Below are 144,179 nucleotides of genomic sequence, written 5' to 3'. Positions count from 1 at the left end.
CATGGTCAAACTGTCGACAATACTGACATGATGGATGCTTGGGGTTTGTCAAAACTCGTGTGAAGTGCCTAGCTTCACCACAGCTATAGCAATTTACCTGCCCTTGTCCTCAACCAGTTTTTCCCCCTCTTCCTTGTCCTAAGCCTTGGAATCCTTTAAGCATTGCTCCTGCACCCTAATCCTGAGGTCGATTCTCTACCTGCATTCGGTAGGTAGGGGTTCTATCCAACAATGGCATTCATCATGTCCCACAGATTTATAGAAATTTCAAAACAACTACTGATGGGTCTGTACAAACTTCTGTAGTAAATGGTTGTGATCAGTTGTGTGTTGTCTTGTAACCTGACAGACAACACACCATAGCGCAACTCCCGTGCTCGGTCTAGCATTATTCTCTGGTTTCATGGGAATATGCCCTCCTCCCATAATATAGTTCTTATAAACCAAGGAATGGTCCTTATCATTTCCATGGCTCTTGCACTTCAAATACCAAACCTTAGCGTACACCTCCCGCTAGGCTTCCTTTCCTTTCTTCAGGCTCTGCAACTCCAAGTGCAGGATTTACAACTGTGAGTGAAACTGTTTTACTCCAACATTCATATCATGCATGGGTGAAGCATTCAACCTCATCTCAATTTCCAAAGCTTCTACTTGCATTGCTATCTTTTGTTGTGACAAAGGCACTCTTAAGTGCGGTAAGAGCGATGCTATATACCAATCATGATGCTAGGAATCTGTAATCACCATGTTGGCTTGCCTGATCAGGAATTTCAACCTTTGATTGAAATCCCAAGGTGTCTCATCTACCTTTTGTTGAATTTCTTTAAACTCAGTCACCGACTGTGCCTCTGACTTAGGCTTTCTAAACTCCTTGTTTAGAGCTTGTTGGGTCTCTGCCAATGTCGTGGTGGGGTTATCAGTGCAATACTTGATGTACCATGTTAATGCTCGATCCTGTAAGGCTATGACTAGCTGCGCTTTCTTGATGCTATCATCCGTAATTTGTTGTGTCGTCCATACAGCTCCTGTAACAAACCAAAATTGTTCAGGATCTTCACTCCCTACTCTTTTAAAAACCGACATCTTCATCTCGTTCACCATGTTGAATGGTGATAGGAGGTAGAGGGGGTGAAGGTGTAGGTGTATGAGGTGGAGGTGGAGTGGATGGATGAGGTATCCTCGGAATACCTTGCGTAATTAACTGAACTGCACTTCATGGCGTAGTCAACACCATCCCTTCATTGTCACTTGAAGGGGGTTCAATGAGTGGACTATATTCTGAGCTTGATCCTTTGTTTCTTCTAAGGAATATCCCACTTCGCGTAGCCCCAAACATCAAGGTAACTTCATAACCCTCTTTTCACATAACAACATTTTAATCCAAGTCTTTAATGACTTCAAATACTTACCTCACGGTCCCTTAAAGAGCCTTCGTTCCACTTCTCTATAGCTAATATTTCTATCGATCACTTAATAAGTCACAAAACTTCCTAGTGTGTGATCATTCCAATGATCCAAAGCCTGTGTGATATTACTTCCTGATGCCTCCAGACGTCACACTAGTTTAGGATTCCACACTATAGGGCTATCAAACCTCCACGTCCCTTGACTATCGACCAATTTAGATAACCACTCATTTAGTTTGTTAGGGAAGAAACAAAAGAACACGTAGGTTTCGTCTGTGTATAAAAATCTCTACAACCACTACTCCTTGGATAATTTAGGGCTCCTGTTCTCTTGAGCCACGAATGCATGCAAGTTTCGGTCAATCCACTTTTTAATCTCTTTCTTCATAGGAAACCATTTATCACACATCTCTTAGATGGACCCTGGTCTTGAAAATAAAACCATTTGTTGGCTTAAGGGGGCCTAACCCAGGTTCAGAGTTGTTCGTGCCAATAAAAAAAACCCTAACTGTTGGCCCTTTCGGCAACAACCTGCATAACGCAGGCTGCAGTCTCACCCGCAGCAGTATTGGGGGATGCGAGAACCAAGTTTCTGCATCTAGAGACCGTGTGCTAAGTAATTTGAATCCCTTGTAGCTCAGATCTACCTTCACGTAGATCTGTATCTTTCTATGATCCTCTATTGCAACTCTAAGAAAACAGATCTTAGACCTTCACGAAGATCTACGGTCAGACTTTACAGACCTAAAAGAAGCATATTGACAACTTTCATGTAGTAAATATTAACCCTAGATCTACCTTCGTGCAGATCTACCTGATTCAACAAAAGTCATAACAGATTCCATCATTACCTTCATGAAAACATATTATCACTTAGTTCATACATATTTAAGGTTCAATATATTCATGCAACAATCACACTTTATTTCATAGAAAATAGATCATTAAGCCATAATGCATAACTTGAATAGAAATAACAAGAAGACACAGAGGCAATATATTCGTTCCAAAATCAGTCTTTATTAGATTCAGCGTTCAATTTACAAACTCTTCCACCCTGTGCACTCAGCTGTAGGGGACCACACACTCAGTTGTGGACTTTCCAAGGTCTCCGCGCACTCATCTGCAGGAGCCTCCCCCTTTCGCCTAAGTACAGGAAACAGAGATTTCCTACCTTAGCACTTGCCCAAAACAATAATCTTCTATATTACTTATCCTCTCTAGACTCGCTACAGCTGAAATATATATAGCATTTTTTCTTACAATACCATGGCCCGCGACCTATGGGTGATCTCAAAATTGACCTATCAATTACCCAAACAAGGGGCTAAATCCCTTTTGACTCCTACTTAACTGCGTGCTCCACTTCCACATTTCGTGGAGACTTTACATTCTTTACAAAATTCTTCTCAAAAATTGGTTAAACTAGCCCAAAACTTACCATGGGGACCTGTTGAAGGCTCAAAAAATCGGGACTCCAACAAGGGGGATAACCACCCGGTCCGGTCCTTAAGACAACTCCTTTTCTGTTTGGAATAGTGGCTTCGACTGGGGATGATGGGACCAGTTTCCCAATCTATTTATGACGTGTGTGCTAACGGGATGATGTTTTTCTTTTTTGGGGCTTTATGGGGTGAATACTAGTCCTAAATCTAATCTATTTTCTAACTTATCATATACAATCTATCATAATCAAAGGAAACATCTAAGTTTAAAACTATCCTAGGAGTAATGTTCACATATGCGATCTAAAATGATTTCTAAAATCGACTCATAATGAAGATCATTCAATCACAATAAGAAGAGAATCCATTTAAGAATGATTGTTTCGTATAAAAAGTTAGCCGAAACAATATGAGAAATATATCGCATAAAGAGTCATTCACATATTCAGCAAGTCATCACTATACAAAAGTGAAATAATGATAACTAAACATTTAAACTTTCATACATAGATAACTGAAAATGATTTATTGCTTGACACGCAAGTAAAAAGTATTAGGAGATAAAAATACCATTTGTAATACATCCTACTCATGAGCTGTAGCAATATCGATCTATCTTCAAATCACTTAACATCAACTAAGAATACAAAAGTGCAATTTCAGTAGCAGATGTTAAACTCAAATAGAAAATGAATCTCGTTCCATTGATTTTATCAAAACCTCCTCAGTGGGGGGGAAAATGCACGTTTTGAAGAATGATTTTGATAAAACTCTGGACCCCTCTCTAAATGCATGGGATGGGTTTAAATACTAATCTATGAAATCTAAAAATAAATATTACAAAAATAGATGAGGAGGTTTAAACGACCTGCCTCATTTTAAGCATAAATAAAAACAAAAGTAAAATGTATCTATGACTAATTCTACATCTGATTCTTTAGATCGCAAATATCCAGCATCGATTTTAAGAGTGTTGGTTGGCCGACTTCAACTTTCAATTGTCCTGCAAATACGGCGTTGGTGAGAGCTGGCACTATCTTCTCGGCAGAAGTCATCAGGGACTTCAGGGTCATCCATTGGCTATGTGGTTTTACCAGGTACTACCAGTATGCTTCCCAGTTCAATCTGTTTACCTATTTAATTTCCTCTACCCTTTCCTTCGCTGCTTGTTTCCACACTGCTTGAAGTTGTTGTGCTTTCGGAAGAAAACCAGGGGTAGTTTTTGCTACCAAATTAGCCTTGTGTAGATTTTCATTTATGCATTCGATGACACTATTTTCTACTACCCCTGCATCCTCCATTGCCTGTTCTGCCTCCTTTAGCTGAGAGTCCCATTTCACAAATAAAATTTCCTTATGCGATTCATCAATTTTGGGCATATCTGCTCTTTTCCCTTCTTCGGACTTTGCCAGTTTAAGAAGTCTGAGACTTTCTTAAAGACTAAATCATATTCAAGTCGTAATTCCACGACTTGATTTGTTATATTATCACTCATTTCACAGTGGGAATTCCACTGCAAAATATTCTGGCATAATAGTTCTTTCTGTTGCAAGAGCTGGGAATTGAGACCAAGTGCCTCTGTGATAAACTCTCCAATTTTTGGATCATCTTTATGCAATTCTATTATATTTTGTAACTAACTTTATTTACTAGCCAAACTGCTTTGATGCGCCAAATGCATTTGCTGACAGTCTTGCTGAAGTTTTGCCAACTGTGTTTCCGCTTGTTGATTTATGCTGACTTGCTGTAACTGTTGTTCCAAAAATAAAATCCTGTCTTCTTTTTCTTTAAGTAGCGATTGTACCTCTGTCGCCTTGTTAATAGTTGCTGAAGTGTATGCGCCTATGACCTGTGAGAGCCTAGTGAGATTTGCCGAGGGGTCTGTAGATGGGTCTTTCCAAAGAACATCCAGAGGTTCATCCTCGGGAGCGAGCACATAATCTAGATTTCTTTTCTTTCTTTGCCTTCTAACGACAGATTTATGTTGAGGGCTATAGAATACATCTAGAGCAGGAATTTCCTCTATTCTTAGTACAATCTAAGATGAGGGAGCAATAGGAATGTGCTCTGTTTCCTGAGTGTTGACTGCCCTTTCTGTTATCATTTTTGTGGTCGTTTCTTTTGGATTTGTTGGTGGCCCTGTGCTTTGTCCTTCTGTGTTAATCATCTTATTAAAATTTTCCCATTCCCCTTCTAGATCAATTATTAGTGACTCTGTTTGATTTGTAAGGGAAACTAAAGCCTCAACTTGTTTTATTAATGGAGTCTGTTGATCAAACTCTACTGTAGATTGAGCTGTGCCTTTTATTGACTCCTCATCCTCACTGTGTTCATCCTGGGACTGATTACCAGAATTTTCTACTGATTCTTTTTCTGAACTTGTTTTGGACTTTTCTTTTGAATCATCACTTATGCTAACGTTGGGAGTAGGTTCTCTTACTGGTTCGATGAGTAATTGGTCCAATGGGACCTTAGATAACCTCTGTTTTCTATAATTCTCAAAAGCTTGGAGACCTTCTTGGTCAAAAAGAATTCGTGTTGTATGATAAACTTCTTTGAAGGTGTTTTTTTGTAGGAAAACATCGTCAAAGGGATCATTTTCATGAGAAAATACTTTTATTTTAACCATTGTGTTAAAATCACTTACAACACCAAAGGGATCATATTACCTTCCCGGGAACTTGGGTAGTTGTAGAGGTAATACATTATTAACTTCTTTGAAAGCATGACCTAAGTCATGCAATTCAAATGCTCCGCATATTATAGGAAATTGGGGCCAAATGGCCTTCTTGGAATCTTTCAGTACTTTACTCATCCCCCCATCACCGCATGTCTGATAAGCTATCTCCCTAGCCATCAGTTTTTCTGGGACATAAAAAGGTAGCACATGGGGTGAAGCAATGCAGCCAAACACTCTGATATACATGAACAATTCTTCCTCAAACCATCTTACCACAAGGAGGATATATACATCCGCTTCTTGGGAAAACCTTGGGGCATCTCTGCTGTAGATCTTTTTATGGATCGGGAGTATAACTCCGTGACAAATTTTGAAGAAATGTGGCAAAAAAATTGATTCCCACATGAATTTGTGATAAATTTGAATAGGAAGTGGATTTTGAACCATCCACTTCCATCCCATAACAGGAAATTTGGAAACAAAACAAATAGTGTTCATAACATAGGCGCTCATAAAAAATGGAGGGTAAACCCTCGAAGCAACGCTTCTTTTTGTTCTATATTCTAAAATTGTTGTGGCTAAATTATTCGATAGGATTTAGGCCCAATTCATTATTGTGGCATTCACAGCTGCATCTACTAGGGGTAACCATCCTGATGAAAATTTGTTAATGTCTGGCTTACCAAATAGTCTACATAACATAGTGGCTGCATAACAATAAGGGGAACTAAGAGAACCAGCGGTGTACATATTGTTTTTTATTTTTTGAGTATTTCCTCATTGTTTGACTAGTGCTTTATGCATTCTACCAAGTCTTCATTCTCCTTAGCAAACTTCTCAACAAATTGCTTGTTGTAGCTGGCTTGGGGTTCTAGTAAGTGGTACATAAGCCTCAAATTGTCTGGAGTAAATGACCCTATGATCTCTTCGCTTGTTGTCTTGAATTGTTTGTAAGATATTTCTGCGTCATCTATAATCCATTTCACCATGTCGGTGTAGGGGAGTATCTTTGGCCTTGCAGCAATGCGGTGTATAAATGAGTATGCAAGTTAAGTTATGGATGCATTAGAAGAGCCGCATCCATCCACTATAACTGCTACTTCCATAATTCTTGGTTTTTCTTCCTCCAACAACTGATACATAGATTCCCACATAGATGTTCCCGCATCCCGATTACAGGTAGTGTCTGTGAATAATGGGGTCATTTCTGACTTTTCAGTAGCGAGTGTCTTTCCTTTCTTGCCCATTTCTTCATATGTTCTGCTCTATATGTTCTTCCTGAAAGTTGCAAGCAGAGAGAAAATTATGATAAAAATAAGAGATAATGCAGAAATAATCAATAGAAGAACGAAAATAAGGTGATGGAGGTCTTTAATTCTAAATCATATCAAAAGATATCAACTTGCGTCAAATGGTCCTTTACGCTGATCTTAATCGTTATTTTAATAAATGACCACTAATGAACCGTTACGCTTAACTTAAATGCTCATAACTTCATATCGAAAGTTGGGAAGTATTCTCCTAGAACCCTGAACCCTTTGAATTGCGATAAAAGTGATTTTGCAATTTGCTTCGCAATATCGTAGATCGCTATATCGCAAAACTTGTTTTCGTTAAAACCCACCGCTACATGAGTTGCTGCAATATGCGATTTGCAAGATGCTATCACATTTTGCGATATTTGCTTATACTTTATCAAATAGCGCTGCATGCTTGAAACTGGAATGCGATAAGGTTGTAGGATTCTATGATTTCACATTTTCACAGATCACATTTTCAAGGGGTAACTTTTATAAGGGACAGCCGCCGTAATTGTTTTGCGATGTGAGAATGATCCTCTTAAAGCGGGTCTTTTTAAAGGTTTTCTTTAATATTCATGATTTTCCGTTATAAAGTCATTCTTAGGATTTTTATCATATAACTCTTTTTATAAGAAACTTATCATTTGTGAAGTTTTATGCGCTTAAAGTATAAAAAGGTAAATTTCTATGTTTTAACAAGTTCCACTTTGACATCTTATTTTATTCTAAAAACAAGAAAGGCATGATTAAATGCTAAAATTTGATTTTTTTGGAAGTGTCCCCATTTATTAATGTTATTACTAACACTAATAAAAACGGGGGTTGTTGATAGGCACAACAGGACCCTATCCCAACAATAAGATCCATAAGTACCAAAGTTGCCTCTTGAAATACTAGAAAATTGCTTTCACAATGTGTAACACTTTCCATGCCAAAAGACAACCCTTTGGTTTTCTTCTAAAAGGGACTAGAAAACTTAGAAGATTCACATGGAATTTCTCTAGCTACTAGAGATGACAACTTGCAAGGTCAAAGTAGCCTCCAAAATTTGGATGTAGGCCAAAATTTTGGAGGGTGTTGTAGCAGAAAAAGAAGGGAGAGTTACTAGAAGATCACCACTAGGATAGTTCTTACATTTCATGTATAAGTAATGTATGCAATATTCATCTCGTTATCATTCAGTTAATCTTCAATAAAATTAGGTCAAAATTTAGCATGAACTAGAATCAATAATTCCATACATTAAACATAGAAAAAACATATCTCAAAAATTAAGAGTACTTACAAGACCATATGCAAGAAATCCATTCATTAATCCAAATATTGCCTGCAAAGAATGTCAAAAAGCAGCTCCAAAGATCAAAATGCATAAAAGATCCAATATAGTCCACAAAAGATCAAGTGCGAGTTTCCTATATGAGACCAAATTCCAAGTGTGATGATGATGAGAGACTAAAATTAGATATCTATAATATATATGTGGTCTAACAAGTCCTATTTTGGCCTACAATCCCCTCCACTAATAAAATAATGTGCATGTAAATTCCTAGGTCACAAGTCGCCCTAGTAGATTTTACAAAATTAATTTTATATCCACAAATGTTAGCCGAAATGTTGACATCATGCTTGTGTTGGCTTCCTTAGGGATGATTTTGAGGCATTTTGGTGCCATGACAAGTGTGGAAGACCTCTAAAATCAATATCTAGGGCTTGGCCCTTGTATCTTGGTGCAAATCATCCTATGGCCCTAAAATGTGGGTTTGGGGCACAAAAAGGGGTCTCATGGGTCTCCAGGCGATAAAATATTTGTGTCTACTCCAATGTTTAGGGCCACATTAAGTTTCCCAAACCTATGGATGGAACCACCTTCCAATTACACACAATGTCTAATGCTGCAACTTTCCTCATCAGGTACATTGATAATTAGTGCATCTAAGTGAAACAAGCTTGAAAGAAATGGGCATAATAACTCTTCATATGTGGCTTCTCTTCCAAAATTAGGGCCTTAGTCACATTATGGTGTCACTGATGAGCCTCAGTATGGCAACAAGGATGCTACAACTCCTAGGGCTACCAAATTTACTTTATCAACCCGAGGTTTCATATAAATTTTGAGGTGACAGTGCTATATGCACAATAGATGCAATAGTCTACTCTTGTCACTTTTCAACTGGGGCACTAGACAACTAGGGTTTTCAAACTAGTATTCTATTGACTAGAAGGATTATGACCATTGATAGTGAATGCAAAGCTAATATTTAATGCAAGAAAGTAATGATTTCCTATTTACGAAATGAAAGTGCTGAATGGAAAGTGTTATGAAATGCCACGAAATAATCTAGCTAAGAAAACATTACTTGCAGAAAAGAACTAATCTAACCTTGCATTCTATCATCTAGCTATTTGGACTAATGATGCAGGAGCATCATCTCCGAAAAACACATTGTATTTTACCTAAGCTAGGGGGTTTCATGTTTTAAAGAAATATTAAAATTTCATGTAAATATTAATATTATTTTGAGTGATTAATTAATTATTTGTGAGAAATTGTAAATGTGAGAGAAATTAGTTTCTTTAGAATTAATGAGGGAGCCTAAGTTGGAATTAGTTTCTAAGTCTTAGGGATAAGAATCTATCTTTTAGGGATGTTGAGAGATTTAGGGATTTGTTGAGGAATTGAAGGGATAGAGCATTTAATTAGATCATTTTTAAAATTGTATAAATTCAGCAAGCCTCAAAGGAAAAGAGGACAAGTAGAATAGAGTTTGAGAGGTGAATTAGAATGTGGAATAGGGAAAGAGGTTATAAGCCTCCAGTATTTGTAAAGGGCCATGAGTGTTGGATATCAGGCCAAAGATAAATTTGTAAGTAGCCTCATTTTGTTTATATGAAAATATTGTTCAGTATTATATATATTTTGATTGATGAATTGAGAAACTGTACATTCGAATTCTGAAGTGGGATTTTGAGGTAAATTATGTATGTAATTGTGAAAATTGATAGGGCAGTTTGTGAAGAATAACACACAAAAAGTTGTGTACGGTTTCTGGTTGAATGTATATGCTTGGATTGAAGAATCGACTATGGGAGAATGAATGAAGTGTGTGTGCAATGAACAGATCGATTTATGATTCTAAGTTGTAAGGACTGATATTAATCTAACAATTGTTACTGTGTTCTGTCAAATGAATGGTTATATTATATCGATCTGTAGTTTGTAGCCAGCGCCGTAAATGGAAATAGCACAATGGCTTTCCCTGAAGTTACAAGTCGTGGTAATGGGGAAGGGCGCTGTTGGTTGAATAATTAAAACATATTTAATGTTGAATTTTGCAGTAGTAATTGATTAGAGATGGATTGATTGATGCTGTGGAAAAAAAAAATCGATGTATATAGGAATCGATTTGAACATTTGGGTGTTTGCTGTGTTGAAATTATGAATGAATCGCAGGATCAACCTCTGTTTGCTGGAGTGATAGAATTAAAAGCAATGGGTTTATTGTTAAATGGCCTTGTCCAGCACGAATTGGAGATTACGTTCTCTGCGTAGAAGTTTGAATTCTATTGGTACTGTGTGACTGGTATGGATGGAAGGGCGCAGATTCTAAGTAAATGTTGAATCGAAATTAAATGAATTGAATGTAGTTAAAAACTAATATCGATTGGAAATTACAATTGTTGAAAAATGCAGAGGGATGATCAGCGCAAGGAGGGCTGAATCACAAGCGGTCTTTTGTATCAACCTTTGAGAATTCGATTTCCAGCATGGGCAATTGATTGGCGCAGTTCAATTAAAAACTAAGAAATTTGTTTAAATATCATTGCAGAGTAATAGTGTTGGGTGCAGCATATTTGAAAAGCTACAGCGTGGAGTTAAATTCAAGGTATGAACCAACATTGTTTACCAGATTGAATGAATGCGTTGAAGATGTATGAGACTGTGTTAATTGAAGACTGATGCAGAAGTTATTGACATTAATGTTATGAGGGCGTTGTAGCTGACAGCGAATAGATCGATTTAAAAGGTGGAACAACATAGCGCTATAATTGTATGGATGTTGTTATGTTAAATGGTCGATGTGTGAAGATGCAGGTCTGCATTTGAATATAGTGATTCGATTCAAAGGCGAATTGTAATGGGAGCAGAGGTACTTTAATGGGGTTTAAATGTTGAAAGAAATGTATAGTGATAACAATGCTGCCTATTCGCAGGTCTAAACAGTCCATGATGAATCAGAAGGAGATAAAAAAAACAATTGTGGTATAAATGAAGAATTCACAGCGTTGGGGAAAGTGTTGACTGGAAATCAATTTGAATGCGGATAAAAATAAAGGGTGCAGGTATATTTCTACCAAGGCAAAAATTTGATTTCAGATGTTGAATTAAAAGACCACGTATTGATTTGTCATATATGGTGGCCATATTGTTGTTATTCGGTTTTTTTGAATTCTGGTCGAAATTGGCAAAGTAAGGGAGCATTTTTTTGAGAGTTATTGAGATAGCTCATATTGCTTATGGAAGCATTGAATGCTTGATTTGGTTGATGATAAGTTTTTTTGTGTGATGATTGTATTTTTCTGATTTTGAACCATATGTGAAGAAGGAGTTTCGAAATGAGTGAATTTGCCAATGATTGAGAATTTAAATTTGGGAAGATGCTGAGTATGCATTCTTTTATGCATGGTTACTTGAAGATCCTGGGTATTGCAGGCCTTGCCTGCGTCAACTAAGTGGACATGGGAAGTTATCCTATCATTCTATGACTGATGTATGCATGCACTAGCTAACTCATGTTGAAATGGCAGAAAAAGAGTCTTTTGATTTTTGTCTTAGAAATGTAAATTCTAAGTTAAACAATGTGATCTTTACGAGGGAGAAAGGCATGGAAGAGTTGGTCTAAAATGGCACTGAGAGGCAAGGAAGTCAAGTGGATGGCCTACCCTATGCTTATACTATCATTTATGCACAAAACAGGTTGAAATAGGTTGCTATAGAAGATCCTGTAGCTGCTACAAGAACTAATACAAGATGTCCTATCCTGGTTTTCTACAGGAAGTTAGCTGAAGGCCATAGGAAGGTAGGGAAGGTGAAATGAAGTGCTGGAAGTATGTCTGATGGTGAAATAGGGTGTAGGCAAGGTGCACATTACCCAAGTTTCAACCCAACACTTCAGGATGATTGGATTTGCCCAAGTTGGTTGTCCACGGTGGCTACAAAACATAAATTTGGATTAGGGGTTGGTAGGCCTTGGCAGAAGGTGGAGAAGACTTAGATGGGGGTGGTGGGATGAGTTCCTCCCTACAGATCAATAATCCATACAAAAAAACATGTTCTTCTCTTCATTTATGCATAAAGTCGTGTAAATAGGGAAAATATGAGTTAAATTTGAGAAAGTTGATTTATTGATGGCTAATGACTAGATCTGTGAAATGAAACGCTTTCTTAAACTACAACAAACTCAAGAAACAAAATGAAAACTATAGTTGCTTCCAATAAATTGTAAACAATGATATATTCAACAATGAACCCTAAGCTATGCAATGATCAAAAGATAAATTTGTTTTTAGGGCCGTGAGAGTGGGACCCTGAAACCATGATCCCATGAGGGAGATGGGGAATAGGCCACTTTCATAAGCTTTTCTGAAGTATTATTTCTCACTACGGTACCATTGATCTACTTCTTCAACTAATGGAAACAATACTAAACAATCATTCAAATACTTGTTAAACTAAACAAAGAAAAAATAACTTCAGCAACTAATTATGATTTTAATCTCAAATACATGTACAAAAAGATGAACCTCTACTGCTAGGGTTGGGCCCTAACCCAAGAGCTTTGGCCCTCTGAGTCAACTCAGTGTTGGATCAATGTAAAGCTTCTCATTATCATCAAAATGTAAAATGTAAAATAAGATTAATAGTCACAATGTTTTAGCTCTAAATTGCCTCTTGGCTACAACGAAAAATCAAATCCTAATGAGGCCCTTGGCCTTCTTATTTATACAAACTGAAGCTACCAACAACTTCATAAAATTAGGGAGACTTGGCTTCCAAACTAGAGAATGACTTGTCTTCACTGTCACTGCCTTGGCTACCAATGAACTCAGTTGGTTTGGCTGCTTGTAACTTCGAGATGATGAGATATGGTGGAGGAATCTTAGAATGATTTGAGGAGTTAAGGAGGGAGACAAATCTCCTACAATCCATCTTGCTTGTCCACTTTGAGCTCTTGCACTTAAATTTTCCCAAAACGGCTCCAATTCTTGCAATTAATGCATATTAGGTCACATGACATAAAATCTCACCTTTACCCTTCTCACTAAGCAAAATATAATAAAATATGTAAGTGAATGTGAGAAAAGTTTATTTAAATAAGTTGGAGAGTGGCATTAAGATCCATATAGTTTACCTATTGATGAGCCTCATCATCACTCCCCTACTAAAGGTGTTGCTTATCCTATGAGAAACTTAGTCTATGTTCATATCTTTCATAGCTCTTGTGGCCTCTTTGACATCACAGGCCTTTGTTGATGGAGTTTCCTCTTGAGGATAGAACCCTGCATGTTTCTTTATTTCTTACCACTTATTTCTTTCCTCCTCTTCCTTCCTTCCTTCTAACAGACCCAGCAACAAGGGTGGAATGAGTTTCAAACCAATCCAATTGATTTTTAGTCTCTGCATGGCATTCTTATACAGTGGGGTCCTTTCTAGTGAATTCCTCAAGCTTGTGGTTGTTAATGACAGCCATGGAATTTATCTGTTTTTCTATGATGTAAAGGGGATCCCCTTCCTCTTTTTCCAATATTCTATTCACCTCATTAGCCCTAGCTTCCTCATGACTCATCCATGATGCAAGGGCCATTAGTTGTAAATCCCCCAACTTTTCATTGGGGTCCCACACATTCAAATACGTTAAGGCCAAGTTGTGTAGGTAAAATTCAAATATCTTAGCCTTATCTTCTAGGGTGCTCTTGTCACATAGTTCAATGAACCATCTATAGTTTTGGAAAGGCATAGTCCCATGTTGTGCTAGTGTCTTAATCTGAAATTGCAACCATTGATCCTTGAGGTATAGTGCATATGATCTTGATGGCATCCTGCACTGAAGTGCCTCCATGGAGAGGCTTGCCATGGTGGCCAATTGGCTCTCTTTTTCCTGCAACTACCTCCTTAGCCATGTTTTTTCCACCTATAGTTGAGATCTCATAATTTGTTCCCTATCGCTCATCGCACTCAAATACCTGCCCATCTCTAGGATTTTCTCTTCCATATGGCCCACATATTCTGCCTTCTTTGACTTGGAAATTTGCATCCAAAAATGTGTCCTTCCTCTCTCTTTCTCAAGCTCAAAGAAGAGAGGGATTGCAAATTTTTTCAGTATTACTCTACCTCCCTCAATGAACTTGTAGTAAGAGCTCATATTTGGCTATCGTCTAGACTCCTACAACTTTTGGAATTCCCCCTCAAATTTTTTTGGAGAAGTTGCCCCCTCCTGCACTTATGGTGTTTCTTCCTTGCCTTACTTCTTCCCCTGTTGTCCTTCCTATAGCTTTTTCTGTGTTTCCTGTAGGACTGGTAGAGTTTCTTGTAGGACTACCTGAGGATCTTGTAGAAGGATTTTTCCTCTCTGTAATGGGGTCACAAGTGCCTTCTCTTGATTTGTTGAAGCTGATCTAGTGACAAGCTTCCTAACATAGTTGATGGGAGCCTTTGGGGTAGCTTGTTTTGATGTGCCCTCTTCAACTTTCATTCCCAAGGAAACCAGCTCTTCCTACTTTTCTGGAGACTCCTCAATTATGATGGGAGTCCTTGTGGGTGTTTTTTGCCTCCCCTGCTTGATCCTCATGCTTCTTCTTATTTTGAAATAGAGGGGATTCAGCCTCTGTCTTTTCCTTTTTGACTTGATGGGTGTGCTTAGAGAAATCAAGGCAACAACTACCTCCTTCTTAGTGGGCTCAGGGGTCAACCTTGGAGATTTCTCCCCTTCTTTGGTATGTTCCTTAGGGATTTCCTCTTCCTTTTGTTCTTCCTCTTCACCTTTCTCTTCTTCTCCTTATTTTCCTTCTTCCTCCTCTTCTTCTTCTACCTCTTCTTCTTCTTCTTCTTCTTATTCTTCTTCAACCTCTTCTTCTTTTTCTTCTTCTTCTTCTTCTTCCTCCTCTTCACCACTAGAGGTTGGGTCCCTATCATATTCAAGGGCTTGGATTTCAATTACAACCTCTCTGTCCATGTCTCTAAATGTGGACCATAGAATAGGAATTCTTAATTGGCTCAAGGAATCCTCTAGTATTAGCTTAATGAGTCCATGATGTGCCAATTGCTGATGTTTCCCTTCTTGTACCTTTTGGCTCATGTCTATCATTGACTGCAACAAGAAATAAGGCACACTGAGCCTTTGGTTTATGGGTAGCTCCTCTCCAAATCTCAACTCATGGAGGAGTCTAAATTAGTAGCCATAGAATACATTAGCTTCCCTTCACAAGAAATGTATTTGAGAATGTGATAGCTCACCTCACTCCAAGGATAGGGAAGACTCTCTCTTCTGAACCTATTTTTGTCCTCAATTGGCTCTTCATCATCTAGGAAAAAGGTTTTCTTAGCAAAAGTGATGCAGCCTTATCCTCCTTTCTCCATTTCACCCCTTGAGGAAGTGCAGTGACTCTGCTAATCGCCTCATGGTTGATTGTAATTGACAACCTGCTCACCACAGTAGTAGCATTGGTTCTAGCCTAAGGTTTGAGTCCCATGGAAAATTCCAGAGCTATATCATCATCATACCCTATGAGAAACTCAAAGAATGCCAACCAGTGATGCTTCCTAAATATATCTACCACAAGGGGATGAAGGTGGATCTTGGATGTGTCTGTGGGTTCCCTTCTGTTGAATCCTGCTCCCATTTCTCTTCTCTGGTTAGCTGACTGTAGGAGGTTTTGTAGGCTAGCCTTAGTATGATTTCAGGGTGACTGAGAGTTTATAATTTTTAGAGGATGTCTGCGATTTTTACCCTTTCCTATCTCCACACAATTTTCTTTAAACTTCACAAAACTCTGCCTAAACTCCAGGCCCACTGTAATTACTAGAACATTTCAAACTTGTCCTTTTTTCTTCCCTAGCTATCAAGTCAAAAACATAGGAGAGATGGGCCACCTACCTTTCACTATGATGCTTTGGATGATGAGAATTGTTGGCCAACTGGACCCTAGGCACCCCCTTGCAGATTTCTGGTGAAATTCCAGTGCTTCCTGTAGCTCCCTCAGTTTCATGTAGTTTCCTATAGCTTTGTTTCCTGTAGGGTGGCCAAAAGAGGGGTTGCTTCCTCGATGGCTCTCCAAGGTGTCTCAGTCTCTCTAATATCGAAATGAATAATTGGTGCATGAAAGTTTGGAATTTTTTCTAGTTATGGTCGATTTGCTGGAACGTTGTGTTGGCTGGCAGTGGTATGAGATTTCGTCATTGGGACGTTGGCCCACTGTTGGTGATCATGCAGTATCCCATTGTAATTATCACCCACTCTAACATAACTAAATTGACCACATTTTCGACTGATGCTCCTTGATGTGACATTCCAATGTGGAATGTTGACTGGGAGTTTACTTTTTGACATTGAGCTGAGGGTGGACAAGTTAGCTAGACACCTCCAGCTTAGAAAAAATAATTTTTTCACATTCCTACACTTTTATCATATCGTTACTTGGGGAAGAATTTGGATGAGGTGCCATGCCTGTGCCTACCTTTGCTGGTCGATGCATGTTATAGGATGACCTTGTTGTGCTTCTTGTTAAGGTAAGTGCTCCCCTTTGGTCACATTTTTGTTGATTTCTTCTTACTGATGTAGTTGTCTGCTTGTTGTTTCCTGTGTGCAGGTGCTTGGTATCCTTCTTGCTACTGCTGACCTCTAGACAAGAGTCACAAGGCCTGTAGAGATGCCAGATCTCCCTATTTTCATGGGTGATGAAGAAGAATGCAGCTTAGGCTTACTGCAGTCATAACACAAGCTGATATAGGAGATCTTGTAGCTTCCTTTCCTTCATTATTTTTTGTTTTTTTTCACATAGAGGGAGGCTGGGTGGTGGTGTAGGAGTTAATAAATGGTGGTTAATTAGATGGAGTGATGGATGGGTGAGGCCAAAGATGACATGTCCTCTCGATTCTCCTTTTTTGTATTTTTTTTTTACATTTCCCTGTGTCTTTTTTTTTAATAGACATAGGGGTAGGTATGGACAAGAGTTGACGTTGGGTGAGAGATGGTGAGGTGTAGGGTCCCTGTTTTTTAACCTAAAATAGTCCTGCATTATTGTTCCCCAACCGAGACCCCTTTCCTATAGTATTTCAGGACATCATGTAGTGCTACAGGATCTTCTTGTAGTACTACAGAATCTTCCCATAGCAGTTACAAGACATCCTGTAGAAAGCTAGAAAAATGCTCAAAATTTTGTTTTTGATGGCTGAAAGTGGAGATGGGTGATGGGGACATCGTAAACATGCATGAGATGAAGTGGATGGAGTAAGAATTTAGGTGATTCTTGGCTTTCTATCCTTGGAACTCTGATTCCTTTGTTGTCTTTAAAAACCTGCAAAATCACATAATTTTATTAGTGAGTAGGTTTGAGGTCCTTTCCATGGCATTTTTCTTTTTCTTCTTTTTCTTTTTTCTTGTTTTTTTTGAAAGACACACAGGTTGCCCCAAGGGAGATTTTCAGCCTGTATGCCTACCCTAGGCTCCTTAAGGGAGGTTTTCACCCAGGGATCTTTTTATTTTCCTTTTTTTCACTCCTAGGCTACCTTAAGGAGGTTTTGAACCCAAGAGTTGGCCCCAGGTGCCTCATAGAGGTTTTCACCTAGGTCCCTTATTGTTTTTTCTTTTCTTTTTTTTTCAAAAATAAAAATAGTCTTCAAGAATTGGGTGATATTGAAGCTGAGACACCTCCAATCACATTCACTTCCCTACTGATGGCATTGATGAACTCCTCCCTTGACATAGGTCTTTTATAGGCTTTCAATTTGTATCCATTGACAAGCAAGGGGATACCTTCTTCATCAATGGTCCTAATTTTAACAGCCCCATTGTCATGGAACTTTTCTATCAAATATGGGCCCATTCACCGGTCATCAATTTTCCTTTGAAGTCCTTGAACCTGGAGTCATATAGCAGAGCCCAATCTCCTTCTTGAAAAAATTTGTCCTTGATGTTTTTTTCATGCCAAACCTTTCTTTGTACTTGAATAACTTCAGTGTGTAGGAGGGCATACATCCTGAATTCATCCAAACCATTGAGCTAGAGAAGCCTCTCTTGTTGTGCCTTTGTAACATCCAAATCCAACTGTTCTTCCATTCTCAAAGTGTTGTACTCAAACTCAATGGAGAGCAAAGCCTTATTTCCATAGACCAAGTCATAAGGGGTGAAGCCAGTGGTTGTCTTCCAGGTTGTATTATAGGCCCAAGTAGCCTCCACTAGTCTGTCAGCCCAATCTTTTCTGCTGCTACTCACAACCTTGGTGAGGATGCCTTCCAATTCTCTGTTAGTAACCTCTACTTGTCCATTGGCTTGAGGATGATAAGCAGTTGACTTCTTGTGTTTGATCTTACATTGCATCAATAAATTCTCAATCAGGTTCGATGTGAATTGAGCCCCCTGATCAATGACTAGTTCTCTAGGGTACCCAAACTTGTAAAATACATTCTCCCTTAAGAACTCAACCACTTTCTCTTCTATTGCTACCTTTACAGCCTTGGTCTCAACCCACGTTGTCAAATAATCAGTTTATACAATTATGTACTTTTTCTTCCCTAATGGTGGATCAAAGGTCCTAATGAAATCCATGCCCCACTTGTCAAATGACTCTAGAGTAACCTGAGGTTGCAAACGAATTTCATCCTTGGGAGTAGGTTTCCCCCTTCTCTTTCACTTATCACATCGAACGATGTATCATCTTGCATCTTGATGGAGAGTGGGACAATAGTTGCTAGCTTGTAGTACTTTGAAGGTTGTTCTCTTGGTTGCAAAGTGACCTCCACAAGACACATCATGACAAGCCAGAAGCATGCCAAATAATTCCTCCTCCCTGACACATCTCCCCAAAATTTGATCTAGGCCTAGCTTGAAGAGATTTCCCTCAACTGAAGTGAACGGGGCACACTTTCTTAAAATTCTACTTTTTTCCTTGGAGGACAGATTTAGAGGGAAATTTGCAGCCACTATGTAGTTGTCTATGTCAAAAAACCATGGATAGAGAACTAAAATAGAAAATAAATGCTCATCTGACAATTTATCATTAATCATTCCTTCCTCAGTTGCAGGCAAAGAAATTCTAGACAAAAAATTTGTAACTACATTTTCTCTACTAGGCTTATCAATGATAGTTAGATCAAATTGTTGTAATAAAAGAAACCATCTAATAATTTTGGCATTCACAACAAGCTTATTCATCAAATATTTGATAGTAGCATGGTCAGAATGTACAAAGGTCTAGCAACCAATGATGTAGTGTCTAAATGTTTTCAAGGAATGGACAAGAGTTAGGAGCTCTTTTTCAGTCACAATATAGTTCAATTCAACCTTGGATAGATTTTTTCTAATGAAGTAAATGGCATAAGGAAACTTGTCATCTATCTAGCATAGAGCTACTCCTATAGCTTTTTCAGAGGCATCAACATGGATGTGGAAAGGAAGATCCCAATTTCGGCCTCGAAGTATGGGTGTAATAGTGAACCTATCCTTTAATATTTCTAGGGCCTCTTGGCAACTTTCTGACCAGCACAATTCAGATTCCTTGGCTAGTAGTCCAACCAATGGTGAGGCTACTTTGCTGAAGTCCTTTATGAATCTCCTATAGTATCCAACTAAGCCCAAGAAAATTTTTACATCCCTCTGCTTCTGAGGAGTAGGGACCCTCTTTATGATAGCAATTTTATTTAGGTCCACTCCTTCCTGAGATATTGAGTGACCTAGAACAATCCCTGCATTCATCAAGAACTCACACTTCTCAGGACTAAGGGATAGGTTCATTTCAATGCACTTATTTAATACTTTCTCCAAGTTATAGAGAGCCTCCAAGAAATCACACCCATAGGGAGTGAAATCATCCATATAGATTTCTACAAAGCCATGGACTAGCTCAACAGAGATGCTCAGAACTTCCCTTTGAAAAGTGGCAACGAAATTACATAATCCAAAAGGAAGGATCCTATAATCAAAGGTACCCTCAGGACAAGTTAATGTGGTTTTATCTTGGTCCTTTGGGTTGATCTGGATCTGATTATAACCACTAAATCCATCCAAGAAAGAGAAGAAATTATTCCCTACAAGACCATCCAAGACTTTATCAATGAAAGGTAGAGGGAAATGGTACTTTTAGTGGCTTTGTTTAACTCTCTTTAGTCCACAAAAACCCTCCATTTTCCATTCTTCTTTTGGATTAGAACAAGAGGAGACACCCACTCACTATCTAAGATGGGGTAAATGAATCTTGCATCCAACAACTTATGCAGTTCCTTTTTATCTATGTCTTTAAGGGATGGGTTCACTCTCCTTAAGGTTGGTTCATTGGCTTGCATCCTTCCTTGATGTAAATGTGGTGAGTATATTCCAAAGGGTGCACTCCCTTCATCTCCTTATAACTCTAGGCAAAGGCATCTAGGTGCCCTCTTAGTGTTGGGAACGGGATCCCCCAAGGACAGTTTTGGGGCTAAAAGCCCATGTTCTGGGTCAAGTTTTGTAATAAAGTTGTAAAGTCTCCGCATTTTATGGTCGCGGAGTGTGAAGGTGTCATGAGTCATAAAGGGTTGTCCACCCTTATTTTGTAAAGTGTAAAGTCGGCTGTAAAGATCTACCCATGGTCCGCGGACCATGGGATTGTATAAAAAGAGCTAAGTAAGTAAGCTCTAAGTAGCTTTAGAAGTAAGAAGTATTGAGTGATAAGGAGGAAGCCTTTAGAGAAGTCTAAGTTTTGGGTCATAGCGTAGGTAGAGGCTCTGTAGCTGAGTGCGTAGAGGCCTAGGGTGGAAGTCCGCAGCTGAGTGTGTGGACCCCTGCAGTTGTGTGCACAGGATGGATATATTCTGTAATCATTTGAAGATATCAATAAAGTGAAGCATTCTACAAATTTTGTCTCTTTGTTTCTTGTTAATGCATCTTGTCATATTGTGTATGAATGTCATTTACAATGCTTATGTGATGCGTGAATGTATGTAATTACATTGGTTAATTGAATGCAAGTAAGAATATATGTATACACGATGCTAACTGTGATTGTTTAATAAGATAAGTAAGACACTTCAGATAATTTGTGAATCTACACAGTATGTTGCCCTAGCAGTGTGAAAGTACCTGAACCGCAAGTTAGGTCTGCACGAAGGTCAATCGTACCCCTTCACGGAGGTACCGAAGGGATTTAATAAAGGGATAGACAGACAGAGCCCTAGAACTTAACGACCTGTGTGAAAGTAGGAACAAGAGGAATAAACTGACATCACGACCATCTCATGGTGCGAAAACTTGGTTCCAGCACCCCCCCATACTGCTTCTGGTGAGACTTCGGTTCGTACTCCACGGGCTGATGCCGAAAGGGCCAGTAGTGTAGGGATTTCTTTGGCTAAATAATGCTGAACCTGGGTCAAGCCCCACACTACCAACATTTAGCATGTCACATAACTCCTTTTCCTAATGTGCAAAGAGAGAGAGGGGTTGATTTTCAATGTTTTGGCTGGAGCAAATTATATCATTTTAACATGAGTAGGACTTGAGTGAGCTAGGCATAAATCAGTCCAAGGGTTATCTTCATATTTCTTTAGTAACTCATCAAGGGACATGGTGTTGGGGGGCTGATTCTGGAGGATTTGATCAATCAGGTCATTTTCATCAGCTTTCCCCCCTCCTATGATAACATCTAGGGTACAAATTAGGTAGAATGTGGCATGGTATACTTCATCTTCCTCCTCCTCTTCCAACCATAAGGGTAAGTCATGCTCTAGAGATGGTTGAGCAGGAGGGTAAAAGACCAATTGTTTGAACAAATGCTCATTTTTAATGGTCATATTATCAGCCTTGTAACTTATGTAAGCATCGACAGTGGTTAGCCATGGCCTTCCAAGAATGAGAGGATAACCATTGAATTTTGTCTTAGGTTGGAGAAGTTAGAATTAAGCAGAGTATTCCTAGGAATCATTGGAGACCATAACATCCTCAACAACTCCCTCAGAAGCTACTGTGGATCTGTCTGCAAGCTGCAATATTGTTGTGGTCTTCCTTAATGATCCTTGGGGATTTAGTTTAAGCATGTTCTCCTTAGTCATCACATTGATGGCAGCCCCAAGATCAATCAAGGTATGGGGGACAACGATGCCATCAATGTTCACATCTACCATGGGACTTCCAAGGTCTAGATACTTCGGGAAAATCACTCTCCCCAATATTAAGTCAGAAAACTTTCCAATGACATTAATGGTAAGGGTATATTTCTTTCTCATCCCAGGATGTTTGAAGCATTTCTCCTTGATTAAATTGTTGTAGACGGGGACATCCTTGATAGCTAGGAGGAGTGGGATTTTAACACACAAGTTTTTCAATTTGTTATGAAACCAGCTCAAGAAAAGATAGAAAAGATAGATCAACGCCTTAGAATTCAGCCTCTTCGAGGGGGCAACCTCCTTTACATTACATAAATGAACAATTCTTGGATGATACAAATGAAAAAACCTCCTTTCTATATATAGGAGTCTAAGGAGTCACAATATAATCCAGCTGACCTAACAATAATAATATAAAGCCACAAAAATAACAATAGAGGGATTCTATGGGGCACAGAAATAACAACATGGGGGTAATATGGGCACAACAATATAAATAAGGGGTGTAACTACAATAGTAATGTGGTAATCACTAGTATTATAGGGACCCAACATGCCCCTCTCCTTCAAAAAAGTGTTGTCCTCAACGCTTGAGTAGTTCTGGATACTTCTGCATAAAATTCTCATCCTCCCATGTGGAATCTTCAGTGGATAAGTTCTTCCACTTGATAAGATACTCTGAAATTGATCGATTTCGTAGCTGTCGAGTTCTTGTTTCTGTGACTGCTTCCGGTTCCAATATAATTTTTCCTTCCTCGTCAAGTTCTGGCAATATTGTTTGAACTGGGAGCTTGTCGCCTATAACCTTCTTTGAACATGAAACATGGAAAACTGGGTGCAATCGAGAAGCTGCAGGAAGCTCCAATTTGTATGCCATAGTACCAATCTTTTGCAACACCTTGTACGGACCATAATACTTTGGTGATAATTTATTATCCTTCTTAGCTTGCTTTAGGGACATTTGCTTATATGGTTGTAGCCGTAGGAATACCCAATCACCTACATCAAAACTTCTTTCACTGCGATGTTGATCTGCCTGTTGCTTCATTCTATTTTGTGCCAACACGAGGTTATCCTTTAAGAGTTGGAGGACTTGTTGTTGATGTTCAATGTGATGTTCCACTACCTGAACCTTAGAATTTTCTCTTAAATATGATGTGATGGATGGTGGTTGATACCCATAAAGTGCCATAAATGGGGTCATTTTTGTTGCTGTATGGAAGGAAGTGTTATACCACCATTCAGCCAGAGGCAACCATTTGACCCATTGTGTCTGTTTATCAGATACAAAGCAACGAAGATATCCTTCCAAACATTTGTTTACTATCTCAGTTTGCCCATCAGATTGAGGATGATAAGATGAGCTATGAGCTAACTGAGTACCAAGACAAGAAAATAATTCTATCCAAAAATTTCCAGTGAAAATGGGATCTCTGTCACTTACAATAATCTTTGGGTTTCCGTGTAGCTTTTGAATTGTTTCCATAAATGCAGTAGAAACTGTACTGGCTTTAAATGGCTGTGATAATGCACAAAAGTGTGCATACTTGGTAATTCTGTCAACTACCACCATGATGACACTCTTTCCCTCAGACTTGGGTAAACCTGTGATAAAATCCATTGAAACCTCCTCCCAACGTTGGCTTGGAATGGATAAAGGTTGTAATAGACCTGGTGTCTTAATTGTTTCAACTTTATTTTGTTGGAAAACCAAACATTCCACCACAAACTTTTGAATATCTGATTTAAGGCCATCCCAAAAAAATTCCTTCTTAACCCTGTGGTAAGTTTTTAAAAATCCTGAGTGCCCTCCTAAGGGAGAAGTGTGCAATTCCATAAGAATCTTTTGTTTTAGCTGAGAATTCTTACAGAGGTATAAGCGATCTTTGTACCATAATGAATCATTTTGCCAGCTAAATGTATCAGACGTACTGGAATCTTGTTGTAGCTTTCGAATAAGTGCCCATACTTCTTCATCATTCTTCCATTCCTCCCTTGCTTCGTTTATCCAATCTGGTTGGATAATAGAAATGGCGCACAACAATGCTTCCACATCCTCATCCTTTCTTGAGAGTGCATCTGCCACCACATTTTGATTCCCTTTCTTGTAGATGATTTCAAAGTCATAACCCAACATCTTTGTGACCCACTTTTGTTGCTCTTCAGAGGATAATCTTTGTTCTAAAAAGTATTTAAGGCTATCATGATCCGTTTTTACCTTGAAGTGTCTTCCCATTAGGTAGGGTCGCCATTTCTTAAGTGCATGGAGTATTGCCAACATTTCCTTCTCATAAATAGCTTTGCTTAAAAACTTTCCCTTGATTGGACAACTTTCAAAAGCAATGGGTCTTTCATCTTGCATTAGAACAACACCAATTCCATTTCCTGAAGCATCACATTCCACAATAAAGGTTTTTGTGAAGTTCGGTGTAGCTAAGACCGGTGCTTGGCACATTGCCTCTTTAAGATGTTCAAAGGCCTTTGTTGCTTGCGGAGTCCATGAAAATGCATCTTTCTTCAATAATGTTGTTAGAGGTGCTGCTATTCTCCCATAATTCTTAACCAACTTGCGATAATACCCTGTCAACCCAAGAAATCCTCGCAGATGCTTTATGCATGTGGGGATTTTCCATTCCTTAATGGCTTTAATTTTGCTAGGGTCTACCTTAACTCCTTCATGAGATACAATATGACCCAAATATTCCACCTCCTGGACTCCAAAGAAACATTTGGATCTTTTTGCATATAATTGTTTCTCCTCCAATAGTTGTAGCACCCTGTCAACATGTTCAACATGATCCTTCCAAGACTTGCTGTAGATTAGTATATCATCAAAAAATACTAACACAAATTTTCTAAGGAATGGTTTGAAAATTGAATTCATCAAACCTTGAAATGTTGAAGGTGCATTAGTAAGGCCAAAAGGCATGACCAAAAATTCATAATGACCCTCATGAGTTCTAAATGCCGTTTTCGGAATGTCTTCAATCTTCATTCTGATTTGATGATATCCCGAATGAAGATCCAACTTGGTGAAGTAAATTGATCCATGCAATTCATCCAGTAATTCATCAATGACAGGAATGGGGAACTTATCTTTAATAGTGAGCTTGTTGAGTTCCCTATAATCCGGACACATGCGCCATGATCCATCCTTCTTGTGCACCAATACTACTGGAGCAGAGAAAGAACTTTGACTTGGTTGAATTATACCAGCCTCTAGCATTTCTGCAACCATTCGTTCAATTTCACTTTTTTGGACATAGGGATATCTGTACGGCCTGATGTTTGGAGGAACACTTCCTGGAATCAGATGAATAGCATGATCATGATCATGCATAGGTGGGAGACCTTTGGGAGTCTCAAATACCTTGGAATGATTGTCCAGGACTTTTTGGAGATATGGAGAAATAGATGATTCCGATGTGGAAACATCTAGCGAACATAATTGTGCAATTACACCTCTTTGCTCCTTTTTTAGAAGCTTTGTCATACCATTAGAGCTGATTATCTTTCCTGGTTTCCCTGCAATACCTCTTAATTCAACTTCCTTTCCTTCCGTAGAAAATTTGATGAAAAGTTCTTGAAAATTAAAAGCTATTGTACCCAAGGATTGTAGCCATTGGACTCCTAGTACAACGTCAGCACCTCCCATTGGAATGGAAAGCATTGGGCTAGTCAATACATATTCTCCCATGGATAGCTTGATATTATGGCACCTTCCAGAGCAATTTATTGTTCCTCCATTTGCAATCATCACTTGACACTCTGGTGCTGGATATAGGAAGCAATTCAATTCTTTTGCTACCCTACAATGAATAAAATTGTGGGTGCTTCCTAAATCAATCAACACTATTACCTTTTTCTTCTTGATTTGTCCTTCTATCTTGATGGTTTGAGGAGTGGTAATTCCCGCCAATGCATTACAAGATATGGTCAGATTTATTTGTTCTTCATCTAGGCTTTGTTCCTGGAGTATATCTTCTTCTTTTGACCTTTCTTGCTCCTTTTCTTCTTCCTCTTCACAATCTATGTAGAATAATTTCTTCTCAACACACTTATGACCTTTAGTGTATTTGCTATCACAACTGTAACAAAACCCTTTTTCTCTTTTTTCTTCCACGCCATTTATCTTAGCTTCTGTTAGCTTTTGTGAGCGTGACATTAGTTGCACTTGTTCTTGTAATTTTGATATATCATGTAGCATTTCTTCCTCTTCTTCATGAGTCATGCTAGAGCTTTCAGGTTCCTTACTAGGTGTTTGCATTTTCTTTCCTCGGGGCATCAGTTACCGATAATAATGCTTTACTATGCCCTTTGAATTCCGTTAAACCAAGCTTACACAAAAATTTAAAAAAAAACTACACACCTTTTTTCACTTTATAGAAGCCTGATATTGAATCTGATGTATCTCTGTAATTTCAGATCATCCAATTCTGAAGTTGCAACCTGTAGTATCCTTCTGCGTCCTCTTTCCAATGCCACAAGTCTGACCCAAATTGGATTCTCCAAGGAAGAGTTATGTGAAATCTCCCACAGTGACTTGCTTTTAGACTAGTTCAGTAGAGCGAACTTGTATGACATGCCACGAGTCACTGTTTCAACCTTTGGATCTAAAACTCGCATACAATAAACTACAGTCCATCCTCTTTCTGTACCTTCTTATGAAATTTCAATCCGATCCCCAGAGAGAAAGTTATGACGATTTTCCCTAGGTCACCTGTTTTGAATGTAATTCAGGAGTCTGCAAAAAGACCAACTTCCTCAGATCATATCTTCACAAATATCACGTGAAAAGCTCTGAAATTCGGACCCAAGGTTCAGCGCGATTTATTATCAAATGGGTTTTTTTTGCGACTTCTGAAACGTTACAGAAAAAAAAGTTATAGCGAAAATGCCACGATGACCTGTTTGGAGCAGCGAAACCCTAGAATCCAAAGCTCTGATACCAAATGTTATGAAACCAGCTCAAGAAAAGATAGAATAGATAGATCAACGCCTTAGAATTCAGCCTCTTCGAGGGGGCAACCTCCTTTACATTACATAAATGAACAATTCTTGGATGATACAAATGACAAAACCTCCTTTCTATATATAGGAGTCTAAGGAGTCACAATATAATCCAGCCGACCTAACAATAATAATATAAAGCCACAAAAATAACAATAGAGGGATTCTATGGGGCACAGAAATAACAACATGGGGGTAATGTGGGCACAAAAATATAAATAAGAGGTGTAACTACAATAGTAATGTGGTAATCACTAGTATTATAGGGACCCAACACAATTCACCCAGAAGTTCAGTCTCTTCTGGGGTGTGCAGGCTAGGATGGATTAGTCTCTCAGGAAAATGAGGGGGATTGGATTAAGGAACACTGTCTTCCTTTTCCTCTTCAATCTCCTTAGGTGGATATGGAGGTTTTTTATCTGGAAGCACTCTTCCAGAATTGAGGTTGATTTCTTGGATTTCCACAACATAGGAAGGGTACGATGTCTCTCCACTATAGCCCTGTTGTGCTTGCTTGTTGTTCGGGTTCAGATTTGGCTGAGCAAGCATCTGAGGTTTCTTAGGTAGAGAAGGTTGAAGGAGCTGTGGTTGAGATTGAGGTGGAGGCAGTAATTTTGGAGATTCGTTGAATGGGAGCCTCCATCTCTGTGATGGGGTATTCCATTGAGGTTGTGGGGGAACATCTAGAATGATTGATTGGCAAGTTGGGAATGGTATTGAGGTGCATAAGACCAGGGATAAGTTGTGGACAATGAAGGATGAGAAGAAGGACACCAAGGGGGAGTGGATGCATCTTGATTGGGGTTGTAATATGAAAAGGATTCCCCTTGCATGCCATGCTAGTATGGTCGAGGTCCTTGAGGCGTCCTTTGGTTGATATAACAAAGTTGTTTAGTTACACCTTCAGTTCATTGATACACAACTTTCAATCCAGGCAGAGAAGGTCACTTGTCTATGTAGTGGTTTTCCTCACACACTGAGCATATCTCTATAAGATTCAATAGAAATTCATTTCTAGGGTGCCTCCTAGTGCATCTAGGATAAAATATAGCTAAGGATTTTTTTCTTCCTCTTGATCTACATGGTGTCCATTTGTAGAGAAAGGGTAGGAAACATTTCACTCTTAAAGTCCTCTAAAATGTTCCCAATTTCACTTTTGATGGATGTGTTGGAGGAGGATGAACTGGCCAAAGCTTGACTAACCCTACTCTTCTTTCTAGTTGTTCTAGAGTGAATTTTGAAAACTGTCTTGATATTATAATAAGATAGCTGGTAGATGTCCCCTCCAATAGCATGCTTAGGGTTTCTAGGATAGCTTCCTTGATCCCTCTAAGAAGGACTAACTTGAATGATTCAGTATCGAGGATGCATCTAGCCCTTTTGTAGCTGAGTTGGAACCTTTCCTCATAAACTTCCAAAGATTGATCATGTCCTAAGGTCATTATGAAGATTTCTCCTTTGGTGTCCTTAGACTCATAGTAGTCCCTATACTTGTCATTGAAGGATTGCTACATCTGAACCCAGATAGTGATATTGTCCCCAGGTAAACCCATGAACCAGCATAGGATTGAATCATTAAGGGTGGATGGGAACTGTTATCACTTAGATTTTCCTAGAAGTTGTTGGGAAGAGGAAAGGGGTCCGAGGTAACCACAAACCAACTTTTAAGTACAGATTCTAGCCAGTCTGTACTTAGAGAGGGCTCTCTCTTTATGATTTAGCTTGGTTTTGAAAGATATTAGGCTAGTTGTGAAGTTTAAGGGTTTTGTTTGAGTTTGGGTGGTGAGATTCAATAGCAAAGGGGTAAGACTGAGTAGCTTAGTCCATTGGGCTGATGGAGTCAAAGAAGATGGCTTAACTGGAATAGGTTTCTTAACAAAGGATGGTTTAACAGAGCAAGGTAGTCAAACAAGGAGCAATTAGAGACTGAAATATGGGATGGGTTTAAAGGGTTAAAGGGAAACTAAGAATCCTTTAACATACTTTAAAAGAGCAGAACATGACTAACCATCAATAAAGAGAAATTAAGAATTCTTTATTAAATGATTAAAATGAACAAACTAGGAAACAAGAGCAATCAAGAATTCACTGTTTATACTAGTTCAGAAGAAAACATTGAGAATAATAACGATTGGAAACAGAGTGCAATTAAGCAAATTCTGAGTAATTCTTTTTTATTTATCATTCAGATGTGAAACATAGATGATATTTTAGACAAGGAAAATTGTAAAACACAAGGTATAGATGAACTTATTGATTCGGTGTTTGATTCAAGAATTCTGAGAAAAGTCCTTCGCTCCAATTCTTCATCCAGTAAGCCAAAAAGTTGGTCCAAACAACACTTTATTCCAAAATAGTTAATATTACAACAATGTCTAAGAATCCACCCTCAATACTCCAATTGAGGGGGTATTTATACAAAAAATCTTTACAAAAATATCTCATAACAGAGCAAGATATATTCTAGTGATGACTAATTATTTTTACAGAAAAAAAGAGACACTTAGTCTCAAGGATAGGAGAAAGGTGAATTGATGTTGTGCTGTTCCTTTTCTCGCTGAATGTGCTGGAGGTGTTATCACTCAGGTTGTTCCCTTTGACTCCCAAGGGAATATGGCCGAGGTAACCACAAACCAATCTTTGGACTGCAGGTTCTAGCCCACCTGCAATCAGAGAGGGCTCTCTCTTTATGATTTAGCTTTTTTGATGATGATTTTGGGCTAGTTATTGAGTTCAAGGGGTTTTGTTTGAGCTTTGGTGGGAAGGATGAAGCTTTCAAGTAGAGAGGAAATGCATAGTATGATAAGTTCAAACCATTGGGCGTGGAGTCATGGAGTGGGACTGCTGGTGCGTTTTCTTGGTCACAAGAGGAATATGGAGCAAGATAGATACACATGAAACAACTTTCAAGCTAAATTGAGATGGATTGAAGGCTAAGGAGTGAGAGGCAATTAAGAATCTCTTATTCAGCTTAGCAGAGGGAAGGTGAATGAGCCCTATCTAGGAGCAGTGAAGAATCCCTAGATAACTGTCAAACATGGGTGAATTAGGAGAAATATGAGCCAAAGGGAATTCATATTCATTACCAATTTAGAGGAAAACATAAAGAAATAGCAGAAATTGAGCATAGAGTGCAATCAAGCAAGTTCTAAACTAATCTTTTTATCTGCGATTTAGATGGCAACATATGTATGATATGAGCATATATCAACAGAAAACAGAGGTAGAAATCACTTATTGAGTCGTGTTGCAGCACAAGAATTCCATATTCATTCTTTAAAACATTAATAACAGAGCAAACAATCCATCCTCCAAGCTTTTCAGCAATCTTTGATTAATGAAAACATCAAGTATATAGAGCGCGTCTCTAGTGGAGCAAATCAACCAACCAACCCTTTAAACAATGAATTAGGGTGGTTTATATAGGGAAAATATCTAAAAATATCCATTATAGAAGATCTTAAACAGATCTGAGGGAAATGAGTTTTTTAATCTAATCTTGTCGTGGAATTAATGCAAGAAGATATCTAAGTGCTGCGCTGGGACAACCACCTCAAAAATGAGTCAAAATATGTCCTTATGGCTCTGTATGGTTCATTTAGCCATAACTGTGCTTTGGGCTTTGATCCCCTGCTCTTGAGTGGCTTTGATGTGCATTAACTGTGATCTGAGAGCCCTTAAATGGCTTTACCGCTTTCTTTGACTTTGTTTGGGGGCCTTTAATGTTCACCCGCTTTGGTATTGCAAACCTGATACACTTTTCCGCTTCACTGATACTCTTTGATTTATTTTGGGCTTTATCTTTCCTCTGATACTCTTTAACATTTGAATCGGGCCACTTTTTCTTGACCTGAAATGCTTGAAACTGTCAAATCGCCCCTTCTCTGTCCCTTCAAGGCAAAAATGGCTGCTGCAAATGATTTCTGTGGCCTCTGGAATGCTACCGGCGCTGGCCGATTTGAATACGAACATAAATGAAGAAACCCTGTCAAAACTGCGAATTTTCGGGCCTGCCGGTGGCCGAGAGATATAAATCCTTCCATTTTGGTCATTTTTTCTTGGCGATTCACGATTAGTGCTAAGCGCTAATCGCGCATCGAAAACTGCCTCAGTTTTTCGTTCCGGGCTCTCTTTTCTGTGATTTGCGCCCTTCGCGCCTTCTTTCTGTGATGACATCAGCAGTGGGTCCCAGTACGGTAGTGACGTGGCAGTACGGCGGGGATTAAATCAGAGATCGGCAATCGGCGGGGACAGGGGGCAATGGCTTTTATATATGTGATGCGATGGGAGCAATCGCCGATATCGAAAAAGCGATAAGGCATGCGGCTGCACGAAAAAAATGGGAAATATTGCGGAAATGAATGGATCGCGATGCGATATGCTTTCGGGTGCGATAGCAATATCGCGTCGGCGGATGAGAAGGGGGATATATATACAGGTACAGAAACTTGCGACTACCAATTACAAAATCACATCGGCAAATTGATATCGAGGAGATATAAAAGGGGGTGGGCTGATGAATGAATGCTGCGACCTCTGACAACGATATCGCGTCGGAGGAGAGGAAAACTCATCGAAGGAGGGTTAATGCGATCGGAAAATGCTTTTTAAAGCTTTGAAAGGGTTCTTGATGCATCGGAAGGATTCCGATATCATTTGAAGGGGGTTTTTGTGTTTTGGAAGGAGTCCAAACACCTTAGGAAGATGGTTTTTGAGCGAAATGAGGGTTCTTACTAAGTTTCAAGTAAACTTAGTAATTCCCAAGCAATATTTTATGGTTATATTTCAACCAGAGGAAGGGATAAGTATATAGGGGAGTTATTAACATAGTTTTAGTAGGGGGAGGGGAGATAGATAGGGAGTTACATAATAAAGTTAGTAGTTAATATGAAATGTGATGAGAGAGCGCTAAGTATGTAAATCTTAGGCTATTAAGGGGGAAAATGACTTGTATAAGAAATATAAGCATCTTTAAGCAAAGCAGATCTTTACTTAGGCAATGATATGGCAAATGATGAAACTTAAGAGATATCAAGCAGATCTTGACCTCTTTGGGGAGGTTAGTGAATGATTTGGGGAATAAGAAGAAGGGGGAGTTAGTCACGCCTCGCTTGAAGTCCTCCAAGGGAAAATTGCCTTGCACTTGTGATCTGAAGTGAAAATAACAGTTTGAGATACAAAATTGATCACACTTATTCATTCTGCAACCTCAGAAACTACTTACCCGGCCTACTTACCTAACATTTTTTCTTCTTTTCGGTTTGGGTGAGCTTAGACTTGCAGACCCTGTTTATCTTCTTTTCTTTCGACTGCCCTCCTATCTACATCTACACTTATTTCATCCAGGGGCTCAGATTAAGCTGTTGAGCATCTTTGTTTCACTACCTATCTACAAATCTGCCAAGATTAAGCTGTTTGGACAGATACTGATTCTCTATATTCTACAACAAGAAATTGAAACCTAGGGAAGCCAGGATTAAACTGTTTGGCCCTCCCTTAACTAGAAACTCATAAAAAATGGATCAACTCATCAAAACGGAACATAGTAGTGGCATTTAGACTAGAACACTCTCATGGACACTTTTTGGCCTCTGTTAGCAAATATGGAACGTTGCAGCATGCAAAGTATGACATATTTGGCATGTAAAAATGTCGATCATGAAAGATGAATACCTGCTGCAGCATGAGGCTAACAGTGGCTCCACTTGGGGATGGATTTTCCTTGTGAAAAGCCAAGAACAGCAGGTCAGACTGCCTTGATCTTCTATTGTTGCTGTGGATTAGAAACACTTCTTCGTTGGCTGCTAAAAGACTGGAATTTTGAGACCTGAACAACATTCTCCTCAATTGAATTACTGTGAACTATAGTGTCGCCTGCTTTCTTCTGCGTGCCTAAAGTTATGTACAATGTTTCCTGAGTGCTGCCCTTTGAAGTAGTCTCAAAACATGGATCAAAACTGATGTATTTCCTTTGTTTTTGCTTTGACCAAGGGTGCTGATATGAAACCTAAAAACGCTCCTCTGTTTTGATACTATTGACTGAAGTGGGAAGCTTGATTGTAGCACTTCTAACTGAATTTGATTTGATATAATAGCGCTGCTTCGTTCCAAGCAATCGGATTGCTTATACAAACATAAAAAAGGAAAGCACTGACATATATAAAAATACTAATATACAAATATATACATAGGGGCATTGTATCCCTTAAAAGGGATCTCGATAATGTTTCAACATTCGGCCATTCACAGGGCCTTCTTCAATTTCGCTGCCATCTTCAGGTTTGAGAAAATAGGTGTTATTGCCTTGCACAGTGCTGATAACAAATGGGCCTTTCCATAGAAAATCAAATTTTGCATGCTTTCCTTTGTCTTCTCTTCGTGAGTCCCACCTTAACACTTTATCGCCAATAAAGAAATCCTCAGCCTTAGTCCTTTTGTCAAATGCTTTCTTTAGCCTCTCTTGCACAATTTGAGCTCTGTCATACACTTGCTCTCTGGTTTGCTGGAGATGAATGGTCTGATTTATTCTTCTTTGAATATCATTTGGTTCTGCCTGGACCTCTTGTAACAGCTTGATGATAGGAATGCCCAAGGAAGATGGAAATCTGGCCTCCATACCATATACTAGCTCATAAGGGCTCATCCCAATGGATCTCTTTGTTGAAAGTCTGTCTGCCCAAAGGGCATTTGTGAGCTTTCTATGCCAGTTCTTCTTGTTTTCTTCTAAGATCTTCTTGATAATATTAATCAGGCTTTTGTTGGATGATTCGGCCAAGCCATTACCTTGAGGGTAATAGGCTGTAGAGTGGCCTAAGGTGATATGAAATTTATGGCAAAAATTTATCATCTTTTTGGATTTGAAGGCAGCAGCGTTGTCAGTGATGATCTTCTCAGGGCAGCCAAATCTAGATAGGATATTGGTCTCAAGGAATTGGATAATGGTGGAGTCATTGGCTTGCCTACATGGGATGGCCTCAATCCACTTGGTGAAATAGTCTGTGGCTGTTAGAATCCATTTGTGCTGGCCTGAGGAAGAGGGATGGATTTCTCTAATGAAGTCAAGACCCCATTGTTGAAAAGGCTTTTCGGTTGAGATGGGCTTGAGGGGCAAGGGTAGCAGTTTTCTTTTGCCCTCAAAGATTTGGCATTCATGACATGAGATAGAAAACTTCTTTACATCAGCAAACAAAGAGGGCCAATAGAAACAAGCCTTGAGTATCTTGTCGGCGGTGGACTTCCAGTATAAGTGCCCTCCGCAGTCCCCTGCATGGAATTCTTTCATGACATTGTTAGTTTCATTCATGGTTAAACAATTTAGCAATATGCCTTCATGGTTTTTCCAAAATAATGCGCCATCTAAGACACAAAACTTTAAAGCCTTCATTTTTACAAATCTTTTCTTGGTTCTGGACAATCCTGGGGGAGCAAACAGGTTTAACAATACAAAACATATATCAGCATACCATGGGGATTGCAAGAAGGTTTCACTGATCTGCGGAGTCGCCAGCTCCTGTTCATTCTCCAGTTGGTTGATGTCTAGGGCTTGAAAATTTGTTTCGGACATCAGTTTGGCTAAACCTTGTCCCTTTATCAGCTTGGTTGGTTTTATTTCAATGTCATACTCAAGGATGCTAGCAATCCACTTGCCTCTTTTGCCTTCTAATCCCTCTTGGGTTAATATGTCTTTTACAACAGCATTTGGCACATAAGCAATCACATGTGAATATAAAATGTAAATTCTGAAATCTTTGATTGCTTTAACAAGTGCATAGGCCTGTTTTTCCATGATTTGGTACTTCAAAGGGGCATCTCTTAAGGCTCGGCTGAAAAATGCAATTGGCTTTTCAGCTCCTTGATCATCCTTTTGTAAAAGGACAACAGCTATGGTGTGATCAGATGCAAAACAAAAAATGATAAAATCTTTGTCAAATTGTGGACTGGTGAGGACAGGGGCTTGGGTCAAGGGGGCTTTGATACTCTCAAAGGCTTGCTTGGTTTCAAGAGATCATTTTACCTTGGCATCCTTTTTTAACATGTTGCTTAACAGTCTTATCAGCTCAGCTAGATTTGGGATAAATCTCCTTAGGAAATTGATCTTTCCAAGGAATCCTTGCAACTCTTTTATGTTCCTTGGATATGGGATTTGGAGGATGGCTTGGATCCTTTCCAGATCTATTGTAATCCCGTCCTTTGATATGATATGGCCAAGAAGTTTGCCTTCTTCAAGGCCAAAGAGAGACTTCTTGGGGTTCAAGGAAATACCATATTTCCTACATGTCATGAATATTTGCCTCAAATGTTTTAGGTTCTCTTGATCAGATTTGGAGAAGGGGGTTAAGTCATCAAGGTAGACAACTAGGAAATCATGGATTTCCTTGGCAAATGCAATGTCCATTGCCCTTTGAAAGGTTGCACCAGCATTCTTTAGTCCAAAAGGCATTTTAACATACTTAAATGTTCCCCACGGTGTGGTAAAGGCTGTCTTGTCTTGGTCATCCGGGTGAACCAATATTTGATTAAAACCTGAAAAGCCATCTAGCAAAGAGATTCTAAATGACCCCACTACTCTTTGTAGGATGTGGTCCATTTTTGGCAATGGGTAGTGGTCTTTTAGGGAGACTTGGTTTAAATTTATTAGATCTACACATAGCCTAATCTCACCTATTTTCTTTCTTGTGGGAACAAGATTGGATACCCATTCAGAAAATATGATGGGTGCTATGATACCTGCTTCAAACATTCTTTGCACTTTCTTTTCAATCAAAGGGAGAAGCACAGTATTGATTCTCCTTAGTTTCTGTTTGAAGGGCTTTTGGTTTGGTTTTAAAGGAATGGTGTGTTGGATCACTGAGGTGTCATAGGACTTCAAGTCCTCATAACTCCAAGCAAATACATCTTGGAATTCTTTAAACAAATCAACATATTTGGGCTTTTGATCGTGTGGCAAAGATTGAGATAGTTTGACCATTTTGGGCTTCTCTGCTGTCCCAATGTTGTGTTCTTCTATAGCAGCGTTTAAGGGCTGCATTTTTGGCTTTTTGGGAACATCATTTTCATCAAACATGTCTTCTAACGGAGTGAGGCCAACAGGGAGAAAGTTATTTTTTAGATCAACGATCTCGGCCTCTGTTTCGGCTATTTCCTCCAAATGCATCTGTTTCAGCTCTTCTATGTTTGTATTGTCAAAAACAGTTGGGTTTAACATTTGTTTGGCTGTTACAGCTGTTACAGCCTGCTGATTTTCATTTGTTTGCTATTGTTCATCCGTCATAGCATCCATGTCAATGTTAATATTTGAGAACTCATGCTCAAGAGTGAGGAAATTGTTAATCTGGGCATCATTTTCAAACACTTGCCAATCTTTAACATTATTTGGGATAGCGGGCCTATGTTTTATCTCAACAGTGAAATGGTGATTTGGCTCAAAGGGAAGCTTGCATGTACTAGCAAAAGTGGCTAGGCTGTGTGCGTGAATGTTATGATCTCTTAAGATCTTGGCAAGCTTGGATTCAGTGAATGCATTGAGTATATTAGTGGCAGCAGTCCTATAGGCCCTCATTCTATTGTCATTAGTGACAAAGTTGCCTTTCATTTGTTGGATTACTAGGTCGGAGTCACCTAGAATGGATACTTTTGTAGCTCCTAGATCTTTGAGCAGTTTGAGGCCTAAAAGGAGAGCCTCATACTCTGCCATGTTGTTGGTGCATTTGAAGTTTAGTCTGTAGGCATGGCCTTCTGCATGATTGTTGTGTGTATTGTGAATCCATACACCTGCCCCTGCTCCTAACTTGTTGACAGAGCCATCAAACTCTAAATACCATGTGATTTCTTGCTTGTGGTTAGTATCAAGAGTTTCAGTCATTCTTGCAGTGGGCAGATTTGAATTTTCTATTTGGGGAGGTTCTTGTTGTATGCTGGTTGCCTTGATTGTTTTGACAGTTTCATCAGTATGGGCAACCGATTCTTCATTGATGTGCGTGTCCAGTTCTAAAGCCAACGGCTTATCATTAGTGGGAGGACTTGTTTCCTCATTAAATAAAATAAAAGAATCCATATCAAAATGGATTGAATAAATAGGAAAATTTTGGGGCTTGTCCTCACTAGTTACCACATATTTCATCAGTGTTTCTCTATACAGTCTCTTTGGTTGCCCAAAGACAGATATAGTGGCATAAGAGAGGTCTAGTTGGAGAGATCCTTGGAGTTTTTCTCCCCAAGATCTTGACAATAGCATGCCATACTTTGGTGGAATGTCAGCAACAACCACATCCATGAGGATTGTCTTGTTGGGATATTGGACTAAGGAGACACATAAGTCTTTGATTAGGCCTAAACACTTGACCTGACTTGAGTCAAAGGAGAATAAATCTTTGTAGGGCCTGGTTATGTCAAGGTTTAGTCTTTCCATTACTGCTTTGGGCATAAGATTGTGTGATGCACTTGAGTCAAACATTGCATTATGTAAAATTTTATCATGGATATGCAAACAGATATAAAATGACAAAATTGCTCCATTGACTGTTTTTCCATTGACTTCTGGGCCAAAGAGCAGCTCTGGGGTGTCATCTAAAACATTTACATCATCCTTAACCTCTGGCATTTGTAGCGATCTTTGTATTTGCTGCCTATAAACATCATGCTTGGCAAGTTCTGAGAGGGGGATGGATATCTTAAGTTTTCCAATATCTGCCTCTAAATTAAATGGCTTTTCCAGTGGAGTCTTGGTGTTGATGATGTAAGATTTTTCTTTTTCATTTTCTTTATCAGCGATTTTCTCTCGTTTGCCAGCGTTATGGAGAGTGATTGCTTGCATTTTTTCAGTTATGGGCAGGCTTTTTGGAACGTTGTGCGCATTTTCCTTTGAGGAAAAAGGCACGACAGGCTGCTTTTGGAAGGTTGTTCGATAGTTATATCATCTAAGGTTACGTGCTGTGGGTTTGGGACAGATCGTTCAACGTGTTCTGTTATAACAGCCTTGCCTTTGATTTTGTCGGGCTGTTGTTTTTCCTTTGGTTTGATGGGCTTGGGCACATCAATCGTTCTGGTTCTTAGCTTATATTGCTTGTTTAGCTCATAAACGGCTGGGTCATAAGCTTGTTCAAAGTCAAAAGACTCTTGGGTTTGAGTTTGGAATTGATGCATATTATCGTTATTTTGGTCTTCTTTAGTTAAGAAGACATGTTGCTCGTTCTTCAAACCCATTAGGTTTATGTGAGTGTCTTCTATGGGCTCATTAGCTGTTGATGTCTCAGTGTAATTTTCTTGGAAAGGAGGCCTTATTTCACGGTCTGGGCTTGCTCTTCCAGTGTTTGGGTTTTGATTCCTTCTGAAGTTCAGGTTCCTAACAACGTTGGTTTGCTACCCATCCCAAGATGATTTTTTCTCAACGTTGTCCACTCTGTCTACCAGCCTATGCATGCCACTGATAAGGGCATCCAGCTTTTGGTCTATGGCTGAGGGTTCTTCCTTAAAGGTTGTTCTCCTCTCTGTTTTGGCTCTGTTTCTTTTGGCAATTAAATTTGCCTCCACAGTGACAGCCACATTTTGCATTTCGACAAGGCTGTTTGGGGCTCTTTCTTTTAAATGGTAGGCCATATCTAGGTCGAAACCATCAGGGAATTTATACAAGGCAAGGTCAGGTGGAGGCCTTAAGTTCTGTGGTATTGCATTGTAGACATTATTGAATCTTGCACAATAGTCCAAAACAGTCTCTTGAGGGCCTCTTTTAATTGTATCGTATTCGGCTAGTATGTGCAAGGGGTCTTTCTTTTTCTCCCATCTGTTGATAAATGACTGGTATAAGGCTCCTGGGTCTGCTATGGAATTAGCTGGGAGTGCTCTAAACCAAGTCCTGACATCGCCTGTCAAACTTTGGACAAACATCTTCATTCTCACCCCATCATCGTCAATCTCATAGCTTTCAAAGTAATCCTGCATTTTCTTTGTATGCTGAAGGGTTGTGCAAGAACTTGTGCCATCGAAATAAGTTATTTTAGTCTGGTAATCCTGAGGCATAGCCCCGAGGTTAGCAGGTAGCTGTAGGGGTGCATATCTATTTGCCATGTTAACAGGTATAAGTGGAGCAACAGGGATAAACGGAACAACTGGAACAAGTGGGATAATAGGAGTAGCAGTGGTGGTATGCGCAGTGAACGAAGGTGTGGGAAAGGTGCTTGGAGAGGTGGATAAAGAATAAGGGGAACTAGGGGTTGAACGAAATAAAACTTTGACAGGGGTCGGAACACAGCTTGGTCGAACTATCTCAGGACTAGAATCAGCAAAATCTTCTTTTCGCTCTAATTTCTTGAGGTTTCTTGGGATTAAATTCTGATTTTCAAAAACAGCTGGTGGATTTGGGTCTGGGTTTAACCTGGTATTATGTGATTTCTTTTTGGGAGCCAGCTTCTAGCTTGTGTTTTGGGGAGTTTTCTAAAAATATATGGGTTAGAAAGAAACTTTTGAAGGTCAGATTCTTCCTCAGTGGGGCTTTAGAGTTGATTTGTGAGATTATCTGAGGAACTTCCCCAATGGAGTCGCCATTATGTTATCACTCATGTTGTTCCCTTTGACTCCCAAGGAAATACGGCCGAGGTAACCACAAACCAATCTTTGGACTGCAGGTTCTAGCCCACCTGCAATCAGAGAGGGCTCTCTCTTTATGATTTAGCTTTTTTGATGATGATTTTGGGCTAGTTATTGAGTTCAATGGGTTTTGTTTGAGCTTTGGTGGGAAGGATGAAGCTTTCAAGTAGAGAGGAAATGCATAGTATGATAAGTTCAAACCATTGGGCGTGGATTCATGGAGTGGGACTGCTGGTGCGTTTTCTTGGTCACAAGAGGAATATGGAGCAAGATAGATACACATGAAACAACTTTCAAGCTAAATGGAGATGGATTGAAGGCTAAGGAATGAGAGGCAATTAAGAATCTCTTATTCAGCTTAGCAGAGGGAAGGTGAATGAGCCCTATCTAGGAGCAGTAAAGTATCCCTAGATAACTGTCCAACATGGGTGAATTAGGAGAAATATGAGCCAAAGGGAATTCATATTCATTACCAATTCAGAGGAAAACATAAAGAAACAACAGAAATTGAGCATAGAGTGCAATTAAGCAAGTTCTAAACTAATCTTTTTATCTGCGATTTAGATGGCGACATATGTATGATATGAGCATATATCAACGGAAAACAGAGGTAGAAATCACTTATTGAGTCGTGTTGCAGCACAAGAATTCCATATTCATTCTTTAAAACATTAATAACACAGTAGACAGTCCATCCTCCAAGCTTTTCAGCAGTCTTTGATTAATGAAAACATCAAGTATACAGAGCGAGTCTCTAGTGGAGCAAATCAACCAACCAACCCTTTAAACAATGAATTAGGGTGGTTTATATAGGGAAAATATCTAAAAATATCCATTACAGCAGATCTTAAACAGATCTGAGGGAAATGAGTTTTTTAATCTAATCTTGTCGTGAAATTAATGCAAGAAGATATTTAAGTGCTGCGCTGGGACAGTCGCCTAAAAAATGAGTCAAAATCTGTCCTTATGGCTCTGTGCGGTTCATTTAGCCATAACTGTGCTTTGGGCTTTGATCCTCTACTCTTGAGTGGCTTTGATGTGCATTAACTGTGATCTAAGAGCCCTTAAATGGCTTTACCGCTTTCTTTGACTTTGTTTGGGGGCCTTTAATGTTCACCCGCTTTGGTATTGCAGACCTGATACACTTTGCCGCTTCACTGATACTCTTTGATTTATTTTGGGCTTTATCTTTCCTCTGATACTCTTTAACAATTTGAATCGGGCCACTTTTTCTCGACTTGAAATGCTTGAAATTGTCAAATCGCCCCTTTTATGTCCCTTCAAGGAAAAAATGGCTGCTGCAAATGATTTCCGTGGCCTCTGGAATGCTACCGGTGTTGGCCGATTTGAATACGAACATAAATGAAGAACCCCTGTCAAAACTGCGAATTTTCGGGCCTGCCGATGGCCGAGAGATATGAAGCCTTCCATTTTGGTCATTTTTTCTTGGCAATGCGCGATTAGCGCTCGCGCATCGAAAACTGCCTCAGTTTTTCGTTCCGGTCTCTCTTTGCTGCTATTTGCACCCTTCGCGCCTTCTTTTCGTGATGACGTCAGTATGACGTCAGCAGTGGGTCCCAGTACGGCAGTGACGTGGCAGTACGGCGGGGATTAAATCAGAGATCGGCAATCGGCGGGGACAGGGGGCAATGGCTTTTATATATGTGATGCGATGGGAGCGATCACCAATATCGGAAAAGCGATAAGGCATGCAGCTGCGCGAAAAAAATGGGAAATATTGCGGAAATGACTGGATCGCGATGCGATATGCTTTCGGGTGCGATGGAAATATCGCATCGGCAGATGAGAGGGGGGATATATATACAGGTACAGAAACTTGCGACTACCGATTACGAAATCGCATCGGCGAATTGATATCGGGGAGATATAAAAGGGGGTGGGCCGATGAATGAATGCTGCGACCTCCGACAGCGATATCACGTCGGAGGAGAGGAAAACTCATCGGAGGAGGGTTAATGCGATCGGAAAAGGCTTTTTAAAGCTTTGGAAGGGTTCTTGATGCATCGGAAGGAGTCCGATAGCATTTGAAGGGGGTTTTTGTGTTTCGGAAGGAGTCCAAACACCTTAGGAAGATGGTTTTTGAGCGAAATGAGGGTTCTTACTAAGTTTCAAGTAAACTTAGTAATTCCCAAGCGATATTTTATGGTTATATTTCAACCAGAGGAAGGGATAAGTATATAGGGGAGTTATTAACATAGTTTTAGTAGGGGGAGGGGAGATAGATAGGGAGTTACATAATAAAGTTAGTAGTTAATATGAGATGTGATGAGAGAGCGCTAAGTATGTAAATCTTAGGCTATTAAGGGGAAAATGACTTGTATAAGAAATATAAGCATCTTTAAGCAAAACAGATCTTTACTTAGGCAATGATATGGCCAATGATGAAACTTAAGAGATATCAAGCAGATCTTGACCTCTTTGCGGAGGTTAGTGAATGATTTGGGGAATAAGAAGAAGGGGGAGTTAGTCATGCCTCGCTTGAAGTCCTCCAAGAGAAAATTGCCTTGCACTTGTGATCTGAAGTGAAAATAACAGTTTGAGATAAAAAATTGATCACACTTATTCATTCTGCAACCTCAGAAACTACTTACCCGGCCTACTTACCTAACATTTTTTCTTCTTTTCGGTTTGGGTGAGCTTAGACTTGCAGACCCTGTTTATCTTCTTTTCTTTTGACTGCCCTCCTATCTACATCTACACTTATTTCATCCAGGGGCTCAGATTAAGCTGTTGAGCACCTTTGTTTCACTACCTATCTACAAATCTGCCAAGATTAAGCTGTTTGGACAGATACTGATTCTCTATATTCTACAACAAGAAATTGAAACCTAGGGAAGCCAGGATTAAACTGTTTGGCCCTCCCTTAACTGGAAACTCATCAAAAATGGATCAACTCATCAAAACGGAACATAGCAGTGGCACTTAGACTAGCACACTCTCATGGACACTTTTTGGCCTCTGTTAGCAAATATGGAACGTTGCAACATGCAAAGTATGACATATTTGGCATGTAAAAATGTCGATCATGAAAGATGAATACCTGCTGCAGCAGGAGGCTAACAGGACGCAGGCCCTTTTATTTGGCTTGCTGCTGTCCTCTTTAGTAACTCTGTGCTGGCTACCTTGTTTTGACCAATACTTTTCACTTGTTCTGATACACTTCGACCTGTTTGCCCCCTCTTCATCTTTGTTCATCTTGCTATGGTAAAAGCCTAAAATTTACATTTTACCAAAAGTAAATTTACAAAATTCTCAATATGTCTTCCCACCATTTTTGCTCTGGCAATCTGCGTTTCTAAAGTTTCCTTAGAGTCTCATTAGTTTCTGTATATTTGAAAAAATTAGGCTGGAGTTGAAACAAGTGCTTTACCTCATGCTCAATATAGAATAAGTTCTCCAAGCTGTCATAGAGAACTCGACCTATGGGGAGTGCTTTTATTCCTGATGCACTTGTGGATGAACTCGCTTGACTGCCAGCATACTTATTCAATTTGTCTATATAATCAATGTGCTTCATTAACCTGTCATTGATGACCAAAGGACTTGGTAGCCCTTTATTCTGTAAAACTATGAACTTCTCCATAAAGGAATTAATTTCCACCTGCATATCTTGACATCTTCTCTCTAGATTCTGCATCAAAGTTATTTTAGTTAGCACCCTTTTGATTTCCAAAATAGTGTCTGTCCTGTTTAGGATGCCAAGTGCTTCCAATTGTTCCTTATTTTTGGTATTCAAAAAATGTATAAGCCTGTTGGCTTGTTCAGGCATTTGTCCTAACTTTGCTCTTGTCTGTTGAATTTCTCCATGTGTTGCTTTCACTAAATCAATCTGTTCATAAATCACTTGGATAGATGCCCACACATCATTTATAGATTGAATGATGTTGACCCACAGGATTTTCTTGATCTCTACCAGAGGCTTGTCAAAAGTGAGCTCTTGTTCTAATGTTTTAACTTTCCTTTCTAAGGCTTTAATCTTCTTGGTTTTTCCTGCAACATTTATTTTTTAGGCATCATACTTCTTTCTATATTAGCCAATTGTTCTTTTGCTTGTTTTAACTTTGAAATTTGTAGTTTCATTTCTTCCATGGCCTTTATCAATTCTTCTGTGCTTAGATTGGTGCTGCTACTTGATGCTATTCCTGCTGTTTATGTACATGTAATCACCTCTGCTGTGTCTGTTGGGATGTTTGGAGCCAATGTTGTTCCAAGTGCAGAAGGGACTATTGTTGAGACTATGGGAATTACTTCAGGAGGCTGAGAGGTCGACTCTCCCTGCCTGTCCTTCAGTGCCTTCTCTAATGCCTGCTCTGTATCATTCAATCTTTCATTAAGTTTCAGGAGCAGGTCCATCATATCTTCTTCTGATTTCTGTTGTATAACATCTGCTGTCTGAGCATGCCTTGAAGGAGGTAGTTTCAGTTGTTTCCTCAGGGTAGCAATGTCCTCTTCTTTCTTCTTGATCGGAGCCTGCATGCCTTTAGCATCTTTGGGATCATGTCCCAATCCAATGATGATCTCTTCTAATGATCTGATTCTGTTATCCTTGGCTAGGGAGAAAAATATCAGAGTTGTTTAGATAGCTATCCCTGACTTGGCAGAAGGCCTGAAGATGGTTCCTGTCACCAGATAAATCTTTTATTTGAAAATCTTTATCTGCAAGAGGCAGATAATCTAAGTCTTTGTGAGGAGCATTGATGGGTGTGACATTCAGGGCTACAGGGGTTTCCATCTTTGGTTCTTGTGGATTCAAAGATGGAAATGGGTGAAATTCTGTGAAAGATAAGCAAGACAATAGGTTGGGAGATTTGTATGGCCAATACAAACGTGGAATAGACCTGAATTTGGTTGTTTCTTGTAGAATTTTAAGAAAAAAACCAAAATCACAGGGTTTCAGTGCAGCTTGGATAAATACCTGTTTCAAGACGGTGAATAATGCCTGGATGGGAGGATGACAGGTTCTGGGCGTCGCAGCAAGGTTCTTAACCAGGTGGTGGTCTGCAAGCTCAAACAGTCGATTGGGACGTTGTTTTGCATGGGAGCATAGTCTGTAGTGAATAACAATGACAATGACATGTTTCCGCTTTATTTAGCAAAAATAAGGTTGGCGGGAATTTTTGGCATTTATCGGGTGGATGACATCAGCGTGATGTGATGCTTTGTTGTTATGCGGAAGGGTGGTAAGTGGTAAGCGTCACACCGCTTTTGGGGCTAGGTGGTTTTGAACGAAGGGCGAGCGAGCATATGGAGCGGGTGACGCGTGGTGGGGGTACGGCGGAAAACTGTTGGGCGATTGCGAGTTAAAAAAAGGTGGGAAGGGTGGTCGTGATAACCCCGTCGACCGTCGGATGGGAATGCAATGATCGGACGACTGATGGGCTTTGGAGATGGTGGGGAGTTATGCAGCGGGGCCCGACACAATAAAACATGGTTTAATCGTATCGGGGCCAATTTTATTGGTTGATGGGTAGGTTATTAATTAACCCAAATGGTTAATTAATCCCGTATTGCGTGGCAGGGAAGGTTATTAACAAACTCCAGACAAGTTTATTAATCCCTTTTTAAATAGCGTTTATGGTTTATTTAACTGGGGCGGGAATTATATAACATTTCGGGGTTTTACCTATAATTACATAATACAGGAAATGGGTAAATGATTTCGTTGGGAGTTATATAATAATTGTTAATAAGTTAATATGAAAAATGTAATGGAAAGCGCTAAGCAAAAAACATTGAAGTATATATTCAAACTTAGGCTAAAGTGGAAAAGGGGTCTTTCAAGCGATATTATGCATTTCCTAAGTAAAATAGGTTTTTTACTTGGAAAAACTTTATGAAATGAAATGAATAGTTTATGGATGATATTAAGTACTTAGGCTTTTAGATCATTGGGCCGAGGGTTCGGTCCCTCCAGAAGTCAGAGAAATGCTCTGAGCCCCTTTGATTTTCAAAGTCCTTAATACTTTTAGGGGGAATTAGTGAAATCTTTAGGGAAAAATGTGAATGAAAATTAGTTATTTAACCTTGTTTTTTTTTAACTGCATCAAGTATAATGTATGCCTTGCACTAGTGAGAAAAGTAAAGATCAACACATTTAGAAGCATTTTTCATTGAAAGTATCATTCCGCAACATCATCTACCTACCCTACCTACTTTAGCCTGACATTTATTCTTCTTTATTAGGGTTCACTTAGACTGGCAAACCCTTATCACACTTTTTCTTTTACATAAAGAAATCTATCTAAATCTAAACTTATTACATCCAAGGGATCAGATTAAACTGTTGAGCTCGTCTTATTCACTCTACCTATCTACTTATCTACCAAGATTACACTGTTTGGTTAGATTTTATTCTCTATCTCTACAGCGTGAAATTGAAAAATGAATGAGCCAAGTTTAAACAGTTTGACTCTTCATCAATTGTGGCATAAGTGACAAGCTACACACAATTACTTATTACAGAAACCGAAATAGTAGTGGCATTTAGACTTGCACAATTTCCTGGTCTATTTTGTTTGGGGTTCATTTCTTCTCATTTTTTGACCATTTTATTCTTTTTACCCTTTGATTTTTCTTTTAGGGTATACCCTCTTTACATTTTTTAAATTTTTTGATTTTTTGACAATATGGAAAGCCTTTGCAACAACAAAATGTATGAACATATTACAGAGCTCATCAAGTCAATCATGAAGTATGATACCTATTGGTATAGGAGAATAACACTGGCTCCACTTGGGGATGGCTTTTCCTGGTGGAAAGTCAAGAACAATAGGTCAAATGGTCTTCTGAAGAACTTTGACTGTGCTCTGAAATCTCCTACTACTGGTTGCTTGTTGGAAATAATACTGAGAGGGGGGGGGGTGAATCAGTATTATCAGATCAATCAAACTTTTTCAATGCTCAGAAACATATACGCTACTTCAGTTAAGTGAACCAGCGTGTACACGCTACTGTGACTAAATAAAACAGCGTATAAGAAGAAAACTCATAATTTAGTCAGCTTATTCTTCAGTTAAGTGCATCAGGACATTATTCACCACATTAACAGTAAACATGTGCAGTATAACAGAACAGATCAAAAGTCACACACATGAACACCAAGATATAAGGTGGAAACCCAATGTGGGTGAAAACCACCTGCTGCAAGTTGTCTCTATCTTTCTTTAATATGAAACTTCAGTTTACAATATTTTTGTACTGGTGCAGCCTTATACCAGTGCGCAGGCTACAACCTGCAGAAGGCTACAACCTTCTCTCGTTCTCCAAACTTCCTTGGAAGGGAGCTCCAACCCCCCTTTGCTCTTGTACTAGCTAAGATACTAGTACGTAGGTGCTGACCTACAATCTTCTTTCTTTCAGGTACCACCTTTCATACATTTTCAGACTGGATATTCCTGAAGCACAACATTACAATCTGTAGACCCCAATTCATTCAACTTTCACAACAAATCATTGAAGCATAAAACAACCAATACTAGTATTATCAAACTTTGAATCACTGAACCACTGAACCCTGTCAATCCCCAGATACCAGAACACAGAGCAGTCTACAGAACTCTGCAATAACAGTCAGATCCAACTGCAAACCCAAAAATCAAGCTTTAAGATATATACGCTACTTCAATGAGCGAAACCCGCGTATACACGCGCTTTTACCTAAGCCAACCTGCGTACAGATCTAAAAATAAATTCTCTCAACTTGCAGCTGTACCAGACATCAGTTAGACCCAGAACATAATATTGCGACAGTATGCAGATCTAGAAATACGCATAATCAACCATATCATAATAGTGCATTTCAAACCATTAGATCCCGATTTATCCTTAGATCTAGTCTTCCATCAACCGATGTGATTTCTCCTTAGCTCATATCAAGCAACCCAGACCCTGCATATCAGATCTCTTTCTCTTTTAGATATTCAAGCCTTGTCGAAAGATGGTTTTGCCTAATGATCTTCTTCTCCTTATATAGCCTTAGGCCTTGCTCAATACCAAGAGCCAAAACCATAGTAACACAATACCATCAGCTTCAAAACTAGGGATCGACACGCCCGTCGAGACACAATGGTCCGAAACCATAGGCACAACTTCCAAGGACTAACCGCCATGGACCAAAGGTACTTTTCCACATACACGCGCTTTTGCTGAAGCCAACTTGCGTGTACACGCGACTTGGGCTTAACGAACCTGCGTATATGAACTTCCTTGGCATGCTGTACTAAGATCTGTCTTCTGATTAAGTTGCCATCACCTGTACCAACCTCTGAGCACCTGTACCAACCTCTGAGTGAGTTGCCATCAAGGACAACACTTGAATCATAATGCCAACAATCTCCCCCTTTGGACTTGATGGCAACCACCACACCAAGTCACTCTCCCCCTTTGACATCAAGGGCAAAGGGCTGTGCTCCCCCTGAGGACATGCTGATACCTCTGCTTGGCTGTGCTGACTCATGCTCCCCCTGACAGTAGGCCAGATCTGCAAAAGATGTTCTTCAACAAGAACCAAGACTTATACACCATAAGGGACCTTCCTATCACCAAAAGACTCAATACATACATCCATACTCCCTACCAAGAGGGGACATATCAGAAACAACCAATGATATTACAGCATTCATCCCAGGCATAGTGGGGAAACCAACATAGGCCGTTACATGACCTTGACACCATAAAAGAGATATCACAAGAGAGATACATGACATAGAGACAACAGATCTAGACCAAGACTTATGAAAGTCACCAGCAGCATATGATAAACATCTTTTTAGATCAGCAACCAGGATTTCTTTCTGAGCTCCTTTTCCTGAAATCAACAACCAAAACATCTGAATGCCAACAATGCTTTATGAGACTTTTAAGCTGCTCCCCCTGAACCTGTGCCTGCTGCACCCCCTGAAACCGTGCCTGAAGAATTCTGACATACCCATTGCTGTTCAGAACTCCAGAGTTTTCCCTTGCTGTTCAGAACTTCATATACGCGATTTCTCCTGCATGAAACAGCGTATGGACGCGGATATAATCTCTGCAACAAGCGTACACCATACACGCGACTTTCCCAGCATAAATCCGCGTGTATACGCGTATATACCTTTCGTAACTTGCGTATACCAACTTTTCTGTAGAACAGACAAGCTTCAACAGCAGGATGAAGCATCAACTACTCCCAGCTTTTGTCTGAGATATTCAAAAGTTTCCCTGGGCAGTGGTTTTGTGAGAATATCAGCAACTTGTTCCTTAGAAGGAACATACTCCAACTTGACCTTCTGCTCAAGCACTTGTTCCCGAGAAAATGGTACTTGATTGGTATGTGCTTGGTCTTTGAGTGCATGACTGGATTCTTTGAAATGCTGATTGCACTAGTATTATCACATAAGATAGAAACTGGTGGAGTGCAAGTGATTTGAAAGTCCTGCAAGGTCTGCATCATCCAAAGAAGTTGTGTGCAACAAGATGCCGCAGCCACATATTCTGCTTCAGCTGTAGATAAGGCAATCGAACTCTGTTTCTTGCTGAACCAAGATACTAATCTGGAACCCATGAAGAAAGCACCACCACTTGTGCTTTTCCTATCATCCACACTTCCAGCCCAATCTGCATCTGTGTAAGCATGAAGAGTGAGATCTGTATTTCTAGGATACCATAAGCCATAGTTTTGGGTCCCTTGAAGATACTTGAAGATTCTTTTGACTGCCTGAAGATGAGTTTCCTTTGGGTTGGCTTGAAATCTTCCAACAATTCCTACTGCATGTGTAATATCTGGTCGGGTACCTGTCAAATAGAGCAAACTCCCAATCATGGATCTATAAGTGGGTTGGTGAACTGCTGCTGATTCATCATTTGTACTGAGGCTGCATCCTGTAACCATGGGTGTACATACTGGCTTTGACTCTTCCATGCCATACTTCTTCAAGATCTGCTTGAGGTATTTGGTTTGAGACAAGAAGATACCTCCTTCATTTTGTTGAATTTGCAATCCAAGAAAATATGTCAATTCTCCAAGTAGTGACATTTCGAATTCTTTCTGCATAACCGAGGCAAAGTTTTGACTCATAGTCTCTTCATTGCTGCCAAAGATAATATCATCTACATAAACAACAAGAATTAGCAATTTGTTATTTTCAACTTTTATATAGAGATTGCTATCTGCTGATCCTTTTGAAAAACCTTGTTGGTGAAGATATTTGTCCAACCGATAGTACCAAGCCCTTGGAGCTTGTTTGAGTCCATAGAGAGCCTTTTTTAATCTGCATACAAGGTTTGGATCATTCCCAAGAATGAAACCATCTGGCTGCTCAATATATACTTCTTCTTCTAAGTCTCCATTCAGAAAGGCTGATTTCACATCCATTTGAAATACCTTGAAGTTTTGAAAGCTTGAGAGAGCAAGGAACATTCGGATAGCCTCAAGTCTTGCCACAGGAGCAAAGGTCTCTTCAAAATCTATTCCTTCTTGCTGTGCATACCCTTTACAAACGAGTCTGGCCTTGTTCCTAATTACTTCTCCATTTTCATTCAATTTATTCTTGAAGACCCATCTTGTTCCTATTACATTTTTATCTTTTGGTCTAGGAACTAATTCCCAAGTGTTGTTCTTTTCGATCTGCTCAAGTTCTTCATCCATTGCTTTGACCCAACATTCATCCTTGCATGCCTCTTTCACATTTTGTGGTTCAGTGGAGGAGAGTAATGCCAAATAGCTTGAAGCTTCTGCAAGTGTCCTTCTTGTTTGTACTCCAGCTTCTTTCTGCCCCATAATCTGAGATTCCGGATGATTCTTTTGAACATATCTGGATGGAGTCTTCTCTTCTATTCTTGTCTGCTCCTCTGGTTCTTCTTGAGGTTCTTCTTCTTCTTGAGGTTCTTCTTCTTCATCATTCCGTCTTTGAGGGTAACCTTCATCTTCTTCAATGTCTTCATGGTGAACTTGCCTAGGAATATATCCCTTCTCATCAACCACTACATCAATACTGTCAACAATTCTGCCAAGTCTTTTATTGTAGCACTTGTATGCTTTGCTATGTGGAGAATAACCAAGAAGAATGCCCTCATCTGCTCTTGGTTCAAGTTTGCCAAGTTGCTCATCAGTATTCTTAATATAACATTTGCTCCCAAAGATTTTGAAGTGCTTCACGGAAGGAGTTTTACCACTCCAAAGCTCATGAGGTGTTTGAGTGCTGTTTACTCGGACATTTGTTTTGTTAAGAATAATAACAGCAGCATGTGCAGCTTCACCCCAGAAGGTTGCAGGAGTACCTGATTCATCGAGCATAGCACGAGCCATTTGTTGGATAGTTCTGTTCATTCTTTCCACAACCCCATTTTGCTGAGGAGTTCTAGCTGTAGAGAATTCTCTTCTTATCCCATGTTCATCGCAGAAATCGAAAAATTCATTTGAGGTGAACTCCCCACCTCTGTCAGATCTGAGGCACTTAATTTTGTGTCCTGATTCATTTTCAACCAATGCTTTGAAGATTTGAATTTTTCGAATGCTTCATCTTTGTGCTTCATAAGCCCTAACCAAACAAACCTTGAGAAATCATCAATGAATAATATCAGATATTCTTCTCCTCGAGGTGTCCTTTTCCTAAATGGACCACATACATCTGTATGGACTAGCTCAAGAGGCAAGCTAGCTGATCCTTCCTTCTCTGGAAAGTTAGTTCTGGTTTGCTTTCCAAACTGACAAGATTTGCATATGGTGTTGTCTGGAATTTTGATATCTGGAAGATCGCGAACTGCCTGATATTTGCATGCTTTCCTTATTTGTGAGAAGCTTAGATGTCCCAACCTTCGATGCCATAACCAGTGCTCTTCATCCTTGCTAAGATAGCATTGTTGTTGTCCTTCTTCAAATATGTACAGATTATTTGGAGTTCTTTTGCCTTTGAGAACTGTTTTACCTGTATCAAGAACACGAACAAGACATCCATTCGATCTGAAAATAACCTCGGTTTTTTGATCACACATCTGGTTGAAACTTAGTAGATTATGCTTCAATCCATCAACATACAAAACATTTCCAGCCTTGACCTTTTCTTTCAAAGGAGCAATACCTTTTCCTTTTATAGTTGCAGGAGTATCATTTCCAAAAGAAACTTTCTTTCCCTTTTCTAAAGTAGAATAAGATTCAAGTTTTTCTTTATCACCTGTCATATGTTTCGAACATCCACTGTCAATGTACCATAGATTTTCCTGTCCTTCTGCATAAAATGCTATCCCACATCTTTCTGTTTGAGGTTCCTTTATTCTCCATGTTTTGGTGCTTGTGGCTTGTTCCTTTTTCTCCTGAAACCTGCTCCTGCATTCAGAGTCTTCATGACCAAAATTATTGCAAATAGAACATTCAACTTCATTTTCAAGAACCGAAAAGTTGTTATAGGTCCTTTTTGTAATCCCTGTCATACTTCTTTGTTTTTGAGCTTCCCTAGTCATGATTGTTTTATATGCAACACATTGAGCTGCTTTGTGACCAAAGTTATGGCAAGAAAAGCATTGTCCATTGAAGAAGCTTCTGCGGTTATTGAATCTACCAGCCAACTGATTGTAATTTCTATTTTCATTTATTCTTGAACCAAACTGAGAAGATTTTACCTGTGGCTGGTTGTAGCTTTTGTTCACCCTTAAGATGGATTGTCCCTGATAGTTTCTGTTTGTAATTCGCCCCTGCTGTACCTGATTATCTTCATTGTTCTTCTGCTCATTTCTTCTTGCTGCATCAAGATAACTTTTTGAGGTGGATGCTTGAGAGGTTTCTCCATTATAGCCCAAACCTGTCTTGATTAGAGGAGACCGCTGCACATTGATAATCTCATCCAAAGTTTCAGATCCTTTGACAAACTTAAGATTAATAGCTTTTGTTTTCTCAATTTCTTTTCTGAGACCAACAATTTCACCTTCTAGTTTTTCAAGATGTTTTTCCTTTTCATCAATTTGAAATTGCAAAGTATCAATGATCACATTCTTTTCTTCTATGCATCTCTTGAGTCTAGTAATTTCATCATAGAGATTATCCACATCTACAGCATCCTCATAATCATCATCTTCAAATGCCATTAACAGCTTATATTTATTACCTTGTTCATCTTCATCACTGTTTGATAAGCCATCACTATCTTCATGGGTGTAGTAGCTTTTCTTATTTGCACTTTGTTTCTTGTTCCATCTAGCAGGTTCTTTTCTTTTATCCTTATAAGGACATTTTGCAGCATAATGACCTACTCTTCCACAAGCAAAGCATTTGAAAGGTAGCTTACCTCTGAACCTTCCAGAACCCCTTTGAAGATTTCTGACAAAATTTGATTCTTCTTCCTCTTCTTCTGGAACATGGCTTGCTTCATAGTAATCTTCTTTTCCTGATGCCTTAAAAGCAGCTTCCCTTCTGTCTGATGGACCTCCCTTTCTCATTTCATAAGCAGTTAGAATTCCATGTAGCTGAGACATAGTGAGAACACGGAGATTTTCCTTTTCTTCTATTGCAGATACTTTAGATTCAAACTTGGGGGATAATGATCTTAGAATCTTTTGAACTACTATAGTCTCTTTTATTTCTTCACCCAAATTTTTCATACAATTAACAATCTCATCTACCCGAAGAAAATAATTAGCCACACTTTCATCATTATACATCTTGAGAGTCTCATATTGAATCCTGAGAGTTTGAAGTTTAGCTTGTTTTACCTGTTCATCTCCTTCATAGCTAGTGACCATTTTGTCCCATATCTCTTTTGCTGATTTGAAGTGCATGACCTTCATGAATTCTGTTTGGGATATACTTCCTAATAGAGTACTGACTGCTTTTGCATTTGTTTCATACTGCTTTTTCTCAGCTGGATCTGTAGGAGTAGCTGAAGGAAAAGCATAGCCTATTTCTACAATGTTCCAAACTTCTGTACCAAGAGATTGAAGATATGCAGTAACTCTTACCTTCCAATAATTGAAATTTGTCCCATCAAAAATCGGTGGCCTGATTGATGCTTCTTTCTCGTAGTTGCTCATGATGAATGATCTACCTTCAAGCGATCAAGCTTCTCTGAAGGACCAGCTCTGATACCAATTGTTGGAAATAATACTGAGAGGGGGGGTGAATCAGTATTATCAGATCAATCAAACTTTTTCAATGCTCAGAAACATATACGCTACTTCAGTTAAGTGAACCAGCGTGTACACGCTACTGTGACTAAATAAAACAGCGTATAAGAAGAAAACTCATAATTTAGTCAGCTTATTCTTCAGTTAAGTGCATCAGGACATTATTCACCACATTAACAGTAAACAGGTACAGTATAACAGAACAGATCAAAAGTCACACACATGAACACCAAGATATAAGGTGGAAACCCAATGTGGGTGAAAACCACCTGCTGCAAGTTGTCTCTATCTTTCTTTAATATGAAACTTCAGTTTACAATATTTTTGTACTGGTGCAGCCTTATACCAGTACGCAGGCTACAACCTGCAGAAGGCTACAACCTTCTCTCGTTCTCCAAACTTCCTTGGAAGGGAGCTCCAACCCCCTTTGCTCTTGTACTAGCCAAGATACTAGTACGTAGGTGCTGACCTACAATCTTCTTTCTTTCAGGTACCACCTTTCATACATTTTCAGACTGGATATTCCTGAAGCACAACATTACAATCTGTAGACCCCAATTCATTCAACTTTCACAACAAATCATTGAAGCATAAAACAACCAATACTAGTATTATCAAACTTTGAATCACTGAACCACTGAACCCTGTCAATCCCCAGATACCAGAACACAGAGCAGTCTACAGAACTCTGCAATAACAGTCAGATCCAACTGCAAACCCAAAAATCAAGCTTTAAGAGATATACGCTACTTCAATGAGCGAAACCCGCGTATACACGCGCTTTTACCTAAGCCAACCTGCGTACAGATCTAAAAATAAATTCTCTCAACTTGCAGCTGTACCAGACATCAGTTAGACCTAGAACATAATATTGCGACAGTATGCAGATCTAGAAATACGCATAATCAACCATATCATAATAGTGCATTTCAAACCATTAGATCCCGATTTATCCTTAGATCTAGTCTTCCATCAACCGATGTGATTTCTCCTTAGCTCATATCAAGCAACCCAGACCCTGCATATCAGATCTCTTTCTCTTTTAGATATTCAAGCCTTGTCGAAAGATGATTTTGCCTAATGATCTTCTTCTCCTTATATAGCCTTAGGCCTTGCTCAATACCAAGAGCCAAAACCATAGTAACACAATACCATCAACTTCAAAACTAGGGATCGACACGCCCGTCGAGACACAATGGTCCAAAACCATAGGCACAACTTCCAAGGACTAACCGCCATGGACCAAAGGTACTTTTCCACATACACGCGCTTTTGCTGAAGCCAACTTGCGTGTACACGCGACTTGGGCTTAACGAACCTGCGTATATGAACTTCCTTGGCATGCTGTACTAAGATCTGTCTTCTGATTAAGTTGCCATCACCTGTACCAACCTCTGAGCACCTGTACCAACCTCTGAGTGAGTTGCCATCAAGGACAACACTTGAATCATAATGCCAACAATCTCCCCCTTTGGACTTGATGGCAACCACCACACCAAGTCACTCTCCCCCTTTGACATCAAGGGCAAAGGGCTGTGCTCCCCCTGAGGACATGCTGATACCTCTGCTTGGCTGTGCTGACTCATGCTCCCCCTGACAGTAGGCCAGATCTGCAAAAGATGTTCTTCAACAAGAACCAAGACTTATACACCATAAGGGACCTTCCTATCACCAAAAGACTCAATACATACATCCATACTCCCTACCAAGAGGGGACATATCAGAAACAACCAATGATATTACAGCATTCATCCCAGGCATAGTGGGGAAACCAACATAGGCCGTTACATGACCTTGACACCATAAAAGAGATATCACAAGAGAGATACATGACATAGAGACAACAGATCTAGACCAAGACTTATGAAAGTCACCAGCAGCATATGATAAACATCTTTTTAGATCAGCAACCAGGATTTCTTTCTGAGCTCCTTTTCCTGAAATCAACAACCAAAACATCTGAATGCCAACAATGCTTTATGAGACTTTTAAGCTGCTCCCCCTGAACCTGTGCCTGCTGCACCCCCTGAAACCGTGCCTGAAGAATTCTGACATACCCATTGCTGTTCAGAACTCCAGAGTTTGCCCTTGCTGTTCAGAACTTCATATACGCGATTTCTCCTGCATGAAACAGCGTATGGACGCGGATATAATCTCTGCAACAAGCGTACACCATACACGCGACTTTCCCAGCATAAATCCGCGTGTATACGCGTATATACCTTTCGTAACTTGCGTATACCAACTTTTCTGTAGAACAGACAAGCTTCAACAGCAGGATGAAGCATCAACTACTCCCAGCTTTTGTCTGAGATATTCAAAAGTTTCCCTGGGCAGTGGTTTTGTGAGAATATCAGCAACTTGTTCCTTAGAAGGAACATACTCCAACTTGACCTTCTGCTCAAGCACTTGTTCCCGAGAAAATGGTACTTGATTGGTATGTGCTTGGTCTTTGAGTGCATGACTGGATTCTTTGAAATGCTGATTGCACTAGTATTATCACATAAGATAGAAACTGGTGGAGTGCAAGTGATTTGAAAGTCCTGCAAGGTCTGCATCATCCAAAGAAGTTGTGTGCAACAAGATGCCGCAGCCACATATTCTGCTTCAGCTGTAGATAAGGCAATCGAACTCTGTTTCTTGCTGAACCAAGATACTAATCTGGAACCCATGAAGAAAGCACCACCACTTGTGCTTTTCCTATCATCCACACTTCCAGCCCAATCTGCATCTGTGTAAGCATGAAGAGTGAGATCTGTATTTCTAGGATACCATAAGCCATAGTTTTGGGTCCCTTGAAGATACTTGAAGATTCTTTTGACTGCCTGAAGATGAGTTTCCTTTGGGTTGGCTTGAAATCTTCCAACAATTCCTACTGCATGTGTAATATCTGGTCGGTACCTGTCAAATAGAGCAAACTCCCAATCATGGATCTATAAGTGGGTTGGTGAACTGCTGCTGATTCATCATTTGTACTGAGGCTGCATCCTGTAACCATGGGTGTACATACTGGCTTTGACTCTTCCATGCCATACTTCTTCAAGATCTGCTTGAGGTATTTGGTTTGAGACAAGAAGATACCTCCTTCATTTTGTTGAATTTGCAATCCAAGAAAATATGTCAATTCTCCAAGTAGTGACATTTCGAATTCTTTCTGCATAACCGAGGCAAAGTTTTGACTCATAGTCTCTTCATTGCTGCCAAAGATAATATCATCTACATAAACAACAAGAATTAGCAATTTGTTATTTTCAACTTTTATATAGAGATTGCTATCTGCTGATCCTTTTGAAAAACCTTGTTGGTGAAGATATTTGTCCAACCGATAGTACCAAGCCCTTGGAGCTTGTTTGAGTCCATAGAGAGCCTTTTTTAATCTGCATACAAGGTTTGGATCATTCCCAAGAATGAAACCATCTGGCTGCTCAATATATACTTCTTCTTCTAAGTCTCCATTCAGAAAGGCTGATTTCACATCCATTTGAAATACCTTGAAGTTTTGAAAGCTTGAGAGAGCAAGGAACATTTGGATAGCCTCAAGTCTTGCCACAGGAGCAAAGGTCTCTTCAAAATCTATTCCTTCTTGCTGTGCATACCCTTTACAAACAAGTCTGGCCTTGTTCCTAATTACTTCTCCATTTTCATTCAATTTATTCTTGAAGACCCATTTTGTTCCTATTACATTTTTATCTTTTGGTCTAGGAACTAATTCCCAAGTGTTGTTCTTTTCGATCTGCTCAAGTTCTTCATCCATTGCTTTGACCCAACATTCATCCTTGCATGCCTCTTTCACATTTTGTGGTTCAGTGGAGGAGAGTAATGCCAAATAGCTTGAAGCTTCTGCAAGTGTCCTTCTTGTTTGTACTCCTGCTTCTTTCTGCCCCACAATCTGAGATTCTGGATGATTCTTTTGAACATATCTGGATGGAGTCTTCTCTTCTATTCTTGTCTGCTCCTCTGGTTCTTCTTGAGATTCTTCTTCTTCTTGAGGTTCTTCTTCTTCATCATTCGTCTTTGAGGGTAACCTTCATCTTCTTCAATGTCTTCATGATGAACTTGCCTAGGAATATATCCCTTCTCATCAACCACTACATCAATACTGTCAACAATTCTGCCAAGTCTTTTATTGTAGCACTTGTATGCTTTGCTATGTGGAGAATAACCAAGAAGAATGCCCTCATCTGCTCTTGGTTCAAGTTTGCCAAGTTGCTCATCAGTATTCTTAATATAACATTTGCTCCCAAAGATTTTGAAGTGCTTCACGGAAGGAGTTTTACCACTCCAAAGCTCATGAGGTGTTTGAGTGCTGTTTACTCGGACATTTGTTTTGTTAAGAATAATAACAGCAGCATGTGCAGCTTCACCCCAGAAGGTTGCAGGAGTACCTGATTCATCGAGCATAGCACGAGCCATTTGTTGGATAGTTCTGTTCATTCTTTCCACAACCCCATTTTGCTGAGGAGTTCTAGCTGTAGAGAATTCTCTTCTTATCCCATGTTCATCGCAGAAATCGAAAAATTCATTTGAGGTGAACTCCCCACCTCTGTCAGATCTGAGGCACTTAATTTTGTGTCCTGATTCATTTTCAACCAATGCTTTGAAAGATTTGAATTTTTCGAATGCTTCATCTTTGTGCTTCATAAGCCCTAACCAAACAAACCTTGAGAAATCATCAATGAATAATATCAGATATTCTTCTCCTCGAGGTGTCCTTTTCCTAAATGGACCACATACATCTGTATGGACTAGCTCAAGAGGCAAGCTAGCTGATCCTTCCTTCTCTGGAAAGTTAGTTCTGGTTTGCTTTCCAAACTGACAAGATTTGCATATGGTGTTGTCTGGAATTTTGATATCTGGAAGATCGCGAACTGCCTGATATTTGCATGCTTTCCTTATTTGTGAGAAGCTTAGATGTCCCAACCTTCGATGCCATAACCAGTGCTCTTCATCCTTGCTAAGATAGCATTGTTGTTGTCCTTCTTCAAATATGTACAGATTATTTGGAGTTCTTTTGCCTTTGAGAACTGTTTTACCTGTATCAAGATCACGAACAAGACATCCATTCGATCTGAAAATAACCTCGGTTTTTTGATCACACATCTGGCTGACACTTAGTAGATTATGCTTCAATCCATCAACATACAAAACATTTCCAGCCTTGACCTTTTCTTTCAAAGGAGCAATACCTTTTCCTTTTATAGTTGCAGGAGTATCATTTCCAAAAGAAACTTTCTTTCCCTTTTCTAAAGTAGAATAAGATTCAAGTTTTTCTTTATCACCTGTCATATGTTTCGAACATCCACTGTCAATGTACCATAGATTTTCCTGTCCTTCTGCATAAAATGCTATCCCACATCTTTCTGTTTGAGGTTCCTTTATTCTCCATGTTTTGGTGCTTGTGGCTTGTTCCTTTTTCTCCTGAAACCTGCTCCTGCATTCAGAGTCTTCATGACCAAAATTATTGCAAATAGAACATTCAACTTCATTTTCAAGAACCGAAAAGTTGTTATAGGTCCTTTTTGTAATCCCTGTCATACTTCTTTGTTTTTGAGCTTCCCTAGTCATGATTGTTTTATATGCAACACATTGAGCTGCTTTGTGACCAAAGTTATGGCAAGAAAAGCATTGTCCATTGAAGAAGCTTCTGCGGTTATTGAATCTACCAGCCAACTGATTGTAATTTCTATTTTCATTTATTCTTGAACCAAACTGAGAAGATTTTACCTGTGGCTGGTTGTAGCTTTTGTTCACCCTTAAGATGGATTGTCCCTGATAGTTTCTGTTTGTAATTCGTCCCTGCTTTACCTGATTATCTTCATTGTTCTTCTGCTCATTTCTTCTTGCTGCATCAAGATAACTTTTTGAGGTGGATGCTTGAGAGGTTTCTCCATTATAGCCCAAACCTGTCTTGTTTAGAGGAGACCGCTGCACATTGATAATCTCATCCAAAGTTTCAGATCCTTTGACAAACTTAAGATTAATAGCTTTTGTTTTCTCAATTTCTTTTCTGAGACCAACAATTTCACCTTCTAGTTTTTCAAGATGTTTTTCCTTTTCATCAATTTGAAATTGCAAAGTATCAATGATCACATTCTTTTCTTCTATGCATCTCTTGAGTCTAGTAATTTCATCATAGAGATTATCCACATCTACAGCATCCTCATAATCATCATCTTCAAATGCCATTAACAGCTTATATTTATTACCTTGTTCATCTTCATCACTGTTTGATAAGCCATCACTATCTTCATGGGTGTAGTAGCTTTTCTTATTTGCACTTTGTTTCTTGTTCCATCTAGCAGGTTCTTTTCTTTATCCTTATAAGGACATTTTGCAGCATAATGACCTACTCTTCCACAAGCAAAGCATTTGAAAGGTAGCTTACCTCTGAACCTTCCAGAACCCCTTTGAAGATTTCTGACAAAATTTGATTCTTCTTCCTCTTCTTCTGGAACATGGCTTGCTTCATAGTAATCTTCTTTTCCTGATGCCTTAAAAGCAGCTTCCCTTCTGTCTGATGGACCTCCCTTTCTCATTTCATAAGCAGTTAGAATTCCATGTAGCTGAGACATAGTGAGAACACGGAGATTTTCCTTTTCTTCTATTGCAGATACTTTAGATTCAAACTTGGGGGATAATGATCTTAGAATCTTTTGAACTACTATAGTCTCTTTTATTTCTTCACCCAAATTTTTCATACAATTAACAATCTCATCTACCCGAAGAAAATAATTAGCCACACTTTCATCATTATACATCTTGAGAGTCTCATATTGAATCCTGAGAGTTTGAAGTTTAGCTTGTTTTACCTGTTCATCTCCTTCATAGCTAGTGACCATTTTGTCCCATATCTCTTTTGCTGATTTGAAGTGCATGACCTTCATGAATTCTGTTTGGGATATACTTCCTAATAGAGTACTGACTGCTTTTGCATTTGTTTCATACTGCTTTTTCTCAGCTGGATCTGTAGGAGTAGCTGAAGGAAAAGCATAGCCTGTTTCTACAATGTTCCAAACTTCTGTACCAAGAGATTGAAGATATGCAGTAACTCTTACCTTCCAATAATTGAAATTTGTCCCATCAAAAATCGGTGGCCTGATTGATGCTTCTTTCTCGTAGTTGCTCATGATGAATGATCTACCTTCAAGCGATCAAGCTTCTCTGAAGGACCAGCTCTGATACCAATTGTTGGAAATAATACTGAGAGGGGGGGGTGAATCAGTATTATCAGATCAATCAAACTTTTTCAATGCTCAGAAACATATACGCTACTTCAGTTAAGTGAACCAGCGTGTACACGCTACTGTGACTAAATAAAACAGCGTATAAGAAGAAAACTCATAATTTAGTCAGCTTATTCTTCAGTTAAGTGCATCAGGACATTATTCACCACATTAACAGTAAACAGGTGCAGTATAACAGAACAGATCAAAAGTCACACACATGAACACCAAGATATAAGGTGGAAACCCAATGTGGGTGAAAACCACCTGCTGCAAGTTGTCTCTATCTTTCTTTAATATGAAACTTCAGTTTACAATATTTTTGTACTGGTGCAGCCTTATACCAGTACGCAGGCTACAACCTGCAGAAGGCTACAACCTTCTCTCGTTCTCCAAACTTCCTTGGAAGGGAGCTCCAACCCCCTTTGCTCTTGTACTAGCTAAGATACTAGTACGTAGGTGCTGACCTACAATCTTCTTTCTTTCAGGTACCACCTTTCATACATTTTCAGACTGGATATTCCTGAAGCACAACATTACAATCTGTAGACCCAATTCATTCAACTTTCACAACAGATCATTGAAGCATAAAACAACCAATACTAGTATTATCAAACTTTGAATCACTGAACCACTGAACCCTGTCAATCCCCAGATACCAGAACACAGAGCAGTCTACAGAACTCTGCAATAACAGTCAGATCCAACTGCAAACCCAAAAATCAAGCTTTAAGATATATACGCTACTTCAATGAGCGAAACCCGCGTATACACGCGCTTTTACCTAAGCCAACCTGCGTACAGATCTAAAAATAAATTCTCTCAACTTGCAGCTGTACCAGACATCAGTTAGACCCAGAACATAATATTGCGACAGTATGCAGATCTAGAAATACGCATAATCAACCATATCATAATAGTGCATTTCAAACCATTAGATCCCGATTTATCCTTAGATCTAGTCTTCCATCAACCGATGTGATTTCTCCTTAGCTCATATCAAGCAACCCAGACCCTGCATATCAGATCTCTTTCTCTTTTAGATATTCAAGCCTTGTCGAAAGATGGTTTTGCCTAATGATCTTCTTCTCCTTATATAGCCTTAGGCCTTGCTCAATACCAAGAGCCAAAACCATAGTAACACAATACCATCAACTTCAAAACTAGGGATCGACACGCCCGTCGAGACACAATGGTCCAAAACATAGGCACAACTTCCAAGGACTAACCGCCATGGACCAAAGGTACTTTTCCACATACACGCGCTTTTGCTGAAGCCAACTTGCGTGTACACGCGACTTGGGCTTAACGAACCTGCGTATATGAACTTCCTTGGCATGCTGTACTAAGATCTGTCTTCTGATTAAGTTGCCATCACCTGTACCAACCTCTGAGCACCTGTACCAACCTCTGAGTGAGTTGCCATCAAGGACAACACTTGAATCATAATGCCAACAATCTCCCCCTTTGGACTTGATGGCAACCACCACACCAAGTCACTCTCCCCCTTTGACATCAAGGGCAAAGGGCTGTGCTCCCCCTGAGGACATGCTGATACCTCTGCTTGGCTGTGCTGACTCATGCTCCCCCTGACAGTAGGCCAGATCTGCAAAAGATGTTCTTCAACAAGAACCAAGACTTATACACCATAAGGGACCTTCCTATCACCAAAAGACTCAATACATACATCCATACTCCCTACCAAGAGGGGACATATCAGAAACAACCAATGATATTACAGCATTCATCCCAGGCATAGTGGGGAAACCAACATAGGCCGTTACATGACCTTGACGCCATAAAAGAGATATCACAAGAGAGATACATGACATAGAGACAACAGATCTAGACCAAGACTTATGAAAGTCACCAGCAGCATATGATAAACATCTTTTTAGATCAGCAACCAGGATTTCTTTCTGAGCTCCTTTTCCTGAAATCAACAACCAAAACATCTGAATGCCAACAATGCTTTATGAGACTTTTAAGCTGCTCCCCCTGAACCTGTGCCTGCTGCACCCCCTGAAACCGTGCCTGAAGAATTCTGACATACCCATTGCTGTTCAGAACTCCAGAGTTTGCCCTTGCTGTTCAGAACTTCATATACGCGATTTCTCCTGCATGAAACAGCGTATGGACGCGGATATAATCTCTGCAACAAGCGTACACCATACACGCGACTTTCCCAGCATAAATCCGCGTGTATACGCGTATATAACTTTCGTAACTTGCGTATACCAACTTTTCTGTAGAACAGACAAGCTTCAACAGCAGGATGAAGCATCAACTACTCCCAGCTTTTGTCTGAGATATTCAAAAGTTTCCCTGGGCAGTGGTTTTGTGAGAATATCAGCAACTTGTTCCTTAGAAGGAACATACTCCAACTTGACCTTCTGCTCAAGCACTTGTTCCCGGAGAAAATGGTACTTGATTGGTATGTGCTTGGTCTTTGAGTGCATGACTGGATTCTTTGAAATGCTGATTGCACTAGTATTATCACATAAGATAGAAACTGGTGGAGTGCAAGTGATTTGAAAGTCCTGCAAGGTCTGCATCATCCAAAGAAGTTGTGTGCAACAAGATGCCGCAGCCACATATTCTGCTTCAGCTGTAGATAAGGCAATCGAACTCTGTTTCTTGCTGAACCAAGATACTAATCTAGAACCCATGAAGAAAGCACCACCACTTGTGCTTTTCCTATCATCCACACTTCCAGCCCAATCTGCATCTGTGTAAGCATGAAGAGTGAGATCTGTATTTCTAGGATACCATAAGCCATAGTTTTGGGTCCCTTGAAGATACTTGAAGATTCTTTTGACTGCCTGAAGATGAGTTTCCTTTGGGTTGGCTTGAAATCTTCCAACAATTCCTACTGCATGTGTAATATCTGGTCGGGTACCTGTCAAATAGAGCAAACTCCCAATCATGGATCTATAAGTGGGTTGGTGAACTGCTGCTGATTCATCATTTGTACTGAGGCTGCATCCTGTAACCATGGGTGTACATACTGGCTTTGACTCTTCCATGCCATACTTCTTCAAGATCTGCTTGAGGTATTTGGTTTGAGACAAGAAGATACCTCCTTCATTTTGTTGAATTTGCAATCCAAGAAAATATGTCAATTCTCCAAGTAGTGACATTTCGAATTCTTTCTGCATAACCGAGGCAAAGTTTTGACTCATAGTCTCTTCATTGCTGCCAAAGATAATATCATCTACATAAACAACAAGAATTAGCAATTTGTTATTTTCAACTTTTATATAGAGATTGCTATCTGCTGATCCTTTTGAAAAACCTTGTTGGTGAAGATATTTGTCCAACCGATAGTACCAAGCCCTTGGAGCTTGTTTGAGTCCATAGAGAGCCTTTTTTAATCTGCATACAAGGTTTGGATCATTCCCAAGAATGAAACCATCTGGCTGCTCAATATATACTTCTTCTTCTAAGTCTCCATTCAGAAAGGCTGATTTCACATCCATTTGAAATACCTTGAAGTTTTGAAAGCTTGAGAGAGCAAGGAACATTCGGATAGCCTCAAGTCTTGCCACAGGAGCAAAGGTCTCTTCAAAATCTATTCCTTCTTGCTGTGCATACCCTTTACAAACGAGTCTGGCCTTGTTCCTAATTACTTCTCCATTTTCATTCAATTTATTCTTGAAGACCCATCTTGTTCCTATTACATTTTTATCTTTTGGTCTAGGAACTAATTCCCAAGTGTTGTTCTTTTCGATCTGCTCAAGTTCTTCATCCATTGCTTTGACCCAACATTCATCCTTGCATGCCTCTTTCACATTTTGTGGTTCAGTGGAGGAGAGTAATGCCAAATAGCTTGAAGCTTCTGCAAGTGTCCTTCTTGTTTGTACTCCAGCTTCTTTCTGCCCCATAATCTGAGATTCCGGATGATTCTTTTGAACATATCTGGATGGAGTCTTCTCTTCTATTCTTGTCTGCTCCTCTGGTTCTTCTTGAGGTTCTTCTTCTTCTTGAGGTTCTTCTTCTTCATCATTCCGTCTTTGAGGGTAACCTTCATCTTCTTCAATGTCTTCATGGTGAACTTGCCTAGGAATATATCCCTTCTCATCAACCACTACATCAATACTGTCAACAATTCTGCCAAGTCTTTTATTGTAGCACTTGTATGCTTTGCTATGTGGAGAATAACCAAGAAGAATGCCCTCATCTGCTCTTGGTTCAAGTTTGCCAAGTTGCTCATCAGTATTCTTAATATAACATTTGCTCCCAAAGATTTTGAAGTGCTTCACGGAAGGAGTTTTACCACTCCAAAGCTCATGAGGTGTTTGAGTGCTGTTTACTCGGACATTTGTTTTGTTAAGAATAATAACAGCAGCATGTGCAGCTTCACCCCAGAAGGTTGCAGGAGTACCTGATTCATCGAGCATAGCACGAGCCTTTTGTTGGATAGTTCTGTTCATTCTTTCCACAACCCCATTTTGCTGAGGAGTTCTAGCTGTAGAGAATTCTCTTCTTATCCCATGTTCATCGCAGAAATCGAAAAATTCATTTGAGGTGAACTCCCCACCTCTGTCAGATCTGAGGCACTTAATTTTGTGTCCTGATTCATTTTCAACCAATGCTTTGAAAGATTTGAATTTTTCGAATGCTTCATCTTTGTGCTTCATAAGCCCTAACCAAACAAACCTTGAGAAATCATCAATGAATAATATCAGATATTCTTCTCCTCGAGGTGTCCTTTTCCTAAATGGACCACATACATCTGTATGGACTAGCTCAAGAGGCAAGCTAGCTGATCCTTCCTTCTCTGGAAAGTTAGTTCTGGTTTGCTTTCCAAACTGACAAGATTTGCATATGGTGTTGTCTGGAATTTTGATATCTGGAAGATCGCGAACTGCCTGATATTTGCATGCTTTCCTTATTTGTGAGAAGCTTAGATGTCCCAACCTTCGATGCCATAACCAGTGCTCTTCATCCTTGCTAAGATAGCATTGTTGTTGTCCTTCTTCAAATATGTACAGATTATTTGGAGTTCTTTTGCCTTTGAGAACTGTTTTACCTGTATCAAGATCACGAACAAGACATCCATTCGATCTGAAAATAACCTCGGTTTTTTGATCACACATCTGGCTGACACTTAGTAGATTATGCTTCAATCCATCAACATACAAAACATTTCCAGCCTTGACCTTTTCTTTCAAAGGAGCAATACCTTTTCCTTTTATAGTTGCAGGAGTATCATTTCCAAAAGAAACTTTCTTTCCCTTTTCTAAAGTAGAATAAGATTCAAGTTTTTCTTTATCACCTGTCATATGTTTCGAACATCCACTGTCAATTTACCATAGATTTTCCTGTCCTTCTGCATAAAATGCTATCCCACATCTTTCTGTTTGAGGTTCCTTTATTCTCCATGTTTTGGTGCTTGTGGCTTGTTCCTTTTTCTCCTGAAACCTGCTCCTGCATTCAGAGTCTTCATGACCAAAATTATTGCAAATAGAACATTCAACTTCATTTTCAAGAACCGAAAAGTTGTTATAGGTCCTTTTTGTAATCCCTGTCATACTTCTTTGTTTTTGAGCTTCCCTAGTCATGATTGTTTTATATGCAACACATTGAGCTGCTTTGTGACCAAAGTTATGGCAAGAAAAGCATTGTCCATTGAAGAAGCTTCTGCGGTTATTGAATCTACCAGCCAACTGATTGTAATTTCTATTTTCATTTATTCTTGAACCAAATTGAGAAGATTTTACCTGTGGCTGGTTGTAGCTTTTGTTCACCCTTAAGATGGATTGTCCCTGATAGTTTCTGTTTGTAATTCGTCCCTGCTGTACCTGATTATCTTCATTGTTCTTCTGCTCATTTCTTCTTGCTGCATCAAGATAACTTTTTGAGGTGGATGCTTGAGAGGTTTCTCCATTATAGCCCAAACCTGTCTTGATTAGAGGAGACCGCTGCACATTGATAATCTCATCCAAAGTTTCAGATCCTTTGACAAACTTAAGATTAATAGCTTTTGTTTTCTCAATTTCTTTTCTGAGACCAACAATTTCACCTTCTAGTTTTTCAAGATGTTTTTCCTTTTCAGCAATTTGAAATTGCAAAGTATCAATGATCACATTCTTTTCTTCTATGCATCTCTTGAGTCTAGTAATTTCATCATAGAGATTATCCACATCTACAGCATCCTCATAATCATCATCTTCAAATGCCATTAACAGCTTATATTTATTACCTTGTTCATCTTCATCACTGTTTGATAAGCCATCACTATCTTCATGGGTGTAGTAGCTTTTCTTATTTGCACTTTGTTTCTTGTTCCATCTAGCAGGTTCTTTTCTTTTATCCTTATAAGGACATTTTGCAGCATAATGACCTACTCTTCCACAAGCAAAGCATTTGAAAGGTAGCTTACCTCTGAACCTTCCAGAACCCCTTTGAAGATTTCTGACAAAATCTGATTCTTCTTCCTCTTCTTCTGGAACATGGCTTGCTTCATAGTAATCTTCTTTTCCTGATGCCTTAAAAGCAGCTTCCCTTCTGTCTGATGGACCTCCCTTTCTCATTTCATAAGCAGTTAGAATTCCATGTAGCTGAGACATAGTGAGAACACGGAGATTTTCCTTTTCTTCTATTGCAGATACTTTAGATTCAAACTTGGGGGATAATGATCTTAGAATCTTTTGAACTACTATAGTCTCTTTTATTTCTTCACCCAAATTTTTCATACAATTAACAATCTCATCTACCCGAAGAAAATAATTAGCCACACTTTCATCATTATACATCTTGAGAGTCTCATATTGAATCCTGAGAGTTTGAAGTTTAGCTTGTTTTACCTGTTCATCTCCTTCATAGCTAGTGACCATTTTGTCCCATATCTCTTTTGCTGATTTGAAGTGCATGACCTTCATGAATTCTGTTTGGGATATACTTCCTAATAGAGTACTGACTGCTTTTGCATTTGTTTCATACTGCTTTTTCTCAGCTGGATCTGTAGGAGTAGCTGAAGGAAAAGCATAGCCTGTTTCTACAATGTTCCAAACTTCTGTACCAAGAGATTGAAGATATGCAGTAGCTCTTACCTTCCAATAATTGAAATTTGTCCCATCAAAAATCGATGGCCTGATTGATGCTTCTTTCTCGTAGTTGCTCATGATGAATGATCTACCTTCAAGCGATCAAGCTTCTCTGAAGGACCAGCTCTGATACCAATTGTTGGAAATAATACTGAGAGGGGGGGGGTGAATCAGTATTATCAGATCAATCAAACTTTTTCAATGCTCAGAAACATATACGCTACTTCAGTTAAGTGAACCAACGTGTACACGCTACTGTGACTAAATAAAACAGCGTATAAGAAGAAAACTCATAATTTAGTCAGCTTATTCTTCAGTTAAGTGCATCAGGACATTATTCACCACATTAACAGTAAACAGGTGCAGTATAACAGAACAGATCAAAAGTCACACACATGAACACCAAGATATAAGGTGGAAACCCAATGTGGGTGAAAACCACCTGCTGCAAGTTGTCTCTATCTTTCTTTAATATGAAACTTCAGTTTACAATATTTTTGTACTGGTGCAGCCTTATACCAGTACGCAGGCTACAACCTGCAGAAGGCTACAACCTTCTCTCGTTCTCCAAACTTCCTTGGAAGGGAGCTCCAACCCCCCCTTTGCTCTTGTACTAGCTAAGATACTAGTACGTAGGTGCTGACCTACAATCTTCTTTCTTTCAGGTACCACCTTTCATACATTTTCAGACTGGATATTCCTGAAGCACAACATTACAATCTGTAGACCCCAATTCATTCAACTTTCACAACAAATCATTGAAGCATAAAACAACCAATACTAGTATTATCAAACTTTGAATCACTGAACCACTGAACCCTGTCAATCCCCAGATACCAGAACACAGAGCAGTCTACAGAACTCTGCAATAACAGTCAGATCCAACTGCAAACCCAAAAATCAAGCTTTAAGATATATACGCTACTTCAATGAGCGAAACCCGCGTATACACGCGCTTTTACCTAAGCCAACCTGCGTACAGATCTAAAAATAAATTCTCTCAACTTGCAGCTGTACCAGACATCAGTTAGACCCAGAACATAATATTGCGACAGTATGCAGATCTAGAAATACGCATAATCAACCATATCATAATAGTGCATTTCAAACCATTAGATCCCGATTTATCCTTAGATCTAGTCTTCCATCAACCGATGTGATTTCTCCTTAGCTCATATCAAGCAACCCAGACCCTGCATATCAGATCTCTTTCTCTTTTAGATATTCAAGCCTTGTCGAAAGATGGTTTTGCCTAATGATCTTCTTCTCCTTATATAGCCTTAGGCCTTGCTCAATACCAAGATCCAAAACCATAGTAACACAATACCATCAGCTTCAAAACTAGGGATCGACACGCCCGTCGAGACACAATGGTCCGAAACCATAGGCACAACTTCCAAGGACTAACCGCCATGGACCAAAGGTACTTTTCCACATACACGCGCTTTTGCTGAAGCCAACTTGCGTGTACACGCGACTTGGGCTAAACGAACCTGCGTATATGAACTTCCTTGGCATGCTGTACTAAGATCTATCTTCTGATTAAGTTGCCATCACCTGTACCAACCTCTGAGTGAGTTGCCATCAAGGACAACACTTGAATCATAATGCCAACATTGCTTTATTTTAAGTATGACAGTAATCCTTCTGAAGCTTAGGGCCTTCTCTCCAGGCTTCAATTTCATCAAGTTACTATCCAATCCAAACTGTGACATTACCAAGGATATAGTATTTACATGTTAAAATCAGAATACATTAAAAAGTGGGATCATAGTAATGCTTCAGCATCCGTCCATTAACTGGCCCTTCTTCTGTGTCTGTGTCATCCAAGTTTTTGAGATAGTAGGTATTGTTCCCTTGTAAAGCATGGTTAACAAAAGGTCCTTTCCATAGGAAGTCAAACTTACCATGTTTTCCCTTATCCTCTCTCCTGGAATCCCATCTTAAAACTTTGTCTCCAATGTAGAAGTCCTCTACCTTAGTTCTTTTATCAAATATTTTCTTAAGTTTCTCTTGTACCACTTGAGATCTCTGATATACTTCCTCTCTGGTCTACTGCAAATGGATAGTCTGGTTAATTCTCCTTTGAATATCATTGGGATCCACTTGAGCTTCCTGAAGTAGTTTCATTACTGGAACTCCTAAGGATGAAGGAAATATAGCCTCCATGCCATAGACTAATTCATAAGGACTAGTCCCAATGGATTTCTTTGTAGTAAGTCTGTCTGCCCACAGTGCATTAGTAAGTTTCTTGTGCCAGTTTTTCTTGTTCTCTTCCAATAATTTCTTATTGATATTAATTAGGCTTTTATTGGAAGACTCGGCTAGACCATTACCTTGAGGGTAATAGGTTGTGGAATAGCCTAGAGTGATATGGTATTTATTACAGAAACTTATCATTTTCTTGGATTTAAAGGCAACAACGTTAACAGTTATGATCTTCTCAGGACAGCCAAATCTAGGCAATATGTTGGTTTCTAAGAATCCTATAATCACAGTATCATTGGCTTGTCTAGAGGGAATGGCTTCTATCCATTTGGTGAAATAATCTGTGGTAGTGAGAATCCATTTATGTTGTCCAGAAGATGGAGGATAGATTTCTCCAATGAATTCTAAGCCCCATTGTTGAAAGGGTTTTTCAGTGGAGATTGGTCTTAGGGGTAAAGGGAGTAGTTTTCTCTTGCCATCAAAAATTTGGTATTTATGGCAAGCAGTGACAAATTTCTTTACATAGGTGAACAAGGTTGGCCAATAAAATCCAATCCTCAGGATCTTGTCTACAATTGCCTTCCAGTAAAGGTGTCCACCACAGTCTCCTACATGAAATTCTTGGAGAACCTTGTCAGCCTCTTCTTTTACTAAACAATTCAATAGAATACCTTCATGATTGTTCCAAAATAAAGCATTATCTAAAATACAAAATTTTGTAGCTTTCAGCTTTAAAAACCTTTTCTTTGTTCTGGATAACCTTGGAGGAGCCTGCAGGTTTAATAACACATAAGTTATATCAGCATACCAACGTGAATCTAAGAAGGCATGGCTAATTTGTGGAGTCGCCATCTCCTGTTCGTTATCTAGTTCATTAATATCTAGGGCTTGACAATTTGTTTCAGTCGTGAGTTTAGCCAATCCTTGTCCTTTTACAAGCTTTGTAGGTCTTATTTCAATATCATATTCCAATATAGCAGCAATCCATTTACCTCATTTGCTCTCAATTCCATCTTGAGTTAAGATGTCTCTGACAACAGCATTTGGCACATAGGCTATTACATGGGAATACAATATGTAGACTCTAAAGTATTTAATAGCTTTCACCAGTGCAAAGGCTTGTTTTTCCATGATTTTGTATTTCAGTGGTGCATCCCTAAGTGCTTTACTAAAAAATTCTATTGGTTTTTCACATCCTTGATCATCCTTTTGTAGTAAAACAACAGCTATGGTGTGTTCTGATGCGAAGGAAAATATTATGAAATCTCTATCAAACTTTGGACTTGTGAGGATCGGTGTTCTAGCTAAAGCCATTTTAATTTCCTCAAAAGCTTGCTTGGCTTCAACTGTCCAACTAATACTAGAATCCCTTTTCAACATATTATTAAGCAATCTAATTAATTCAACTAAATGAGATATGAATCTTCTCAAAAAATTGATCTTTCCTAGGAAAGCTTGAAGTTCTTTGACATTTCTAGGGTGGGGTATTTGCAGAATAGCTTCTATTCTAACAGGATCAATTCTGATGCCTTCTTTGGAGATGATATGGCCTAAAAGTTTGCCTTCCTCTAGACCAAACAATGACTTCTTAAGATTTAAGGAAATACCATATTTTCTACATTTCAAGAATACTTATCTCAAATGATCCAAGTGTTGCTGATCTGATTTAGAAAAAACAATCAGGTCATCTAGATATAACCAGAAAATCATGAATTTCCTTTGCAAACGCTATATCCATTGTCCTTTGAAAGATTGCCCCTACATTTTTAAGTCTGAATGGCATTTTAACATATTTGAATGTACCCCATGGTGTTGTAAATGCAGTCTTTTCCTAGTCATCAGGATGAACCAGAATCTAGTTATAGCCTGAGAACCCATGCAAGAGTGAAATCCTAGAAGCACCTACCACCCTCTATAAAATGTGATCCATCTTGGGTAAGGGGTAATTTTCCTTCAGAGAAACTTTACTAACATTCCTTAAATCGACACATAATCTGATTTCTCCAGTTTTCTTCCTAGTGGGTACTAAATTGGACACCCATTCTGAAAACATGATAGGAGCAATTATTCCTGCTTCATACATTCGTTTGATTTCTTTTTCGATTAAGGGCAGCAGTACAAGGTTAATTCTTCTAAGCTTTTGCTTGAATGGTTTTTGGTTTTCCTTCAGAGGTATTGTATGTTGAACTATGGAGGTGTCATAAGATTTAAGGTCTTCATAACTCCAGGAAAAAACATCCTGGAACTCTTTCATTAGCTCAACATATTTGGGTTTTTGGTCAGGGGGCAAAGATTTAGATAACTTCACTATTTTAGGATCATCCTCAGTTCCCAAATTATAGTCCTCAATATCTGCTCTTAAGGGTTCCATCTTGGGTTTCTTAGGAATATCAAGATCTTCCAAAGGTGTTAATCCTTGAGGCAAATGATTGTCTTTTAAATTGATTACTTCAGATTCTCCTTCAACAATTTCATCAATATCCATCTCTTGAAGTTCCTGCATTTATTTTTTGGTGAATTTGGTTGGGTGAAGCATTTGAGTTGCACTTTCTACTGAAATGTTTGTTTCTATCTTGTTTGTTTGATCAAATTCATTTACTGTATCTACATCTATGTTTATGTTACAAAATTCCTCATATAAAGTCAAGAAATTGTTGATCTTCTTATCACCGTCAAACACTTGCCAGTTCTTCAAATTGTCAGGTATAGCTGGCCTATGTCTAATCTCAGCTGTGAACTGATGATTAGGTTCAAATGGTAACTTGCAGGTGCTGGAAAACATTGCCAGACTATGAGTTTGCAAATTATGTTTTCTTGGGATTTTGTAAAGCTTGGTTTCTAAAAATGTGTTGAGAACCTCTATCATTGTATCTCTGTAATACTTCAGTCTGGGATCATTTGTTGAATACTGTCCTTTAATCTGTTGAACTATTAACTCAAAATCTCCTAATACAGACACTCTAATTACTCCTAATTTCTTAACCAATTTAAGACCTAGCAACAAAGCTTCATATTCTGCCATATTGTTGGTGCATCTAAAGTTTAATCTATAGGCATGACCTTCAGCATGGTCGTTTTCAAGATTATGCACCCAGACTCTAGCTCCTGCTCCTAATTTGTTAACCGAACCATCAAATTCTAAGTGCCAGAGAATTTCACGTTCATAATTGGTGTCAGGAGTCTCAGGAATCTGTTTAATAGGGAGATCTGATTCCTTGCTTTCTTTTGTTTTCTCTAGGGTGTCTGATGTCTCATTGTTTTCAGTAATTTCATGTATTTGAACACTAGATTTATCATTTGCAATTTCTTTTGGTTCTGCTAAAACTTCCGACTCATTTGAAGGATCAATTTCAGCATTGTAAAGGATGAAAGAATCCATATCAGAGTGCACTGAGTAGATAGGGAAATTTTGGGGTTTCTCCTGACTACTTACAACGTACTTCATTAAGGTTTCTTTGTACAGTTTCTTGGGTTGACCAAATACTGAAATAGTAGCATAAGACATGTCTAGTTGTAGAGATCCTTGAAGCTTTGCACCCCAAGACCTAGACAATAACATGCCATACTTCGGTGGAATGTCAGCTACTACTATGTCCATTAAAATTGTTTTGGCAGGATATTGAACTAGTGACACACATAAGTCTTTGATTAATCCTAAACATCTTACCTGACTTGAATCAAAAGAAAAGAGGTCTTTATACGGTCTAGTGATGTCTAGGTCCAATTTCTTCATTACAGATTTAGGCATTAAGTTATGAGAGGCACCAGAATCAAACATGGCATTATGAAGTATCTTATCATGTATGTTCAGAACTACATAGAAGGGAGGAACTCCTCCATCTACTGATTTCCCATTCACTTCAGGGCCAAAAATCAATTTGGGCTTATCATCAAAAACATTTACTGAATCTTCATTAACCGAGATTTTGAGTGACTTGTTAATTTGGCTTCTGTATACATCATGTTTAGCTAGTTCAGACAATGGAACAACTATCTTTAATTTGCCTACTTCAACTTCCAAATTGAAAGTCTTTTTAGTCTGAATTCTTGCATTCCAGACAGTTGGGTTCTCTTTTTCATCTATGTTCTCTGTGTTTCTCTCCTTTTCAGGAGTGGGGTTATGGGCTGAAGTTGTTTCCACATCACCTTTTGGAGGTTCTTCCACGTTTCCTTTAGAGGGAATTGAAGTGGAAAGTTGTCTATTGTTGGGTTGATTATCGGATACATCTTCAATAATTGGGTTAGCTGGGTTAGGGTCTGTTCTGGAAAGAATATGTACAGGGATATTATTAGTCTTACCTTTGTTAGGCTGCTTGGTGGCTTTCTGTTTATTAGTTTCAGGAACATCTATTCTTCTGCTCCTCAGATTGTATTGTTTGTGGACTTCATAAATGGCTGTATCATATCCCTCCCTAAATTCAAATGATTCACCTGACTGAGTTTGGAATTGTTTTAGAACATAGGCTTCTTGATCATCTTGGGTTAAGAAAACTTGTTCTCCATTGTTGAGTCCCATCAAATTGATTTGGGTGTCTTCTATTGGTTCATCAGAAGTGGAGGCTTCAGCATAATTTTCCTGGAAAGGGGGCCTAAGGTTTTGATCAGGGCCAGTCTTCCCAGTATTCTGATTTTGGTTCTTCCTGAAATTTGGATTTCTCCCAGTGTTGCTAGGTTGTCCATCCCAAGGGGATTTCCTTTCGATTGTTTCTACTCTATCTCCTAATCTCTCCATACCTTTAATAATAGCATCAAGTTTTTGTTCAAAGGCTGAGGGTTCTTCTTTCAAAGGTATCCTCCTTTCAGCTCTAGCTCTAGCTCGTTTGGATATTAGGTTAGCTTCAACGCTGACAGCTATACTTTGCATTTCTTCTAAGGTTCAAGGAGCTCTTTCCCTAAGTTGGTATGCCATATCTGAATCAAATCCATCAGGGAATTTGATTAATGCCAAATCTGGAGAAGGTTTAAGGTTTTGAGGGATAGCATTATAAACATTATTAAACCTGGTACAGTAATCTTGTACAGTTTCTTGTGTTCCCCTCTTCAAGTTTTCATATTCTGACAAAATATGAAGAGGATCTTTCTTCTTTTCCCATCTGTTCAAGAATGTCTGATAAAGAGCTTGTAGGTCATTGATACTATTTGCAGGAAGGGCTCTAAACCATGTTCTGACATCTCCAGTTAAACTTTGAACAAATATCCTCATTCTAACATCATCGGCATCAACTTCATATATCTCAAAGTAGTCTATCATCTTTTTAGTATGTTGTTGTGCAGTGTAAGTACCAAAGCCATCAAAAGGAGTGATTTTTCTTTGATAGTCTTGGGGCATAGCCCCTGGATTGGCAGGTAAATGCAGAGGAGTGTATCTGTTTGCCATGGCTAGAGGGGTAGATGTGACAGATGGTTGAGCAGGGATAACAATAGGAATATGAGTGGTAGATGGAGGGGTGGAAGGGGTGGCTTGGGGTTGAGATGAACTTGGAGAGGCTGAAGTAATCACAGAAAGGTTTGATGTTCCTATAGAGGTAAGTTCAGATTGAATGGAATTCTGCAAATGTCTGTCAAGATGTGAAGTGACAATCTCAAGTTGTAAATTTTCGATGAATAAAGGATCATGAACCGTGCAGGCTAAGGCAGATTCAGAAAAGGTTACAAATAAAGAAGTCTCAAAATACTCATCAAAAGGTTCCTCCTCAAGGTAAATCCACTTATCTGGACAGGATGTTGATCTATGTAAAGGCCGTGAACTAGCAGAACTCTCTTGGCTATCTTGTCTCCTTAGAATCCTAGGGATCAGATTAGGGTTTTCGAACACAGGGGGTGGATTTGGATCAGGGTTAGCTCTGGTGTAACGAGTCCTTTCTGAAGCCAGGTTTCTAGGTGTATTTTTGGGTTTTTTTTTCTTTAAAAGGGTTGGGCAAAACAACTTCTTATAGTTTCTTTAAAAAGCTTTAGATATTGGATAAGAACTTATTTTTAAAGACTTATTTGATTAAAAGGAACTGATCAAGAATTTGAAACTGGATGTTCAATCCATAAACTAGACCGGAGATAGACTGAAGCAGCATTCATTTACTTCTGCAATTGCAAAGCAAGAGCATTTCAAAGGCTACCTGGCTAACTTCAAGCTCCGTCTGTAGTTTAAAAAGTAAACAATAGTAACAAACAAAATGTTCAGACCCCCAGGGGAGTCGCCACTATGTTATCACTCAGATTTTCCTAGAAGTTGTTGGGAAGAGGAAAGGGGTCCAAGGTAACCACAAACCAAATTGTAAGTACAGATTCTAGCCAATCTGTACTCGGAGAGGGCTCTCTCTTTATGATTTAGCTTGGTTTTGGAAGATATTAGGCTAGTTGTGAAGTTTAGGGGTTTTTTTTGAGTTTGGGTGGTGAGATTCAATAGCAAAGGGGTAAGACTGAGTAGCCTAGTCCATTGGGTTGATGGAGTCAAAGAAGATTGCTTAACTGGAATAGGTTTCTTAACAAAGGATGGTTTAACAAAGCAAGGTAGTCAAACAGGGAGCAATTAGAGACTGAAAGATGGGATGGGTTTAAAGGGTTAAAGGGAAACTAAGAATCCTTTAACATACTTTAAAAGAGCAGAACATGACTAACCATCAATAAAGAGCAATTAAGAATTCTTTATTAAATGATTAAAATGAACAAACTAGGAAACAAGAGCAATCAAGAATTCACTGTTTATACTAGTTCAGAAGAAAACATTGAGAATAATAATGATTGAAAACAGAGTGCAATTAAGCAAATTCTGAGTTATTCTTTTTTTTTTATCATTCAGATGTGAAACATAGATGATATTTTAGACAAGGAAAAATGTAAAACACAAGGTATATATGAACTTATTGATCTGGTGTTTGATTCAAGAATTTTGAGAAAAGTCCTTAGCTCCAATTCTTCATCCAGCAAGCCACAAAGTTGGTCCAAACAACACTTTATTCCAAAATAGTCAATATTACAACAATGTCTAAGAATCCACCCTCAATACTCCAATTGAGGGGGTATTTATACAAAAAATCTTTACAAAAATATCTCATAACAAAGTGAGATATATTCTAGTGACGACTAATTATTTTTACAGAAAAATAAAGACACTTAGTCTCGAGGATAGGAGAAAGGTGAACTGATGTTGTGTTGTTCCTTTTCTCGCTGAATGTGCTGGAGGTAGGCCCTTTTATTTGGCTTGCTGCTGTCCTCTTTAGTAACTCTGTGCTGGCTACCTTGTTTTGACCAATACTTTTCACCTGTTCTGATACACTTCGACCTGTTTGACCCCTCTTCATCTTTGTTCATCTTGCTATGGTAAAAGCCTAAAATTTACATTTTACCAAAAGTAAATTTACAAAATTCTCAATATGTCTTCCCACCATTTTTGCTCTGGAAATCTGTGTTTCTGAAGTTTCCTCAGAGTCTCATCAGTTTCTGTATATCTGAAAAAATTAGGCTGGAGTTGAAACAAGTGCTTTACCTCATGCTCAATATAGAATAAGTTCTCCAAGTTGTCATAGAGAACTCGGCCTGTGGGGAGTGCTTTTATTCCTGATGCACTTGTGGATGAACTCACTTGACTACCAGCATACTTATTCAACTTGTCTATATAATCAATGTGCTTCATTAACCTGTCATTGATGACCAAAGGACTTGGTAGCCCTTTATTCTGTAAAACTATGAACTTCTCCATAAAAGAATTAATTTCCACCTGCATATCTTGACATCTTCTCTCTAGATTCTACATCAAAGTTCTTTTAGTTAGCACCCTTTTGATTTCCAAAATAGTGTCTGTCTTGTCTGGGATGCCAAGTGCTTCCAGTTGTTCCTTATTTTTTGTATTCAAAAAATGTATAAGCTTGTTGGCTTGTTCAGGCATTTGTCCTGACTATGCTCTTGCCTGTTGAATTTCTCCATGTGCTGCTTTCACTAAATCAATCTGTTCATAAATCACTTGGATAGATGCCCACACATCATTTATAGATTGAATGATGTTGGCCCATAGGATTTTCTTGATCTCTGCCAGAGGCTTATCAAAAGTGAGCTCTTGTTCTAATGTTTTAACTTTCCTTTCTAAGGCTTTAATCTCCCTGGTTTTTTCTGCAACATTTATTTTTGAGGCATCATACTTCTTTTCTATATTAGCCAATTGTTCTTTTGCTTGTTTTAACTCTGAAATTTGTAGTTTCATTTCTTCCATGGCCTTTATCAATTCTTCTGTGCTTAAATTGGTGCTGCTACCTGATGTTGTTCCTGCTATTGATGTACCTGTAATCACCTCTACTGTGGCTGTTGGGATTTTTGGAGCCAATGTTGTTCCAAGTGTAGAAGGGACTGCTGTTGACACTATGGGAATTACTTCAGGAGGCTAAGAGGTCGACTCTCCTTTCCTGTCCTTCAGTGCCTTCTCTAATGCCTGCTCTGTATCATTCAATCTTTCATTAAGTTTCAGGAGCAGGTCCATCATATCTTCTTCTGATTTCTGTTGTATAACATCTGCTGTCTGAGGATGCCTTGAAGGAGGTAGTTTCAGCTGTTTCCTCAGGGCAGCAATGTCCTCTTCTTTCTTCTTGATCAGAGCCTGTATGCCTTTAGCATCTTTGGGATCATGTCCCAATCCAATGATGATATCTTCTAATGATTTGATTCTGTTATCCTTGGCTAGGGAGAAAAATATCAGAGTTGTTTAGATAGCTATCCCTGACTTGGCAAAAGGCCTAAAGATGGTTCTTGTCACTAGATAAATCTTTTATTTGAAAATCTTTATCTGCAAGAGGCAGATAATCTAAGTCTTTGTGAGGAGCATTAATGGGTGCGACATTCAGGGCTACAGGGGTTTCCATCTTTGGTTCTTGTGGATTCAAAGATGGAAATGGGGGAAATTCTGTGAAAGATAGGCAAGACAATAGGTTGGGAGATTTGTATGGCCAATACAAATGTGGAATAGACCTGAATTTGGTTGTTTCTTGTAGAATTTTAAGCAAAAAACCAAAATCACAAGGTTTCAGCGCAGCTTGGATAAATACCTATTTCAAGACAGTGAATAATGCCTGGATGGGAGGATGACAGGTTCTGGGCGGCATCGTAGCAAGGTTCTTAACCAGGTGGTGGTCTGCAAGCTCGAACAGTCGATTGGGACGTTGTTTTGCATGGGAGCATAGTCTGCAGTGAATAACAGTGAAAATGACATTTTTCCGCTTTATTTAGCAAAAATAAGGTTGGCGGGACTTTTTGGCATTTATCGGGCGGATGACGTCAGCGTGATGTGACGCTTTGTCGTTATGTGGAAGGGTGGTAAGTGGTAAGTGTCACACCGCTTTTGGGGCTAGGCGGTTTTGAACGGAGGGCGAGCGAGCATATGGAGCGGGCGACGCGTGGCGGGGGTACGGCGGAAAACCGCTGGGCGATCGCGAGTTAAAACGAGGTGGGAAGGGTGGTCGCGATATCGCCGTCAACTGTCGGATGGGAATGCAATGATCGGATGGCTGACGGGCTTTGGAGATGGCGAGGAGTTATGCAGCGGGGCCTGGCACAATAAAACATGGTTTAATCGTATCGGGGCCAATTTTATTGGTTGATGGGTAGGTTATTAATTAACCCAAATGGTTAATTAATCCCGTATTGTGTGGCAAGGAAGGTTATTAACAAACTCCGGACAAGTTTATTAATCCCTTTTTAAACAGTGTTTATGGTTTATTTAACCGAGGCAGGAATTATATAACATTTCAGGGTTTTACCTATAATTAGATAATACGGGAAATGGGTAAATGATTTCGTTGGGAGTTATATAATAATTGTTAATAAGTTAATATGAAAAATGTAATGGAAGGTGCTAAGCAAAAAAATTTGAAGTATATATTCAAACTTAAGCTAAAGTGGAAAAGGGGTCTTTCAAGCGATATTATGCATTTCCTAAGTAAAATAGGTTTTTTACTTGGAAAAAATTTATGAAATGAAATGAATAGTTTATGGATGATATTAAGTACTTAGGCTTTTAGATCATTGGGCTGAGGGTCTGGTCCCTCCAGAAGTCAGAGAAATGCTCTGAACCCCTTTGATTTTTCAAAGTCCTTAATACTTTTAGGGGGAATTAGTGAAATCTTTAGGGAAAAATGTGAATTGAAATTATTTATTTAACCTTGTTTTGCTTGAACTGCATCAAGTATAATGTATGCCTTGCACTGGTGAGAAGTAAAGATCAACACATTTAGAAGCATTTTTCATCGCAAGTATCATTTTGCAACATCATCTACCTACCCTACCTACTTTAGCCTAACATTTTTTCTTCGTTATTAGGGTGAACTTAGACTGGCAAACCCTTATCACTCTTTTTCTTTTACATAAAGAAATCTATCTAAATCTAACCTTATTACATCCAAGGGCTCAGATTAAACTGTTGAGCTCCTTTTATTCACTATACCTATCTACTTATCTGCCAAGATTACACTGTTTGGTCAGATTTTATTCTCTATCTCTACAACATGAAATTGAAAAATGAATGAGCCAAGTTTAAACAGTTTGACTCTTCATCAATTGTGGCATAAGTGACAAGCTGCACACAATTACTTATTACAGAAACTGAAATAGTAGTGGCATTTAGACTTGCACACTTTCCTGGCCTATTTTGTTTAGGGTTCATTTCTTCTCATTTTTTGACCATTTTATTCTTTTTACCCTTTGATTTTTCTTCTAGGGTATACCCTCTTTACATTTTTTAAATTTTTTGATTTTTTGACAATATGGAAAACCTTTGCAACAAGAAAAGGTATGAACATATTACAGAGCTCATCAAGTCAACCATGAAATATGACACCTATTGGTATAGGAGCATAACAGGAACAATTCCAGTTTTTGTTCATTAGAGGTATAGTCATAGGTTCTACATATGACAACAAACTCAAACAAAAAGGTATCAGGGTCTTTTGAGGTCAAGCCATCAAAGTGAGGAAGGGTAGAGGGGCTTATGTTTTTCATCCTAGCATGTCCATTGGTTTCCCTGATGAGGAAAGCACCTTCATTTCTATTTACAACCATGTTGTAAGTGTGTGGAATGGTTTCTTCGTCTTCTACCCTAATAGGTTCTTCAAATATCTCTTGTGGCTCACCTAATGGGTCCTCCAACTCCCCTGTAATCAAATAGGGAAGCTGGCAGCCACCAAAGAATAGGGAAGGTTGGTTGTCTGATGGTATGGTGTTATTTGGAATTTTTTTTCCGAAATTGTCTCTACTCCTACAAGGCATGAAAGAAATTTTCTTTTTCTTTTTTTAGTTTTTTTTAGAATTACTTGCAAAAAATAAAGAAAGCAGAAATTACAACTATTTATTGAATGCAAAACAATAAGAAAGCATAAATTACAACTATTTATTGAATGAAAAATAGAAAGGAAAGTAGAAACTACATCTACCTAGACACCTCCTCGGTAACGGTGCCAAAAAGTGATGAGCCTCAGTATTGCAGTAAGGATGATGCAACTCCTAGGGCTACCAACTTTACTTTATCAACCAGGGGTTTCGTACAAACTTGGAGGTCATAGTGCTATATGCACAAAGGATGCAACAATCTAATCTTGTCACTTTTCAACTGGGGCAATAGACCACTAGGGTTTCCAAACCAATCTTTTATTGAATAGAAAGATTCTGACTACTGACAATGAATGTAAAGCTAATCTTTAATACAATAAAGTAAATGCTTGCCTATTTAGGAAGTGAAAGTGCTATGAAATGCCATGAAATAATCTAGCTAAGAAATGACAGACATTAGTTGCAGAAAAGAACTAGTCTACCATTAAATTCTATCATCTAGCTATTTGGACTAAGTGGACATGGAAATTTATCCTATAACTCTATGAATGATGTATGCATGCACTAGCTAACTCATGTTGAAATGGAATAAAAAGAGTCTTTTGATTTTTGACTTAGAAATGTAAATGCTAAGTTAAAAAATATTTGCAGGGGAGAAAGGCATGGAAGAGCAGGTCTAAAATGGAACTGAGAGGCATGGAAGTCAAGTGGAGGGCCTACTCTAAGCTCATACTATAATTTATGCACAAAACAGGTTGAAACATGTTGCTACAGGGTGTCCTAGTTTACTACAGGATGTCCTGGTTTTCTACAGGAAGTTAGTTGAAGGCCATAGGAAGGTAGGGAAGGTGAAATGAAGTGCTGGAAATATGTCTGATGGTAAAATATGGTGTAGGGAAGGTGCACATTACTCAAAGCTTAGCCCAACACTTGAGGATGGTTGGATTTGCCCAAGGTGGTTGCCCATGGTGGCTACAAAACATAAATTTGGATTAGGGGTTGGTAGGCCTTGGAAGAAGGTGGAGAATACTTAGATGAGGCTAGTGGTATGAGTTCCTCCCTACACATCAATACTCCCTGCAAAAAAACATGCTCTTCTCTTCATTTATAACTTCATATAAATAGGGAAAAGATGAGTTGAATTTGAGAAAACTGTTTTATTGATAGCTAATGACTATATCTATGAAATGAAATGCCTTCTTAAACTAAAGAAAAATCAAGAAACAAAATGACAATTGCAGGTGCTTCCAAGAAATCGTAAACAGTGGTTTATTCAACAATGAAACCTAAGCTATGAAATGATCAAAATATAAATCTGTTTTTGGGGTTGTGAGAGTGGGGCCCTCAAACCATGATCCCATGAGGGAGAGGAGGAAGAGGCCACTGTCACAAGATTTTTTGAAGTATTATTTCTTACTACTGTACCACTGATCTACTTCTTCAACTAATGGAAACAAGACTAAACAATCATTTAAATACTTTTTAAACTAAACAAAGACGAAATAACTTCAGTAGCTAACTATGATTTTAATCTCAGAATACATGTACAAAAAGAGGAACCTCTCCTACTAGGGTTGGGCCCTAACCCAAGAGATTCAGCCCTCTGAGTCAACTTAGTGCTGGATCAAGGTAAACCTTCTCATTATCATCAAAATGTAAAATATAACATAACATTAACAGTAACAATGTTTCAACTCTAAATTGCCTCTTGGCTACAACAAACAATTGAACCCTAATGAGGCCCTTGGCCTTCTTATTTATACAAACTGAAGCTACCAACAACTTCCTTAAAAATAGTGAGACTTGGCTCCCAAAGTTGAGAATGACTTGTCTTCATTGTCATTGGCTTGGCTGCCAATGAAATCAGTTGGCTTGGCTACTTGTAACTCCGATATGATGAGATATGGTGTAGGAATCTTCGAATGATTTATGGAGTTAAGGAGGGAGTAAAATATACTAAAATCCCTCTTGCTTGTCCACTTCGAGTTTAGACACTTCAATTAGCCCAAAATTGCTCCAATTAATGCATATTAGGCCACATGACATAACATCTCACCTTTACCCTTCTCACTAAGAAAAATATAATAAATATGTAAGTAAATGTGAGAAAAGTTGATTTTAATAAGCTAGAGAGTGGCATTAAGACCCATACAGTTTACCTATTGATGAGCCTTATCAGTTACCTCCTATTTTCACTGCGACAACGAACCTCTAGAATTTTTGCTTAGCTAAATTTTGGAGCCTACATAAATTGTCATTCCAAGATATCTAGTGTCATCACGTTGTTTGCTTGGCTAACCTTACGTTTCCTCTAAGTGTCGCATCCTCTTGAGCCAATGTTTTCTAAGCATCATCACCTTTCTTTTGGAAGAGTTGTGTTATCTTGTCCAAGGATAGGTGAAGTCATAGCTTTTCTTAACATAGTACTAGCCTTGTTCACCATGCAACACACGCAAAAGAAAATAAAAACACTTTCTTCATAAAAAGAGCACACTAAGATGACGAAGAGTTGCCTCAATGTTGAGCACACTCCTTCGGGATGAACAAGTACACCCCAATGGAGCACACTCCTTCATGCTTATCCAATGCGTCCTCACTTGAGCACACTCCTTCAACACGAAGACTTGCACCCTCTTTAAACTTATGCATGTGCTTTCTTATTGCATGTGGGCACACTCCTAAAAAATAGGAGCCCACTTCCTTTCTCTTAACTAACTCATCCATCCGTCGACAAGTGGCAAGCATGCATGGAATGATTTGTCATGTAATCTATTTATAATAAATCTTGCTAATCATTCTTTCTCATAATCACTCTCATTTGGGTTGAGTGCACTTCTTTGGAACAAGGAGCTCTTTGTCAATATTCTCTCCAAGTAAGTTTTGCATGTTTATTCTATTGCTTGCCTTTGATGTTTTTGATTCTGATATTACTTTCCTTGTTGATGTTTCACTTCTTTTCAGTTTCTTTACTAGCGTTTTAGTTCATTCTTGCTTCTACAAGTGTTAAATTGTTATCACAGGTTATGACTTTTCATATTCTAGTCATGATTGTGAAAGAATATATAAGAACTTGTAGATATTTATTCTCAAAATTTATATCATTCTATCATGTTGTTGAACTTTTCCTTGAGCTATTCCAAGATAGAGCACACTTCTGGAAGCAAAGGCCCGACTGTCAAAGAAAACTGCGTCTAAAAAGACAAGGTTTTCTCAAGAGCACGCTCTTTCGGCACAAAGAACTACGCCCTTCTTGAGCGCATGAGAGCATGAGCACACCGTGAACACATAAGCATTTTCACCTTCGTCTCCTTATCCTATTGAGTGCATGAGCACAACTTGAATGCCTAAAGCCTGACCCGTTCATCTGTTTGAAGTGCGCTCTTGTACCCTCTTAGCCTCTTTAAGCGCATGAGCGCACCTTGAACTCAAAAATGATCTTCCTTCATGCTTCGTTAGTGCACCCTGTGCCCTTGATGATATCTCTCTATTCCTTGAGCACATGAATGCACCTTGAAGGCTTCTTGTTAATCTTGACCCTCCTTCATGCTCCCATAGTGCGCCCTCATCTTTTTCATGTAAATTTCTTCCCTAAACAAGTAGTTATGTCCTGTCATTGATAGGCTTATACTCTCAACTTCATTTGATGGATTTTTGAATATGATATGTTTAAGTTATTTCTTGTAATAGATAGAATATTTTGTAAAGCTAATCTTTTTTGCCATGAGTGTGCTTCCATGTATATATTTTCAAGCTACTAGTCTTATTACTCTTTCATCATTTGTTGGGACAATGCCTCTTGCTACACATCAAGTGGCTTCCAAAGAAGCATCAGAAGCAAGCACTGAAGAAGAAATAGAAGCTAGAAAGCCTACAATTCCCATTCTTACAGATACATAGTGCTTTATAGATAAGTCTACTGAGATCACGTGGAAAGACATCAAATACACATTCATGCATACACAGTTCTCTAAATAATTGGAGGATTTGGAAGTATACATTAATATCAAGTAGACAAGGATACATAGGATTGCATGTAGGTTCCCAGTCATACCTTGTGTAGAAGTGATTGAATGGATTCTTACACACATGGATGATTCTAATCTAGTGCCTCGTTGTGAAAGTGGTGGTCATTTTTCCACCTATTAGGGAGAATAATTGTAGACCTATTACAAGATTCTTAGCCCCACCAAGTATGCCAACAACAACTTTTACACTAGATAGGATGATCTCGACACAAGTGACATCTTCAAGTATTGGTGTCGAGAGCTTGCTAAGTTCTAACACTGCCCATTTGTAGTTTTCCTGAATAGGATTCTCAGGGATGTATATCAGTACCTTATTTCCATGTGTTGTAAGTTGCATGGGCAAAAGAACACTGAAGTATTTGAAGATATCTGAATATATATTCTCAACATGGTAGTTACCCATGGAAAAATATTCAATTGGGCATATATACTTCCTTTTGACTTGCAGTGTAATGTTCGCTAAGCTAAAGCATATCTAAGATCAAACTAGGCACCATATGTCTATATGTATGCATTTCTATTAGATGGGATTTGTGCACGATATGCATTCCCAAGAATGTATTGGAACTGGACCCTGCATGATAAGTTTCCATTTTACTTCCACTGTAGGGTGTTTTCATATTTGAGTTTGTATGGGGAATACGATAGATTGGCAGAGCATTTCTTCACAGTCATATTTTAGATGATATATGAGATCAATCCTCCTTTCATTAATGACTAGGTGAAGGAGTAATTGCATGATATCATGGATTGGTTTGTTGAACTATAAGGTACATACATTAGATTATTTCGATGTCATATTTCTCCTCATATCATGCGCCAATATGTAGCTAATAAGGTGGTCCTGCAACAGGTATCTTATATGTTGGATAAAGGGTTGTCAGGAGTTCTTCATAGAAGGAAGAATGACCCTTGGCCCCCTTTCCCATTGAGGATCATATTGTATGAGTTGAAGAGCCATAAGGTGCCAGAGGCAAAAATATAAGAGTCAGATTTCTCGCACTTTGCAACCAAGGACTTTCACAAATATGTGTAGAATTTCCTATAGATTCACAAGCTCATGTAATCTACTAAAACAAGAGACAAGAATCTAATTCTACTCTTTACAGCGGAAGCACATAAAGATCGAGCAAAACAATAATTGACAAGAGAAAGAACATCAATGGCACATAACATAATAAATATTCGAGGAAAGCCATAGCTCAAAACCCCACTATCTGTATTGTATTCATCTGAAATCCAAGATGATAATACAATGATTGTTCTCACAAGAACAATCCCATCACTCAGTAAAATCAATCTCCAAATCACAAGCAAGCTCAAGCCAAATACAAGCCTCTTCTCTGCTCTCCAAGCCTCCTATTTCCTTGCGCCCTTGGTCAAAGAATTCGGATGAATACAATATGCTCTACTCAACCTTGAACTTAACCTCCACAAGTATTTCCTATCCTCCGCCTAATGACTTCCTTTGGCCAACACTTAGCCAAATTTACAAACCTCCAAGATTATAATTCTTTGCACAATTCCTGAGAGAATTACCCTGTATTTAAAGGGAAATTCCTCATCCATAACTGTGCAATACAAACTAGGTTTCGTTCCTGATTGCATGCACCATCTGTACAACTCAGAAAATTATACAAAAAATAGTACATTGTCCCTACACTCTAGTCTCAAATGGGTCCTTCTCAGAATTGACATGCATGAGTTTCTGATGAGGGAATCTTCAGTTAACTGGAGTAGCACTAGTTGAGTGAACTAATGTATCAACTGGCTGTTAACTCACTATTAGTTCCTCAAACAGTTTGGAACTAATTTAACTGGACTTAACTCAGTAAATTGAGTTAACTAATTACCACTCATCCTGGACCCCTCTAATATAGGGAGAACATATACATGACTTCAGAAAGACTTATAACTCGAAATTCCTAAATTAACTAAGTCGGCGCACTCTAGTTAACTATTACAAGTTGTTATGAGAGTAAAATTCGATTTTAATTCTCAGTTTAACTCAAGGAAAAATTAAACTGGAATTTCTAGATTCTATTTTTTATCATTTCTTATTGCTATTTTCAACACTCCCTCTCAACAAGAAAGGAATTCAACTTGATCCCAATCTTGAACCTTTGGAATGTTCTACGTGCAACACTTCTCTCTAGTGTTGTTGCTCCAGCAACTCCAGAAACAAAAAAAAAACATCCAACCTGAATCAGAATGATGCCTTTTTCTTCAAAGTGTCTGAGTACTATTGCCTCTATCAACTGAAAACTCTGTGCTTCTATTGACTTTGCCTTTCTGCATTTTTGTCAACCCTCTCTACACTCTTCAGTATTTGACTGCTCTAGCCTTTGTCACTTTGATCTCTGATTGCATCAATCCCACTGATTCCTCCCACTACTATGTACTTTGGACTCCTGTAGCGAGGTACGATCCATGAGATAAAACCACTCAAATGACCCTGCCCAATTTCAGCCCCCTTGGGACTATCACTTCACATCACCCCACCTCATACCTAGAGGTATGGCTGCATGTGATCTCTCTGCCCACTTGGCTCGAAATTTCCCCCTACTATAGGTCTCTGCATGATTGGATGCCTCCACTCGGTCTCCTCTTGTCTTCTCCAATTGTGGTTGCTCCATAATTTTCTGAGACTACTTCTTCTAGGGTTGCATGTTGAGAGGTAATTTACTCTCCCTCTCAACCACCAAGTATATAACCTTTTCCTTGCTCATCAAGGCTTTGCATGCATATTGAACCTCAAGAGCATACAGATTCTTGGCTAGCACACCAATCTGTTTCATCTTTCCTGTCGTCGTGAAATTTTTCTAGAAAAAGAGTTGATTTTAAATCAGCAATATCTCCCTCATCCAAACTCCGATTCAGCCAAATTTTTGTTTGAATTTGGGTACTTTTTTGCAAAGAATCCAAATATGATATTTTTTTGCAAACACAAAACCCAAAACTCAAAACTTCGAAATCTCCTCTAGTATATTGTTCTTAGCTCCAATACCATGTAGAAAATCCTATAGATTCACAATCTCATGTAATCTACTAAAACAAGAGACAAGAATCTACTTCTACTCTTTAAAGTGGAAGCACATAAAGATCGAACAAAACAATAATTGACAAGAGGAAGAACATCAATGGCACATAACACAATAAATATCTGGGGAAGGACACAACTGAAAATCCCACTATCTGTATTGTATTAATCGTAAATCCAAGATGATAATACAATGCTTGTTCTCACAAGAACAATTCCAACACTCAGTAAAATCAATCACCAACTCAAAAGTAAGCTCAAGCCAAATCCAAGCCTCTTCTCTGCTCTCCAAGCCTCCTATTTCCTTGTGCCCTTGGTCAAAGAATTCAGACGAATACAATATGCTCTGCTAAACCTTGAGCTTAACCTGCACAAGTATTTCTTATCCTCTGCTTGATGAGTTCCTTTGGCCAATACTTAGCCAAATTTCCAAGCCTCCAAGCTTCTAATTCTTTGCACAGCTCCTAAGAGAATTAGCCCGTATTTAAAGGGAAATTCCTCATCCATAACTGCACAATCCAAACTAGGTTCGGTTCCTAATTGCATGCACCATCTGTAAAACTCATAAAATTATACAATAAATAGTACATTGTCCCTGCACTCTAGTCTCAACTAGGTCCTTCTTGAAATCAACATGCATGAGTTTCTGATGATGGAATCTTCAGTTAACTGGAGTAGCACTAGTTGAGTGCACTAATGCATCAACTGACTGTTAACTCACTATTAGTTCCTCAAACAATTTGGAACTAATTTAACTAGATTTAACTTAGGAAACTGAGTTAACTAATTACCACTCATACTTAACTCATCCTAGACCCCTATAATATAGGGAGAACATATACATGACTTCAAAAAGATTTCCAACTCGAAATTCCTAAGTTAACGAAGTCAACTCACTATAGTTAACTATTACAAGTTTCTATGAGAATAAAATTCGATTTTAATTCTCAGTTTAATTCAAGGACAAATTAAACTGGAATTTATAGATTTTATTTTTATCATTTCTTGTTTCTATTTTCAACAATATGATCCCAAGAGAGTGTGTAAGCATCATTACTAAAAGATTGGTTTTGCTTAGGGATATTCGTAAATGACTACCATAGAAGATGAGAAGGTGAATAAATAGTATAATGAACTAAGGAAGATACATCTAGGAATTGAAGTCGGTCCCCCCTAAGTTTCACCATCTCAAGATGTACAGCTACAAGAGGCATCACAAATAGCTGCATAGGTAAATACTGCGACTCCTAGGAAAAGGATCAAGCATGATCCAATAGAAAAAAGTAGCAGGAAATGGAAAATTAATCCTTTGAATAATGAAGTTATTCAAGCTGAACATGAAAAGAGGGAATTAGAGGCAAAGATTCAACAAGGAGAAGAGGAAGCAAGATGAATTGCTTAGAAAGCAATAGGAATAAGAAAAGGAAAGAAGGAGAGAAAAAGCAGAGAATGAAAGGCAGTCACAGGAGGAGGAAGCATCATAGAGGCTGGGGGAAGAACAATTGACTGAGGAAATAGAAGAAGAATTGGAGGAAGATGATACCATCCAACTCATAGATGATGAACGAGGTTCTCCAACAGAACCTCCTCTTACGGGTGGTCATCTCCCATTTGGTGAAATGGAAATTACACCTCCACCTGAAGACAGAGTCATGGATATGTGTAATGTCACATTTGATCAGTTTAAGAAAAGGATCGTACAATAAAGGAGAGGATACTTCCCAAACAATCCTTAGAAGCTAGTCTCTGTATCCATTGAAAAGGTAATAACTTCTAACACTGGAAGGAATCCCTGGGAAATCATGGCAGCTAATGTTTCTTTTGATACAACAACATAGGAAAACTCAGAGTATCTGTTGAATGAGAATGTAGAATTGAATAAAGAGTTGACAATAATAAAGCAACAAAAATAACATATCGCAACAGAAAATCAATGAATATTTTCCCACAACTTTAATACAGTAGAATGGCAGTCAGCCATACAAGAGAAAATGGGGCCAATGGAGGCTACCATGGCACAATTGTATGATGAAATGATACTTCTACATGAAGTAACGACACCCCTTGTTGGTAGACAAAATAAATCACAAGAAGTATTAAAGCTCCTAAAAGTGGAAAACAGAGTTGTTGATTAACTGCAGGAATGGGCTGCTAAATATTTAGATGTTCTGTGACAATTAGTAAGAAAGGACAGGATTTCCACTTAAATATATAGAGTACAGCTAGAACTCCATCATCAAAATTATATCTGTCTTGGAGAAAAATTGGCTACCTCTATTTCTGCGTATAGTCAGTTGCATAATGGTTTAGAGTCTCTAACACAAAAACCTGGGATTCCTTTAGTAGGATCACTTGGATAAATAAGAGGCGGGGAAATCATCTTTCAAGAAGTGAGGAAGTACATAGAGAAAATCAAGAAAGCATCAGAACAAGAAGGCTTGGAGATCACAAAAGAAATTATTTTAAAATATGTCATCGCACCAACTAAATCTCACATGAAGTTATCATGGCTATGGAATAGTGCACAATCAAGCTCGAAACATATTGACAGAAGCACTAGAGGTGAAGATGAATTTTGTAGTGGACTTGTTGGTTCAGGTCAAAGTAATTGCTATGGAGTTCAGAGCATGGAATACATACATTACCAAAGAGTTGCATGAAGAAGAAAATGAATTGTCAATTTAATAACATTTTTTCCTATTAGCATTTTTGTCTCATATAGCCATCGTCTTATATGTATTTTGTCTTTTGTAATAATTTTTATGTAATGAAGTCTAAGAGACACATGTGAGATGTGAAGAGACATGTGCGGAATGTAAAAGGCCATGTATAGAATATGAAAGCTTGTATGGAAGCCCATAGGTCATAGAAGTTGAAGAGTCACGAGGAAACTTAAAATTCATTGTCATTTGTTATAAATAACTCCTCATAAATCAAGAAAATGGGCTTGGATTCTTAGAGTCTTTCCTTGGCTTATCTTGTATCACATAGTAGGTAAATCATTCCTTGGAGAAGCAAGTTGCCTCTTCATGTCCCACTATTAGATCTAGTGTTTCACCTATGTAATAGTGTACTTGGAACCTTTCATTTATAATCAAAAGCTCCTTGAGCCATTACTTTTTCATGCATGTATCGTGGATGTAGTAAGACTATTCTTGTTATGTTTGCGATATATGTTGGTGTAATTACATACTAAGACTAATGAACTATTTCATTGCTTAGATATGGATATTAGTTAATGATTTTTGTTATGTTTTCAAGATTTTTATTTTTCTTGTGAGCTGATTTGTAGGTAAATAAAAAATCCTTTCTCTTTTCTCCTAGGTCTCCCTTAGGATAATAATATTACTTTCCTAACCAAAGGCTCATTTCCTTTTACCATTTGTGGAATATTCTTGTGCATTCTATATCTGGTGTCACACAAAGCTTACATACTTGATGCCCTAAAGAGGTGTTGTGATCTCTTGGCTATGTGTTGTAACCAAGGCATACCTCTAAAACCTTTGTAATGGTGTGAAGTCTAATTGGGACCTCACATCGGTGAGATCCACTGCATGTTGGCGGTATCCAAAACAGTCAAGATTTTAGTGCTAGAAGGAGGGCCAGATGACAAACTGAGCCTATGAAGTCTTATTGAATGTCTTACCTTTAATGGCTTCATCCCAGATCATAATCACGAGGTGTTTTTCAGAAGCTTTGGATCTTTCAATCCCCATGGAATTTATACATAACTTGTCACATTTAAAGTTCGATGGAAAGGGTACACCATCCTTAGTTACATAATTGATTTTGTTCAATTTTTTTTCAAGTGGAGTTTATTTTGAAGAGATCCTCACAAGGTTGTTTACCCTTACATTTGATGGTCATGCCAAGAAATGGTATTATTCTTTACTTACTGCTTCTATCTCTTCTTTCAAGAATTTGGTTAATGAGCTTCATCATGTTTTTGACAAGTATGAATATCAATATTTCATTAATGAAATCAATCATCTTAGAATGGAATCGAAGGAATCTCTTGAACTGTTTGTTGACCCGTTCCTTCATCCTTGCTATGAATTTTTGCATGAGAATGTGGACAGGAAATTTTTTGGATGACAAGTTTTATTTCTTGTTCAGGGTTTCAATAAAATATTTTGAATCAAATTCATCATGTACCCACATTCAAATGTAATTTTAGCATCCTGAAGAAGAATCCAATGTTCCTTTTGTTCCTTGTCCCCCTCCTTTTGGTGTTTCGTGTTTTAAACCTCAATTTATCAATAAGTTGGAAGATCAATCTGTTGATGAGGAATTAAATTTTCTTTCACATCTTTCCCCATATGATGATTTACCTGATCATATTAATCAATCATTCTTGAATCTTGATAGTCCCCTTGTCAATCCTAAGCCTGCTAATCAAGTTGAAGCCTTGGACCACCATCATCCTAATCATTTTCTTTAACTGTATGGTGATGACTGTACAAGCTTCATGGGTGAATCTTTGTTCCTGAAAGAAGATTCAGATTTGCATAAATTTCAAATGGAGTCAGATGTGATCGTTGACAATTTCCTTTCATGTATATCTCCCTTTCATCAAGGATATGACATGCTTATTATTGCGGATTTTTGTCGTAATCTTGAATATCTATCCGATGAGCCTTAATTTCCTTATGAATCTCTTGATTTGAATGACAACGCTTGTTTAGACAAATAGTTGATTGTGATTTGTCTACCTAAATTTCAATCTTCTCAAAGTTAGAAGTTAGGTTAGGTGGACAAGAAACTTCAACCTACGTTGATGGTTATGTCAGGTTCCTATCACCCCGATGGTACTTGTGATTTTAGTCATTTCAAGATTTTCTCACAAAATATTATCATTAATGTCATCTCATGGGATGTCAATTCTCTCTTGAGGGGTTCTCATTTCCTTCCTGCTTCATTTTTAAACCCTCAAGGTAGAAAGTTTAATCAGACATTTAAGTTTCAATTTCTACATCCGACCTCATGCAAATCTTTGATTTGTGATGTGGAAACAAAGAATGATCTTAACGATGGTCAAATCCTTCAATATGACATCTCTTCTACATCATCCATCGAGAATTTCAACTTGCATGAAAGCACAGATCGTGGTCAAGCTATTGACTTGGCTTATGATATGGATTGGTCCTTGGTCAATCTTTCTAGTGAAAGTTTTCCTAAAGGTTGTTTCTAAGATCCTATTGCATATTCGCTTGAAGAATATTATCGATTAGGACCCATGTTTCATGGTATGTTCCTTCATGCTTTCAATCTAGTTTTGTTTGGGTTTGAACCTGGGAATCGTTGTTGTTGTGGAGTTTTCTGTTTGATAGAGAAGCCAAGTTTGTCACAACATTGTGCTTGAAATTTTTGTTTCACTTGTCAGTGCAGATGTTTTCGCTATTTACCTTTTTCATTGTATTGTATCTCACATTAGTTTTACATGCTCACATCTTTCAACTCAAAAGTTGGGAGTAACTTCTATGGCTGCATTGGAAGTTCCATTTCAATTAACTTGACCCTGTAACTATTAGCTTAGGAGAGGATAGGTTACATGTAGTTAGATGCATTGCCTTTTTGTTCATGTTTTCATTGTCTACCCCTTTGTTTTTTGAGTTCTAATACTCCTTGCATAAATTTGGTTTTGAGCTTCAAGACGACGTGGCTAATTTTTTGTGAAAGGAAAGTTGTGGTAACATGCAACCCTTGGCTTATCTATTTCCCTCTTCTTTGATTTGGTTTACATATTTAAATTTGATGATTTTTGGATGGAAAATATGATCCTTCAACTTGAAAACCATAATTAGAACCATGATGCCCATATCTATTTAGGATTCTCTCTCCTACGCTCGATTTTTGTTTGTTAATAATTATTTCTTGCCTATCTATTTGACTATAGAAAGATAAGGGGAAAATATTTAGTGGGTTAACTGTCATAGGTATATAAACCTATATTTAAAGGTGCAACCTCTTATGCTCTCAATAAGTCAGGATCCCTCTTCTAACCCATTGAAAATAAAAATAAAGTACCTAAGCACAGTCCTATTAAAGAAATAATTAAAGGGTGAAAGAAGAGAAAGGATTCCTGTGCATGGAGGTGAAGCAAGCGACTTTGTCGAGAACCATCCATGCTTGCTAGCAACGAAGAAACACTTGTGTTCTTGAAGTGACTCTGTTGGGGTATTGTCCATGCCTGTTGGTAGTGGAGCAACACCAGAGATGAAAACTCATACTCTGATTAGTTTTTTATTCGTGTTCTATATAACACTTATTCTCATAAAATTATTTAGCTTACTTTATGTTGTGTTATGTCGAGTAATGGAATAGGGAAGACTACGTCTTTAACCAGGTAGAATGGGGAGCTAAGGTGACTGATTGATTGATTCAATACTTCCTGGAACATTGAGACTTCGTGCATAAGTGAAACCAAAATAGAGAAGTTTGGGTTCTCCCAATGTGTTTCCAAGTGTTTTCGTTGTGATAATGACCCTCCAAATCTTTTTCCTAACTCAATTTTGGAGCCTACATAAATTGTCGTTCCAAGATATCTAGTTTCATCACCTTGTTTGCTTAGCTAACCTTATGTTTTATCTAAGTGCTGCATCCTCCTAAGTCAATTTTTTCTAAGAATCATCACCTTACCTTTGGAAGTTCTTGTGTTATCTTGTCCAAGGATAGGTGAAGTCATAGCATCTTGACTTATTACTAGTCTTGTTTTCCATGCAACACACATAAAAGAAAAGAAAATCAATTTCTTAAGAAAAAGTGCACTCCAAGATGACGAAGAGTTGCCTCCTTATTGAGCGCACTCCTTTGGGATGAAAAAGTGCACCCTAGTGGAGCACACTCCCTCATGCTCAACAAGTGCGCCCTCACTTGAGCACACTCCTTCAACACGAAGACTTGCATTCTCATTGAACTTATGCATGCAATTTCTTATTGCATGTGGGCATACTCCTAGAAAGTAGGAGTCCACTTCCCTTCACTTAATTAACTCATACATCTAATGACAAGTGGCAAGCATCCATGGAAATTATTTGCATGTAATCTATTTATAATAAATATTTCTAATCATTATTTCTCATAATCAATCTCATTTGTGTTTAGTGCACTTCTTTGGATCAAGGAACTCTTTATCAATATTCACTCCAAGTAAGTTTTGCATGTGAATTATATTGCTTGCCTTTAAGTTTTTTCTATCAATCTTGCTTTCCTTGCAGGTGCTTCACTTCTTTTTAGTTTATTTACTGGTGTTTTAGTTCATTCTTTCTTCTACAAGTGTTAAATTTCTGTCACAGGTTGTGATTGTTCACATTCCTTAACACTTCATATTTTAGTCATGATTGTGATAGAATCCATAAGAACATGTACATCTTCCTTCTCGGCATTTCTATCATTCTATATTGTGTCTAAACTTTTCCTTGATCCATTTTAAGGCATAGCACACTTTTGGAAGCAAATGCCCCACTATCAAATAAAACTTTTCCTAAAAAGACAAGTTTTTCTCAAGGGCGCACTCACTCTGCATGAAGAACTGCACCCTCCTTGAGCGCACGAGTTCACCCTGAACACATGAGTCTTTTAACCTTCGTCTCTTCAACATGAGCCCTTGCACCCTCCCTGTCCTCTTGAACAGATGAGTGCCCCTTGAAGGTCAGAAGCCTAACCCCTTCATCCCTTCAAAGTGTGCCCTTGCACCCTCTTAGCCTCTTTGAGCACTTGAGTGTACCTTGAACTCACGAATGATCTTCCTTCATGCTTTTTCAGTGCGCCCTACACCCTTGATGAACTCTCTCTATTTCTTGAGCACATGAGCTCACCTTGAAGGATTCTTGTGATCCTTCACTTTCCTTTGTGCTCCCACAGTGCGCCTTCCTTGCTTTTATGCAGATTTCTTTCCTGAACAAGTAGCTATGTCCCATCATTGATATGCTTATAATCTCAACTACATTTGATTGATTTTTTAATATCATCTGCTAAGTTATTTCTTGTAATAGATGAAATATTTCGTAAAGCTAATCTTTGTCGCCATGAGTGTGCTTCCACGTACAAGTGTTGAAGCTGCTAGCCCCATTACTCTTTCATCATCTATTGGAACGATGCCTCCTGCTATACGTCGAGTGGCCTCCAAAGAAGATTCAGAAGCAAGCACTGAAGAAGAAGTAGAAGTTATAAAGCCCACCATTCCCCTTCTTATAGATACGTAATGCTTATAGATAAGTATATTGAGGTCACGTGGAAATATATTAAAGACACATTCATGCAAATAAAATTCTCTGAAGAAATGGAGGATTTGGAAATATACATTAATATCAAGTGATCCAGGATACACATGATTGCATGTAGGTTCCCAGTCATACCTTGTGCAGAAGTGATTAAATGGATTCTTACACACATGGGTGATTCTGATCTGGTGCTTCGTAGTGAAAGTGGTGATCAGTTTTCCACCTCTTACAGAGAAGACATGCAGAACTATTACAAGATGCCTAGACCCAAAGAGTATGCCAACAACAGCTTTCACACTTGATGGGTTGATCTCGACACAAAGTGACAAGTGAAAACAATCGGAAGATGCCTTAAATCAGTTAAAGATCCCATTGATCCCAAATGCCACAAAGGAGTTTACATGGTTCCTTGTTCATGTGGCAGAACCTACATAGGGGAAACCCGTCGGTCTATCCTAACTAGGATTCAAGAATATGCAACTGACATTAAACACAACCGCTCAAAAACCTCAGCTCTAGTTGAACATTCCAGTAAAAGTAATCATCATGTCTGTATTGAAAACTCAAGTGTAGTGGCCAAAATCGATCATTATCGCCATGGAAAATTTAGTGAAGCCATATAAATAGGCAAACACCCAAAGAAACTCAATCGTGATGAAGGATGGAAAATAAGTGACAACTGGATTCCGACCTTAGCCTCCTAAATCAACCTTAACCTCCTGAATTACCCTTATCTCGAACCTTTCTTATCTCTCTACACCTCTCTCAATTAATCACAACCCTAATTCTGATTTTTAATTATTCCATTCTTTAATTTTGAATTAAATTAAATTAAATTATCCATAATATCTTAGACATGTATATATTCCCAAAAATTTCTAAAAATATTAACAAAATTGATTTTTTTTTTGAAAAATTTATAAAGATTTGAAATTTAATAATAGTCTAAAAAAGATTTTATATTAAAAGACTAATTATAATTAATTTGAATTATTGTTATTTTATTTATTTCAATCCAAAACATATTAAAAATTGAATCAAACATTAATATCAACATCACCTTCATTAAATTAAATTTTTATTAAATATACCTAATAAAATTATAATTATATATAATTAAATTTATACCAAAATTAAAATAAAAATTAATTAGAATTAATTAAATTTATAAAAATTAAAAATATTAATTAGAATTAATTAATATCATAAATTCTATTAATTCTATCAAAAATTAAAATAATATTATTTTAAATTATAATTAAATAAGATTAAAATGAGTATTAATTCTTATAAAGTTATTAATTATAAACTAATGTTGAAAGTATTATCTCTAAGAATTTCATAAATTTCTAAGGATTTTTAATTATATTGTAAAAACTCAATTATAAATAAAATAATAAATTTTGGATTAAACAATAATATTAATATTATTAAAAATTTAAAATTTATAATTATACATTATAATTAAATAAATTAATATTAATTTTTTTTTCTAAGTAAAAGTAATCTATTAATATGTACAGAAAGATACAAAGAGGACAAGGCCTCGAACAAGGTAGCGTAGAGTATCAACAAAATCTGGACTGCCCCAACATTGGGGAAACCAGTCCAGTGAGAGCAGAAACTTCAAAAATGGTATCACTTCTCAAGTCCAGACCCCACAAAAAAACAGTAAGATGGTTCCTTGACGATAAGTCCATATAGGAAGCCATAAACCAGGCAACACTAGCAAAAAACAAAAAACCAGATAATGAACACCTGGGCGGCCACAGCCGGCCTCGTACTATCATCAGGCAAACGCATATCACTAGAAGTAAAGGCATTTCCCTTTAGTCTACCCATTCTGCGATCTGCCGTCGGGTCCGCGTCATCACATCGCACTTGTGAAAGTGTGGAGGCTCCACCCCTGGGTTTCCGCCGATGCGATATTGCAATGCGATCTGATCGCAATCACATATCTCTAAAAGTAAAGGCATTGCCTTTAGGTCTCCCCATTCTGCGATCCACCATTGGGTCCGCGTCATCGCATTGCACATGTGAAAGTGTGGAGGCTCTGTCCCTTGGTTTCCGCCGATGTGATCTGATCGCAATCGCATATCGCTATAAGTAAAGGCATTGCTCTTAGGTCTCCCCATTCTGCGATCCGCTGTCGGTGCTGCGTCATTGCATCGCACATGAGAAAGTGTGGAGGCTCCGCCCCTTGGTTTCCGTCAATGTGAAATAGCGATGCGATCTGATCGCAGTCACATATCGCTATTGGTTAAGGCCTTGCCCTTAGATCTCCCTAATCTGCGATCCTCCAAAATTGTGATGCGATCTGATTGCAATCACATGTTGCTGGTTATCGATCTACGATCCACCATTACTGTTGCATTGAAGGGAGCTGAAGTTTGAGGTATGCTGGAGCGTGCTAAGGCATGATATCCGGAACCCAAATATTCTTATAGAATTACTAACTGTAATAATTATTAAGTATTATTAATTATTAATTAACCTAACCTAAAACATGTCGGCTACCATCATTCTCGTTCTCTCACACCTCTATTTATCCATCCTATTGAGATCTAGCTTATATATCTTTTGATCTATCCTGATGATGGGCCACAGTGGATGGCTCGAAACGTCGATTTAAATAATCATGGATGCGATAATCCCAGAAGAAAACACTGCACAAGTGACATAATCAAATATTGGTATTAAGAGCCTGCTAAGTTCCAATACCACCCATATGTATTTTACCCGACCAGGACTCTCAAGGATGTGTATCGGTACCTTATTTCCATTTGTTATAGGTTGCATGGGAAAAAGAATTCTGAACTATTTGAAGAGAACTAGATACATATGCTCAACATGGTAGTTACCCATGGAAAGATGTTCAATTGGGTAGATATACCTTATTTTGAGTTACAGTGTCATGTTAGGCAAGCTAAAGCATCTTTAAGATCAAACTAGGCAACGTACTTCTATATGTATGCATTTCTATTGAATGAAAACTATTCATGGTATGCATTCCTAGGAATGTTTGGAACTTGACCCCACAAGACAATTTTCTCGTTTACTTCCACTGCAAGGTGTTGTCAAATTTGAGTTTTAGAAGGGAATACGATAGATTGAATTTATTCATGGTCATATTTCAAATGATTTAAGAGATCGATCCTCCTTGAACGACTGACTAGGTGAAGGCGCCATTGCATGATATCGCAGAGTGGTTTACTGTACCAGAAGGTACATACATTAAATGCTTTGGATGTTATATTTCTCTTCATATCATGCCATGATATGTAATTAATAAGGTGGTCCTTTAAGAAGTATCTTATTAGTTGGATAAAGGGTTTTTAGGAGCTCTTCACATAAGGAAGAAGGCCCCTTGGCCCACTTTCCTATTGAGGATAAGATTGTATGAGCTAAAGAGGCATACGGTGGTAGAGACAGAACTATAAGAGATGGAATGTTTTCACTTTGCAGTCAAGGAATTTCACGGATATGATCCCAAGAGAGTGTGCAAGCAACATTGTGAAAATATTGGTTTCGCTTAAGGATATACATCAATGACTACCACAAAAGATGATAAGGTGAAGAAAATGTACAATGCACTAAGGAAGACACATCCAAGAACTGAAGCCAGTTCCCCCCAAGTTTCACCAGATCAATATGTATAGGTACAGGAGTCACCAAAAATAATTGTCCAGGTAAAGACTGTGGCTCCCAGGAAAATGATAACGCATGATATAACAACAAAAAGTAGTAAGAAATGGAAATTTGATCCTTTGAATAAGGGAGTTATTCAAGCTGAACAAGAAAAGAGGGAATTTGAGGCAAAGATGCAACAAGAAGAAGAGGAAGCAAATTGAGCTTCTTAGAAAGAAATAGGAAGAAGAAGAGGATAGAAGGAGAGCAGAAGAAGAGAAACAAAGGCAGTCATAGGAGGAGGAAGTTGCATAGAGGCTGGAAGAAGAACAATTGACTCAGGAAATAGAATAATAATTGTAGGAATATGATATATACATCCCATAGATGATGAACCAGGTTCTCCGACAGAACCTCCTCTTATGAGTGGTCATCTCCCATTTTGTGAAATGGAAATTACACCTATACCTTAAGACATAGTAGTGGATATGTGTAATGTCACATTTTATCAGCTGAATAAAAGGATCATGCATCAAAGGTGAAGATACTTCCCAAATGATCCTTATAATCCAATCTTTGTATCCACAGAAAAGGTGATAACTGCTAACAATATAAGGAATCCCTGGTCAATCATGGAAGCTAATGTTTCTTTTGCTACAACAACATAGGATAACTTAGAGTATTTGTTGAATGAGAATGAATGATTGAGGAAAGATTTGGCCCCCGTAAAGAAACAAGAGAAACATATCATTGGATAAAATCAATGATTATCTTCCCAGAACTTTAATACAACAGAATGGAATTCAACCATACGGGAGGAATTGGGGCCAATGTAGGATATCACGACATAATTGTATGATGAAATGATACTTTTACATGAAGTATTGGTGCCCCTTGTTGGTATAAAAAATAAATCAAAAGAAGTTTTAAAGCTCTTGAGAGTGGAAAAGAGAGTTGTTGATCAACTGCAGGAATGGGATACCAAATATCCAGATGTTCTAACACAGTTAGTAAGAAAGGAAAAGATTGTCACTTAAATAGACAGAGTGTAGTTGACACTTCATCATCAAAATTATAACCATCTTGGAGAACAATCGACTAGCATTATTTCTTCTTATAGTCGATTGCAAAAGAATTTCGAGTCTCTATCACAGAAACATGAGATGCCTTCAGTAGGATCACTTCAAGAAATAAGAGGCAGGGAAATCATCTTTCAGGAAGTGAGGCAGTACATAGAGAAAATCAAGCAAGCATTAGAACAAGAAGGCTTGGAGATCACTAAAGCCATTATTCTACAATATGCCATCGCACCAGCTAAAGCTCACATGAAGTTGTCATGACTATGAAATAGTGTACAATCAAGCTCCAAATCCATATTGATAGAAGAATTGGAGGTGAATATGTGGTTTGCGGTGGACTTACTAGTTCATATCAAAGTCATTGCTAAAAATTTCAGAGTGTGTCATACATACATTACCAAAGATCTCCATAAAGAAAATGATTGGTCAATTTAATACCATTTTTTTCCTATTAGTAGTTTTATCTCATATAGCCATTGTCTTATATGTATGTTGTATTTTGTAATAATTTTTATGTAATGAATTCTAAGAGACACACTTGGGATGTGAAGAGACATGCATGGAATGTAAAATGACATGTATAGAATATGAAAGGTTAGATGGAAGCCCATGGGTCATATGAGTTGAAGAGTCATAAGGAAACTCAAAAGTCATTGTCATTTGTTATAAATAGCTCCTCATAACTCAAGAAAAGAGGCTTGGATTCTTAGAGTCTTTCCTTGGCTTCTCTTGTATCACATAGGAGATAAATCATTCTTTGGAGAAGCAAGTTGTGGCTTCATGTTCCACTACTAGATCTAGTGTTTCACCTATGTAACAGTGTACTTGAAATCTTTCATTTATAATCAGAAGCTCTTTGAGCTAACACTTCTTCATGCATGTATCATAGATTTAGTAAGACTATGCAGTATATGTTGGAATAATTACATACTAAGACTAATGAACTATCTCGTTGCTTAAATATGGATATTATTGAACGAGTATTGTTATGTTTTCACTATTGTTGTTTATCTTGTGAACTAATTTGTAGGTAAATCAATAATCCTTTCTCTTCGTTCCTGGGTATCCCTCAGGATAATACTATTACTTTACTAACCGGAGGCTCATTTCCCTTTACCAACTGTGGAAATTTCTTGTGCATTCTACATCTGGTGTCACACAAATCTTACATACTTTCTGCCCCAAAGAGGTTTCGTGATCTCTTGTGTATGTGTTGTAACCAAGGCATACCTCTAAAACCTTTGTAATGGTGGTTGGACCATATAGCCGGATGGGACTCCTACACTAAACGATGTGAGGTCTAATTGATACCTCACATAAGGGAGATCCCCTACATGTTGGCGGTATCCGGCACCATCAACACTTCCCTAGATATGAGTGGCCTTTAGATGACCATGTTAGGTGTTCTCAGCTCCCAAATGGAAGTGACATTTTCTTAGTCCACCCTTCAATAAATAGGTTCCATGTGAATAATTATGGAATGGAGGGGGAAATAACTCCAAGGAGAAGTTCCATGGTAAAAGGGCCCATCAATGATAAAATACCTCATCCTGGGTGTATAGGTGTGAGGAGTGAGAAATCTTGGATGCATGAATTACCTCGACTTTTTTTTTTCGAACCCTCTATATTGCCTTTTACCTTTTTCCTAATTTTTCCTTGTATTACTACTCGAATCTTGAGGAATGAGAGCTTGCTTTGTATGATTTATAACATTTATTACCCCCTTTGGGATGGGGTAGTTCATCGCCTATTACGGGTTGCGACATGTGAGGGTTCCTTGTCTTCTATGAGATAGGGAAACATTGGCCCAAGAACAAGGTGATGGCCATCTAATAGGGGAAGAGCTCATGCTTAGATTTTGTCCACGTGCTAATTTGTAAGTCTCAACCATATTTTTCATTTTGATTTTTCTTTTGTTTTTGTTGTTGCCATAATATTCTCTTTCCTTTTATTTTAGCTGCATCAACCTCCCGAGGTGCATTTTTAGGCCCTACCCAAGGTATGAGGATGTGTTTATGCCTAACCAAAATGAACTAATGGTCAGTAGACCCTGAAGAATGGAGGTGCAATAAGGGATCGTAATATAGTATCAAAAGTGGTAACTATGGAAAGGGATAGATGGGACACACTATCTCAATTCCAAGTATTTCCCTTTCCTCAAGCCATAATGGGCCATTAGGGATGGTCTCACAGGACTAGGATTGAAAATTAACCCCCCATTTAAGGTGATGGAACACGACTATGGCCAAGACCCTTCTTTCTTCCAAGTCCCCCATAATCCATGCAAGAATTTCCCAAATACAAACAAGAATAAGTACTCGACTCTATAATAATCAAAGTACCTTTTGATCAGAAGCCTACCTTTGAACATGTTCTCTTGAAAAATGGGCGAGGGAACATATACTAATGCAGATGGCAAAGATATGAATGGCACATAATATTGGCTAAAAATTTCCTCTCAAGCGCTATTAGATGTTATGTGGAAAAAATGAATAGGAGAAACGTTTTTCCTAGGGGTCACCCACGTTTGGTGGGTAACATAGCTGATTAAGGCAATCTACAATGTGGTTGGTGCTATCCTTCTTGTATTTAATGGTCAAATGGAATTGTTGCAGATATGTGGACCATTTCTGATGAAATTTGTTCTATAACTTCCCCTATGTTTGCATAAATTGAAGAGGCAAGTGATCCACGTGGATGATCGTCTCCTTCCCCAGAATATAATGTTAGGTCCCTATAATATTAGTGTATCCCCCTTATTTTTATTGTTAGTGTATCCCCTATAATTATTATTGTGCCCATGCATCCCCCATGTTGTTTTTTTGTGCCCCATAGAAGCCCACTATTGTTATTATTGTGCCCTTACCTTATTATTGTTATGTAGACTCTGATTATATTATGACCCCTTAGACTCCTATATATACCAATGAGGTCTTATCATTTGTATCATCCAATAATTGTTCAGTTATGTAATATAAAGGAGGATTTCCCCTTGAAGTGGATAATTTTTAAGTCATTGATCTATCTTTTCTTCTGCTTTGTAAGCTGGTTGCATAACATTTGGTATCAGAGCTTTGGATTCTATGGTTTCGCTTCTTCAAACAGGCAATCTTGGAATTTTTGCTATAACTTTTTTACTTCGAGGCCAGAAGCTGAAATTTTAACCATGTGGAGATAAAATATTGGTCAACGTTTTATATGAATTTCAGATCTTGGTTCACTATATTTTCGAAGATATGATCCAAGGAAGTTACAGTTTTTGTAGGCTCCATAATTCCATCTCAAACAGGTGACCTAAGGAAAATCAACATAACCTTTTCTTCAAGCATCAGATTTGAATTTCATTAAAAGTGAATGCAACCAAACGAACTATAGTTTTTGTGTATTATTTTCAAGGTTGAAGGTTAAAACAGTGACACGTGGCACTCTGTACAAGTATGTTCTATTGAACCAGTCTATAATCAGGTCATCGTGGGAGATTGAGCATAAATATTTCTTAAAGAATCCAATATTAGTCTGAATTATGGGGTGGGAAAGAAGACTTTGAATGTTACCACGGAACAAAATTACAGACCTTGGAGATCCAAATTTACAAAGGTACAACAATTTCAATATCGAACTCCTAAAAAGCAAGAAAAAGGTGTGTATTTTTTTTTTTTTTAAGTTTGCATAAATTTTGTTTGAAAAATCAGTTTGAAGTGATTCAAAAGGCATAGTGAAGAATACATATCATTGTTTGATTCCAAAATGCCTTGAAACAAAAAAATGGACACGCCTAGTAAGCAACCATAAATCTCTTCTCTGATGCATGAAGAAGAGGAAGAAATGCAACATGATATATCAAAATTACGAGACCAAGTGCAACAAATTTCACTTTCGCAAAAAGTAACAAAAAATGATTTGGAAGCCATGATGAATGTTAAAAGAGACCGTATAAAAAGGGACATGGGAGTTTTGAATGATGGTTTAAAAGAAAACATGGAAGTAATGATGAATGTCAAGATAGAAGGGCTGAAGGAAGGTTTGGAAAATTTCCTAGAATAAAGGCTTCCCAGTGGTGACAAGGTAATCCATGAAAATCATGATGAGGAAAAGAGTAATATGAATTATGATTTTAGAGACTCCAATGTTGGGTTTAAGGGAAACCACCTTCTAAATATGGAAATGAGGAATTTTAATGGAAAGGATCTGGTAACATGGATACTATATATGGAGAAATATTTTGATCTCCATGATGTGCAACACACACAAAAGGTATGCATTTCATCTTAATTATATTTAGAACCCCATAAATTTGTATGGTATCGATGGATTTGTTCTCATAAAACACTTATCACTTGGTCAATTTTTATGGAGGAAATGATAGCACATTAGGAAGATACAAAGAGAAACACCTTCTTTAGCCAATTGATAAATCTCAAACAAAAGGGTTCAATGGTGGATCACATTGAGGACTTCCAAAATTTTAATATCAGGGTAACTAATATTCTAGAGGAGCATAAGATTGATGTCTTCATAGGGACTTTAAAGGATTACATCCAACATGAGGTTCATCTTTGGGAACCTGATTCATTGGAGAAGGCATTCAAAGTGGCAAGAAAAGTTGAAAGCAAAATTATGGCAACAAGAAATTATAACACTCACAACTATAAAGATGGAAGTGTTGTTTCTCCTAGCCTTCCACAACCTACAAGGTTGACACCACAACAATTGGAGGAGAAAAGAGAAAAAGGGCTTTGTTACAATTGTGATAGAAAATACAATCAATGTCATATGTGTGATGAGAAGAAATTATTCTACATAGATTGTAAAGAGGGGGAAGGAAAGGAATAAGAAACATCAAAAGAGGAGGATATACACCAGGAACCAACCCCAGAGAAGGAACAAATGAATATGACCATATCTTGTAATGCATTGTGTTAGGTCCCTATAATACTAGTGTAGTCCCCTTATTGCTATTGTTACTATAGCCCTCTTATTGTTATTATTGTGCCCATGTATCCCCAATATCGTTAATTTTGTGCCCCATAGAAACCTACTATTGTTATTGTTGTGCCCTTACATTATTATTGCTATGTAGGCTCTGATTATATTGTGACCCCTTAAACTCCTATATATATACAAAGGAGGTCTTGTCATTTGTATCATCCAAGAATTGTTCATTGATGTAATGTAAAGGAGGTTTCCCCCTCGAAGAGGATACTTTTTAAGTCGTTGGTCTATATTTTTGTTAGCCGGTTGCATAACATTTGGTTTCAGAGCTTTGGATTCTAGGGTTTCACTGCTTCAAACAGGTCATCATGGAATTTCCACTATAATTTTTTTTATACAAAATTTCAAAAGCTAAAATTGCAACCACATGGATTAAAATTCTTGTGAAGTTTGTGTCAGAATTTCACATCTTGGTTCACCATATTTTTTGATATATGGTCCGAAGAAGTTAGGGTTTTTTCATCCTCCAGAATTTAGTCTAAAACAAGTGACTGAGGGAAACTTGTCATAACTTTCTCTTCAAGCATCAAATTGGATTTTCATAAAAAATGACAAAAATAGAACGGACTATAGTTCCCCATGTATCAATTTTAAGGCCAAGTTTGAAATAGTGACACGTGGAATTACGTACACATTTTCTCTATTGAACCATCCCATAATCAAGTCATTATGGGAGATTTTACATAACATTACCTTGAATAATCCAATTGTGGTATGACTTGTGGTAGTGGAAAGAAGACTCAGAGGAATAACATAGAAATGAATTTCAGACCTTAGAGATCTAAAATTACATAGTTACAACCGTTTAAAGATTGAGCTCCTAAAAGCAAGAAAAATGTGTGTACGTTTTTGAAAAATTGCATAAATTTTGTTTGAAAAATAAATTTGATGTGATTCCAAGGGAATATTGAAGCATATGTCAGTATTGGGTTCTAAAATTCCTCCCAAAAAAAAAACTTCTACACTCATTAATGCCTTAGTAAGCTCTACTATGACACATGAAGAGGAAGAATTGCAACATTATATATCAAAATTATGGAACCAAGTGCAACAACTTTCGCTCTCACAAAGAGAAACCAAAGATGAAATAAAATGTGGCATGGATGTTATAAAAGAAAACATGGAGGTTTTTAAAGTAGACATGGATGCAATGAATGTCAAGTTGGAAGGGTTGATAAAGTTGTTGCAAGAAAGGCTTCGAGGTGGTGATAAGGTAATCCATGAAAATCATGATGAGGGAAAAAGGAATACGAATTATGATTTTAGAGACTCCAATGTGGGGTTTAGAAACCACCACATTCCAAAGATAGATATGAGGAAGTTTGATGGCAAGGATCCGGTAACATGGATACTACATATGGAGCAATATTTTGATCTACAAGATGTGCAACCCTCACAAAAGCTACGTATTGCATCTTTATATTTAGAACCCAATTAGTTTGTATGATATAGATGGCATTGGTCTCGTAAACCACTTGTCACTTGGTCAATTTTTATGGAGGAAATGATAGCACATTATAAAGATACAAATAGCAATGCCTTCTTTCGCCAATTGATAAATCTAAAACAAAGGGTTCAATGGCAGAGCACATTGAAGACTTCCAAAAATAGAATAATAGGGTAGCCGATATTTCAAAGGAGCATAGGATTGATGTATTCATAGGGAATTTAAAAGATAACATCCAACATGAGGTTCACATTTGGGAAACTGATTCATTAGAGAAGGCATTCAGGGTGGAAAGAAAAGTTGAAAAAAAATTGAAAGAAAAATTATGGCAACAAGGAAGTCTACCTCTCACAACTATAAACATGGAAGTGTTGTTGCTCCTAGTCTTCCATAACATACAAGGTTTACACCAAAACAATTGGAGGAAAAAAAAGCAAAAGAGATTTGTCACAGTTGTGATAGAAAATAAAATAAAGGCCATAAGTGTTCTGAGAAGAAATTATTCTACATAGATTGTGAAGAGGAGGAAGAAAAGGAACAAGAAACATCAAAAGAGGAGGATATACACCATGAACCAACCCCAGAGAAAGAAGAAATGAATCTGACCATATCTTGTAATGAATTGGTAGGAATTACCATTCCTCAAACTCTCAAGATAGAAGGATATATCAAGAAGAAAAATGTAATAGAGTTTATTGATTCGGGTAGTACCCATAATTTTATTCATTGTAAGATAGCCAAGGAATGGAATTGCTTCCTATATCCAGCACCAAAGTGTCAAGTGATGGTTGCAAATGGAGGAACTATAAATTTCTTTGGAAAGTGTCATAATATCAAGCTAACCATGGAGGAATATTTATTTAATATTCCAATGATTTCCATTCAAATGGGTGATGTTGATGTTGTATTAGGAGTCCAATCGTTACAATATTTGGGGATGATAGCTTTCAATTTTCAAGAAAATTTCTTGACTTTGTTTTGGGAAGGAAAGGAAGTTGAATTAAGGGGTATATCAGGGAAACCAGGAAATATAATCAACTCTAATGTCATGAAAAAGATTCTAAATGAAGAACAACGGGGTTTGATTTCACAATTATGCTCACTAGAGGTTCAAACATTGAACTCATCTATTTCTCGAGATCTCAAAAAATTCTTGGACAATCATTCCAAGGTATTTGAGACTCCCAAAGGCCTGTCACCTATTTTTGATCATGATCATGCTATTCATTTAATTCTAGGAAGTGTTCCTCCAAACATTAGGCCTTACATATATCCTTATGCCCAAAAGAGTGAAATTGAACATATGGTTGCAAATATGCTAGAGGCTAGTATAATTGAACCTAGTCAAAGTCATTTCTCTACTCCCATAGTATTGGTGAACAAGAAACATGGATAATGGTGTATGTGTCTAGATTATATAGAGCTCAACAAGCTCAATATTAAAGATAAATTTACCATTCTGATTATTGATCAATTGTTGGATGAATTACATGGAGCAATTTACTTCACCAAGTTGGATGTCCGTTCAGGATATCATAAAATTAGAATGAAGACTTAAGACATTCCCAAAACAAAATTCAGAACTCATGAGGGTCACTATGAATTTTTGGTGATGCCTTTTGGCCTTACTAATGCACCTTTCACATTTCAAGGTTTGATGAATTCCATTTTCAAACCATTCCGTAGAAAATTTGTGTTAGTATTTTTTGATGATATACTAATCTACAACAAATCTTGGAAGGATCATGTTCAACATGTTGACATGGTGCTCAAACTATTGGAGGAGAAACAATTATGTGCAAAAGCCTCCGAATGTTTTTTTGGAGTACAGGAGGTGGAGTATTTGGGTCATATTGTATCTCATGAGGGTGTTAAGGTAGACCCTAACAAAATTAAATCCATTAAGGAATTGAAAATCCTCACAACCATAAAGAATCTAAGAGTATTTCTCAGGTTGACAGGGTATTATCACAAGTTTGTTAAGAATTATGGGAGAATAGTGGCACCTCTAACATCATTACTAGAGAAATATGAATTTTTTTGGACTCTAGAAGCAAGGAAGGCATTTGAATATCTTAAAGAGGAAATGTGCCAAGCACTGGTCTTAGCTATGCTAGAATTCACAAAAACTTTTATTGTTGAATTTGATGCCTCGGGAAATGGAATTAGTGTTGTTTTAATGCAAGAAGGAAGAACCATTACTTTTGAAATTTGTCCAATCAAAGGAAAGTATTTACACAAACCTATTTATGATAAGGAAAAGTTGGCAATACTACATGCACTAAAGTAGTGGTGACCTTAACTAATGGGAAGAAACTTCAAGGTAAAAATAAATCATGATAGTATTAAATACTTTTTGGAAGAATTTTTTATCTTTAGAAGAACAGTAAAAATGGGTAACAAAGATGTTGGGTTATGACTTTGAAATCATCTACAAAAAATGGAAGAAAAATGTTGTTGCAGATGCACTCTCAAGAAAGGATGAGGACGTGGAATCATTGCTTTGTGCCATTTCTATTACCCAACTTGATTGCATAACAAAAGTAAAGGATGAATGCAAGAATGATGAAGAGGTGGGGTCACTCATTCAAAATTTGAAGCAATATCCCAGTACATTTGACACATTTAGCTAGAAAAATGATTCATTACGGTACAAAGATCACTTATATCTTTGTAAGAATTACCAAATGAAACAAAATATTCTTTTGGAATTACACACCTCTCCCCTAGGATGACACTCGATATTTTTAAAAACTTACCATAGGGTGAAGAAGGAATTTTTTTGGGATGGCCTTAAATATGATATTTAGAAGTTTGTGGTAGAATGTTTGGTTTTCCAACAAAATAAAGTTGAGACAATTAAGTCTTCGGGTCTGTTTCAATCTTTAGCCATTCCAAGTCAGCATTTGGAAGAGGTATCAATGATTTTATCACAGGTTTACCCAGGTCTAAAGGAAAGAGTGTCATCATGGTGGTAGTTGATAAAATTACCAAGTATGCACACTGTTGTGCATTATCTCATCCTTTTAAAGCTTGTATAATTGCTACTGCGTTTATGAAAACAATTCAAAAGCTTAATGGAAACCCAAAGATCATAGTAAGTAACAGAGATCCCATTTTCATTGGAAATTTTTGGATGAAATTATTTTCTTGTCTTGGTACTCAATTAGCTCATAGTTCATCTTGTCATCCTCAATCCAATGGGAAAACTGCGATAGTGAAAAAATGTTTGGAAGGATATATCCGTTGCTTTGTTTCTGATAAACAAACAGAATGGGTCAAGTGGTTACCTCTAATTGAATGGTGGTATAACACTTCCTTCCATACTGTAGCAAAAATGACTCCATTTATGGCACTTTATGGATATAATCTACCATCCATCACATAATATTTAAGAGAAAAATCTATGGTTCAAGCAGTGGAAGATCACATCAAGCATCAAAAACAAGTTCTCCAACTCTTAAAGGATAACATCACTATGGCACAAAATCTAACGAAACAATGGGCAGATCAATGTCGCAATGAACTACGTTTCGATGTAAGTTACTGGGTATTTTTACGGATATAGCCTTACAAAAAAATGTCTCTTAAGCAAGCTAATAAGGATAATAGATTATCACCCAAGTACTACGATCCTTACAAGGTGTTGCAAAAGATTGGTAATATGGCATACAAATTGGAATTTCCTGCATCTTCCCAAGTACACCCAGTTTTCCATGATTCATGCTTAAAGAAGGTTATCGGTGACAAGCTTCTAGTTCAAACAATGTTGCCAGAGCTTGACAAAGAAGCAAAGATCATATTTGAGCCTAAAGTAGTCACGGAAACAAGAATCTGACAACTACAAAATTGATTAATTCAGAGTATCTCATTAAGTGGAAGAAATTACCCATTGAAGAATCCACATGGGAGGATGATAATTTTGAAGGAGAGGTGAATGTTAGGTCCCTATAATACTAGTGTATTCCCCTTATTGTTATTGTTAGTGTAGCCCCCTTATTGTTATTGTTTTGCCCATGTAACCCCCATATTGTTATTGTTGTGCCCCATATAAGCTCACTATTGTTATTGTTGTGCCCTTACATTATTATTGCTATGTGGGATCTGATTATATTGTGACCCCTTAGACTCCTACATATACAAAGGATGCCTTTCATTTGTATCATCCAATAATTGTTCATTTATGTAATGTAAAGGAGGTTTCCTCCTCGAAGAGTATACTTTTTAAGTCGTTGATCTATCTTTTTTTGAGTTGGTTGCATAACACATTGGCAGGAATTACCACTCCTCAAACTCTCTAGATAGAAGGATATATCAAGAAGAAAAAGGTAATAGTGTTGATTGATTCAGGTAGTACCCATAATTTTTTTCATTGTAAGATGGCCAAGGAATTGAATTTCTTCCTATATCTAATACCAGAGTGTCAAGTGATGGTTGAAAATGGAGGAACTATAAATTAATATGGAAAGTGCCATAATATCAAGCTGAACATGGGGGAATATGTATTGAATAGTCCAATGCTTCCCATTCCAATGGGTGGTTCTAATGTTGTACTAAGAGTCCAACAGTTACAATCTTTGGGGATGATAGCTTTTAATTTTCAAGAAGTTTTCCTGAAACTTTTTTAGGAGGGAAATGAAGTTGAATTAAGGGGTATCGCAGGGAGACCAGGAAAGATAAACAACTCTAATGGCATGAAAATCCTTCTAAATAAAGAATAACGAGGCGTAATTTCACAATTATGCTCACTAGAGGTTCAAACATCGAAATCATCTGTTTATCCAGATCTCCAAAACGCCTTGGACAATCATTCCAAGGTATTTGAGACTCCCAAAGGCCTCCCACCTATTCGTGATAATGATCATGCTATTCATTTGATTCCAGGAAATGTTCCTCCAAACATTAGACCATACAAATATCCCTATGCCCCAAAGAGTGAAATTGAACGTATGGTTGCAGAAATGCTAGAGGTTAGTATAATTCAACCTAGTCAAACTTGTTTCTATGCTCTAGTAGTATTGGTGCACAAGAAGGATGGATCATGGCGTATGTGTCCAGATTATAGGGAGCTCAACAAGATCACTATTAAAGATAAATTTCCCATTCCTGTCATTGATCAATTTTTTGGATGAATTACATGGAGAAATTTATTTCACCAAGTTGGATCTTTGTTCAGGATATCATCAAATTAGAATGAAGACTGAAGACATTCTGAAAACAACATTCAGAACTCATGAGAGTCATTATGAATTTTTTGTCATGACTTTTGGCCTTACTAATGCACTTTCCACATTTCAAGGTTTGATGAATTCCATTTTCATACCTTTTCTTAGAAAATTTGTGTTAGTATTTTTTGATGATATACTAATCTACAAGAAGTCTTGGAAGGTTCATGTTCAACATGTTGACATGGTGCTCAAACTATTGGAGGAGAAACAATGATATGAAAAAACCTCCAAATGTTTCTTTGGAGTACAGGAGGTGGAATATTTGGGTCATATTGTATCTCATGAGGGTGTTAAGGTAGAATCTAAAAAAATTAAACCATTAAGGAATGGAAAATCCCCACAACCATAAAGCATCTTTGAGGATTTCTTGGGTTGACAGGGTATTATCGCAAGTTTGTTAATAAATATGGGAGAATAGCAACACCTATAATAACATTACTGAAGAAATATGTGTTTTCTTGGACTCCAGAAGCAACTAATACCTTTAAACATCTTAAAGAGGCAATGTGCCAAGCACCTATCTTAGCTACATCAGAATTCACAAAAACCTTTATTGTGGAATATGATCCCTCAGGAAATGGAATTGGTGTTTTTTTAATGCAAGAAGAAAGACCCATTTCTTTTGAAAGTCGTCCAATCAAAGGAAAGTATTTATACAAACATATTTATAAGAAGGAAATGTTGGCAATACTACACGCACTAAAGTAATGAAGACCTTACCTAATGGGAGGACACTTCAAGGTAAAAACATATCATGATAGTCTTAAATACTTTTTGGAACAAAGATTATCTTCAGAATAGCAACAAAAATGGGTCACACAGATGTTGGCTTATGAATTTGAAATCATATACAAAAAGGGATGCAAAATGTTGTCGCATATGCACTCACAATAAAGGATGAGGATGTGGAAGAATTTCTTTGTGCTATTTCTATTATCCAACTTGATTAGATAAATGAAGCAAGGTATGAATGGAAGAATGGCGAAAAGGTATGGACACTCATTCAAAAGTTGTAGCAAGAGCCCAGTACATCTGATACATTTAGCTAGAAAATGATTCATTATGGTAAAAAGGTCGTTGATATCTTTGTAAGAATTGCCAACTCAAGAAAACAATTCTTTTGGAATTGCGCACCTCCCCTTTAGGAGGGAACTCAGTATTTTAAAAAACATACCACAGGGTCAAGAAGGAATTTTTTGGGATGGCCTTAAATATGATATTCAGAACTCTATTGTAGAATGCTTGGTTTTCCAACAGAATAAAGTTGAGACAATTGAGACCCCAGGTCTGTTACAACCCTTAGCCATTCGAAGTCAGTGTTGGGAGGAGGTCTTAATGGATTTTATTACAGTATTACACAAGTCTGAAGGAAAGAGTGTCATCATGGTGGTTGTTGATAGATTTACCAAGTATGCACACTTTGTGCATTATCTCATCCTTTTAAATCTAGTACAATTGCTACTGCATTTATGGAAACAATTCAAAAGCTACATGGAAACCCAAATATTATTGTAAGTGACAAAGATCCCATTTTCACTGGAAATTTTGGGACGAAACTATTTTATTGTGTTGGTACTCAATTTAGCTCATAGCTCATCTTATCATCCTTAATCTGAGAGGAAAACTGAGATAGTGAACAAATGTTTGCAATGATATATTCGTTGCTTTGTATCTAATACACAAACACAATGGATCAAGTGGTTACCTCTAGTTGAATGGTGGTATAACACTTCCTTCCATATTGTAGCAAAAAATACCCCATTTATGGAACTTTATGGATATCATCCACCATCCATCACATCATCTTCAAGAGAAAATTCCAAGGTTCAAGCAGTGGAAAATCACGTCGAGCATCAACAACAATTTCTCCAATCCTTAAAGGATAACCTCACTTTGGCGCAAAATTGAATGAAATAATAGGCATATCAACATTGAAGTGAAAGAAGTTTTGATGTAGGTGACTGGGTATTTTATGGCTACAACCATACAAATAAATGTCCCTCAAGCAAGCTAAGAAAGATAATAAATTATCAACCAAGTATTATGGTCCTTACAAGGTGTTGAAAAATATTGGTACTATCGCGTAAAAATTGGAGTTGCACGCTTCTTATTGAGTACACCTAGTTTTCCATGTTTCATGCTTAAAAAAGGTTATTAGTGACAAACTCCCAGTTCAAAAGTGTTGCCAGAAATTAACGAAGAATCAAAATTCATATTTGAGCCTGAAGTAGTCACGGAAATAAGAACTCGACATCTATGGAATCAATTAATTTCATAGTATCTCGTTAAGTGGAATAACTTACCTGCTGAAGATTTCACGTGGGAGGATGAGAATTTTATGCAGAGGCATCTAAAAGTACTCAAGCGTTGAGGACAACACTTTTTTGAAGGGAGGGTCATGTTAGTTCCCTATAATACTAGTGTATTCCCCTTATTGTTATTCTTCGTGTATCCCCCTATTGTTATTGGTGTGCCCATGTATCCCCCATGTTGTTATTGTTGTGCCCCATAGAAGCCCACTATGGCTATTGTTATGCCCTTACATTATTATTGTTATGTAGGCTCTAATTATATTGTGATCCCTTAGACTCCTATATATACCAAGGAGGTCTTATAATTTGTATCATCCAAGAATTGTTCATTTATGTAATGTAAAGGAGGTTTCCCCCTCAAAGTAGATAATTTTTAAGTCGTTGATCTATCTTTTCTTCTGCTTCGTGAGATGGTCTCATAACATCTAATGTTTCCATTTCTGGTAGGCCTGCGATGGAATATATATCCTTATAATAGGTGGGGTATATTTGGATAGTTTGAGTGAGTGTCTCACAATGATAGTTCATTGGATGTCCTTATTAAATGAGGACTTTGCCAATAGTATATTCATAGGCATCTATCTCAATCTCAAATGGTTGTTGTAGGCCCGGCAGGGTGAAAATTGGTTCATAGAAAATGCAATGTTTTAGTTCTTCGAATTCCTTTTGTTGTGACTCGAACCAAAAATACTTTTCTTTTACTCGACCCTTGGTTAATTGAATTAAGGGCTAAGTGATATCAGATAAATCCAACACAAATATTTGGTAGAAATGAGCGAGGACCAAGAAATTGTAAAGCTTTGTTTGAGTCATTTGGGACAGGAAATCCCGAATGACTTGGATCTTAGATGGATCCACATTTACACCTTGCTCATTAATATTGTAACCTAGGTATTTGACCTTGTCCATGCCGAAGGAGAACTTTTCCAAGTTAGCACATAGGTTGTGCTATTTCAGAGCATGAAGGACCTACCAAATATGTTGCAAGTGATATGCCAAACTCTTGATGAATATGAGGATATCATCCAGATACACAAGGATGAAACAATTGGTGAAAGACTACAAGATGTCATCCATCATCCTCATGAAATTTATTGGTGCATTTTTCAAACCAAAGGGCATGACCAACCATTCAAAAAGACCCTCCTTAGACGTGAAAGTGGTCTTCAATACATCAGTTGGTTCTATTGGAGCTTGGTGATATCCATACTTCAAATCAATCTTACTAAATTAATTGGCCCCCTTGAGGTGGACAAAAGGTCGTTAATTTGGGGAATCAGGTACCTATTCTTGACTATGATTTTTCTCAGAGCCCTATAATCAATGCAAAGTCTACAGGTCCCATACTTCTTCTACATGAGTACAATTGGGCTCCCACATGGTGAGGAACTTGGCCGAATGTACCATTTTTGTAGCAACTCTTGGATTTTCTGCTTGATTCCCTCATTTACCATAAGAGAGAAGCAAAAGATTGTCCCATTGGGTAGAGTTGTGCCGGGGGTCAAATTTATTGAATTCTTGACATGAATGATGAGGTTCATTAATAGGTAAACTATATGGGCTTTAATGCTAGTCTCTAGCTTATTAAAATCAACTTTTCTCACGTTTACTTACATATTTTATTATATTTTTCTTAGTGAGAATGGTAAAGGTGAGATGTTATGTCATGTGGCCTAATATGAATTAATTGTAGGAATTGGAGTAGTTTTGGGCTAATTTAAGTGCAGGAACTTGAAATGGAAAAGCAAGAGGGATTTTAGGAGATTTGTCTCCCTCCTTAACTCCTCAAATCATTCGAAGATTCCTCCACCATATCTCATCATCTTGGAGTTACAATAAGCCAAACCAATCGAGTTCATTGGCAACGAAGCCAATGAAAGTGAAGACAAGTCATTCTCAAGTTTGGGAGCCAAGTCTCCCTAATTTTTAGGTAGTTGTTGGTAGGTTAATTTTTTATAAATAAGAAGGACAAGGGCCTCATTAGGATTCAACTTTTTGTTGTAGCCAAGAGGCAATTTAGAGCTGAAACATTGTGACTATTAATCTTATGTTATATTTGACAGTTTGTTGATAATGAGAAGGTTTACCTTGAACTAGCACCAAGTTGACTCAGAGAGCTAAAGCTCTTGGGTTAGGGCCCAACCCTAGCAACAAAAGTTCCTCTTTTTGTACATGTATTCTGAGATTAAAATCATAGTTAGTTTCTGAAGTTATTTCTGCTTTGTTTAGTTTAACAAGTATTTGAATGATTGTTTAGTCTTGTTTCCATTAGTTGAAGAAGTAGATCAGTGGTACAGTAGTGAGAAAGAATACTTCAAAAAATATTGTGATAGTGGCCTCTTCCTCATCTCCCTCATGGGATCATGGTTTGAGGGCCCCACTCTCACAGCCCCAAAAATAGATTTATCTTTTGATCATTGCATAACTTAGGGTTCATTGTTGAATAGATCATTGTTTATGATTTCTTGGAAGCACCTGCAGTTTTAATTTTGTTTCTTGAGTTTGTTGTAGTTTAAGAAGGCATTTCATTTCATAGATCTAGTCATTAGCCATCAATAAATCAATTTTCTCAAATTCAACTCATCTTTTCCCTATTTATATGAAGTTATGCATAAATGAAGAGAAGAACATGTTTTGTTGTAGGGATTGTTGATCTGTAGGGAGGAACTCATCCCATGATCCGGACTTAAACAGGAACGCAATAAAATACAGAGATAACCATAAACACAAAGATGCAGCAGAAATAATACTTCATTTCATTACTGTAAAATACTGAAATATGCTTACAACCAGAAATGGAAATAAACCAGCTAGGGCGATGGTAGCTTATCTCTGAGAAGAGATGTGCGGCTACATGCCTCTGAACTGTTCTGAACTGTGTTACAATGAGGCTCGAAGGCCTATTTATTGTTGAGAAACAATGGAAAACCCTTCACATCCCGAAACCTAACCCTAGAAGATGAAACGCCAAATTGTGGGCCCCGTTTGGGTAAATTGGTACATCAATTTCCCGAGGTCGTAACTTTGGCATACGATCTCCGTTTGACGCGTACGATAGCTCGTTAGAAAGATCTATCCGAGTACTACCACTTTGGGAGGCAACATGGGTCCATGGACCCATGTTGCCCCAGATTCCCAAAAAAAACGTCATTTAGGGCCTCAAAACGGCTTCGGATGTTCAGGACCCGAAAAACTGCTAAAAATAGTAAACTGTGCTATAATTTAAGAAACTGAAAAAGCTGAAAGAGACAGTTGTGGGGGTCCAAATGGGATAGGTGGGTGGCCACCAACATCCACCTGGATCATTCCTCCCCCCTTAGGAAGCAATGGTTCCCATTGCTTTGAGTTCCTCCCTGAGATGAGGAAGCTTCTGCTGAGCTGGGTCTCTGGTGAGTTGTTCTGCAATCTCTGCTGTGACCAGAAGTGGTGGGAAGCATGGTCGGCGATGGTCCACATTGAACACTCGGTGCAAGCGAAGGAATGGAGGAATGTTGTGCTTCAAAGCATTGTTTCCCGTAGCCTTGGTACTGATGTAAGGACCATGTCGGAGTGGTCGGAGCTTCTGATGGGCTCTTGTAAGGCGTTCTTTTTGCAGATGTAACCAAACTTTGTTGCCCACCTGAAACTTATGTGGTACCCCTGTGGGTGAGGAGAAGTTGTTCCTGTGTTCTGTCATGACCGTATCCCTTTGCTGCTGCTGCTGTGTGGAGGAACCCTTTGCAGGGGTCATGTATGTAGCAACGATCTTCCCCTTACTTTGGGAGTGAACCAGACAGATGAATTTCCTAGTCTGGGAGATGAGCTTGCTGCCTTTCTTAGTAGTGATCAAAGATGTGGCGGTAGGTGGGGCTACCTTCGGTATCCTGTATAATGAATTATTCAAAGAAATAATGACAGCACGAGGCCTAGACTCATACACAACATGTCGCCTCCACAAGTATGGCTGGCCTAATAATACATCACAAACATCTAGAGGTGTAACATCACACAATACCTCGTCCGTGAAGGGTTTGATGCTGTAGGGAAGGCGACACTGCTGGCGAACTTTTAGATCTCGTCCTTCGTGAAGCCACCCGATACTGTACGGCTGCGGGTGTAGTGTAGTCGGTAGGCCCAACCGCTTCACGACCTCTGCTGAAATGAGGTTCTTTTGGCTGCCACTGTCGACAATGAATTGCAGTGGCGAACCCTTCACCCACATCTGTGAGTGGAAAAGACGCTCCCCCTCTTCTGGATCTGTAGGGTCATTCTTCTGGATCTTGGCAGTGGCAATAGTGGCGCTGGGATCCGCATCAATGATCTGCTTCCCTTTGCCATTCCCCTTGTCAAGTTCTGGCTCAGGGTCAGAACATGCATCTGATTCAGAAGCCTTCAACTCGGCCACCAGCGACTGCTTGGTCCGACACTCACTTGTGTTATGAGTGGGACTCTTGTGGAACTCACACCACTTTCCTGTGTCCTTCTTCGGCTTCGTGGTGTTGTTCTTTTCTTGCGGCTTCGACGGGTTGTCTTGGGTCACCCCGCCTTGGCTTTGTCCTTTGGGCTTCGGATTTGCAGATCCAAAGTCTCGCTTCTTTTGTTTGAACTTTTGCTCGATTTTGACAGCGTATCAGTATGCTGTGCCGAGTGAGGAGATGTTCAAGAACCCCATCTCTTCCTGGATGTATCTGTGTAAGCAGCCATGGTATTTGAGTACCAGATGCAACTCAGTATCTTTGATACCCAACTGTGTGCGAAGGGTATGAAAAATGTTTGTGAACTCCGGCACATCTTGGTCTCGTCCCTGCCACAGTGTGGTCCATTTGATGTATTTGTCCTCATAGCTTCCGACAGGGTAGTACTGCTCCTTGATGGCATCCCGGAAGTCATTCCAAGTGGGTGCGGCTGAAAATAGTGAGCCTGTACTTTCATCCTTCTGCTCGCAGTAGGTTTCCCACCAGTCCTTGACGTGGGGGGCTGCTTTGAGAAGAGCGAAAACAATCTTTTCCCGACTTGAAAATTCGTGAACAGAAAAATACCCATCTAGCAGATTTAACCATTTATCTACGGCATCTGCGTCTATTTGACCCTCAAAGATGGGGATTTCAAAATTAACTTGTACCTTAAACGGTGTGGCGTTTCCAGAGTCGTTGTTGGAAGCCGATGCATCACCTCTGGGTAGCCGCTGAAGGATCTGCGCAAAGCTATCCATCATCGCGTTCCTTTGCCGCTCGAGCGCTTCTTCGAGCAAGATTTTGATAGGATCTCCTGCCCCCTCGTCTTTCTTCTCATCTGCCATGGGAGGCCGTCGGGATTTGCGAGGCTAGTCTTGCAAAGGTTCGACCAGTTCAAGCCCTAACTCCTTATATCCCGACCTCGTTGGGGACATGCAAAGAAAAACAGAGAAAAAGCAGACCGCCTCTGATACCACTGATCCGGACTTAAACAGGAACGCAATAAAATACAGAGATAACCATAAACACAAAGATGCAGCAGAAATAATACTTCATTTCATTACTGTAAAATACTGAAATATGCTTACAACCAGAAATGGAAAAAAACCAGCGAGGGCGATGGTAGCTTATCTCTGAGAAGAGATGTGCGGCTACATGCCTCTGAACTGTTCTGAACTGTGTTACAATGAGGCTCGAAGGCCTATTTATTGTTGAGAAACAATGGAAAAACCTTCACATCCCGAAACCTAACCCTAGAAGATGAAACGCCAAATTGTGGGCCCCGTTTGGGTAAATTGGTACATCAATTTCCCGGGGTCGTAACTTTGGCATACGATCTTCGTTTGACGCATACGATAGCTCGTTAGAAAGATCTATCCGAGTACTACCACTTTGGGAGGCAACATGGGTCTGGTCCATGGACCCATGTTGCCCCAAATTCCCAAAAAAACGTCGTTTAGGGCCTCAAAACAGCTTTGGAAGTTCAGGACCTGAAAAACTGCTAAAAATAGTAAACTGTGCTACAATTTAGGAAACTGAAAAAGCTGAAAGAGATAGTTGTGGGGGTCCAAATGGGATAGGTGGGTGGCCACCAACATCCACCTAGATCATCCCACCAACCTCATCTAAGTCTTCTCCACCTTCTTCCAAGGCCTACGAACCCCTAATCCAAATTTCTATTTTGTAGCCATCGTGGACAACCACCTTGGGCAAATTTAAACATGTTGAAGTGTTGCAATGAGCTTTGGTAATGTGCTCCTTCCCTACACCTAATTTCACCATTATAAATCTTTCCAACACTTCATTGCACCTTCCATACCTTCTTATGGAATTTAGCTAACTTCCTTTAGAAAACCAAGACATCCTGTAGTAAACTAGGACATCTTGTAGCAGTTCCTGTAGCAACTACAAGATCCCCTGCAACAACTACAAGATCTCCTATAACAACCTATTTCCACCTATTTTGTGCAGAAATGATAATCTGAGTTAGGGTATGCCCTTCACTTGACTTCCATGCCTCTCAGTGCCATTTTAGACTAGATCTTCAATGCCTTTCTCCCCTACAAAGATCAAATTGTTTAACTTAGCATTTACATTTCTAAGTAAAAAATCAAAAGACACTTTTTCTGCCATTTCAACATGATTTAGCTAGTGCATGCATACATCAGTCATAGAGTGACAGGATAAATTCCCATGCTCACTTATTCCAAATAGCCAAATGATAGAATTCAAGGTTAGATTAGTTCTTTTCTACAAGTAATGTGTGTCATTTATTAGCTAGATTACTTCATGGAATTTCATAGCACTTTCCATTCAACACTTTCATTTCCTAAATAGGCAAGCATTTACTTTCTTGCATTAAGGATTAGATTTACATTCACTATAAGTAGTCAGACTCCTTCTAGTCAATAGGGGACTAGTTTGAAAACCATAGTAGTCTATCACCCCAGTTCAAAAGTGACAAGAATAGATGGTTGCATCTACTGTGCATATAACACTGTCACCTCCAAGTTTGTACGAAACCCCCGGTTGATAAAGTAAAGTTTGTAGCTCTAGGAGTTACAGCATCCTTGTTGCAATACTGAGGCTCATCAAAGACAATGAAAAGGTACCCATGTGGGTGAGGAGAAGATGTCTTTGTACTCTTCCACAACCTTATCCACTTGCCTTTGTTGTAGAGGATCCTTGTGTGGAGGCCAAAGATGTGGCCACAATCTTCTCCTTGATTTGAGAGCGAATCAGGAAGAAGAAAAAAAAAATCAGTCTTAGAGATGACCTTATTACATTGCTTAACACAGATAAAATAAATGATAGTAGGCAAGGCTACCTCTGGTATACTACATAGTTGTCCACCCAAAGTAATAATAACACTATGGGGATTTGACTCATACACAACATGATGCTTCCACAAGAATGGTTAGCTTAAAAAAACATCACACAATACCTCGTTTATGAAAGGCTTGATGATGTAGAGTAGGTGGTATTGTTGGTTAAGGCAAAGATCTTGCACTTGGTGGAGTCACCCAATGGTGTATGGTTGTGGGTGTGGTGTTTTCGATAGGCTCACCACTTAACGACCTTTGTTGTGATGAGGTTATTTTGACTCTCGCTATCAACAATGAAACATAGTAGAGAACACTTCACCCAAATGTATGAGTGATAAAGACACTCACCTTCCTCCAGATCTTCGGGCTCACTTTATTGGACCTTAATGGTGGCGACAATGGAACTAGGTTCCACATCAATGATCTATTTCCCCTTTTCTAGGTTTGGTTCAGAGTTAAAACCTATGTCTGACTCTAAAGCTTTTACCTTAGTCACTAATGACTTCTTTGCATGACATTCATTTGTGTCATGAGTGGGGCTCTTGTGGAACTGGCACCACTTTCCCATGTCTTTCTTCATCTTCCCATTACCATTATTTGCAGCTTCAATGTGTTTTCATGTGGTGGTCCACCCTAGATCTATCCTTTGTTATGTGATTTTGGGATTCCCTTACCCTACTTCTATTGTGAATCACAGATCCAAATTCTCACTTCTTCCGTTCAATTTTTTGCTCAAATTTTACATCATATCGGTATGTTGCACCAAGCAAGAAGATGTCCAAGAACTCCATTTCTATCTATATGTATCTGTGTAGACACCCACGATGCTTGAGAACAATATTTCTCTCAGAGTTCTTGATACCCAGCTCGGTGCATAAGGTATGAAAGATATTTGTGAACTCTAGCACTGCTTCGTCTCTTTCCTGTTGTGGTCTAGTCTAGCTCATGTATTGATCTTCGTACTTTCCAACAGGATAATATGATTCCTTAACATCATCCCTAAAAAAAAATTCAAGTGGTTGTGACTGAAAATGGTGTGGATTCCTCTATGGCCCTTTTCTTACAGTAAGTTTCCCACCATTCCTTAAGATGGGGAGTGGTCTTAAGGATTGAAAAAGTAATCTTCTCTCTATTAGACAAATTATGGACTAAAAAATATCCTTCTAGTAGATTTTACCATTTGTCTAGAGCATTTTCATTTATTTGGCCTCCAAATATAGGAATATCAAAATTAAATTGTACCTTAAAGGTTGTGGTGCTTCCGAAGTGGTCGCTAGATGAAGATGCATCGCCAATTTGTCTTCATCGAAGGATCTAAGAAAATTTATCCATCATCTCCTTCCTTTGTCGCTTGAGGGATTCTTTAGGAAACAATTTGATAGTGTCTCCTACTCCCTTGTATTTATTTTCTTGCACCATGGGAGGTTTTCAAGGTCAAGGAAGATGGTCTTGCAAGGGTTCATGCAATTAGAGTCCCAACTCCTTATACCCTAACTTCGTTGGAGACATGCATAGAAAAAAAGAAGAGCAGACCGCTCTAATACCACTAATTCGAATTATGAATGGAATGAAATGAAATACATATTTAAAACCAAAACACAGATAAATAGTGAAACTTCAATTCAATTAATAAATAGAAAATGTTGAATTGTATACATGCATAATGAAAGCAAACTAGCTCAAACAGTGGTAGCTTATCTTTTGAGAATAAATGTGACAGCTACATGCCTTCCTTCACTATGTTACAATGAGGCTCGATGGTATTTTTATCATGAAGAAGCAACGAGAAACCCTAAAAATCCAAAAACCTCACCTTAGGAGATGAAGCACTAAAGGCTCATGGGCCCCATTAGAGAAACTTTGAGGTCTAAAATGGGCCCCAAAATAAATATATAAAACCAAAATCAACTTTATATGAACCAATAAGATTCAAGATGATGATGTCAACCATGGGGGATGATTCACCATTTTTGTAATAAAAAAGTAAAAAGATTAAAAAATGAAAAAATGAAAAACTACATTTTCAACTTGTATTTTCAACTTATCTCCCTATAGTTATACTCAAATTTCGAGTGGGAGGACTCATCGGATGCGGAATTTAATTACTCATCCAAAGAATACCCATGTTGCATACTTTCAATGGACCTTTCTACACAAAAAATGAGAAATACATGAAAAACGTGATTGCAATCAAGTTTTTTCATGTATTTCTCATTTTTTGTGTAGCAGGGTCCATAGAAAGTATGAAACATGGGTACTCCTTGGATGAGGAATTAAATTACGCATCCAATGAGTTCTCCCTCTCAAAATTTGAATAAAACTGTAGGGAGATAAGTTGAAAATACGAATTGAAAATAGTAGTTTTTTTCTTTTTTCCTTCTAAACTTTGATGATGTGATTTAATCTTATTTTATTATTTCCACTATTATTTTATAATACTCCTTATGAGGCCCATTTTAAACCTCAAAATTTCTCTAATTCCAAGGGGGTAAGTTAGAACGTCAACTTCCAAGGGTCGTAACTTTGGCATTCGATCTTCGTTCTACATGCATGATAGCCTATTGGAAAGGTTTATCCAAGGAGTAAAATTTCCGATTGTTGACTATAGTTGACTCAATTTAGAGTCTCTCTAAAAAGAAATCTGAGAGAGCTTGCGATGGTGGAAACACTGTTTCGACGCGAGACAAGGAAGGAACATACAGCTGCAGGAACTGTCAACGCATTCTTGATTGACCTCCTGGGCACGATCTCGACAACCAGAAACAAATCGATCCTCCAGAGAGCCCTAACTGAGGACCCTGGGAACCAAGAAAACCCTCGGCGCTGCCTGACTAACTGCACACAATTCGTCCAAGGCATGGATCTCTCATCTGATGGTTATTATGCCCAATTCAGCCACTGGAAAGGTAAGATCTATCTTGTTGTCGGCCTTATCAAGGCCATCTGCAATGTCGTGCACCCTATCAATCTCCGACGAACCGTCTCTGCCATCTGCGAGTACATCAACATGCACCGGATGACAGCCGTTAAAGAGCTCACCCAAGAACACAACCTAGATCTGAGGCTTCAGACCTTTGGGGCGGCCGTGTGGCAGGAGGGAAACCTAATCGCTAACAGGGCTGGAGCAAATAGACCACAAAGCACTGATTCTGTGGTAAGGGTAATTTCGTTTTTATATATCCTCCCTATATACCCGAACTTGTACAAGATGCGTTTGCAGGGCCAATGCACAGATCTAGATTGGGCATCCTAACCATGGAAGGCGGTGAGTTGCTTAGATCCGCCATTGAACCACCAGATTAGTTACAGAGAAGAACAAGAAGCCTTAAAAAAATCCAGATCTGTGGGCATACAACAGTCAAGATACCCCTATGCCCTGATTCCTGGGCCATAAACGCAGAGGAACACCGTCTGAATGGCGTTTATCTTGGATTTGGGAACGGAACAATCTAGGCAATAGATCGGGAGCAAACTCAATCAGACACAAACCCTAGAGAGGTGGATCTCACACAGCTCTTCATAAAAGCACTGGAAGGCAAGCTTTACTGCTTGAGGTTATGGAGGGGCAGCAGCATCCAGGAACTGTGGAATAGAATACAGAACCTTCTGGGCATACCAGAACAAGGGCAAAATATGTTCTACATGGGGTGCAACTTACATGACAATTACACCCTTCAGGATTACAACATAACCACAGACTCGACCATCATCATCAACCTCCATCTGCGAGGTGGATTCTTTGGAACCAGCTCAAAGAAAACAGTCTCCTTTAAGGACCCTGTAAAGGGTAAAGGGAAAACACAAACCAATCCAGAAACAACCCCTGCACTTCCCAGACCCTACATAGTTGAATAAAAAACCGAGAATCCTTCTCTCACCATTGCAATGCCTGAAGTGAATGATCTATTCTCAGATCTATATTCCCACTCAGTTATTTATAGATTCAATGGTTACTATGTTGGAAAAATCACCGCACCTGTATAGAATCCGTAATTTCCACCCTGGGGTAGTGCCTCCTTCCTTCTCCTATTGTGTCATATTTGTACATCCTTCAATCCTATCCCAAGTTGTTCTTAAGGGGGGATGTTAGGATATTCCGACACATAGGAAGTAGTTAAGTATAACTTGGTCTAGTATCGAGTTAGGTAAAGTGTGTTTCTTTACTATGTACTTTTTGTAACTTACAATCCGACGGTCCCCCGCCTCAAACGCAACGTGGGGGAATCGAACCTGGGTCCAAGCTCTGATACCATGTGGAGGTTTGCCATGTAAGTTCCTCAGACAGAACACCAAAGGACACCGCTCACAAACAGATCACAGATCAATACACCAGTATTTTTGACGTGGTTAAAACCCTCAAAGAGGGAAACAGTCCACGGCCTGAGCCAACGCGGCCACTTCAGGCAATATATTAATAAAAGAATGAAAATTTACATAAGATTCTCTCATGAATGGTTACCCTACAAATGACCCTCCATGCTCTTTAAATAGAGATCATGGACCAATTGGGTGTTAAGCCACGGATCAAGTGTCGGTAATACCGAGGAGAGAATGAACCGTCGGATCACTACATATCGTGACCGTCAGATTGTAAGTTACAAAAAGTACATAGTAAAGAAACACACTTTACCTAACTCTATACTAGACCAAGTTATACTTAACTACTTCCTATGTGTCGGAATATCCTAACATACTAGCCCAAATTAGGTGATTTGCAACACTGGATCCACACCACCTAGACACCAAACTGCGAAATCTACTTATGCCCTAAGGGTTTTTTCATAGTAAGGTTCAACATAGAACAGGAAAAGGAATGCATCCTTAATAAGGGGCCATGGTTCTGGGGTAGCGCAAGGCTCTACATCACTCCATGGTTTCCAGATTTCGACACCAACACAATGGTGGTATCAAAGATGCCAGTCTGGGTCAAGCTGCACAACCTCCCATTACACTTCTGACACCACAAGGTTTTAATAGCTATAGGGAATACCTTGGGGAAATTTCTAAAGATCGATGATGACAGACTTACAAAGGGTATATTTACCTTCGCTAGAATATGTGTCGAAGTAGATCTCAGTCAGGGACCACCAGAAAGCATAATACTGAATTTCAACAACACTCAGTGGACACAATCGTTGGATTATGAAAACACAACATTCTGATGCCAAGGATGTTTACAAACAGGCCACCTTCTCAGTGCTTGTCCACAAGCAAGAAACATCCCCAATCAGAACAAGCAGCAACAAAGGAAGCCTAAAGGATGGCAAAATACAAAGCCATTGGAGGAGGAATACATCGTAGCAGACACTACAGATTTCAACGCAGGAAGGATGAAAAAAAGGTCCAACCCAACATGCAAAAGCAAGAGGACGCCCCCAACAACCCACTACAGAAACAAGACCCCCAAATAACAGGAAAGGAAATATCTGGAAACAAAAGAACTCATGGATCAGAAGGATCTGAGTCGGACAAGGACTCTCCCACAACAATAATAGAAAATCAGCTCTCCATAGTAACCACAACCCCCAACTCTGGGGGATGGAGAAAGGTTGAGAAAAAGAAAGGGAGAAAATAATAGCTTCATTTTATTTTTTATTCTTTTCGTTTCTGTGAAAACCGGAACAGTACCTTGGCATATGCTTTTCTGCATCTACAAAATGTAATTTTATATTATGAATAAAATTACAACTTTTTCCATGGGAAAAAAAGATTGACCCAATTCCATCATTTAGGGCCTCAAAATGGCTCACGACCTAAAAATGCCAAAATTTGATAACTGCCAAAATAGGAAAATTGTGTTGAGAGTTAGCGGAACATGTGGGTGGCCATTGATATCGACTTGGATCAAAATAACTTGTCACGCCATTCAATTTAATAGTTCAACAATGTTTTCTTGATCACAAACTCTTCCTTAGTCAATTTTTCAGCATTCTTAGCTATACAATCCATCTCTAGAATTTATCTTTTATTAAACAAGTTTGCACATTCATTACATTTTTGCACTGTTTTGGCACCTCACACAAATGACTTATCTCCCCCTTTGAATGGCCATTTGTACCATGTTAAAGAATAAGAAAAATTGGAGTACAAGAAATAGATAGATAGAGAAATAGAAGCATAGAAAGTGTAAATTCAAAATTCACTATTTTTATTTTTTTCCACAAAAATTTCCTTAGTGAAACCCTCTAAGAAATTCCTCATATTCTAGGAATGGCATTCGAGGCAAATGTCATTGGAGAAAAACATGTAAGCCTAACTCAGAGGGACTCTATTATACTTGATCTAATGACATCTCAAAAATCTCTATATTGAAACAAGTTACTTCAAATCAATAGAGATAACCTTCTAGGCTAAAAATGTTTGGAAACTTCTCATCCCACCTTCAAATATTTAAGGGAAAGTGAGATTTCCAATACATCGCTAGCTTAAATTGGCCTACAAAGGAAAACAAGACAGAAGTGAGAATTAGACATAAGCAGAGTGGATAAAAAATTATCCTCTAAACCACCTAAGATAGACCCCATTAACTTAATGTATGGAATATCCCATCCTAGCCTCGAGCACTTAAATGAAAATGAGATTACCAGTACCTTCCAGTCATAATTGACCCATAAGGGGTAAACATGTCACAAGGGGGGTTTGGATCTGAGTCGGGAGGACAATAAATTCTCCTCTTAACCACTCAAGCTAGACCTAATTGACTAAAAATGTTTGGAATATGTCATTCCACACTTGAGCACTTAACCAACAATGAGATTGTTGGTGCCTTGCTAGCCCCAGTTGGTTCATGAAGGGAAAGCATTTCACAAATAGGATTTGAACCTAGGTGGGAAGGAGAATGACTTCTCCTCTTAAGTAAAGAAGCTAGACCAAAATGACAAAAAATGTTTGAAAATATCTCATCCCCACCCTTGAGCACTTTTCTAATACCTACCACGCTCAATCATTTCATGAGGGATGAACATGTTACAAATATGATTTGAACCTAAGTGGGAAGGACAACAACTTCTCCTACTAACAAGTAAAACCAATTAGTTATTCATTATTTTCTTACTTATAATACAAATATATACATAGAAAATAAAGATTTTCAAGAATACAAATTCTAATATTATTTCTAAATAAATTAAATCAAAATTGTTATAGCAAAATAATATCAATCAATTAATGTTTTTCAACTAAAAAATAAATAAATAAAAATAATAACTAAGAAAATAGGATTTGTCTGCAAAATATCAATTAACTTCTATTATTAGAAGATGTTGGGTGTGTGTTTATTCTTTCCACGACTAGTCACACGTGCAGGATATTAGCCCCTTGCACGGGGTTCGGGATAATGCCCCAGGATATTTTTTGACCCTATATTAGGTGGATGGACATACCTATGGTTTTGTGCATGGGTTTTGCACATGGTTTTGAGCATGATGGTTTTCTGCCCATGGTATTTTGTAGATCTGGTCAAGGGAACTATGGTTATGTTCTAGTCCAGGGTTAATGGATTGGGGTTTATGAATGCTTCGACATGTATATATATGTATTGTAACATTGAAAGGAACATAATGAAAAATCAATCTGATAATCCCGGATTTGGGATCCAAGAGAAATATTTGTGTATTAGTTTTATATTCTAGTGATTGTTTATTTTGTCAGCAAATAATTTATGTACAAAATCAAAACCTACCAAATATTGCTTAATACTAAATGTATATATAAATTAATATAAATTAATGAAATTATTTCACCATTAAACTACAAACAATAAATTAACTTATAAACAATAAATATCTAGGGGAGGGACGCCATTACCTGTGCGCCCTCCCCTCCACCTGGCGGACAAGCACGTGGACGGCACGTGGACTCGTACGACACATCGCCAACTTAACGAGCCACCTGTTAACATGCGTGTCAAGGGTTTAGGGTTTATTTAACGACCATGGATCCGCTCACTTCCGCCTTTACGCCGCGATGTATGCTCCGACTGTGGGTTTTCTGTTCGGGTCCGGTGTTTGTTCGAAGCCCTCCGCCGATGATGGCGCGGGAGGGCTCCATTACCTGTGCATGATGTCCGCCATGGTTGAGCTCATGTCCGCCAATTGCTGTTCAGTCTGGACCGCTGGTGGTTTAGGGTTTCCTGGGTGGTTGTTTAATTCGCGCTATTTGCCCGCCAATTGCTGTGCGAATTGCTGTTTAGTCTGGACCGCCGGTGGTTTAGGGTTTCCTGGGTGGTTGTTTAATTCGTGCTATTTGCTGTTTGGGGAGGAGCCAGTACCAATTTACAGGTAATTGCATATTTCGGTGGTATTTGTGTGGTTTTTTGGGTTTTTTTCTTCTGCATTTGCTCATTTGTTAATTTTTTCCAATTGTTGCAGCTGTGGCAGGTCCGGCGAGCACTGGAGAAGGTCCGCCGAATGTGTGGCGAGCTCTGGACTGATGGATTCTATCCGGTAGGATTTTTATCCTACCAGCCATTTTCTGAAGTGTTTTTCAACACCTCTCACCGTGTGTTTCTCAACACCTCACCTCGCTTATTGGAAGTTTTGTTAAATTTGGAGACAGGTTTTACCTTGCGTATTGAATTTAAGTGCTTTATAAGTCTCTATTCCCATCTCTATTGTAGCAGCCCTTTGGTTTTGTATGGCAGCTTTAAGTAGTAGCCCTTTGGTTTTGTTGAAGGTATAATTTATTAGCTGCTTTGTTGAAGGGTTTAGGGTTTTGGATTCTAATGGCAGCTTGGTTTTGGTTGCCATCTCCAAAGCTTGCAGCTAGAGTGAGACTCGGAACATAGGGAAATGATGTTGTAGCTTTTCGGTGTTAAGGTCTTGTGCTTTTTTCTGATATAATGGTAGCCCTCTGGTTTTGTTGAAGGTATAATTTATTAGCTGCTTTGTTGAAGGGTTTAGGGTTTTGGATTCTAATGGCAGCTTGGTTTTGGTTGCCATCTCCAAAGCTTGCAGCTAGTGTGAGACTCAGAACATACGGAAATGATGTTGTAGCTTTTCGGTGTTAAGGTCTTGTGCTTTTTTCTGATATAATGGTAGCCCTCTGGTTTTGTTGAAGGTATACTTTATTAGCTTCTTTGTTGAAGGGTTTAGGGTTTTGGATTCTCATGTGTATATTTCTTAATAGGAATTGTAAATGCTCTTCCAAGGCCAAGATATGCTATTTTTACTACACCTCTTCGCTTATCCACCAGGAGATTGTGAGGCTTCAGGTCCCTGCCATATTATAGGCTGCCTTTCAATATTGGAGCATGAACAGAGAATGTTTCAACTACCTTTCGAGCTTCTGTACCATTCCATATAATTTAGGCATACTTCATGAAATGTAAGACTCCTAAGCCGGTGGTGTTCTAAATCCTTCTATGAGATGTAAGGTTGTTTGCTTGTAGGAAGTTTGTCAGACTGTCTTAAGGTGGCTAAGCTGTTTCTAGGGTTCTACTGCGTCTAGTCTTGTTCTGAGGGTTTGAAGGGAGTTATACAGATAAGAAGGTATGCAGATTCCTTCCTAAGCAGGTATTGTAAGGATTCAAGGTCTAGTGTTTCATTCCAAAGATCTAGCTTCCTCGGTCCTTCTAAGCTAATGTCTCAGACCATCTTCAGATTGTCTCTGTCCTTCGGAATGTTGGTTTGCTTCTTGAAGGATACTAGAGCCTATGGTGTAAGCAGCTTACGTATTATTCATATATTATGATAGCTTGTTTCTCTGTATTGGTTACTAGTAATCACAATGCATAACCTTATGGACAATGTTCACATAATCTACATGCCTTAATTACGATAAGCTCTTGTTCCTGTATTGGTATAGCTTGATTACAGTGATATCATAACTCTTACATATTACTGATATAAGCTCAATGTAAGGATATGGAATATGAAGCGTATAGTCATCACTTACACGGTATCAATTGATGTACCATATATAATTGACTAAGCTTAAACTCCATATTAGTAGAAGCTGTAATACATTTATACCTATAAATATTTCACATATATGGCTCCGATTCCCATTGAATTGATTACAATGAGTACTCTTATTCAAGCATTGTGTTAGCTTCTCACTTCCATGGGACTAATCTGATGAATACCGATATAGTGCTTGCAGTAGTTTGGGTTAGGTTCCTAAAGACTATCTCCCATGTTTGCCTATGCCATTCAATTTTGTCTATCACATGCATTTTGTTCGTTTCCTTGGAACAATACTTAGCTCAATTATTTTAGAACTATATATGACTACATATTTGATTATATTAAAATCAGATTTGTTGGATTTATTTACTTATTTATGGTTGAGAATTTATTTGCAGCTCTGTGTCTTATTATCTCAGTGTTTCAGGTTTTCTTCAACAAATTTAAATAATAATTACTTCAAAAATGAAGAAAATGACTTCAAAGAGTCCAGTAGTTCCAATTGTAACTCTTTATGATCTTTGTGGAGTACATATGTTGTGTAGGCTTTAAGTTTAGTTCAGTTTTGGTTTTGAGCTATTGTTGTGTATTAACTTCTTTCTGTATTCAATAGAAGATGGATGTGTTTGAGAGTTAGGATATTTTACAGAAGTATGTGCTTGTAGGTAAGCTTACTTAGATCTAGGTTATTCTTTCAAAGTTGAAAAACTGCTTACAGTGGCCTGCTTTCTATGATACTTGTTGACTGCAATGAATAATTAGATCTAAAGCATATTGCTACGGTGACTGCATAAATACCATAAGACAATAATAATAAACCCAAGACCACTGCACATTGACCATAAGAGACTAATAAAGTCATATGTTTTTCTGTTGGTGACTTTCCAAGTGTTTATCTAAGGTCTGGTATATGTTTTCTGATATCTGAAATATGCTTTTCGAGATCTGGTGTACTTGTTTTAGTAAGAAGAAATCAATTTGCTAAGGTTTAATATCCATAAGAAATCACTTATCAGTGTTGGGAGCATCATTTTGAAGCTAATGGTGAAGTATTAAGTGATTTATTTTGTGAAATATTGTTCATCTTTGCAGTGGAAAAAGATGCCCCAAGACATAATATGAATTGACATAACAATTTCAAAAGGGGAATAAGTATCTAAGTTATCATTGTAGCGTCTTTTGTGGACTGATATCATTTGTGCTTAACTCGCAAATAAAACTGCTTTACAACCAACCAAGTTGCTGTTGGCTTTTCAATGTAGTGAATGCATAGCACCATAATGTTGTTAGTGTTTCAAAGCAATAAAACAACCTAGGTTGTAAGCCAGAATGTTTTTGTGACAAGAAAAAGACACAATCCATCCAAAATCCACATCATAATGTGGTTACAAACAAAAACATATGACACCCCTATTCTTTATGGCCCTGAGAATCTTGAGTGCCAAAACTCCCCGAGTTACCTTCTTGAGCCAAGTAGGTTGGCCTACCTGTCAAGGGTTGATTAGGAAATGGTTGATTGCTGCCATATGATTGACTCCAATTTGCAGCTTCCAACCATGGAGGTATTGAGTACCCATACCTCACATTTGCACTATTGGTCCCTGCATTAAGTGGAGGTGTGTAATGAGCATACATAGAATTGGCACCAACTCTGGTAGGAATAAGGCAAGTGGGTAAACCCTCAGTGGTATAGTGAGGCACTTGAATGTTTATGAGATCTTGGAATAATGGTGTATTATCTGCAATGGAGTCCAATGAGTTTGAAATAATTCTGGTTTCATTAGCTATTCTTGTATCATTATCAACCATAATGATCATCCCTTGTTCCTTTTCAAGCATTTGTTGTGCCTTTCGTTTTTCATTTTCCTGTCTTGCCATTTGCTTTTGTTTGTCCTTAATTTGCCTTGCTTTATCTCTTTCAATCTTTTCATCTGCTCGATGTTGTGCTGCAACAATCCTTGCTGCCTTCTTCTCCTTGACTAGATCCTTCTTTTTCTGTTTTAATTCTTGCATTTCAAATTTCTTTTTTTCAGACTCAACTAACAGGTTTATATAGTCCTCTGAGGTGAGTAACTGTGAGCTTCGGCCCAGACGAAGACTACCTGGTGCACCTTGCTTTTTTTTCATTGATACTCTCTGTACTGGTAGCTTTAGGAATCGTCCAAGTGTCTTCTCCACCCCTCCCACCTGCATGTCATTGCTTGGTACTTCCCTTCCAGTTTCTGTTGGAACTGATTGAACTATATCATTATCTTAATTTGATGCCTCATTATGTCCTTCATCTTCTTCCATTGATATATTGTCCACAAAAAAATGAACAATTTCACTGTTCAATTCTGCTGGTTGTGAGGGCATGTTCATGCTTTCTTCATTGGTTGCTGAGACACTATGTGCATTCATATTGATCATTGCTTTTGCTAGCCATGAAGGTGGGGTTACTTGGCTTGGCAATGTCAATTGGTCATTGTCAACTGCATGTTCAGCAATAACATTAACAATATCAACAACAGGAATTTCATGTTCTTGACTTGGTGGAACAATCTCCATGTTACTGCGAATTTGTTCATTGTTATATTGTGTTTCACATACAGTTTCATCATCTTCAGCATATAAGTGTCCTTGAGACAAGGAAATCATATTACCAGCTGCAACAACATCATCTTGGTCATCTACTTCTTGCACTTCAACACCTGTTTGGGCATTCCCGTCTTCCTGACCATCCACATGAAACGCTTGGCTACAACCAGTATCATGCATGAGAGCATCATAGTTCAGTGGCCAGATTCCTTTCCTCCTAAAGCCAGCCTTGATATTTGATGGTGTCAAAGCCCTTTTAAAAGCTTTACTTGCAAGCTCTGCTAGCTCAAACCTTTTCACCTCAACCCCTGGATTCTTTGCCATCCATGCAGCACGCTCCGACCTGAAATAGTTCTTGAAAGGGCCAAACACACTAACATCAAGGGGTTGCAGTCTATGAGTGGTATGAGCTGGCAATGTCAATAGGTCGATGCCTAAATTGTTTGCTTCCTCAATTGTTTGTACAGCCATGTGGCTCCCATGGCCATCTAATATCAAAAGGTGTCTGTTATTAGGCGATATGCCACCTGGTACCGATGCAGCAAAGTGAAAAAGCCAACTTAGAAACAGTTCTTTAGTCATCCATGCATGGGGATGTGCAGCCATGCATGCACCTGGTTCGCAGTTCTGTATATAGTTTTTCAGTTGATTTTTACCTTTGAATAGATAAAATCCTGGGATTGAAGTACCAATTGCATTAACACAACATAAAATAGTTATCCACTCCCTGCTCTTGGGCAAAATCTTTGGCACATTTCGGCTCCCTCTCTTGGCAATTACCCGCATGCCACAATTCCTCCCTGCCTGTAAACCTGTTTCATCACAGTTCCATATATGGTCTGCTCCATAAGAATGTTTATCATAAGCACTAGAAAGTGTGTCATAGAATTTTTGCACAACTGCAGGGCGCAAATTTAATGCTCTGTCTCTGTCAAGGCCCTCAGCAGTATGCAATACAAGTTCTGGATGCCTTTTTTTAAACCCAAACCACCATGATTTACCAGGAAACCCATCTTTGAATGGGTTTGGCCTCCCTTGACAGATTTGAGCAACTGTTGATTTGAGTTGTATCAACTCTAGCCCATGTCCCAGTTGGGCCATCTCTTTACACCACTCAACCACCTCGGCCTCCTCATCCTCAGTCATAACTGTAAGAGGCCCTCTACGTTTTGTATGAGTCAGTCCATTTATCCAATAATGTATTGATGAGGGAGGAATACCATGTTTTTTTGCAGATGCCCGAACTGAGTATCCATTAAACTCTATGTCGTCAATTGCAACTAACATTTGTTCTTTTGTCCATCCTCTTATAGCACTGATTTTTTTAGTTGAGCTTGCTCCATGGACTGTTGTTGATGGTGGTTCTGTGGTTGATGGTGTGTTAACATCAGCAGCTGTCACATGGTCATCTTCAACAATGTTCCCTGGTGCATTGCTGGCATCGACATCAGCTGGCATGTCATCATCAGACGATGTGCATCGCAGCTGCGCACCCCTTGTCACTCTCCTGCCACTTCTCCTTGTACGAGCAGAGTAACTTCCTTTTGCCATAGATGCAACAACCTGTAAAATTATTGCATGCATTTAGACATTAGAATATATGTTAAATTATGCTTTATTACTTCTGCAAAAATTATCCCTATGAAGCTGATGATCGAATAATTCCTGTAAGCTAACCTTCAATTCCTGTAAGGTAAGCAACAAATAAGGTCAACAAATAAGGTCAACAAATTATTACAATTTTAAAAATAAAATTAAACATAAATAGATAGCATTCTTAAATTTTCAAGGCTAACAAAAGACTTACACACATGAATACCATTTTGAAAGAATTCATACCATTTGTAACTTACAACACTAGGTAGATCTTGAGATTAAGATTTTTTCTCATCTGTGATGTCAGAACAAGTTTTTACCATGGTGGTGAACTTGTGCTTTTATTTACATTATTGGGACTTTCTTTCTCTGCTTAGCATATCTGACTACAAAAATTTAGGTAGATAAGATGTTTTCTCATCTGTGGTGTCAAAACAAGATTTTTACGATGGAGGTAAACTTGTGCTTTTATTTACATTATTGGGACATGTCTTCCTCTGCTTCGCATATCTGGTTACAAAAACTTAGAAATGCTTCCCACTTGACTGATATGGAATTTGTGAGTTTGATTTTAGTTTTTCATGTAATGTCTAAATGAGTCTTTTTCTCTATCTTTACATAATTTCAAAAGAGTTGAAATTATTGCTTCAGTGCTTAGTATTTTATTGGTGTTTACCATGCTTACTGGAAATTTGGATTCAGTGCCCTGTTTTGATTGTTTCCTTTACAGTTACTCTGTCTCTTCTTTCAATTAATTTGTCCTTAGGCTTTTTGAAACAAATGGCTTGCATCTCCTCATATTACTTCACCGATAGTTCACTAAAATCCTATTTAGTTTGTTCCATGTGCTTGTTGCATGAGCAAAAATAAGCGCGACCTTTGTAAAATGTGACTGAACTTAAAATTCGGCTGAGAGGTCTCACTTTTCATTATATTTTGATATATTTGTGAAATTTTCTCTCATAATCATGTAAGTTCACGGGTTTCTTCAGTATCTATTTTTCCTGGTATACCACTTAAGCGCGACCTTTGTAAAATGTAACTGAACTTAAAATTCGGCTGAGAGGTCTCACTTTTCATTATATTTTGATATATTTGTGAAATTTTCTCTCATAATTATGTAAGTTCACGGGGTTTCTTCAGTATCTGTTTTTTTCTGGTATACCACTTTTGTTGCAGTTCCAAAATCTTTGCAATTCTAATATATATTCATAACATGACCAAGTGTGAAATAATAATTCTTACGCCAGGAGAACTTAAACTAGTATTTCTGAAATTGGCACCTTTAAAGTTTTGAGTTTTGCAGCTATGGCTTAATAGCGAGCTGGATTACTAATGTAGCCCAAGTATTTTAAACTTAAAAACACCTGTTTTATTAAGCAGACTTAAAATCTAATAGCATCTTGTCCTCTTATTTGATTTGCTGTCTTTCTGAGCAAGATGTTTGATAGCTTACTGCACTAATTTGTTTGTAATCCTAGAAAAAATGATCTATTTTAGAAGTGTGAAAGTTGAGCTTACTGTACAGTGTATTGTTTCATATTGCTTTTGTTAAGTTGGTCCAATCAACATGGACACAGCGGGGCTTTCGTTGCGGAGACCCTACCATGTATAAAGGGTTATCGGGAACGACAACAGGACGAGAAACGATGTTTAGAAGTTTCCCATTGAAGAAACTAGGAGAAACGATGTTTAGATGTTTAGAAGTTTCCCATTGTATTCAATAGGTTGACTGTATAAGCTAGAACACATACATAAACTCTGTATAAAAAAGGTTAATTGTAACTGTATAGGTTAACTGTCACCACCCTATGGATAGAACTGTAATGTAAGAAATCTGATAAATGAATGGACAGAACTGTAATGTAAGAAATCTGATAAATGAAAACAATGAAAACAGAACTGTAATGTAAGAAAAATCTGATAAATGAAAACAGAACTGTAAGAAGAATGAGATGTAATTCATATAACTAACTTGAATATATTGGCCACTGTTTTGTGATGTTGTCTTCAAGTTTGCTGAATAGTTTGAAAGCATAAGATGCAACTTCAACAGTGGGTGGACTTCTTTTATAGTTTTGGGGACTTGATTTTAATTGGTGGACATGGATGCACATGGATTGCAATGGCTTCATTTTGAATGTGTGGTATGGATTTAATTTGCTGTGATCTAATGGTTGGGAATTGTTTATTTGTTGATCCATGTGCTTTGATTTGTTTTAATGAGAAATAGAATGAGTTGGGTGTCATTTATTGCAGTTATTGGGTCTGGGTGTCATTTATTGAACAAAGTGGATTTAATTGTTATTGGGTTGGGTGTCATTTATTGAACAAATTGGATTTAATTGTTATTGGGTTGGGTGTCATTTATTGAACATAGGGTGCTTAGTTGTTGAACAACACAGCAGTTATGGCTGACATACATTCCTTTTGTTATGTGCAGGTAGGCATATTTATTTGGGATGCAAAGTTGGAGTTCTCATGAGTGGGGGTTGAAGTGACTGTTGTTTTGTACTTCTGGAATAGACCAGTTTGGAAGCCTTTATGGCTCTAGCTGTTTTCTACTTGGGTCAATATGTTTTGCAATATTAAGTAGTAAAATACTATTTATGGACAGTTGTGGGCCCAGTCAATGTATGGGTGATTTTTGGACATAATTTAAAACTTATTTATACATAATGTTATTTATTTCTGTTTAAAATTTGGTTTCAAAAGTCTTAATCACTGGTGGTTTGGTGGGACCAGTATTATATCAACTACTGGTCCCTGCACAAGAATAGGAATCCCTCCCCTAAGAGAAAAAATAAAAAATAAACTAAGAAAATGAGAATGGAAAAATATCGCTTTTTCGGCTTATCATTTCACTATATCAATTAACTTCTACCATTAACTCGGAAGCATTCAATATCAAACAAAGCTATATCTAATTAATATGAGTAATGAAATTATTGAACCATTAACATACCAGCATTCAATATTAAGCAATCAAATATAGGGGAGGGATTCCTATTCTTGTGCAGGGACCAGTAGTTGATATAATACTGATCCCACCAAACCACCAGTGATTAAGACTTTTGAAACCAAATTTTAAACAGAAATAAATAACATTATGTATAAATAAGTTTTAAATTATGTCCAAAAATCACCCATACATTGACTGGGCCCACAACTGTCCATAAATAGTATTTTACTACTTAATATTGCAAAACATATTGACCCAAGTAGAAAACAGCTAGAGCCATAAAGGCTTCCAAACTGGTCTATTCCAGAAGTACAAAACAGCAGTCACTTCAACCCCCACTCATGAGAACTCCAACTTTGCATCCCAAATAAATATGCCTACCTGCACATAACAAAAGGAATGTATGTCAGCCATAACTGCTGTGTTGTTCAACAACTAAGCACCCTATGTTCAATAAACGACACCCAACCCAATAACAATTAAATCCAATTTGTTCAATAAATGACACCCAACCCAATAACAATTAAATCCACTTTGTTCAATAAATGACACCCAGACCCAATAACTGCAATAAATGACACCCAACTCATTCTATTTCTCATTAAAACAAATCAAAGCACATGGATCAACAAATAAACAATTCCCAACCATTAGATCACAGCAAATTAAATCCATACCACACATTCAAAATGAAGCCATTGCAATCCATGTGCATCCATGTCCACCAATTAAAATCAAGTCCCCAAAACTATAAAAGAAGTCCACCCACTGTTGAAGTTGCATCTTATGCTTTCAAACTATTCAGCAAACTTGAAGACAACATCACAAAACAGTGGCCAATATATTCAAGTTAGTTATATGAATTACATCTCATTCTTCTTACAGTTCTGTTTTCATTTATCAGATTTTTCTTACATTACAGTTCTGTTTTCATTGTTTTCATTTATCAGATTTCTTACATTACAGTTCTGTCCATTCATTTATCAGATTTCTTACATTACAGTTCTGTCCATAGGGTGGTGACAGTTAACCTATACAGTTACAATTAACCTTTTTTATACAGAGTTTATGTATGTGTTCTAGCTTATACAGTTAACCTATTGAATACAATGGGAAACTTCTAAACATCTAAACATCGTTTCTCCTAGTTTCTTCAATGGGAAACTTCTAAACATCGTTTCTCGTCCTGTTGTCATTCCCGATAACCCTTTATACACGGTAGGGTCTCCGCAACGAAAGCCCCGCTGTGTCCATGTTGATTGGACCAACTTAACAAAAGCAATATGAAACAATACACTGTACAGTAAGCTCAACTTTCACACTTCTAAAATAGATCATTTTTTCTAGGATTACAAACAAATTAGTGCAGTAAGCTATCAAACATCTTGCTCAGAAAGACAGCAAATCAAATAAGAGGACAAGATGCTATTAGATTTTAAGTCTGCTTAATAAAACAGGTGTTTTTAAGTTTAAAAATACTTGGGCTACATTAGTAATCCAGCTCGCTATTAAGCCATAGCTGCAAAACTCAAAACTTTAAAGGTGCCAATTTCAGAAATACTAGTTTAAGTTCTCCTGGCGTAAGAATTATTATTTCACACTTGGTCATGTTATGAATATATATTAGAATTGCAAAGATTTTGGAACTGCAACAAAAGTGGTATACCAGAAAAAAACAGATACTGAAGAAACCCCGTGAACTTACATAATTATGAGAGAAAATTTCACAAATATATCAAAATATAATGAAAAGTGAGACCTCTCAGCCGAATTTTAAGTTCAGTTACATTTTACAAAGGTCGCGCTTAAGTGGTATACCAGGAAAAACAGATACTGAAGAAACCCGTGAACTTACATGATTATGAGAGAAAATTTCACAAATATATCAAAATATAATGAAAAGTGAGACCTCTCAGCCAAATTTTAAGTTCAGTCACATTTTACAAAGGTCGCGCTTATTTTTGCTCATGCAACAAGCACATGGAACAAACTAAATAGGATTTTAGTGAACTATCGGTGAAGTAATATGAGGAGATGCAAGCCATTTGTTTCAAAAAGCCTAAGGACAAATTAATTGAAAGAAGAGACAGAGTAACTGTAAAGGAAACAATCAAAACAGGGCACTGAATCCAAATTTCCAGTAAGCATGGTAAACACCAATAAAATACTAAGCACTGAAGCAATAATTTCAACTCTTTTGAAATTATGTAAAGATAGAGAAAAAGACTCATTTAGACATTACATGAAAAACTAAAATCAAACTCACAAATTCCATATCAGTCAAGTGGGAAGCATTTCTAAGTTTTTGTAACCAGATATGCGAAGCAGAGGAAGACATGTCCCAATAATGTAAATAAAAGCACAAGTTTACCTCCATCGTAAAAATCTTGTTTTGACACCACAGATGAGAAAACATCTTATCTACCTAAATTTTTGTAGTCAGATATGCTAAGCAGAGAAAGAAAGTCCCAATAATGTAAATAAAAGCACAAGTTCACCACCATGGTAAAAACTTGTTCTGACATCACAGATGAGAAAAAATCTTAATCTCAAGATCTACCTAGTGTTGTAAGTTACAAATGGTATGAATTCTTTCAAAATGGTATTCATGTGTGTAAGTCTTTTGTTAGCCTTGAAAATTTAAGAATGCTATCTATTTATGTTTAATTTTATTTTTAAAACTGTAATAATTTGTTGACCTTATTTGTTGCTTACCTTACAGGAATTGAAGGTTAGCTTACAGGAATTATTCGATCATCAGCTTCACAGGGATAATTTTTGCAGAAGTAATAAAGCATAATTTAACATATATTCTAATGTCTAAATGCATGCAATAATTTTACAGGTTGTTGCATCTATGGCAAAAGGAAGTTACTCTGCTCGTACAAGGAGAAGTGGCAGGAGAGTGACAAGGGGTGCGCAGCTGCGATGCACATCGTCTGATGATGACAGGCCAGCTGATGTCGATGCCAGCAATGCACCAGGGAACATTGTTGAAGATGACCATGTGACAGCTGCTGATATTAACACACCATCAGCCACAGAACCACCATCAACAACAGTCCAAGGAGCAAGCTCAACTAAAAAAATCAGTGCTATAAGAGGATGGACAAAAGAACAAATGTTAGTTGCAATTGACGACATAGAGTTTAATGGATACTCAGTTCGGGCATCTGCAAAAAAACATGGTATTCCTCCCTCATCAATACATTATTGGATAAATGGACTGACTCATACAAAACGTAGAGGGCCTCTTACAGTTATGACTGAGGATGAGGAGGCCGAGGTGGTTGAGTGGTGTAAAGAGATGGCCCAACTGGGACATGGGCTAGAGTTGATACAACTCAAATCAACAGTTGCTCAAATCTGTCAAGGGAGGCCAAACCCATTCAAAGATGGGTTTCCTGGTAAATCATGGTGGTTTGGGTTTAAAAAAAGGCATCCAGAACTTGTATTGCGTACTGCTGAGGGCCTTGACAGAGACAGAGCATTAAATTTGCGCCCTGCAGTTGTGCAAAAATTCTATGACACACTTTCTAGTGCTTATGATAAACATTCTTATGGAGCAGACCATATATGGAACTGTGATGAAACAGGTTTACAGGCAGGGAGGAATTGTGGCATGCGGGTAATTGCCAAGAGAGGGAGCCGAAATGTGCCAAAGATTTTGCCCAAGAGCAGGGAGTGGATAACTATTTTATGTTGTGTTAATGCAATTGGTACTTCAATCCCAGGATTTTATCTATTCAAAGGTAAAAATCAACTGAAAAACTATATACAGAACTGCGAACCAGGTGCATGCATGGCTGCACATCCCCATGCATGGATGACTAAAGAACTGTTTCTAAGTTGGCTTTTTCACTTTGCTGCATCGGTACCAGGTGGCGTCTCGCCTAATAACAGACACCTTTTGATATTAGATGGCCATGGGAGCCACATGGCTGTACAAACAATTGAGGAAGCAAACAATTTAGGCATCGACCTATTGACATTGCCAGCTCATACCACTCATAGACTGCAACCCCTTGATGTTAGTGTGTTTGGCCCTTTCAAGAACTATTTCAGGTCGGAGCGTGCTGCATGGATGGCAAAGAATCCAGGGGTTGAGGTGAAAAGGTTTGAGCTAGCAGAGCTTGCAAGTAAAGCTTTTAAAAGGGCTTTGACACCATCAAATATCAAGGCTGGCTTTAGGAGGATAGGAATCTGGCCACTGAACTATGATGCTCTCATGCATGATACTGGT

The sequence above is a fragment of the Pinus tabuliformis genome, chromosome 2_1 (assembly GCF_031772625.1).
Source record: "Pinus tabuliformis cultivar Carrire ecotype Pingquan chromosome 2_1, CPIR1, whole genome shotgun sequence".
Classification (NCBI taxonomy): domain Eukaryota; kingdom Viridiplantae; phylum Streptophyta; class Pinopsida; order Pinales; family Pinaceae; genus Pinus; species Pinus tabuliformis.
Note: the sequence above shows the minus strand (reverse complement) of the source record.